At 41.6% G+C, this 144,179-nt stretch overlaps 5 protein-coding genes across 6 annotated transcripts; 3 read left to right on the top strand and 2 right to left on the bottom strand.

Moving 5' to 3' along the window:
- Positions 1-55,940: 55,940 nt before the first annotated feature.
- On the top strand, positions 55,941-88,706 carry spred1 (sprouty related EVH1 domain containing 1). Its single transcript, XM_080513144.1, has 6 exons — positions 55,941-56,734; positions 70,156-70,426; positions 75,582-75,750; positions 79,890-79,936; positions 86,079-86,234; positions 86,369-88,706. Exons 1-6 carry the CDS (start codon positions 56,703-56,705, stop codon positions 87,053-87,055), a joined length of 1,362 nt encoding a protein of 453 aa, XP_080369270.1. The 5' UTR covers positions 55,941-56,702; the 3' UTR covers positions 87,056-88,706.
- A 4,717-nt stretch (positions 88,707-93,423) lies between these two features.
- fam98b (family with sequence similarity 98 member B) lies at positions 93,424-98,250 on the top strand. Its single transcript, XM_080512811.1, has 8 exons — positions 93,424-93,571; positions 93,688-93,836; positions 94,895-95,023; positions 95,102-95,283; positions 95,986-96,066; positions 96,150-96,266; positions 96,356-96,523; positions 96,621-98,250. The coding sequence occupies exons 1-8, from the start codon at positions 93,534-93,536 to the stop codon at positions 96,972-96,974; spliced, it is 1,218 nt and encodes a 405-aa protein (XP_080368937.1). The 5' UTR covers positions 93,424-93,533; the 3' UTR covers positions 96,975-98,250.
- A 437-nt stretch (positions 98,251-98,687) lies between these two features.
- ptpn21 (protein tyrosine phosphatase non-receptor type 21) lies at positions 98,688-113,327 on the bottom strand. 2 transcript variants are annotated; one of them, XM_080512704.1, is made up of 20 exons: positions 113,125-113,327; positions 112,162-112,479; positions 110,484-110,653; positions 110,267-110,364; positions 108,799-108,866; positions 108,636-108,706; positions 108,115-108,202; positions 107,920-108,008; positions 107,558-107,645; positions 107,145-107,224; positions 106,877-106,984; positions 105,806-105,866; positions 105,488-105,569; positions 103,813-105,344; positions 102,424-102,564; positions 101,722-101,940; positions 100,698-100,826; positions 100,368-100,602; positions 100,124-100,284; positions 98,688-100,038 (listed from the first exon to the last, which is right to left on the bottom strand). In XM_080512704.1, exons 2-20 carry the CDS (start codon positions 112,339-112,341, stop codon positions 99,910-99,912), a joined length of 3,729 nt encoding a protein of 1,242 aa, XP_080368830.1. In that variant the 5' UTR covers positions 112,342-112,479; positions 113,125-113,327; the 3' UTR covers positions 98,688-99,909. The 2 variants fall into 2 exon arrangements, with proteins under 2 accessions (XP_080368830.1, XP_080368831.1); XM_080512705.1 differs by lacking the exon at positions 106,877-106,984.
- A 544-nt stretch (positions 113,328-113,871) lies between these two features.
- On the bottom strand, positions 113,872-119,622 carry spata7 (spermatogenesis associated 7). The gene is made up of 12 exons (XM_080512457.1): positions 119,514-119,622; positions 118,906-118,968; positions 118,085-118,174; positions 117,919-117,966; positions 117,343-117,446; positions 116,792-117,246; positions 116,619-116,664; positions 116,354-116,475; positions 116,221-116,271; positions 116,040-116,117; positions 115,790-115,847; positions 113,872-115,686 (listed from the first exon to the last, which is right to left on the bottom strand). The coding sequence occupies exons 1-12, from the start codon at positions 119,569-119,571 to the stop codon at positions 115,081-115,083; spliced, it is 1,779 nt and encodes a 592-aa protein (XP_080368583.1). The 5' UTR covers positions 119,572-119,622; the 3' UTR covers positions 113,872-115,080.
- Positions 119,623-123,242: 3,620 nt separating this feature from the next.
- On the top strand, positions 123,243-140,027 carry kcnk10b (potassium channel, subfamily K, member 10b; the record flags this gene model as incomplete). Its single annotated transcript, XM_080512733.1, has 7 exons — positions 123,243-123,297; positions 126,291-126,706; positions 134,790-134,907; positions 137,045-137,205; positions 137,925-138,117; positions 138,216-138,358; positions 139,377-140,027. The coding sequence occupies 7 exons, from the start codon at positions 123,243-123,245 to the stop codon at positions 140,025-140,027; spliced, it is 1,737 nt and encodes a 578-aa protein (XP_080368859.1).
- Positions 140,028-144,179: the final 4,152 nt, after the last annotated feature.

Raw genomic sequence — 144,179 nt, 5'->3', positions numbered from 1 at the left:
TTATGTGCCAGTGGTCAAACGGTGTCAACAAGCCATTTCTCTCACAATGTCCATTGTCCAGCCTTTTCTCCCTGAGATTTGTTTAAATCCTCCATCAAACAACCTTTTCTTATGTGCTTGAATGTTCACTTCTGAACTGAGCAAATATGAGTATAGGTGCCTGGTGGATTGTCAGTTCTTAATAGACACACTTCATCATATAACTTTAATAATGCACTCATCTACATAGTAAAAGAAAACCAGGTCCATTGTTACTTATTCCATCCTCCCATGATAAAACGAGAAAAACAGCTCGTGTGTTAAGTAAAGAGAGGACACTTTAATTGGAGCTCATTATGCACCACATACGCATACATTTAAAAAGCTGATTCCAAAACATTCAGACCCATTTAGGTCCCTCTGAATGATGTTAGTGAAGGAAGGTTCACCAATAAGACAGCCTTCTCCCAGGAGAGCGGTGCACATCTTCAAAAGGCATCCATGGTTTACTGCTTTCCATCATGTCTTCTTTGAATATTGTCAAAACCTCCATTATTACATGACAGGGTTTGCTATGCAGATGCAGGTCAGGTGTTTTTTAAGAAGCTCCACCCATATATTCTTTGTTTTTGTCAGTCATGTGCTGAAAAATGACTGCTCTGTAAACATACTGCATCAGGCAGTTGGATTCCTGATGTCTTCATGTATTCTCAGAGTCCCTCAGGCCATCACAGCAGGGGAGCGACAGCTTTCTATAGGAATGTTGTTCTAAATCTATAACATGATATGCAAAAAGAAAAAAAATATGTACTCCTCTCTAACTTCTGACCATGTATACTGAGATATCGCAAATATTACAATAGTATCACAGTAATATGTGCTATGTTCATTTGATGGTCGCAATAGCCTCTGCGATTATTACTGGCACATTTTATTTGACTTATTAAACTATATATTTACCTTGGGGTTGTATGTATTTTTTGAATGGGTACTTTTGGCTTGGGAGCTAATTTGTTAATTTACAGCCTCCATGCCGAGACAAAACAGTGATGTTTTCATTGATGTGATGTAAGTAGTTTTGCATAGTAACATCCCCTTGCCTTCTCAGAGAGACTGATCAGTTTCAGCCGTGGCCTTAAAAGAGATTGGGGATTACCTTGAATGTGAATATGTCGCCAAGATCAAAATGACAGAGGCAGACGACGGGGTGAAGGAGTGGCTTTAAAGGTTTTATGCAAAACGCGATGTCTCCTTCTGCCTTTCCATTAACTGGCTGCATTGAATTACTTAATATGGTATAGACATTAATTAAAGGATTACTGTAATATAAATCATGCTGGCTGTTTGCTGTTGTCCACATATCCTGGTTCAGAGCTCCAACTGAGAAGGTCTCAGACATGTAAGAAGTAGGAAAAAAATATAATTCTGATGACGGCTGGTTACTGTAACAAAGAAATGTACATCTATCAAGCAGTAATTAATCGCTGTAGCCTTTCCAGACAACGTGACGACAGAATTTGGTCACTGCAAACAACTTAATTTGATCAGCTTTATGTAAAACAGTCATTTGAGGGGGAGGAGAGCCCGTGAGGAGATTAATTGTAAATGTTTACAGTGGAATTTGGACTGTGTGTTTAACATGATAATCTAGCCAGGAGCCAAACAGAAGAGAAATAACAAATTAATAACAATAGGAGCCTTTGCTTATCACAGACTGCTGTCTGTTTAATGTTTGAGGGATCCAGACGTCTGCCAATCCTGAACACTTGCACATATGGTGTAATATGTTTATATGAGAGCAAATCACTGTCACTGGCTCCATCCAGGGAAATGTTTGCTCTTTTAAAAAGGAACATCTGCCAGAATTATGACTCCTCATTTCTTTGCGCTTTCTACCTTTATTCTCATGCTGTTGATGTTATTTCTGGGATAAGAGACACTGTTATTCCGATTCACATGTTTATTGCAGCTAATGACAACAGAGTATGTTATAATCAGCTTGTGCCTTAGCTCTGATTGTATAATTAGGTATTGTCTTGTTGAAAGTAGACACAGCTCACCAAACAGTACAGCAATAACCTGTTTTCTGGCCTTTCCACTCATGTTCTATCAATATGGATAGAAATACAGCAGGGTATTTTAATGTAAAGTCAGACACAAGCATTAATCATACAGTTTTATCATTTTTTTTGTTCTGTAGACATACAAAATCAAGTTGGAGTGTTTATGTAACTCAACAAGCCCTGCACCTTTAGTGCCGCAAAGCTATTCATCAATTGAAACAAGGAGAGAAAAGGTTTGGGGTTTTATTGTTTCTTTTTTGCACATTATATACATGTAGACGCACAAGCATGCACACGCACCACAGATGTATGCAAATGATTGTACCTTGACCCTTTTTCGAATATTCGAGTGCGTGTCTATGTGAGTGTTTTTGGGCCTGTGTCAGAGGCAGTAGATGGTGTCAGCCTTGAGCCAACCCCCACCTCAAAAGCTCGTCCTAATACCCCTTTTACCTCCCCATTTTCTCTAGCCCATTCAAAACCTGTCACTCACTGCTTTGAATTCCATTAAACCTAAAGAGTGCAGCACATTCACCTGAAAGAAAGGGAAAATATACACCAATAGTTTGTGGGGATTTGTGAAACACACAACTTTAAATGCACAGTTTGTTTCAATGAGAGTGAATTTTTCTCTTAAAAACCAGCTCCTTACTGTTCTTAAGTCAGCTATCTTCACTTTTCCTTCACCTGAACAGTTTTTCTTCATGTAAAATTCTAGCATAAGGTCACATATTAAATGGGAACAGAAATGAGGAGTCAGCAGAGCTGGCTGGGAGAGAAATGTGCGTCTGAGTCTGAATGTGCTGAATGAATGAATGCAGGTCATGATTTATCAGGCCCACAGTGCCGCTCTCTGCCCGTCCTGCTGAGTCCTGATGGCTACAGGCTTTATGTAAAACAAACCCAGCCTTTTCATTCTGCTGCTCCCATCGCACTACTTTGCTAAAAAGCCAGACTCTGCATTCCCAGAAGTAACCCGGCAGCCACAAAATGGCCATGGCTTTCTATTTTATTGAGGTACGAGCTGAAAGTCCGCTCCACATGAGAGACAGTTATTATACGGCAAAGAACAGTTTGGATTATGGAGAAGGCAAGCAGTCATGATTAAAAACAAAGGAGTGGTTCATTCGATGCACCGTATAACTGGAGGGGGTTGGTGGATTTAGCTGACTGCACTAATATTCAGCAGGTATTCGTCATTGATCACGATTCCGGCAACATATTAATACTTTCCCTACAGCTTAACATTTGTAAAGTTGAGTTTATGTGCGGTATAATTGGTGGCTACTGAAATCTTAATGCTTTGATCACCGTTTAGCCCCATTCATCAAAAGTTCTAATCTAAAGAGACGAACCATCCTCTGCGATGAGGACTATACATCGTCTTGAATATACATGGTGTGCCAATCAGCGTATTCTCTGAAAAGCCGTCTCCCTCAGACGACTCAAAGATATGTATACAGAGGCCAGCACCTTCCAACCTATCACCTAAACCTAAAGGGTGTCAGAGTTTGAACTGAAAATGACCCCTTTCATTCTAATTACTGAGAATCTCATTGACCCGACATGTCCTTTTTTTTGTCCAGCAAAGAAAGGGAGGGGTGTCCGCTCCACGACCGGCTCAGCCTACAGTTTGACAGACGTTCGGTGCTGGAGGTGTCAATGGTAACCCCTCAGCGGTAGCGTGTGTCCTTCCACTGGCCGGTCATGTTTAAGGGGTTGACAAGTGACCAGGACAAAAGTACTCTGTCAACAAGCTGTTTAATATCCATTATTATGGAGTGAACATTGTGCTCCGAGACAGGTAAACACATCTCCATTGATCCATTGATGGCAAGATAGAAATATTTTCTCTCACCACTCACCACTATAAAGTGGCCCCCTTTCACAAAGACAAGGAGCAAACAATACAGAAGAAAAAAAAAAAAGCAAAGAGGTATATAGGAGGGCTGACATTCTGCTCCATTGGTAAATAATAGCGTCGGCAAGCTGGCCTATCTATAACCCCTGAAACCGCTGTCTGCCAAGATAAAATGTTGGGCCTGCTTCTCCAGAGCCTTCGAAAAGATCAACACGGCTGATGGAGTTTTATTTGTCTTTAATGTCACACTCAGTCTGGCCTCTCTAAAAAACAGTCTCGAGTAAACACTAATGACAAGAATGCTCTTAGACACTTCAAATTGGACGTAAAGCACAGCGCTGAAAAGCCATCGCACCCCAGTGGATCGCTAATCTGTTGAACCTCTGAAGTGGATAAGACCGTGATGAAAAAAACCTCAGGAGCTCTTCACAATACAGATTGATGATGCGTGGGGCAACCTTGTGCCTGCTCACAGTCAAACAAGAAGCAAATTGTGTTGGTTTTTTCTTTTTTCTTTTTCCACCCTCTTACAATCTGTCTCATCTCATAACTGAATTTAAAATCTTGCATGCATGCCATTTCTCTGTTGAAAAATATCAAATTGCATGTTTTACCATTGTAATTGCGCATTTTTATGTACTGTTGACACCCTTTCGGGCTCTGCTATCTTTTAACCGCATGCTATTATGACTTCTCTCTTGTAAGCTGTGAATTAGATGCCTGCTTTTAAGTTTAAATGGAGGCGTATCCCTTTCCGCAGGCTCTTCATACGAGCCCTCTGTCAAAGAGAGAGGGGGACAGACACTTGGTATGCTGTTATTTTGTGAACTACTCCGCTTAGTGTGAAAGCAGAGGGCATCTCTACCCAGCAGGAAGTGGACAGCTCTTCCCCCTGTAATGATGCATAACTAGAACACTTCCATTCACTCTTGCGAGCCTCAATGAGGACGGCCTCTCAAACCTAACTATTATAGCCAAGCTAATGTCAGAGAGTCAGCTGCATTCAATATTATATTTTGGTCTTTTCTGCAGTTTGATTACTCTCCTTTACAAACACTCACTCCCCCATCAACCACGCCCACTATGTCATCCATTTCCCTGGATGCGGTTGTCTGTCTCTCACCAGACCCCCTCTCTGTCTGGCTTTCTGGTTTCATCTTTAATTTCAGCTTGGCTTGATGCTGATTTTCAGCCATGTTCAGGTGGTATAAACAAGCACAGTGGGTAATTCACACTATATTAAAAACTGTTGGTGCAACAAAGAACCTCAGACAGTGGAGGCCTGCATAAGCAAATTATCACTGCTAAATTAAAACCCTAAGCACAGGCTAGATGGTAATAATATTGTAGATCTCTAGAGCAATCACATCCTGGGTGCTTAAGTTTATTTATTTTTCGCTCGGAAGCCTATCAGACTGTTTTAGGGGCACTAACAGCCTCATGAAAATGTCTTTATTACAGTATACATAACACAGGTAATGCAAATTAGTATCTGTTGAACCATATGGATGAGCACAAATGTGCAGCAGTGTTATAGCGTTTGATTTCGTGGTGCGCCCACATTATTTGGCAGATGTATGACAATAAAACATGTTGCAAATTTCCATGATTATTACATGTTGAGATTTCTGTGTCACTTCCTCAGTAGTTAGCCAGGAAGGGGGAAAAAAAATCTCTGCTTGGTGGCCCAACATTAAAACCCAATAACTCGAGATTTCATTTTAGTATGTAATAAGGTTCATGTTTCAAAAACACTTCTTTGTCTTCTAAATTGTTGACTGCTATTCATGCAATGCAAAATATAATATCCAGTACTCCTTACAAATCCTACACTGATGCATATCACAAACTCTTGTTTGCGTCTCACCTTTCAAGTCACAGCTTGATGTGATTGCGTCAGGATTATTTCATGTTTAAACTTATCGTACCACAAATGTGCAAAAACTGGAACATTTGCATAAATGTTAAAACAACAAAATTATCTGGCATGTTCAATGGATTCATATGATAAGCAATATTCTCATTATTTTATTTCCTTTTTTTTCTCGACAGCACACTTTAAAAAGAAATTACTATTTTGTCTTTTTGTCTGAGAATATGTTGAAGTGCTTCGTCAATAGCAGTGTTCAGACTCTTTAGTTCTGGTCACAGTGGGCAAAGGTGGAATATTTTTAATGGGAATACAGTCACATTTTAAGAACATGCTACCACTGTACCCCTCTGTCAGCCTTGGCCCTGCTGAATTCAAGCCGATTATGGATAACAACCACATTACAGCACGATACATCAAAGACCGAGCTTACTGCTCAGTGGGGAGCCACTCTGGCACATTTCAAAAATCTACCCATTCAAGAGCTCTCACTGGAAGCATGCTATGCATTAAATGTGTCAAGACAGGAAAGTGTCTTCTGATCCATCCCATCCCAGGCCTCCGTGCTGCTGCTCCGTAAGTGTGCTGGTTTCATTAAAAAAAACAACGAGGCGCAAAACAAACAGGAGCGTAAACAAAGACTCACAATGGAAAATTGATAACAAAGAAGTTGTAATAAAAAATGCACTGCATTAACTATTAACTGCTTTGTGTGTGTTAATTGAAGGGATGATTGCGATTTCAGCCTTAAAAGAAATAAAATTGAATAGAAACAGATTTATCTTAAAAACTTGCAAAGATTCACAAAACAATAGAGTCACTTCACTCTTGGATTTTGACAGCAGCAACCAACTAATCATTACTTTAACAAAGCTACTGTGTATTCACTCCAATTTGGTGCTATTTTGGATACATAATTTCCCCCTATAACAGCCATGCATGCGCACATCCATCTGGACGTTTTCACATATATTCTCATTCATTTTAATTGAATCTGACTCTTCAAAAGTAATTGCAGGGTTGTTGTGTTAATAAGCAGCTGTTTTTCACATGCAGGTGTGAGGATGGCGGGCTACCGGAGTGTGTTTATGTATTTGCATAGCTTCACACCTGTTAATGAAAGTGCTTGTTTTTCCAATGAATTTCCATGCTCCTCTAATAAGACTCAGTGTCCTCCCACGGCTACCCTAATGACTGTTATCACACCACCTTCGCAGAGCCCAACGCAGGAGTTATAATAACCTGCATACTGTCGCACCGCTCTGCGTGTGTGTGTGTGTGCGCGTGTGTGCTGTTGCACAGGTGGTGCATGATCCATGTGAGCAGGTGATGGAAATGCAGCAGATCCATGTGCTGAATCAGAGGGAGGCTATGAAAGATGGAACGTACACCAGATTCAGATTGCAAAGTCTTAAAACAATTGCATATAAAGAGCCGACATAATGATCATCCTGCCCTCCTCCCATTCACGCAGAACTTAAACATGTAATGTACACATCTGTACTCTACTTTATAGCATACTCTTAACTTTGGGTTCTTGCCTTTACTTTAGACCTCGATTCTGCTCTATAAAAATCTGGCTCCCAGCCTGACACTGACACATTTTGCAGGCGCAAACAGGTGAGAGCCTGCCAAACCTTTGCCTACACCCATCAACTTCCCGGAAAGCTAAAAAACATGCCAAGGCTGCCTCCGATAACAAGCAGAAGATGTGGAGATCCTCCTCTGGGCAGTGACAGAAGTCTGTGAATAGCTAAAGAAATTTCATTTTTCCTTCAAAATGGCCCTCAGTCCCCAACTTGCACTGCCGGGAACTGTGTATATCCTTCCTGCAGGCAGCCTTCTCGATTACTGCGAGCTAAATTAACAGCATTTAAGTGTCTATTAAAACACCAATGCTTTGCTGCCTCTGGCTGACCCCGCCTTGCCCTTTTTCCATCCGCTGCTGCTCATTAAAATGGCATAATTGCAGGTAAGCATCCTGCGGTATCAACACGCTTAATTGCCAAAGTGAGGAGGTTCACGGTGCCACATTGGTCCAAATAAACCTGGGTACCAGTGGATAAATAACAGTTATCATTAGCAGTCCGAGCCCATTTCATTACTGAGGGCAGGGCCTCTGTTGATGCATCCTTATTAGCAAACGAGAAATCAAGTGATGATGGTATTTCTGACAAAAGTAATAAAATTGGGACTTTTTTTTTTTTTATTTAGACAATTACTTAATCAACCAACTATTCAAATCAGAATAAAAACTTTTTTTTAATAACCTAATATCTTAAATTCAAATGTAAAACATAAAAGCTTACAACACTCAACATTTGCTTTGTGCGGTTCACACATCACACTTGAATCCTTTTCACACGTTCACACTTTCCTCTTTGCATGAATCTGACACACAAACAAAACAAACAAAAAAAAACCAACTATCTGCAAGATAGTTACGTTTCAACTTTTCTCTCGACCCCACTCATTAAAAGGCTTCCGTCTCGCTCTTCGAGGACAAAATGCTGCAGAGTGCAGAGCTGTATTTACCGCCCGCCTGCTTGTGAAGGTTTAACTACGGCACTAATCGGCTCTTGGATTCCACTTTTGTCATCTGCCGTCCCCTAATATGCACTAACTGGATATATATTGTATGGGAATGTTCTTACTTTTTTAACCTTCCCCTGAACCGTCAAATTTCTGCTTGCTCTTGATCCGTCCATTTTATACATTTTAGGTCCTTTAAACCCCCTCAAAGCTTCTTAGTAACAGTCGGTCGATCAAAGCCACCACAGCCTTTCCATCCTCTCCTGAACTGAAGCACAAGTTTAAGATTGGCTGAAAGGGGGACTTGGGAGCTAAATAAAATGGCATTGTTTGCCGCTGACCTGACTCGGTAAACCAAAATGTGCTATTCTTAAGCTGAAGCACGTCGCGCTGGAACTCAGAAGTACCGATTTCCTTCATTATACTCTGTATACTTTGATTTGGAAAGTGTTGGACTTCATCCAAAATCCAGCAGCATACCAGAAGAGCTGAAACAAACTGCAGTGAACAGGCCAGAGGTGTTACTTTGCCACTTTTGATAGTGTCATAAATAGAGAATTAAAAGTTTTTTTTATCCCCTTTCAACTTCTGTACAATGTTATATGTTGAAAGTCTGGCCATTATACTGGAATGAATTTCTTATTCTTATATGTTGACAGCCTGTCTTAAGATTTTAAAGAAAAATAGATTTCTGTTTTTGTTTGTGTGCCTGTGCACAAGAACCAGTGTGCATGTGCATTGTGAGTATATGCGAGAGTGAGACAGACAGCCATTGCACGAGCAAGCCGTGAGCGAATGCGAGCGCTCTCTGTTTGTGTGTTCCTCTGAGTGTGTGAGTGTGTGTGTGTGTGTGTGTGTGTGTGTGTGTGTGTGTGTGTGTGTGTGTGTGTGTGTGTGTGTGTGTGTGTGTGTGTGTGTGTGTGTGTGTGTGTGTGTAGAGAGGTATTATTTGCCGGTGTGGGTCAGAGGAGGGGCAAGGTATCAAAGATCACAAAAAGTGTATGACAGCTGACAATTTCAGGCTTTTGATTAAGATTTGTTGATATGACCAGTCCCTGGGTCTCTCCCAAACTCACTCCAGGGATTCTGGGCTGCCCGGCTTCAGCACAGACAGTACAACCCGTCAGTTGACAGAATCAGGCGGCACAGGCGCCTTCTCCTCATCGCCTGCCTTACCTCCCCGCTGAAACCCCAGTAATTAGAGTCTGGGCAACATGCAGAAAAAACACCTACAGAGAGCACAGTGTCATGGACATTGCCAATTATGCAGCCATTTTGCTCATGGATGCAACCAGCTCTTGTAATGACACACACACACACACACACACACACACACACACACACACACACACACACACACACACACAGTCATGTTCACATGAGATCATTACAGACCTAAATCAGGTTTAATCTTGACATATGCTTATTATTTATCAGAGTGTCATGTCAGCAGTAATAGCAAGGAGCACATGATGTTGCTTATTATTGCTATTTTGACCACTATTTCCTATCAAGGCCCTCACCTGTGAGCCTTGTGTGCACCTGTGATTCTTCCTGCCATCCAAACACATTCACGAATACCAATCTTATATTGTAATTGCATACAAAAATAGCTGATTGTTGGAAAGGAAAGGAAAATACCAGACTACGTTAAGAAATAAAATTGTTTTGAATGAAAAAAGAAGAAGTGGATACGCATTTCAACTGATGACAGTAATGAGCTCTAATGACCATCTTCCTTTAGAGTTTTCCATTAAATCATCCTTGAATAATACAACATAAATGGGCCATTATGTTCAATATTAAGTATCGCAGGGTAAAAAGGAAGATGTCTGCTCGAGTTTAGCGGTAGCTGGAGAATGCTGTTGACTGTAGGCTAATGTCTTTAAAACACCTTTTCCCTCTAGAAAAGAGGAGGAAAAGTTAATTGCAGCATTTGCTCATCGGGGAGACAGAGGGCCACTCAAAACGTCCCCTCATTTGTGAATTAGAGACACGCATTTAGCCACAGGAAATGTAAAGTGGGATTGCTCTCCATGAAGAGGAGGTTAAGTGCACTAATGGAAAGCAGTTAAGTGTTTGTTATTGTTGCTCTGTTATTTCTTTTCTCTTCTGTATTTATAGTTTGTAATCGCAGATGTAAATTTTTGGAATGTTTTAATGGCGATTCTTCCAGACCAATAATAAACGGCGCTGCGGAGCGAACACTAAGTGCATTTCATTGTCTCCGTCAACCGCCTCGTCCTCGGCTTGGCGTAATTATGTACCATAAATTTAAACAGTGTTGAGATGACGCCGATATGGAGTTGTTTCTCAACTTTCATGCTGCTATGAAAGATGACTACCTGGTCATATAACTAACTCGTGTCAAAGCCATGTCTGTTAAAATGTGCATAATGCAAAAGTCATACGTGAGGTTTTTGGGACATTTCACTGTATTTTGCAACAGAAGGTTTCATTAAAATTGACTCTATGTTGATAGTGTAGTCATGTTCAGTAGTAATTATTTTGTTTGGTGAAAATATAGACATTTTCATCACACATACTCTCACCACAACAAACAAAAACTTCAGGGTTTAAATTTAAAGGATATTACGGCAATATTTTTCTGGTTCGGCTCATTCAAGATAAAACTGGTCTGAATGTGGCACCTGAACTAGAATGTGTTCGACACTCCCCTAAAGGGTAAAAACCTAAGATATTGGTGAGCTCAATAGCTCAATAGTTTTCTGTGCATTATGAACTGCTTTAAAACAAACTGAAATGGCGTTTCATTTGTACATGGCACCTTCATGTTGCTTGTACCACAGCACAGCGGCACCATCATAATGGTTCACTAATGATTCAGCTCCCCTCTGCATGTTTGGCCTTTGAGAAATCTGAGAAATAATTTTTTTGGTAATTATTTGTGTGACTCCCTCCAGTATAACTTGACATGTATTGTAAATGTAATTCTGCTGATGATGTGAACTGAAATTAGTAATTCAGTGCTTTATTGAACAAGGCTAATAGTATTTCCCTTAACGGAGATTTCTGAGAGGAGGGGAATTAATGGGTATATTCTGGCTGCTATTGTTGGCCATGGCAGAGCACATGGACACAGTAAAATGCCTGAAATTGTATTTGTCATGTTCAAACCAAGTCAGTGGCATGTAAAGGGGGGAAAAAAAGTAGGTGCAAGGGGAGGGAAAATCCTCAATGCTGCTCTGAGCCGACTTTGACACAGATCTCCAGAGTAACATGATGCCTCGTGCAGAATAAAGCAAGCCAGGCAAAAGCCAGCAGACTTGTGGAACAGCCCCTTCTAATGAGAAATTCCTGTAATTGATGTCACGCTATGGCAAGATTGGGATCATTTCTCAGTTTCTTCCTTTTGTTTGCTGCCATTTCAGAAATACGCCCTCTGAACTTTAACAGTCATTTATTCTTTCATTTTCTTCTCTAAACAAAAGCGGGGCCCTCTTTCCGCTCATCACCGTGCCAATATGGGAGAAACCCCATCTTGTCACGCAATGTAACAAAACCATTAAATGTGCAGCATTAAAGGGAGACGAGATGCAATTAGCCAAGAAATTACTCTGATCTTGGTGACATTTGGGAGAAATTGTAACACAATATACCCGGCCAACGCTTGATTGACAGCCTAATCCAAGTTTGATGGGCGCGGGTCCACGTTCAGCGAGCAGAGCGGGTCGTGGCGAGATAACGAGTACAGCTGCACAACCCTGATAGCTGTGTCCGCTACGATTCGTCACCGGGCAAATTCCTCTGGTTTAAACGATGATGAAAGTATCGACCATTAATGACAGGATCATCTCCCTGCCTGAAATAAACGCTGTAATCCCTTTTGCCAGGTCCATGAATTCCTAATATGAGTTATATAAACTGGAGCAATAAATCAGTGTTAGCTCAGTTGTGTTTGGAAAATTGTACCAAGGCTCTTTGCCCCCCCCCCTGTTTAAAATGCGAGACAGGCAACTGAGGACATCTTCGCTTAAGCTGTAACATCCAATGAGTTATTGCTGTGGATAGATTAACTTTCGCTCAGCAATAAGAATTGCAAATAGGTGAAGAATAGGGTGGAAATTCCCTTCACCTATTGTGAACTAAGAAGTGTGTTCGGCTGCAGTCAGCGGATGCTGATGAATATCACAACCTTTCATCGGATGGGTGTTCAATTGGTTGAACATGAGTGATGAGAACATCACACTGATTGTATTGTAATGACATTAATCAAAGTCAAAGGTAAGTGAGCTGCAGCCCGATAAAAAAAAAAGGGAAGAAGATAGAAAGGAAGACAGAGAAAAAAATCTGAGTTTGTTCAAGCAGGTGTTGGAGTTTGGGACTTCCTTTGAGGGGGTGTGGAGGTGCCAGAGGACACAATGGGGGATCAGCAAAACATAAAAGACACCAAATCTGTCAATCTGGGTGAAAGCGGGTGTGTCCTCGCTTCACTGTAAGTGAGGCAGCACAATGTATCACAAATGTATCATTATCACAATATCAACAAGTGCGTGATACATTCATTTCCATTCATTGTGAGATACCGAACTCCCCAGGTTCAAAATGGCCGTTTAATGATAAAATGTGCAATTAATTGCCAAAATTAATTAACTGAGGCCCAATTTATACCAAAATGTTTCCATTGAAAATGCAACCTTTTCACCTTTTCATTGGAGAAAAGCTTTGCCTTTACACAGCAGCGTTTTGAAAAGGATGTCTGTCCATAAACTCTGAAAACTATGTACTTTTCATGTTGGGCCACTAGTGAGTGCTGTTGGTTGTTTCTGTAATGAAACCACACACATATGTGCGCAGAGAATAATACGCTATAAACATTAACAATGGCGACGACATGGACAGACACAGTAGCATTATTGTCCTACACCTAAATGTTTGTTCTTATTGCAAATCCTCTTGATACCCAACAACATTATTAGATATTCACCTGGTATCTTGCAACTGTAACTTAGTAGGAAATCGTGAAGAGCTTCCATGCAAAAAAAAGATGAGGACTCACTTACTGAGAGTAGCATCATTTAATGCAAGCTAAAAACTGTAATGAGATTCTGTCGATAAGTTTGTATGCAAGTAAGTTAGTTAGCAAACAACATTTTAATTTAGCTTCATGTACTTTTGGTGCGATTAGATGTACCATTTCCCAATGCAGCTTATTTAAAACGGTTCCTGAAAACGCACAGCAGCATTGCACAGGGAGGCAAACACCAACGACTGACATTTTCACACCAGAACCAAAATGTCCACCCATTGGACGCTGACATAAAAGCAGAGAGGCAGTCACTAATTCACCTCCCCTCGGCAAGATGATTGTAGTCATTTTCCCCCCCATTCTTTAAAGAGAGGTGACACAATGCTAGCTAAACGTAATGAGTACGGTGAGTGGAAAGCAAAAGTGAATGGCTGATGAATATTTCATAAATGTTAGCAGCACTTACTGGACACAAGGCCTGATTGATGGCAGAGAGGCTGGAGAGGCTGGAGAGGCTGGAGAGGCTGGGATGGTGAAGGAGCTGCAGCCTCCTTTCACACCACTTGCTTACTTCAAGCACCCCTGTTAATCGTAGAATAAAGATGTATTTAGCTGAAGGGCTCTTCATTAACAACCAGCCTCTAAACTGAAGTAGCTGCACAGAATTTGTTTGACGGGAAGGAAACACAGCGCGTCATGAACCGACCGAAGAAGACAGACAAATAATGAATGTTAGAGGAATACTATGGTTTTTTTTTTTTATTGTTTAGACCAGTTTTTCCTGTCATCTCTTAAAGTTTAAAGCACACCACCGCTTAGCTATGTATATATTACATCTTATTTAACTTAGTTAAAATACATAGCAATATTAAGCAAATATGCAACAATGCATCCTAATTATCCTTATAGAGCATTCACTGGTATATTTAAATTAAATTAAATTAATTAAACCATTATTTAAATTACTGTTGATCCTGGCTTTGATTGAGTTCTGTAACATTTTAAAGTATGGACACACGCACACACACACACACACACAAATATATATGAAACTGATGACAACATTTCACAATGTATTAAAATTCTCACTGGAAGTCTTTAAAAAAAAAAAAAAGCTTGAAAAAATGTGTTAATTTCTATATGGTGATGCATTTTCCGACTGCCATTGACCTTTAATAGTTTAATTAAACAAAACAGAAAAAGCTTCCATTACGAGGAAACATTTGTCTCTTTCCACCTCCGCCGAATCTCTGCTACATTTCTGCTGCATTACCACCACTGCGTACCATTGGAAGATCATAAAACCAGAGCTGGACCGATAAATCAGCCGAGCCATTATAGTATCAGTATCAGCCTCTAAAATCCAGAGTTGGTTAGGCTCTACATTCCTTCATCTGCATGTACAAGAGTGTCCTTGTGTGTGCACATGGAAAAATACAGTAAAATAGGGACTTTCCTTTATGGCGCTACTTGCTGAAAGGAGTTCCACAAGATGCCTTCGCGCAGCAGTGTCAAACATATTAGGCCACAACCAGCCCATTGGGATGACCTTGCATAAAAATGATAAAGATTGACTTTACATTTTCAATCAAGGTGACATTAGCTGCACACATGTTTACAGGGGATCAGACTTTTTTGCAGCAGTGAAAGCAAAGTAGCGTTAACATTAGAGCCATGCTGTGAAAACAAAGCATGCATTCAGTGATTGCGAAATACGTCGGACAGTCGGTCATTACCGATCAAAATGCCCATGGTCCTGTTAATATCCTCTTAAAACCGGTCTCATCTCCGAATTTCCGGTTTTCAGGAACAGGCAGGTCTCAATGAGGCGCGGCGTAATGAGTCAGGAAATCCATTCCACACTTTGCAGCCAGCGAGGAGGCTACAGAAGGAGCGTCCCGGTTATCCACCTTTTCATGAAAATATGTTGGCTAGTTGGATGTATTTTACCGCAATGCATCGACGTGAATGTTTGCAAAGTCGATGAACAGCGAGGCGTTCTGCCGCCAGTTGCAGGTTTCACTCACACACACACACACACACACACACACACACACACACACACACACACACACACACACACACACACACACACACACACACACACACACACAACCACACACAGGTTTACCCTAAATACCAAGTTTCAAGTGATTGATGCTGCTGCCCATTTCATTGTGGGTATAATACACCTATTGATAAAGTGTTCAGGGGTTTCCAGTGATTGACAGAAGGAAGGTTAATTGACGTGTGAAATGCCTCTGATTGTGGCGGTATCACACTGTGCTTCTCTTTCTGTTGGCCAGGTAGCAATAGCATGATTTATCCAGACACAGCGTGCTACTGACAATTAACTCTCTGAGCACCAAAGTTGCAAAAATGAGACTATATGATAATAGCTGAACAAAACAGTCCATAGCTCAACATATAGCTCCAAACCTTTTCTTTTTTCTTTTCTTTTTGATAAAAAAACTAGATTGAAACATCATACAATGTACATATTTAAGATGAGTTTTACTCAGTTATTTAGTTTTATATGACCAATGCTTTGTATCATCAAAAAGCACACCAGTTCAGTGAATTTATTTCCAACATCAACTCAAATGAATTGGAAAATCTTCCCGATGACCTTTATTTCTTTGCCACTTTCAATGTTTTAGTAAATCTTGAATAACTGTCACCTAAAGGGTTTGATCAGTTAAACAATACATACAATCAAGTGGATTATCAGTTTTGTTCTGATAATCAAGTGGATTATCAGAGAGTGAGTTTTATTCTGTGTAGTGAAGTGAGTACACTGGCCCACTTACCTCACAGAATCTTTATGATGAGAATAAAATAATACAAATATTTATACTATAGTGATTGGTAGATTTGCATCCTAGAAAACCTGTTTATTTCCCTTTTAAATTGTAAGCATCATTCATTTGTGGGATGAGCAGTAGTTTGAGGGTGATACCCATGAATGCTCAACAATTTTGTTTTTTGCAGTTAACTCTTTATACCAATGTCCTACCAATAGTCCTGACCTTCACCCCATCATACACTCATGTGACATGACTGTGTGATCTGACTCTCTATGGTTCTTCCGTACTATACAGAGACTCCTGTTTGCAAAATGAATAAATTGGAGTCCTTAAATTATCCATTGTATCTTGTTTCTTCAAAACCCATTCGACCAAGAGTCACTAGCAAAGGAAAACAGTTGCTGCTTCCACCCACAAATGCATGTTCCTCACAAATATGTCATTAAATAGCAAAACAAACAGTCTTTCCACTGGTATAACGGTTTTTGCTGGAAGCAAAACTTCCCCAAACACATATTTCTTTCCGTTTAGGTATAGTTTATGCCCCTTGATATTTCATATTAAAATAGTTTTAGCTGCTTTTCAATGACTTTCCATATGTGATGTTTAAAATGACAGTAATGAGATATATATCCTTCAATTAATAATTTTTTAAAATAAATATTTCTTCTCAATTACGGTCACGGAAAACCCCTAATGCTAATAAAAGACTATATCTCATATTACATCATTGACTTTCCCCAGATCTGATCAGCCTGGTTTACATTATTGTCCTGAACTCTGGCATGAAGACTATTTTGTTTTAATCTAAAACCAAAGAAGGAGCACATATGGCTCGTCCTCACAGCCTCCATGTCTTCTGATGTGCTCTGATATATGACCCTGCCTGTGCCGATGTGCGGAGACACCCAAAACCACTCTGGATCCACTTGTCCGGCTCTCTTTAATTAAAGCGTGTGCATTTTTCTATTACCGACAAGTCCATTTGCAGACAACCATCCATCACACATCTGCCCCCTCTTGCAGGCATGTAATGAATTGAGCCCAAGTGATGTGTGGTGGTAATCCCTCAGAGAAGCTGAATGAAGTGTAAGCATTGCATTTATTTTTTTCCTTCTTCCTTTATTTCCCTATGAATGAATAGTGCCCCATAGGCATCGGGATCATATAGATGGCTGCGAACATTATGTTGACTAAGGTTTTAGCGCTATTACCATGTATTTCTAATAAAACTAAAGCCCTGAGAACGAATCTCCGTCTCATTTTTCATTAACATTACTGCCCTTTACCTGCAGTCCTCTGCTGATTCTTCAGCTTTGCTATGACCCCCCCCCTAACAACTTCAATCTTATTCCGAACATTATAGGAAGAGGGGATTTGAGCAGTTATAAGTGAGGTATTAGTGCAGAGAAGGTGGATGGATATTACTACTTGCCATAAAAACTGTCAAGGGGAAGTCATTAACAATATATGACAGTATATTATGATATTCCACTGTGTATCTATTGAGCACCTATTTGTTTATTTTGTGTTTCAGTGTTTCCATGGCTATCTGTAGCTCCAAGTCCATTAGTTTTGGGTGAGCGTGTCAAAAAACTGGGTCACAGATACAGTGACTAATAAAGCACTGCAGGGTGTACACAAGCACTCAAACAGGTGTACAAAATATGTCATATTTTCAACTGCAGATGAGATTTTTCCTCCAAAGGTATGACAAAACAGTTACAGAAATCAGTTACAAGCAAAAAAATGTATCAGATATTTATAATTACATAGTCAATGTAAAACACAATGATGTGTCATTACACAGTATTTACACGTAAATAATATACTAAAAGTATTGTAGTAAAAAACAGCATTCACAATTCACAAGTTCTCTCTTTAAAACTACATGAAATACATTTCTCATTAGATTTCTGTAAAAGATTGTGTTTCAGCATCATCATTATCTGTAAAAAGTATTTGAAATAAAAATTAGAAAGTTTGAAAAGTTGCATCAATTTTGGGTGTCGTTCTGTGACAGTGTTTCATCATTGATTCATAAACTTTTCGAGATAAAAGCATCCTTCAGAATAACAATGTAAGGAAAGGATGTGTTGTCAGTGTACTGATTTCAACGTTTAAAGGAGTTTTTTTTATCCATGTACAATCATTGCTCAACTATTTTTCATTGTCATTTCTCTATTTTACCATACTTTATCTATTTCCATCTTTTTCTAATGTGACCTGTCAAATGTTCAGCCATCTTTGAAAGTGCCCATTCAGAAAGATGAGATTGCTACTCATACCATGTTTAAATCAGCATTTGGTGCTTTTTGTTCTTGTGACAACTCAATATGTTTTAAGTCGCGTTGGAAAAATATGGAAGAACAACAACAGATAACATTTGTATTTGAGCTTTGACAGTTTTTTGGCTGTTGTTGGTGGGGGGGGGGGGTTCGGGGGGGGGGGGGGGGGTTGCAGAATTGACACGACATAAACGGTCAATATTGTTGCAATGAAGAAATGAAACTCTGTGTTTTGGATAACAGTGGAGATCCACAGCACAGAGAAAGAAGCATGAAAATTAAATTAGAAATCAATTCATTCAAATTGGCTGTGTGTGTGCGTGTGTGTGTGTGTGTGTGTGTGTGTGTCGTCCTCTTCCTCTACTACATGAGCACACCTGTGGCTCGAAGGAGTTAGGGGTCATGACTACATCCCTTAGTGGGCCAGCCGCAGACATGCCCAGCCCTGCTATGTCCCAAAGGCCCTCCTGTCAGCCGTGCGCCTCCACCACTGTCACTGAGTCTATGTGTGTGTGTACGTGCAAGTCTATGTGTGTGTGGGTGTGTGTCTGTGTGTGCGTCCTGCCGCAGAACAAGACCCAATTTGATTTGCTCCACTGGCCTGTGAAGCTCGGCTGTGAGGCAGCACCTCTCTTTATTCCCCTAATGGCTTCCCTTCCCTGCTGCTCCTTACCCTTCCCCAGACACCAGTCATGTGCACTCCTGTAAATATACATACGGATGGAGAGATGACGGAAGAGGGAAGTACTGTGATGCGCATATCCAAATACGCGCCGAGGGTAAAAGGAGTGAAAGCGCGCGGGGCAAAAGTAAAACAAAGGGCAGAATGAAAAGCTGCGTTCACTTCGGTAGATGCAGCCATTCCCTCAGAAGCTGACCTTGGGGGCAGTGGTCTCTTTAATCTGGGGACATTAGGAGCCTTAGAAGGGACAGGGAAGTGCTTGGGCGGCAGGAGCTGTCCATCAAAAAAGGGAGCGCACGCACACAAAAAAAGCAGTCCTTTTCCATGGCTGGGCTACGAGTCAGGTTTGTCATTTTGTTTGTATTTCACTGCGGATGTGTTCAGGGGCAATGGAGGTTAAGATTTCTGCTGCTGTTGCCAGCCACCCCTGTGCCATGGCAGCACATACATATGGTATTATACCAAAGCTACGCTCCGTCTCCCCTCCCCCAGAAGTGGTCGAAATGGTAGCTCTTGTGAGTTGAACCATATAAGTGAGTGTGATGGAGAGACATGTAAATTGCATTGCATAGGACATGCAATTGGCTCAGTCTATAGCTTGCTAACAGCATGGTTCTGCTCAAATAGGCTCTCAAAGCGTCCATGTGTGACTTTGAGTCTAAATGGGTCATGCCATACAGGTACAATTCAATCACATATGAAATGAGTTTGCTGCAAGTAAACTTTGAAAATGATTTTCTTTGTCAAGTCTAATGTGCTGAGTTCTGTGGGTGTTTGTGTGGTTGAGGGTCTTGGAAAATTGCACGGGCTGTGTGGGAGGGGGCGCTAATTTAAGAGGCTTAATAATGACCCCCTACTATTCTCTACAGGAACTGCCTTCATTCGCCCATCACATCACATGCATGGCATGACATGGAAACAGGAGATGCATGTCATTTTTGACACAGCTTGGCACTTATTGGCTGCAGGGGAAACTCGATTCTCTTGCTGCACTACCTGCCTGTTTCTCTGGGGAAGAAAGGAATGAGTCGAGAATCACTGATTTCTTTTTTTATCTCCCGCTTGTCTTCCAAGATCGAAATAAACAACAGTCTCACCATCTTTCCTTTATACCCTAAATATTCAAAGCAGTCAGAATGTACAATGCACCTTGTTTATTGCCGATATGAAACAATTCAATGGATTTTGAGACACGTGTCTATTTAAATGAGTTTCTTTGTTAGATTAAAGAACATTCCTGTTTTTGTAGAGAACGTCACTGCCTTTTGTATTGCCTTCTGCAAAAAAAAAAAAAAAAAAAAGCGCCTGCAAGACTGGAAGATCCAAAGTAAATGCTACACATTTCTCCCCAAAAAAAGACGACTGGGAGATTTATTTTTAATTGACAGGCCTCTGTCGACAGCAATCCAAGCTTTTCCTGGCAAAAAAAAAACTTTAAATAGAGAGAATGGGCTTGCTGGCACATTGGGTGTGTGGATGGACACCTCAGATGCTCCGTGCTCTTCAGACCCAACTGATCAATCATATGGTTGACTAATCAGCAGGAGAACAGGAAATGAAAGGTGAGCCAATAGGGCTCCACACAATGTTGCAGGTAAACATCTTGGGATTTCTACAGCTCGGAAATCCAATTGCGTGACCTTTTTTTTTTTTTTTTTCTTTCCCTGGCTAACAAGAAGGCATCGTCGCTATAAAAAGGGCTGCTTTGAGCTTCCAGGGGAAACGCAGAGTTCACCAGACAGGCACGTCAGACACCATGAATGAACTGCACATGGAGATATAACAGCACTGACAGGCAGTAAAATGGTGAGGTGCATGGCATAAACACAAGCTGCAGGCATGAATCAGGCAATTTGCACAACTCCAAACTTGCTCATTCCTAAAACACTAAAGCACAAACTCCGCGATCTCTTTGAAAATACCACCAGGAGAAGCAGATATCTGATCAGATCGCATGGACTATAGAAGCTTAGTCTTAAATCTAGTTGGCTCGTTTTTTTCCACCAGCCAACTCAAAGCCCGAGGGTGCACTGCAGGAAGTAAATGGGGCCCCCTTTGCATTGCCCCTTGATGCAACAGTCAGTATAATGCAAGTGGCATGGTGTGTCCGCTGTTAAACGATTCACATGAGAATCTCTCCCTCCTTTTCCCCTCCGTTTATCTCACTTCTATAGTCTTCCTGTCTTTGACCCATGTAGAATCTAGCTTCCCATTTGGGCTTCCATGCGTCCAGTCATTTACATTTCGGCACATTTAAACCCGCATAAATAGGATCTGAAAGCGTGTCATCACACTGACTGTCAGGAGAGGCAGGTCCCATAATTTCATTTAAATTTTCATGTTTTTTTTGGCGTTTCAGTTCAGTGGGAGGCTTTCTCAAAGGTGACTGTTTTGAATGATTGTAGGCTCAAAGTGTAAACGTGAATCATAGCTGTCTGATAACAGCTCTCAGTCTTGAGTAAAAAACCCAGTGGAATATTCTGCACAGGTTTTGGTTACGTTCCTGGGAAGAAAATGACTTCCTTCGTCATAAATTTACAGCTGCTGAATTGTAACCAATAGCTTTCATAGCCTGCCACCGAGAAGGGGCCCAATGCGACAATTCCAGGTGAATTTTTGATATTTCATTATGAAACGAGCCAATGGGCTCATTCATATCTTCAAATATCCACTCTTCCAGAATCAATGTAGCCCTCCCTCCGTCTCCCCAGGTGGAATGAAAGTCTTGTCTGATCTGCTTGAAACCACCACTGGCTCATGTGGTTATCATCTGACATCTTTCTTGTGCACATTTCACATTTGCTATCACTGACAAATTGCAACACTGCAAGTTAGAGGGGGAAAGAAATCTAAACATTTGTGTGAACCAAGGTCTTTAATTCCAGGCAAGAGGAAGAGATTACACCATTTTCTCCAGCCATGAAGTAAAGATTTAGCAATATAGACACAGATGAAAATATAACGACAGCCACAGTTATGTCTGAAATAATCTTCTAACTGTCAGAAATTTTACTTTGTGACTGCTATGAGCTAAAGCTGCTAACAACTGAAGAAAACAGAAACAGTTTGCATGTCTCCATCCATGGCTGTGGTCCATCGAGTTATGAAATTAGATTTTGTCTGTGCAATTCTTAACTCAGCAAAGTTATGAAATTGAGTTTTCCTGCAGTGATCAGTGAATGTGTCCCGAAACTGTAGAATAAATGTAATGGTGAAATGCACCACTTTGTGTAATGTGCGAGAGCTTTTCGTTAACAAATGGCTTTTATTAGAACGGCATGTTAAATGAAATGTGGTGAAGAGATAGATAAGAATGTCAAATGTATTGTTGACTAAATTATATATGGCCTAAAGTTGATCAACAAATTTTAATACATAATTTAAAAAATCGCTTTGTCTTCATTCAGATTGTTTTTGCCTTTTAAGGGTTGAAATTAGCTACTCCACCACTCCAGCTCATGTGTTCTATTTTAAAGGGTGCAGCAGGTACAGCAGTAGCAACGAGGCATTCATACTCTTCCAGGTACATTTCTGTACTTTGATTGGTTAGTGTGCACTTCCAGACCGAGCTTCACTCTGGAGCGAAGTCAGTGGGAGCATTAGGTTGAGGTTGTGTTTGACGACAAATCTTTAAAAATGAATACTTTGCAATTAAGTTCCTTATAAACTCCGGCACACTAATACACGCAGAAGTCACACGCTTCTCTTTGATGTTATTGTAAAAATTTGCCTCTTTAATCAAATGCGCCACAGTGCATTAAAGTCCTTTTTTTCCTCCTCATCTTACAGCAGTTCTTGTTAGAAGAAAATTCTGTGGATTACACAGGAAAACGAGCCCTGTACCTTTCTAACGCCATAATCCAAAAGGAAAGCATGGCTTTTTTTTTCTTCTTCCTTTTAATAATCAGGAAGCTCGATAGATAAGCAATAATAATACATTTCAGTTAATGAAACAGACCGCAATGTATGTGGAGCTTACCCATAAGCTTTGCGCCTCGGCATCCTCACCATTTGTTTGGAGCTGTTTGTTTTTTACTGCCTGCTATTGTTACTGTTTTTAATCCCAGAGAAATAAATTTATTTGAATGCTCCATGGATTAAAGAAAGTGTGATTTTCCACTTCAAACACATGCAACGGTGTTGTGTGATAAAACGACTGGGGCTGAGTCTTTCATTGTCCTTTTTTCTCATGTGCCAAATGCTGTTTATTTTACTTGTACCCTTTCTTTTTCAGTTTCCAAGAGTCTGGGAACCATAATAAAGATGCTCTTTTTATTATTATTATTGTTTACCTGCTCAAAAGATGGTTTGAATAATCCCAAAGCCCCCTGCTCAACTGACACCACTGCAGAAATAGTGGACAGGTACGTGTGTGTGTGTGTGTGTGTGTGAGAGTGTGTGTGTGTGTGTGTGTGTGTGTGTGTGTGTGTGTGTGTGTGTGTGTGTGTGTGTGTGTGTGTGTGTGTGTGTGTGTGTGTGTGTGTGTGTGGGTCTGGGTGTGTGTGTGTGTGTGTGTTAGGGGGTTGGTGAACTTCCAAATAACAATAATGCACAGTAATTGTGTCCTTTACAATAATTGCAGAGCAGGAAAACAAGGAGCGAGGTTTATTTGCATCACATCTGATCCTTTATCTCATCACGGTCAGTCCCCTCTTCAATTAGCACAGTTTCTTTTGTGGTTTCAGGAAGCCCGGCCAGACATGGTAAAGGCCAACTTTGCTCCATATGGGGAGGAACTACCTTTTACGGTACCTACTATATGTTTTGTCCTGTCTTGTATTGTTATTATGTTGTTCTTAACTTTTGTGAGGTAACCTTGAGTTCTCTGAAAGGCGCCTATTAATAAAATGTATTTATATTTTATTATTAATAGATGGTGCAGGACATTTCATTGCTTTTCAAATCTTAAAGTGCTTTACACTTTCAGTCATTCATGCAAGGTGCTTGACCTTCATTGGGTTCAGTTTCTCACAGGACACTGGAACATCAATAGACTGACAGAGAATCACACCACCAACCTTGTGATTAGAAGACAAACTTTTTTTTTTTTTTATTGTGCGGTCATGTGAGCACAATTAACTGGGAGATATGCTGATGAATAGCTGCAGTTTCAACTTTTTAAAACTTACTCATGAATGCTTCTATTTTTCATGCATCCTTTATGTTTCATGAAGCTTTTCAAGTCATTCTTTGATCTGCCCAGCGTCTCATGTGTTTTGTATGTGTGCCTGTTTTTAGTTTTTGCTGCATAAGCATTGTGCAATTTTCCTGAAAAGAAAGAAAATCTGTAACATTCTGACAGTCAAGCCTGTCCTTCCATTCCCACCAACGCGACTGCCACCCTCCAGGGCCGAGGGCATTTTAATTGGCCCACTTCCGAAGTGTAATTTTTTTTAATTGCTTGGAGACACTGTGCTCTCTTTAAAAGAATCAATGCAGATGTAATAATATCTGTAATTGTCTGCCACGCTCCAGGGACACCACAAAAGCCTTGGATCAATGGAAGAAAGCAGGGAAGCTGGTAGGGGTTAATTTTTCCCTTTCTGGAGGTAATGACAGGGAGGCAACGCTTGGCTCCTGGCATAGAGGCACAACTTGTGCTGTTCCTATTGTCTCTACAGTGCCTAATTGGGCCAAATGCAGTTAGTTCCCCTTGGCAGAGGCTGTCGAGGTGGTGATTAATGAAGCCTCCAGTCACGTAACCTGATAAAAGAAAAAGAAAGGGATAGGAGAGGGGGGGGAAAAATATCAACCTGCTTTGTGTTCTCCATCCTTTTTCCTTTCTTGTGCTTTTTCACTGCCATTGTCAATTCTCCAGAACTTCTTTCTCAAAGTAAACAGGTGAAGTAGTTTAAGTTTGCTGAGGTTTATTTTTTCTGCAGGCAATAAAAGGGGGCAGGCCAATTACGACATTGCGACAGTAATTAAGCAAAAAGAAAAGAGAGCAAGAGAGAGAGAGAGAGAGAAAGGTGGAGAAATAGGGGGCTTGCTCAGCTTGAGTCCCAAGTCTCATTTCATGAAAAACAATATGACGTACATTCTTGCCAAAAAAAGAACAAAAAAAGTGATGCAAGTGTCTGGCCGAGGAGACAGTGTTTGGATTTTGCAGCCGTCTGTCCTGTACCGTCTCCAGAGACGTGTGTCAGGAATCCAGGATCAAGAGGTCACAGGTATTAGCCTCCCAGGATCGTCATGGCCTTTGACTAATTACCTCATTAAGCTGCACTCCAATACTTCCCGCGGTCTCTGTGGCTCGGCCTTGTTGCTCAGTGTGAAGAGGATGGACTGGACACAGAATCCATCCACAGTGACCCGGGTGAACTGACCGCAGCTTGTTGCTGCCTGGTGGGTGGGTCGTGGGAGGGAAATCAATCCTCAGTAAATATATTAAGTGCAATTACATCCTGCTGGACTTTGCCTAACACATTTATGGAAGCATTAGGCAAAGTCTTCCTTTATCAGCACCCCCGGGCCATTAGGACAATGACATGTAATTTTCACATGTAGGAACTGTTGGGGAGGTATTGGAAAAAAGAACCCAGTTGAGGAGTTGCTGGTCTGAAGTTTAGATTGCATTGGGAACAAGGCATTTTTTCATTTTCTTTATTGGGTTGATGACACTTTATGGTTTGTTCTTATTCTAATAAGGGGCTGAATGCAACAAGACAACAAAGCTTATGAAACAATCTTGAATAAGCATAGGCCGAGAGTAAAATACAAGGCAATAAATTAGCTTTACTCATATGTCCAATTTATGTGCATTTAGAGGATGATGAACAAAGCATACTAAACGGTTATATCGTTTGAATAAATAATCAACATTCATGTATGAATTATGATTTTAACATCCTTGTTTTTCACGGTTTATTTCAGTACATTGTCATGTGACCATCAGCAGCATTATTTCAGTGATTTGATTAATGTTTATATTTGCTTATGTAAATTTTGCCTGGAATTGCATGGGCACATTCCTTAATTCCTCCACGAGTGGAAAAAAAATGCTCAATTACCATAAAACGTATGAATGATAATTGTGGAAGAATATAATGTCAATAGCCTTCTGATTAATCCCCCTGAATGCAGCCAAATGGCTGGCACAGTAACTCGGTAAGTGATAAGCAATTCCCGTTTGTTCCTAATTACTAAGAGGCCCATTTTGCTACTGTCATGATGAGATTTCTAAACCTCCTTAACCAGCCAAGCCCTATACATTTATAGAAGCATCCCTCCTTTTTTTTCGTTTCTTTCTATACCCTCTCTTGTTTTGGAAGGTATTCAAGTCTAATTACTCACAAGAGGGCATGCGTGCTTATGGTCGCACAAGAGGTGCTTGAAAACAAAGTTTATCCCAAACGGCAAAGACTAAAAGTGCATTCAGTTACTTGCAGCCTTAATGGAAAAGTGCATCCATGAGTTGGCTCATGAGCATGATATATGAACCTTCTCCAGATACCGCAGCCAAATGATCGCATTTGTTTGTCTACATTCATGCAACAACCTTGAGCCTAACTGCGATATATTCTTCAAAAAGCCTGCCTTTTTCTCCTTTTTTCTTTTTTCACCTTTCCCTTTCTTTTAGTAATGAACTGAGGAGAAGGCCTTGGTCATTGGGCTCAAATACAGCACACACATAAGTTTTAACTTCGGGCTTCCTCACTGTCACCCAACAGCACCCTCAAGACCACTATTCTCCCTCTTATCCCAGACCTGAATTCTTCATTTGGTCACACTGCTTGCTCCTGAATAGTCACCTCTGAGGAGATTAACCCTTTCATTAAAAATGCCTGACCAGGGTCAACCTTCTGCCGGGCTCTGCACTCCCAGTGCCTTTGCTTTGATCTATCAACTATGGTGAAATTATTAGCAAACTTTAAGCCATGCCATGTGATTTGTTTTTGTAAATTTGGAGAAATTATTCATAATCCTATTATGCGACCAAGGGGCAAACCTGCATAAAATATATAAAGCCTTTGTTATGAAGGGAATGGCAGAAAGAAGAAATGTTGAATGTGGTCACAATGGAGTTATGGGAAAGACAGAGGTTTGTGATTCTGTCCTGATTTGCTGAACCATAAATATAACCTCTCTAAAGACTTTCCTCAACTCTAAACCTTCCTTAAATATACCTTGTTTTTTTTTTCGTCGTAATAATTGTGACGTTACAAACCTGAGTCCCAGCAGCTTGCATTACCGGCAGGGTAATGTAATGCACATAACCAGGAGAAGAGGAGAAATCACAATTTTTACACCGCCCATCTCCCTTTCAGGGGCCAATACTTTGCAGAACAAAAGTCAATGTCTCAGCCCAAATCTTGTCTGACAATGCGTAGCAGCCCGTGCTATTTTGGGCTCTTTGTGGTGCCAATCTCCTATCTCTCCCGTGACATTTTTTCAAAGAAAGAGTAGATTTCCTAGAGACTCTGCCCTTTGCAACTTCCACAGTGTATTCTTGCACATAGAGTGCGGACCCTCCTCCTCACTCTTATGCTGTTGCTCTCTGCAGTGACCTGAGAAAGGGAAAATTAAGACAGCGTATCAGGCTAAGAGCCCTATCTTTCGCTGGTGGAGTGAAAAGACATTATACAGATGCTTAATTCTCAGTTACACATTCGGAATGAAAGGAGCAGAACCTGGGAAAATTTCGTCCACAAACTGTGCTGTAAACAAGAACTAAAAAGAAAAAAAAAACAAGAAAAACAAATCACTGCATAAGGGGGGGGGGATTGCTATACTGCTTCAGTGAGAATTTGAAAGAGCATTGCAACCTTGTAAAATGTGTCTATGTATATTTGTTATCCACAGAACTTGGTCTTTAATCATTTCATGTTTCTGCATATTAGTAATTTACTGCTCTTGCAAAAATTTGTCGTCATGCTTTTAATGTCCCCGATTTAGATGGACCGGCTAACTGGCAGGCCACCAACTTCACATTAATTTGCAGCAGTGTCTGAGTGTACAGGTCTTATCTGTGCCTGCTTTTATTCAGGGTGAAAAGCTGAGTCGTTCTAAATAACGCAGGTCTAATTGGCTATGTTTTGCAGTTAATTTCCATAAAGAGCCTAGGAGACTGTCACCTCAGCTTGGGAGCACAAGGTGCTGAAGCTGGAGCCATGTACCTCAGCCAGCCGTTAATCAGGAAACACACTTTCGGCTGTTTCGCAAAGGGCAGAGGTCAAGGAGGAGGGGCCGACACCATATCTGCTCCAGAGTGCTGTAATTGTTGGAGTGTAAATTGCTGCAGAAAAATGCCTTGTCTCTGAAATTCAGTGAAAATGCACAGTGAGGCACACTCCAAAGGGTATAATGAAGGACCAAGTGTCTCTTTGTGTAAGCAGAAAAGTAAGACATGAGAAACTTATTCGGCGTGCTTTCAGCATGAACTAAACATAAATCTGAAGCTGGATTTCAACACTGGCCTTGCTTTCAACATTAAAATGATAAATAGGAAATGATCATCCATAGCAAATCAAAAACTTTGTCAAAGTTTTCAATGTGTCATTATAGAATTTTAATGCAAACAGCGACAGTAAATCATTACTGTTTTGTACCAGGTTAGTAAATCCCCTAAAAACACTGCTTATAACTTGTGAAAGTGATGCCAGTACCTGAACAAGTGCCCATATACTGACAGCAGCCATGAGACGATCCACTTTCCTTTTGCTTTGCCATCAGTGTGGCACTATATGCTTGTTCAGGGGCGGACTCTTTCCTCTAATGTGGCGTGCTTGATCCCACAGCTGTGATTTTTCGGCTGCCACTTAGCATCCAGTGGCTCCGGGGCCATGAATAGAGGTGGTCTCAACAGAGCCGGGGCCCCCTCATTTAATGGCTGCCTGCCTGTGGTCAACAGTCCTTCACATCACAACAGGACCATGAAGGAGTCTGAGCTGAAGTTGAAGTCTGAGCAGTGGAGCCACTCTTTATATCGCATATTGTTCAAATTCCTTTAATTGTGTTTTTCAACTTCTTCTCCCAAAAGGTTCACATTAATAGGAGAGACTATAAATATGTGCTTGATACAATAAAGATTTAGCTCTAAATGCAAAAACTTCTGACGCAACTGGTATTTCTTAGAGTGAAAGAGAAAGATGCATATCACAAAAAAACATCAAAACAAAACCAAGAAGCACAGACGAGCTTCACATTTTCATAAGACCACTGGCAACCTGAAAGATATGAGGTATTTCCCTAATAATAGCATCCTAAAAAGGTACGGAAACTAACAAAACTGGCCTTATTTATTCAGTTTAAAGGAACCATAATGGGTCCATGGAACACACTAACCCCCAGTGGTACACTTAAGTGGCTCCCAAAGAGATGCAGAGGATAGTGCTGCCAAGAGTGGCTTTATAGGGACAATTTAACATAATGGTCAAATAAATACCGGTGTAAAAAAACACCTGTGAACAGTGGTGGCAGGTTGACGCCCATTACTATATTTTTTGTGTGACAGTTCGGCAGCGTACAACAGATTTCATTCCATTTCACTAAAGTAGACGTTCGCATTCTGGTTTTATATGCTGAATCAGAAATGTGGCGCAAGCACAGCTCACTGAACCTGGCAAGGTAAGGACGCAACAAGCGACGCAAACCATCTGAGAAAAATAATGAGAATCCCCACTTCCTCGTTATACTCTCTAATCCGTCTTATATCCATTGCTCTGCAAAGTCTCAATCTGAGACATGGACTTGACAACTTGGGAACATACTGCTGCTGCACTGCTCTCTGTTGGTTCAAACGTTTAAGTCACCTCCTTCAGCAAAGTCAGAGTACCAGAAAAACACCAAACCCCAGGTTTCTTGAAGTAGTAATAGTCGGAAAGTCATATAATTACAGTGACTGCTCTTTAAATTACAAACACAAACAATTCAAATAGTGTTTTTGTTTTTTAATTATGTCTCATTTTTGCCAACTTTTTCCCCAGAAAAGTGACAGAAAAAGAACACAAACAGACGGGGATAGTTTTCTAACTTTCACAGTTTAATATTAGTTAATGGCACAGTCTCTGTTTACTCTGGTTTTGGCCTCAGGGGGGGTATTTACCAGCTACAAATGCAATAGAATTGATCAGTTAAAACAACAACACAAAGGGAAATATTGTCTGTGCCATTCGATTTTTGATGTTGCACTAATGTAATGGGGTATTTTTTTTAAACCACTCTTATTTTATGAGTACTTCTAGAGACACATCCATATAGTACAAGGCAGAAAATGGCATCTAATAATAAATTGAGTGTCTTCTGCATTTTTTTAAAAAGCACTTTTTTCAATCATCAATCAATGAAATGTTATTGTTTGTTCAAGCACAAGAATGATCATAACAACAATAAGCTATTAAAAGTGATTTAAATGAAATGTGGCGCATACATTTACAGTTAATAGCTCTCTGACAGGGTCTAAATTTTCCAAAGCTTTTAGTAATTGATCACATGGCTGTGTGTCTCTGTTCGGCTGCTCATTTTCACAGCAGTGGCCACAGCAAGTCAGTCCAAACTTAGTCACTCGAGATTGAATTTTATTTAAAGTGTTTAAATTAAAATATGTTATATTTATTAGCAGGAGCTGCAAACATTTAATCTAACAGTGATGTGTTCATGATATTTTTATCTTGCGTTTTCACTGCTAAGAGATAAAAGAAAAACAAATTTTTGGCAACGTTATCCTATTTCATTACACTTTCAAATAGTTGATTAGTAAAGAAAATTAAGATTGATTGTCCAAATATAAATATTAGCAGATCTAGCTGGGAATTTCTGCACTTAATGGTAAAAAACAAGGAAAAAAATACTCTTTCATAACAGCTTCACCTTTAAAACCTTAAATCATCTCAAGGCAGACACCTTGTTTCTTTCCGGCAAACACCTTTATTCATCTAATTTCAGATCTCGTGCCGAACAATCGGATCATAACATTTTACATAATCACAACTTTAAGCAAGGGATCTTGTCAAAAGTCAGTTATCTGAAGATGTACACGAGTCCTGATGTTTTCTTCCGTTTCTCTCACTTCTTCGCCTTGTCATACTTGTCCCACTTTGCATAAGAGCGATGACCCCCGCTTCAACCCTGGCGCCGGGTGTGAGCTGGCCGTCCCAGTCGGACCTGTCCTGCTGAATGCCTCCCGGCAGGTTGTTTGTGAAACTCTTGTGTTCTGTTTGTTCCCTCTCCCCACCCTGTCCTTGCTGACAGTGTCCCCATTGTGAATCTGAAGGGTCCTGTTTTGTTTTGCCCGCCTCATTGGAGACCGTGTTGGTCCAGGGAGAGCTCGCACACACCTCTGCTCACTCTGTGAGAGCATCTGTTGACTTACCTGCCCATTATTTAACGTTATCTGTCCATGACTTAAGTTTTGTTGGAGGTCTGATATGCGGCTTCTTTGGCGCTTGATCCGATCAAGTAAGGATGGTGAAATCACAAAACTGCTCTGTGACATAGGTTCTAAGATATGATAGAGATATAAAAGCATTTATCAAGTACTTCCAAAACCCCCAAATATATACACATACCTAATTGAAATTGAACACCCATAAAAAAATTTGTGATTTGGGAGGGAAAAGCTATTCAATAAAAATGCATTACACTCAAATCCAGCCTGATGTCTGCATCCTACCATCTATCCAATCTCTCTCTCTCTCTCTCTCTCTCTCTCTCTCTCGCTCTCTCTGTCTCTCTCCAAATCTCCTGTTCCCCAGTTCCGACATCAGCGGGGAGCGTGGCTAATTTATGAGCGTGGGCAATGCCAACATACTCTCTGAGGAGGGCCTGTTTTAACACCTCCAAATGCTGTAATGCATCCCAGCTGACCTTAATTATAAAAGCATGTGCCTCCCCAAAGCCCCCCCACCCCCAATCCACTCAACCCCTCTCCCCCTTGTATACAATCCACAAGGCCAGGAGTGTGAGCCAATGTTCTTACCTGCAAGAGTACAACCCAGCAGCAGCTACCGTAGCAGTTCAATGTTAATAGTTGCATCCTGAGAGGAAATCAATAAAGCTATAAAGGGTGATATCACAGTGTCTGGGCCCCCGTGCACACATTCTTCCCACCACCCCCTCCCTCCCTACTCCCCTCTCTCCCTCGGTGAGACCCGTTTATGAGGGGTTCTGATGGTTGGTGGGAGCAGCTGAAAGGTCAGTAGTATGAGGTTTTGATCCGAGGATGAGACACCCTCCCTGGGAGTGTGGGGTAAATGGTGGAGTGGGACCCCTGACTCATCTGGAGAAAAGTGGATCTTTTAGAGGGCTTATAGCCGCCGTGTGTTGTCAAGGTAGCGAAGCATTAGTGCCTGTAAAGGTCCATCGATGCCGCCTGGTTACGATCGGAGAAGAATCCCAGGAGGTGAAACGAGGCCTTGCTAAACTGCTGATGAACCGAGGGGAGATATTAAAAGACCGACTCTCCCTCTTCTTCTGTCTGTATTGCAGATTTTTGCCCATAATATTGATATACGCACAGCACGGGGCCCTAGCATCATTGGGCTGATAAACTGTTCATACAATAGATAATCTTTTATGTACCTCCCGTGCACAGCACAAATATTATGACTATTAGTACATTAATTAACTCGCTGGCCTGGGGGTCCTCCGCCCAGCCAAGGTTAAGAGCTTCTTTAATTAAAGATCAATACGGTTTTGCAGTATATTCCTACACCACCAAAAAAGACACGGAGCTCTTAACAGTCTGCGTGTCAAAATGATATACGCGTTCACAAGATATGTATAGGCCGAGATGCAAAGTGCAAAATGAGACCATTTGCAAGTATAGAGCAGTTAGTTGGATGTATGTCACACTGCTGAAGTGACAGTGTGAAAGACTACAGACCGAGTTCTATTTATAGCACTCATAATATTACACTTTAATATTAAGCATACGTTCTCATTAATAGTCGGGCAGCAAAAAAAAAAAAATCAGGTGAGCAGCCACAGTTAAAAAAGAAGCACAAACTCTTTCCTGCCATCCAATACACCTGAGGACTGGGCCCTTGTTTGTAGAAGGAAAGACAGCAGGACCCAAAGAGTACACCTTCACGGTTAAGGCTCCAAAGTTCCCCTCAGATCACTATAATCCTCCTGGATTATGTTTGACAGGAAGGGGATCCTCCTGCTGGTCAACACCCCTGCCCGTTCCAGAGTACAGCCCACAATGAGTGGCTCCAGCCAAAAGTCGGCCCTGCACTAAAACCAAGCACCAACCTGCCCCTATCTGCCAGCGGCTTATAAATGAGGAGGCTTTTAACATGAGGAAACCTCAGAATGCATCCGTAGCATATCATTCAGGGCCAATTAACATAGTGTGACGAGATTCTTACAAGAAACATGAATTGTTTGGATAATTGGTAAATATTTAGGGGAAGTTAATCCAAACCCCACCTTTGAAGGATGACTCTAAAGCCTTTATCATTGACTGACACTGGTTCCTCTGCACCACACTTTCACACACTGTCAATTATCGGCAAGAAATGAAGGGCTGAAAGTAAAAGAAGACCAGTGTGATTCAATTATACGAGACTGAAATGCTCTGGGGAAGCCACTCGCACAACCTTGTATTCCTTCGCAGCCACTCGCTCTCAGATACGATGTTGTAGTCTAACAACTCCACTGGTGATGTGACGGATAAGTCATCCTCACTTATCAACGCTGCCCCGACCCTGACTCAAACCATCCGGGTCTCTCTTGGCCCGTTGACCAGTTTCTCTTGAAGCCCTTGCTTCCGCTCCCTCCCACACCTCTTCGCCATACAAGACTAAGACAGGTTAAACAGTTAAACACCAGCAAATCCACCACTGCCCTGTGGGAAATTTGCTTCTAATCCCTAACTTATAGGCACAGAATCAAAGCCAAAAAGCCAGAGCAACAAATCTGATCCTCCCCCTAACAATCTTGGGCCTCCTGGGAGACCAGGGAGAAGCTCCACAGACAAGCCCGAGATGGATAAATACCTAAATGATGAGACAGTCTAGGGACAGGGGAGTAGTGTCTGGCTATGGCCGTTCACCTCCAATTTGGCATCCACACAATGAAAGGCAATTGGGCGGCAGCCCCCACACAGCAGCCAGTCCTTATTATTATATGTTGAAGTGTGGCTTGGGCAATGATTAATGACAGTGTCAGGGCGAAAACAAAGCACAGCGCAAGTTATCTCCAATCCACCTGCTCCTGTGGCCCGATTGGAAGAGAATGGAAAAGAGTGTGAGCAGAGGCTTGATAATGGGAAAGAAAAGAAGGGGAGAATGGAACGGAAAAGAAGGCGAGGAGGAGGGGAGAGGTTAGGCTGTGGCTTCACTGAGGGGGGGGGGGGGGGGGCTTACTGACCACCTGCAAGGTTAGACCAACTTCCAGCAACACACAGTAATCTGGAGACTCTCCGCTGCACATTGCAAATTCCATCCTGCACCCGAGATCAAAATAATGCCCAACAATCCTACGAGGGTGTGTTCCTCGCGTCTTTACCCAAATGCCAACTCGCAGGTAGTTTCCATGTGAGGTGCGAACATGAAGCTTGTGACTTGCCCGGATGATTGATTTGACAGACAGAGTGGACTTTCATGGCGTCTGTGTTTGTAACGTCCAGGCCCACTGTCCCCTGCTGTATTGGTGTTGACATTTATGAGACATGTCGGTGGGGGCCTGCTAGACCTCACTAATGAGAGCGCTGAGGCTGACAGCAGGTAGCACAGCCTGACACTGCCATCCAGAGGACACACTCAAAATGGCAGCCACGGTAAAGCTCGTCAATTACCATGTTTACACTTGTTCCACCTCAGTGGTTCTTTGACAGTGTACTAAATTGTCTTAAAGACAATCAGATAAACTACATTTAAACAGAGCTTGAAATAGGGGAAAGGAAGAAAAAAAACATTATAAACAAACAATTAACTCTTGATCTCCTCTGTACAACTGGCCAGTGACACACCAGTGTGCACCCTGAGGAGTGTGTGTTTAAAAGTGTGATCGGCTTTAATTACAAAAATTAATTTATTTCTGTACGTGCGTGTGTGTTCCTGACTGCCATATTCAGCCCTTCAAATCAGGTCACTCTGGTACACCACCACTAAGAGTGGAATTGGACATTGACTGGAGACTAAAGCTGCCCTAGATAATGTCACGATATAGTACAGTATTTCATTTATGCATGCAACTCAGCCCTGAGTCACAGACGAAAACCCTTCCTCGCTCATTTATCCAAGTTAGAGAGGAAAACAGCGATTAGTATCCTGCTCACATACAGAGAGCCCGCACTATAACCAAAGGGATTAGGACACTGTCTGGTATCTGTCCCTTTCAACAAAGAATCGATGTAAGACACGGATATTTTTCCATGTTTTAAGCCCCATCAGATGTCAATGTCTGATCCTCTGCGACAGTGAAAAATGACAAAACAAAAGAAAGTGAAACTATCATTTTTCCGCCCTTTAAACAATAGCACAGCAACTATCAAATTAACTCAGAATCAAACAAGAATATGAGGGGGGAAAGGAGGAATCTCTGTACTCTCCCTCACTCTCCGCAGGAGAAAAAAAACATTAAATAAAGTCTCATTTTGACCTATGTGTAGACCCAGAGACTGTCTTTATTAAAACCAGGAAATGAAAGTGCACCACCCTTGGCTTCACTAATAAATGTCTCTGCACTTTCTGGAGAAACCGTCAATGCAATGTACACTCTGGCCGTGCTAAGCCTGATGCCCTCCGCTGAGCGATGCCACAAAAACAGTTTCAATCTGAAGTACTGCAGATAAAATGTGACTGAAACAGTTTATGTACAGATGAGAACTTCATCAACATTTTGATGAAGTTCTCATAATAAAACTACGACTTTGATAATCTGCTAGTTTGCCTGTAGGTGAGTAGGCATTTAAATAAGTAGGGCACCAAATAAAAATTGAAGTTGTGCATTTTAAAGTCCTTAAAGTTACTTGGAACAGCTTCATATTAGCAGTCAAATCCACGGATTGAAGAAAAATGTGTCTCCACTTAGAATTTAAAAACATTTCAGACTTTCTGACTATGTCCTCTGGGTAATCACGCTGAAGGACAGATAGATTTTACCTCTCTGTGTTGGAAATAATTCAGTATATGCAGAATTCATAGATCAGTAGAAGAGTTTATCCCATCATCCTCCATTGCATTGATTCTCAAACTGTGGCACATGGATCGCCAGAGGTAAGAGAGAGCCCTCTATTGGTACATGGAGGAAAGAAAATAAAACATGAAATTAATATTTCTAACAAATTGACTACCGGTATTTGTTCTAAATAACAGCTGCTATTCCTCATGTTCAGGCCTGCGGTGCAAACCAGGGATAAAGAGGTGTTGCACCGTGTTGGGATGAGTTCATGAGTTCATCAATATTTTAACAAACAATGCATAGCTAATAATCAGCATGACCATTGGTCAGAGTGGATGTACATGGAGAGTTTTTCTAAGTTGAAAAAATGTTGACCAACATAGCCACAGAGTCTTACAATCGGTCTCTGCATATACGCCTGGTTGTGCAGAAATATGTACGTGCGACACAAATTGTATACAAGACTGCTGACCTCTTTGCCTTTCAATCATTAGTATCTGCTCAGAGGCCGTGACCAGGTGTCAGGCACAGGTTTAAAGTACAAAAAGGCTAGTACATCTCTAGACATCAGGAGGACTCCGATTTGTCTGTAAACAACCTGTCAATCACTTCCATTAAAAATGTTTTGTCATTTCTTTTTGAACACTTGTTTTGAGACTCCTCCAACTGTATGCTTTATTTGACAGTTCCAATCATGTAACACCGCATCTATCAGCCGCAGACGTGGCAAGGGTGTCTTCCCTGTGTAGTTTTCCCATAGCGGTGTAATCTGCAGAGGAAACTGTAGTGTTTTTAATGAGAAGCCATGGTCTCCTCTTCTCCATAACAGCTCTTGTCTGTCTGTAGCACGGTGCAGCACAGCACAGCATGCACCACAGAAATGTGGCCTGTCTATGTGGGATTGCAGGGGCCCCTTTGAAGTAGTGAGCTGCGGCTGTTTCCTTTGTGTGTAACAACACTAAAAATCAAACCTAAAACCAAAACACCCATAAGAATACCTGAAAGGGGTACAATATAAAGAGCCATATGTATATGCTGCTTTACACATCTCTCCGCCGTTTCATCCCCTCCCCTCCGCCGTGATTATGCATGTCTTCTGTGAAGAGCTGCGGAGCGTCTGGAGAGCCCCTTGAATGGAAACTGCGAGGTACAGAGACGCACATTAAAATCCTCTAACGCTCTCAAACGAACAACCTAGGGACAAAACACGAATTCCATGCGGTTCCTCTCCTTGTAGTGGTGCAGCGCAGACAAGCTCACATTTAGCACAGGCTGCCATCTCAGACAGTCGGTCCAGTGGGATGTGTAGCTATGTGTTTATCAGAGGATGAACTTCCTTTTTTTTTTTTTCTAAAATGGCACGTCCCCCCCCCCCAAAAAAATCCCTTTTATCCCCTCCCTCTCTGCTTTGTTCCACTCTTGTCTCTCTCTCCCTCCGAATCCTGTTAGAATTGGAGTTAAAGGTGCAGCACCCGAGTTCAGAGAGCAAGAAGAGGAGTCGTCGCCTGAGTCACACATTGCTCTGCTCTGCTCTGCTCTGCTCTGCTCTGCTCTTTGGGAACTGAAGATTTTTGTCCTTGTGTAGATGCCGTGGCACACTTACAAAGCGCCGGATGCTTGACTATATTGTTTATATAATGGTGGCCTACATTACAATCATATCTGGATCAAATTCACTCTGTCTTTTACACATGGAACTCAATGGAAAAAGAAAGGAAACAACAGTATTAATGCAACTCATCCGTCTCTACACATACTTCATATATAATCTAAAATCTGGTGACCTGCTGAGAACAGCTCTGTTATATTAAGAGTCCACTCCCCAACATATGGAAAGTGCACTTTTGACTCCACAGGTCTGCAGATTTTGGGCTGCAGACACGGGCAGATGAATTGGATTTACCAATCAAGTCATCATTCACATTTTTATTTGTGCAGCGTCGCACAGTTCAGATGGAAAGTAATTCACATAAAAAGAGGGGTGAAGGATTTATAATGAAGCAGCTGGATACTTGAAGAGCTAAAAGCTTGTGCAGAAATATATGGACTTAAAATTTAGGTGAGATAGCTGGAGTGGAAACTGTTTAAAGCTTTGTAATAGATGCTACGTGGACTTTTCCTAACCCTAACCCTGCTGATTAACGGAAACATGTTAAATCCTCCACTCCTAGTACAACAGTAAGTATGACCAATTATATTTCACTACCTGCTGATTCCAGGTATTGACATTAGTGCACAATCTCTTCCTCAAATGTTCAATTTCTCCTCATTTTTCCTCAAATGTCCACACACTTAAAAAAAATAAATAAAAAAAAATATATATATATATATACATACACATTTCCATACTGGACCTGTGATTTCTCACCTGTTCAAACCACATATTGTGTAATTTGGTTGCTGTGCTTCCCGTCTGTCTTGATTTCCTCGGTGCAACTTGATATGGCTTCCATCAAACATAAGACCAGCTATCATTGTGTGGAGAGCAAAGAAGAGATGCTTCTGGTGGACACATGAGCATTGTGTCGAAAAATGCGGAACCCCTTTGTGGGAAAAAGCACCGATGCGCAGTATCAGACCCAACACCAGATAACGGCCTCGGTACAGCTAACTTCTATTACAACAAAAAACAAACTTTGCATCCAAACCTTGTCTCCCATCTCTTCTTTATCACATGGATGAAAAGGCTTTTATTTCATGGAATGCACATCAAGTCCTCACAAAATATAAGTTGGTTTAAAATAAGTGAAAATAAGTTGATTGACAATTCTGAACATGGTATTTTTTCATTATACCATAAAATGTTCTTTTTATACTCAGTCACATGTTACAGAGCTGGTGCACATGAACGGAATTGGTTGCAAAATGTCCCTCTACCTGTATTCCATGTACAACTTACTTTACTAGTTAATTGCCACCACTGTTGAAACTGAAATGTCTCGCTGTCATCAAGTTCCTTACGCAATACCAAAACGTTTTACTTTCAAGAGCTGATATCGTGAATGTGTAATTGAGCATTATAAATCATTTTAGAATCCATTCTAATTAGATTCCACAACTTTTTTGATGCAAGGTTTGTCCATTTATTGTGTAATTTGTCTAAATTCGGCCCGTTATTGATTGTAACTCATGATATTTGCTTGTGTTCTCTCCTATCTGAAACACGGAACACATAAATCCTCACAGCTCTACTTCAACTAATGTAATATTCCTGGCTCAAAATGACATGCACGGTTTATTTAAGTTATAGTATGATAAAATGCTGAGTTCCACCATCAAGAATCCCCAAAACAACTTTCAACCCAACATCATTGCAGCTTTAGCCAATTTCAATACCACCCTCTCCTGGACAACCTGCCTCACTACTACTAATGGCGCCACACTCAGAGACATTTTCAGACATTACATGGTTTTCTGGGACCACAAATTAAAAAAAATACATATATATATATTTATTTATTTTTTGTTAAGCTCAAGCGATAAACTGAATTTTTAAAAGCATTTAGCTATGTCACCCATGTGGCATAATTACTGCTTAATGGTATAACAAATATAAAATCTTATGCTTTGTTAGCATAGCTATGGGAGCTATCACAGTTTTCAATCTTATTTCATGATTTTGTATGAGTTTTGGTGTTTATCTGAAAAACAAAAAAATATGTGCGTGTTATGACAAAAAGGAACTATACCTAAATAGCACCCCAAACCAACTTTAAAAGCACGCAAACAGAACAAAAATAAGTTTTCTACTCAATGGCAGACCAAGAAGCATATGTCAACTTAGTCTTCATGCCCCAAGGGATAAACACAACTACATTTAGTTTGTAAGACTTCAAATCTCTCGTTAGGTAAACAAATACTTGCTCATTCAAAGAAGTTATCTTGAAAGAGAAGCCAAAACTAGTGCCACTCTGTGCTGCATATTAGATTTTTTTTCTTTTTTTTTTGGCAACTACATCGTCTCCCATAAATTAGCTGAAATATCAAAAGTTCTCCTGCAGACGTTGAAGGACAGTTTTGTTTTCTATTTGCCTGCATAATCTGAAATTTGTTTGTTGATCACAATTGAGCTCAAGCCGTCAATGTCAGACCAATAGTAAAGCTTCTACAGACCGTGTGATTTATTTAGTTTTACAAGTATATCAACTTCTACACTGTGCAAAGTCAATGTAATAAACTGGGCAGGTTTGGCTGCACTTGACGATAGCTACTATGATGTATGTCAATACGCTACGATGTTATCCTGTATATCATCTGCATCTCTGCCATCACTGCTGTACGCTAATACAAATGTCACAGGGAAGCTTTGTCCTCTTGTCAGGAGCCCTCATAACTTTATTTACGTGTTCTTTAGAGGGAATTTACATTAATAATGAGTGGCATTTCTATTGGTGGCAAACAGACGTGTCATATCAACTTTGTCATATTTATCCTGCCATACCATCTTGCACTTGCCACATTTTAAATACGTTTAATTTGTATATGTTTATAGTGATTTATGCACTTTTTCTATATTGTCATATGTTGTTTTTTTGTGAAATGCATTGCTGTTGTAGTTTTTTTTTTTAATATGCAATGAAAATCAAGTAATATTTCAATCATGGAATTTTATTTGTCAAGCTCTTTCAGTTGCTTGGTCCTTATTAAGGATAACTGTAACAAGCAGTGACGCAATGATTGCCAATATGGAATAGCTTGCCAATTACGTAACAAGTTATTACATTAAGGAGAATCATTTAAAATAAAACCCTTTCAAAACTGTAATAATTTCAGTGAGAATTGTCATAATACATAAATAGAGCTGCATTTCTTGCAAAGAGAAAGGCTTTTTTTTTTTCAGCAGGTTTTGCACAATTTGTTTACCAACAATTAGCATCATGGATGGGATATTTGTAACACTCATGGAGAACACATACTCTGCAACACTTGAAATGGCTGAAATGATTATGTTACAAGGAGTTATTGTATTATAGAGTGTATACTTGAATAAGTTGTGGTGTGAATCAGCAAACTCAAATTCATCCACACACACACACACACACACAGGCAGATAACTGACAACTCATATTCAAAGCAAGACATCTTTAAAGTCACCTCTTGACCTTAAATAGACATATTTTTTTTAGACTGTAAGAGGAAACCATGCATGCACGCGACTCAAACCTGGGATATTCTTGCTGTGAGGCAACAGTGCTAACCACTGTCCGCCTGCAGCCCAGTATGGATGTATGGGGCTTTTAATGAGAGGAGTTTAAGTGATAAGCTCATGCTTGATGAACTCTGTCTGTTTAAAAAGTGATTGGATTGTCAATTTTGGTGAAGCAACAAACGAGAAATGTCACTTTTATACACTCCACTAACATCTAAAAACAATCTCCCTATCTGTGGCATCTACAATCGGCCTTGTCGAGAATGTTAAAAAAAGAAAAAGAAAAAAACAAAGAAAACGGCGGGAAGCGGCGTGCAGCTCATCGACAACCTTCATAACCTCAAGCAAACACCAAAGGAAAACCCGCGGAGAAGACAGAACGACGCTGATGCGGAATGACTCAAGCATCAAAGCAGAATTGCGGATAACAAGCAAACTTGTCTGCGCCTCCTTTATAAATAGTTCGCCTGGTTGCATTTTCCTCCACATTCACGCTGGTCGGCTATTCCACGTCTGACGGCGGCTCCTCACCCTCCTCAACCACGGCAGAGCGCCAAGTTCACACAGGTTCACTCAACAAAGCACACTTGGAACGAGTGCACACCGGGGTAAAAGTTCGGGACGTTCTTTGGCGTGGCTTTCAAGCCAGATACTGACGCGACGGACAAACGCTTTGCCAAGAAGATGCCACGGAACTGACAAGGGCTGACGGTGGAATCACACTTCCTGTGCGTGCCTGTGTGGCTGCACATATAAATATCTGGGATGTGTTCCTCCTGCAAGGTGGTGTGTTAAATGACAGTGACACTCATCCCCTCATGGTAACAGGATGAACACGTCAGCGTGATCAAAGCGCGGGTGACACGCCTTGAGGAGACAGACGTGCGACGTATACGTGGTGGGGTGTGGGCTTAGTATCAGTGAAACAATTCAAAGTTTCTCTCGCCATCTTATAAACATGTGTCTGTCTCTGATAAACTCGTCTCTCTGTCTGCCTCTCACTCTTATCAGCACTTTTGTACACTTACAGCTCTCCACTGTGGGCCTACAGCCACCATTAAGTTATTGACTTTATATTAAATCCATTCTGCTGGCCCTAAAAGTAATGACAATGTGGCAATGAGTAGAAAAAATAAATAAATAAATAAAAATGACCTTCCCAATACTTTAAACTTTGCAATGAAAATGTTCTCTCATAACTTACTTCTTGAACAATAAGGAATCACTGTGTTTCAGCTTGTGCAGTCAGTTAAGAAATTGGACGTTCTCCAGTCATAAGACAAAGATATGAAATGCAATAAATACAAACACTTAAATATGTTCTTGTCTTTGTGCACCCAGATTTGTTCTTCCAAATAACAGTGCTGTCTCTCTCGCCCCTAATTTAACTGTGACAAGGCCTGGTTTTTATCTTCCCCTTCACATGTGCATCAACAGTTACTCTCAGCAGCATTTTAGATGGTTTGTGGAGTTTTTGCTTATTTTTCTTTTGATTTGTGTGCTTCTGATCTTGCCACATTATGACCACATATGAAATATTTTGCAGTCAATCAGTTAATAGCACTATTTTAAAGGTATTATGTTTTTAAAGTATTCGAAAGGAATGCACACAATCATTAGTTATCTGGCTCAGTCAGTCTTTTAAGCATTTATGTTAAATGTATACAAACATATATGTTTTAACATTTTGCAAATAAGTCACGAGTCAGTTAGAGGCCGAGGTCTTACTTTCTTGGATTATTTCTCCACCATGTTTCTCCGGATTTCTATAGAGATTTCTGTAGGGAAATCATTTTATTGTGGAAGCAGATTAAAATGACAGCATCACTGCTTGACGCTTCCTTCAGTTAGTTTACAAATACCATATAATGCAATGCTATCATTTCTGACTATCTAATGGATTAAAGAAAAGCTGTAAAGCTGGGGGGAAAAAATGCTGCCTTTTTAATTTTGTAATTCAAATCTCCCAAACATTAGCCCTGTTTGTTTTCTATAACACGAGACTTAAATCTAATGTAGTTTCGACAGGAGCCTGCAATGGCCGATTTGGTTGAAATTTGTAACATGCAGTGTGGAAAAGCTGGTGAAACTTGACTGCTTGCTTGAACTAGTGAGTTCCCAACTTATAGATAGATATAGGCTCAGCCTTGGGCCTGAACAGAAAGCTCAGGAGTTCTGCCAAGATTTGCGTACAATGAAGATGTCAAAATTAAACGTGAACATGTCAAAATGAAAAGATCCCAGCTGGGTATGTTGATTTGGTGGGGAAGGTTTTAAAATATGTATACTCACATATTTTATCACTGAAGTAACAGCACTTTTCTTTCTTCAAAGATTATGCATAAATATATCTAAAGATATTGCACAAACATGCAACCAAGAAAACATCAAGCATTACTACAATCCTGTCGTCCTTCCACACGTTATATTAAAGCAGGATTGTATTAATCTATTTACTAACATAAACTATGTGCTTCATGTACGTTCTGTCTCAATGGGTGCACCAGGTAATACTTGCAAAAGAAGGTAAGACATCTAACTTCAGTTAGCCTAATAAATAACCCGGATCAGGATTAATTTGGCACAAAAGAGCATCACAGTGAAGCATATTTTCTTACCATAAAGAGGCCAGGCGTCTTCCACGTGTATTTACAAACTGGAGTCGTACATTTCCTTCCTCGGGTTTCAGGTTTACTGTTAGAAACGTGAAGTATGCTGACCCTGGATCAGCTGTTTCTGACATGAGGTCAATACCGGCCAACATGAGGGTCCACGCTACAGCAATGTTTCCCAGGGAAAGGAGTCAGTTTTGGCTTCTTCTTCTTTTTTTTTAAACATATTTGTGAGTCTATTAGATTCACAGTGGACAAGTTCTGCACACGCAAGAGTAGATCAACAATAACAATGGCAGATCCAAGGGTTCTGCTCTTTTTAATGTAACTTTACTATCACTATCTGGATCATATTTCTTCCATATGTGACATATTGAGCTTAAACAGGGAGCTTGAATTAGATTAATTTCAAGGTTTGCATCACTTTGTTCTCTGCGTTCATGTATATGTTCTTATATTACAAAAACACAGCACCAACTGGTGGCCTGGCATGAAAACTGCAACGTTTTCAACCTTTCTGACATTTCTGTGTACACAAACATTATGAGGAAGAATTGTACTGAAGGAGCTGTGATAGACAATGGCACTTGGATGTTTATGTTTGTGGTGATTTTTTGCATTGAGTTCCAACACACTTTACTAACCCTCCATAAAGCATAATTCAGAATAACGGTGAAAGAATTAAAGCAACAAACATGAACTGGCTGCATCAGTTAACAAATTTAAAAGCGATCCAGTTACATCAATAATGGTTGAAAGAATATGAAGTGGAAAAAAGTGTTTTCAAGTGAAAATGATACATATAAATACAATGCATATGGGAAGGTGACAAACACCCCTCCACGACCTTCTAAAAAAAGGTTTGAAAAGTTTTAATAACTACATTCTGTATCAATACAGTTCAAAGATAATTTTCTTTTTTTAAAGAAAATTTTAAAAAGGATTTTTTTTTTAAAGAAAATTCACAGGAAGCAAAGGAGGAGACATTTTTAAGAAATCAATCCAGCACCTTTTTTTTTTTTTTTTAATACAGGAGTTCAATGATACCCTAACCCTAACCCAATGATACGTTCTGGTCAAAAGTAACTCGTAGTGCTACTGGAGGTCAAAATAATTTCATCCCGTGTAAAAATATATTTCGATCATGTGTCTGTAAGATGTGTTGGGCCATATACAACAGTGGAGGACACAAGGAAATGCTAAAACACAGAACTGAACAGCAGGTGGCAGCGGTAATCAAATATGCAAGGTGTGGAGAAGAGAGTCAGCTTCCTCACTGCTATAAACAATATAATGTGGATAAGTTCGTGAAAACATGCTGGGAACTGAAAGTTAGATGGTTCTTGGTATGTTTAGTAAAGACGCATGGAATATTGTGCACACTTTCGGGGTGTACTTTTATTTTTCCTTTTGTTTTTGCACTAAAAAAAAGAGAGAAATGTTTGAACGTGTCAGAATTTATAGGTTATGGCTATCACTTTACATGTTATCCAACTGGTATCAAGTCAGGTTGTAACTGCTCTCTGAGCCTAATTAAGAGTGACATACAGTATCTGTCCTAAAATTGATTCATTCATTTATTGCAAAAATGTATGTGCTAATAATATACATATTCTAACTTTTAATAACATTCACAAAGTCTTCAGTGACAAAAAAAAAAACCCCAACAACAACAGAGTAAAATTCAATAACTAAAATCAAAAGAGATTTTAAAATGATAGAGATAAATAAATGTAGAAAATAGGTCTGAAAATGTATTTTATATTTAAACATCTCTGTATTTGATTGCATGTGAAACAGCATCTGACCGGAAATGGGTCAGTGAGTAAATGAGCTTCAAAGAAATATTTATTTAGTCAGACACATTATTTGATCAATATTATCATTCACTAAAATAATATTATGGCTACTTTCTAAACAATGTGCTAAATATTTTACTTTTTCATGACAGAATATAACAAAGATAGTGTGTCTCACTTTCAGTGTGCCAGGAACTTCCTTCAACTTTGTTGGTGTAATTGTACAGAGTGAGAGTGTGGGGCTGCCGAGGTTGACAATGGTTTAAAAGAAATTGAGTCCCTCAAGAAAAAAGTTGGGAAACACCATCAACCTATAATACCACAACTACCACAAGAGGGTGCAAAAAACAAATAAAAAAAAGACATTTTTATAAGAATAGAGGTTTTATTAATTTATCTTTTTTGATCTAGTCTTGCGTTTCTGTTGTGGGACTTTTAAGTTATTCTTTATTTATGGTTGGTAATATATTTTCATTTTTGTCTATTTCAATTTGTTGTGAATTATTTTAAGTGTTTGTATTTACATCAGCACATATCCTTGGGGTTTTTCTAAAAGCCAAAAACAAAAAAAACAAAAAACAGTCGGTTTGGACCATAAAATGAACTCAAAGTGTTGAAGAATTTGTTGTCTTGGTTAAAAGTAAATCAATTATATAAAAAAAAAAAAAACACGTAATTGCAATAACTTATATAGCCGCTTGATGGTAGCAAAGGCTCGAAATAAATCACCGCGCGTGACGCGGTTGAAGTTTCACCTAGCAACAAGGTGGCTGCTTGTTCATTCACACACCTACATGGTTACACGTGATCCTTTCCCACTTTCACATGTACAAACAACCCATCACAGGCGCATGTGCATGTGGCTCGAGTGAATCCACAGAGAAGCACACAGGATGATTCATCGCAGACTTAATGTACATGCAAAGAAACTGTGGGTTTTAAATGCATAAATGACCAGAGATATTTGCTTGGTTTAAAAAAAATAATAACCATGAAAGACAAATAAAAGTGGCATCAGAAAAAAACTTGTGTGTGTGTGAGGGGGGGGGGGGGGGGATCTAAATACTTTGTTTTCAGGTGACAGTCAATGCAACAGTCATTGGGATTAGAATTATTCCAGCCACATCCGCCCCTATCGTCTCCCATTTTCCTTTCATTTACCCTCAACCATGTCCATTCTCTGGACACAGACCTGATTTATTTGTCCCAGCAGCGGCGGCCCAGAGATCCCAGTGCTGTGGAGGAAATCAAAAAAGCAATGCAAAAATCAATTAGCTCTGCAAGTCTCAAGACTGCCATGCAGGAAATTGGCTCTGAATGACAGCATCATATGACCTTCTTTATTTGTTCCTCTTTCTGGGGGGGGGGGGGGGGGGGGGACTTTTGAGGGCATATCAACAGTTTTTTCTTTTAATATTCGTATCAAGGGACGTTTGGCTTGAAACACATGATGTCGTATTGTCATTCCCCTGTGGCCAAATTTACAGCAAACAAAGCTATTGTGGTTTTTTTTTAATAATGTCAATTCCAGTCAGAATTTATTGTTTTTACACATTCTGGCTCCTCTGAAGGAAGCACTTCCTCGTGGATGTCAAATTGGTGAGACCACACCCGCTGTAGGAAACAGACTAATTAGTATTGATCAATTAGGAGACTTATTTCTTCCAGTCTGCATGTGTGCTGGCGGGTGACCGACATATAAACCATAAAGGCTAACTTCCCCCATAGTTGCAAAGGTTTTTTTAATTAACTCTTTGATCTGAGTGCTATGTAGGGAACTCTGGCTGGAGGCAGTACTGAGAGCCAAATCGAGAGTGGATGGGAATTCATGTGCAGTACAACACACCATAGAAAGGGGATAGAAATGCTGAGTTAGTCCTACTTTGACCTGAATAATAAAAAAGAAAGTTGAGACCTTTTATCGTTGCCATGCTTGTTCTGCATTGTGTACGGTTTGGGGAGTTTCCTCGATTCACTACATACATGTGGAGACAACATACGACTTGTGATTTTTACTACGTACAATAAATGTTGCCTTCATTATCTTCAATAATTTCATCCAGTTTTTATTATTTCAGTTTTCTTCTGGACTGAAAAGGAATATATTCATTGCACAGTGAAATCTGCATCTCTGCTTTGTATATGACAATACACACTTTAAATAATACAGCTCAAAAATATAATGGGACTGGTAGTTTCTCACTGAAATATGCGATGCAGTTGCCTCTCACATCTAAATGTCTGATCACTATAATACAACTACAAGACATTGACACAGTTACTACGATGCATGGCCTCAACCTCCTTTACAGCACATGAGGGGGTTAAATTGAAGGGGCAGCAGATCTGGCAACTTTTAAAAGGAGCAGTAAGCATGCTTTGTTGGTCGGAATTTGCAGCACCATGGAACGACTTAATAACAATGCGTGAAGCAATGAAAATTACACAGCGCCCGCTCGAAAGGAAAAATTAATTGCTCTCAGGTTGCACTCTCGAGAAGTTGTTCATTCAAGCACTCGCATGCACGCAGACACACGACGCACAGTCATGAGCGCACAGACACAGAGGTGCACGTGGAACCTTGGCTCTGAGCGAAAACCGTAACTGCGTGTGTGTGTGTGTGTGTGTGTGTGTGTGTGTGTGTGTGTGTGTGTGTGTGTGTGTGTGTGTGTGTGTGTGTGTGTGTGTGTGTGTGTGTGTGTGTGTGTGTGTGTGTGTGTGTGTGTGTGTGTGTGTGTGTGTGTGTGTGTGTGTGTGTGTGAACCTACAGCTCTCCTGTGCGGTGCAGTGAAGAGAAGAATTAGGGCCTGGGCCACATTCCATCCCTGCCTCCCTGGGCGAGAGACAGTATTCAGCATTCCTCTGCCTGCATATCAGGCCAGGTGCATTCCACAATGCACACATGTACACACACACACACACACACACACACACACACACACACACACACACACACACACACACACACACACACACACATTTTTACAAACATTACACAGTTTTACGGAGCACATCTGTGCACAATATAGCATGTGTGGGCAATAACATTAACATTTGCACATCACTTACTGGGAATAATAGAGTACCACTTTGAAAATACTTATTTTTTTTAAACGATTTAATGTTGTGTGACTCCGTCCACTTCTTTTTTTTTGTCAAATATTTTTATTGGTTTTTACATTGGGAGGTACAGACACATGTAAAAACATACCAGATGTACAACAATGGTCATCTCTCAATGTAATTAAACTCGCTGCAGTAAAACGTAATATAAAACCAAGGTGCGTTGGAGAGCAATTCTCCCTTCCCAAACAAAATAAATCATTCACTCACAGCATTCACACCACAATACGAGACAAGACAAGACAAGACAAGGACTCAAGGGTTGAAGATAATCACAATGAAAAATTATGTAAATTCCGTCCACTTCTAAGATACTTTAGATGAGAAGAGACTTCCTTTTTGTGCCTTGCTCAAGGAGCTACGGTAAGGAGTAGTGGGTATGTAGTTCATACATACATACATACATACATACATACATACATACATACATACATACATACATACATACATACATACATACATACATACATACATACGTACATACATACATACATACATACATACATACATACATACATACATACCGGTACATAGAATCTTGTGCCTTTGACTACAACTAACATCATCTGTTCTGTGTTGCTGGTTTGCACATTATGATTGGAAAACATCTCTGTTTCTTAAATTTTCTTTGATTCAATAATTTCAAATGCATGGATTTTTTCTCTCTCTCTGTTTGGAGGAGGCTGAGCTATTTAAAGGGCTGGGGTTGAATACACTGTGAATGTACAGCCAGCCTCTTTTTGAAGTTCATACGGAGCTGCGATGCACTGTGAGTCACTCATGACAGTGCAGACGGGGGTGGAGTGACAGAGAGAGAGAGAGAGAGAGAGAGAGAGAGAGAGAGAGAGAGAGAGAGAGAGAGAGAGAGAGAGAGAGAGAGAGACTCTCTGTGTGTGTGTGTGTGTGTGTGTGTGTGTGTGTGTGTGTGTGTGTGTGTGTGTGTGTGTGTGTGTGTGTGTGTGTGTGTGTCCACATCCGGGTCTTTCCTTTAATTTCTCACAGATTTGCTTTGGTTCTTTTCTCTCTACATTCGACAAGAATAAAATGCAATACTGCTCGTTTGTTTTTGAATGAACAGACCCAGAAGTGATGATGGAAACATGTCAAGAGTCACCTTCTTCTCAAGAGCGAGGTGGAAGAGTTAAGGAGTTAAAATATTTACTTTGAAACAAATTGGATGGAGAGATTAGGGAGAAGAAAGGGGAAAGTTATGTTGATGCTTGCTTTATGCAAAGTCAGTGTCATCCTTGGGCTTGGTCAAATGTAAAGGCACAACAGTTTCAGAACAAAAGCTCCATTCAGTGCTAACGGGCTGCTTCCTTTCCACAATATTCCTCCATGAGACAGAGAAGGAGTCTGTTGGTTGCATGCTATTTGACAGGCACAAGACTCCAATGCTTGACAAGCCCTGAATCAGACCATTACTCTTTGTCATTCCTCCCTCACCGTTACGCTTACTTCCCCTATTCTTGTATTCCCCGTCGCTATCCTTATCCTTTTTCTCCTTCCACGTCTCTCATCCCTCACCTCCCCTTTCTTTCCCCTTACATCCATCCCAGTTCATGTCTGCTGGTTGCAAGCCAATTCCCGCCCTTCTCCCACTCACCCCTACCCCCCCCCCCCCCCCCCCCCCCCCCGCTCAGCCCTCTTCTCATCCATTTCCATGTGGCGACTTTTCATCAGTGAAGTGCCTTCCTGGCCTGACTACCCCCACCGCACCCACTCTGGCTGCCACTCACTGAATGGATGCAGCATTAAGGAGGGAGAGAGAAAGAGAGGGAGAAGGAGAGGGCTGAAACCGTCTTTCATTCTTCCTGCGCGCACCACCCCCTTGGCCGTGGCAGAAGTGGTATGCTCCACAGCACGGACTGCAGAAGTTGAGAGAGTACATTGTTTGTAATCTGGCATTGCAGGGGTCACTTCCTGACTCGCGTGTCGGCTCCCTGAGCCCCCACGCCGATCCCTGCACTCCCCCACCCCTCCTACCCCCGACCAGTCCTCCTCACCGTGTGTCCATCAATTGGCCAAGTTGCCTAGGGCTTTTGGACAAACCCTGTTCTTCCTCTTTTGTGTAGGAATGCTCCGACATCTGAAAACAATCAAATAATCTGGGCACAATACGTCTCTTTATGGAAGGGTGCTGGTGGTTCCCAGATGAGCGGGAGGATTAGGTGGAGGAGGCCTTAGGGGAGAGAAGGGGAGCGATGGGGATGGGGGGGGGGGTGAGAGTACACAGCTGAAGATGGGTGGGACATTGGGGGGAAGTTATTGTTACAAGACTTTCATAGTAAAGTGTGTGTGTGTGTGTACGTGCGTGTGTGTGTGTGCGTGCGTGTGCACCCTTTGTTATTCTCGCCCTACTTGTGGGAGCTGAGGACTAAGGTCTAACTCTAAGGTTACAAACAGGTTAAGGCCAGGGTTAGAGTTAAGGTAAGGTGATTTGCTCTCATGGTTAAAGTATGAAAATCAAATGTCAGCTTCAGTGTTTCAGTCATAAGAAGTGAAATCCAAGGTTGACATTGCCGGGGTGTGGCTGAAGGGATATACACTACTTCTCGTATACGTATCCAGCAGACCATGATAAACAAATCATTTTGTGTTATGTTATATATAAGTAAAGCAGAGCTGTCATCTCTCACACATTGGAAGTCACATGATTAACTCACAACATACTGTTCTCCACACGCCCAGTAAAACGCTTTGAGCACCCATTTACACGACAACCAATACGAGTGTATCTGCAAAACTCTCTTCACTTTTTTGGGGGGGGGTCCATTTACACGACACTGGTGTGCGAATCCACTGAAGTTTTTAATCCGGCTCCCTAGGTGGAAAGATTCTTTCATGGGAGCATTCCCTCATGCGGAGACTGCCGGAAGCTATGGGGCACTCTTATTACACATGCTGCAGTGTAAACACACTCCTTTTTCTTTTTCTTTTTTTTTCACAAATTAGGTGTTGTCACGTGAAATGTTGTCGCGTAAACAGACCCCCAAAAGTGAAGAAAGTTTTGCTGATTCACTCGTATTCGTTATCGCGTAAACGGGGCCTAAATCTATCAACTAGCACCTTGAAGGCAAACTTGTGATTTAGAATAGTGCCGTAGTCGGGTTGCTTGAAGGATTATTGTATTATCTATATATTTTGTATTGGTCTATTTCACACTGTTGCAGGCAACATCATAACTTTGTATTCAGTGCATTTACCTTTTTGATGATTAAGAAAAATAAGATTGCTATCACACTCAAAGACTTTCTTCATGCTGAATAAACAATGATCATGAAACAATCGGACTTTTTAGTCTTCCTTTTTTCGCATTATAAATAAATTGTCACACACACGTATACACTTTCCTGCACACACCAGACTTCTTCTCCCGTCTCCCATGCCATTCCCTCTCATCCCCATGAGAATGGTAAATAGTCATCTGTAACTTCCCCTCTAACATATTCATTAATTCCCTCTATCCTGTGGGGCTGGAGGATGATTACAGGGAAGCCAACTGAAGCCGCCCAAATAAACACCCCTCAGGCACTAACAAAGGCCTGTCCACCTCACCCTAAACACAGCTTCCCCAGCGAGATCAGGTTTCAATCAAGCCCACGCACAACATACAAACAATAGGAAGTAACAGAGTCTGGAGCGCGAAAAAAGGCCAAGTGTGGCTGATTCTTGTTGTTGAGACATGACAGAGTGACCTAAATTTGCTTGAGTGTTAACTGTAATAGAACAGATTTTTAAAGCCCAGTCTATTGAGGAATGAGAGACTCAAAGCATACTTTTTAAGTTACACACGGCTCTTTTACCTGCTGTAAAGTGAAGGCATTAGCAGATCAAATACATTTATCCATGATATACTTACAAGTAAAATCATTTATATCGTTTTAACTCTACACATGTGTTTCTCTATGGGACTTTGCAGCCTGCATGACCTCTGATGTGATCCAACATCCTTCTGCACGGTCACAAGACCGTCTCTTTAAGCTTGACACACTTTACTTATCTAGTTATCTGCATCCATCTGTCTTGAAAGAGATCATTTTCATTCCTGATTTTTTTTTTTTTTTTTTTTTAAACGGTCAGAAAATCCCCCTCATGCAACTTAAATACAATCAGAAATGTGTAAACCACTCTCCCAGGCAAACTTCAGCAACATAATAATTGTTTGCTTTCTTTTTTTTTTCTTTTTCTTTTTTACAACTGTTCATACGCTACACTCATAAACAGAAAGAGACAGAACAAGTTCACAGTGACTCAAACATGCCTGAGGGCCCTCACACTTCCTTCCCCTCTAGCCACTACACCTTTTTTACTCACCAACCTACAATTAGCTTGCCTAAAAGTTGCAGGCTTCCGAGGCCAGGCCCACACTAATCATAGGTATGCATTGTTGTGTTCAGCTGCCAGGCCTTTAAAAATCAGCACCTCTTGTTTAAGCCACACCTCTTGGCCAGACTGTCGTTGTCTGATACATCTACAAGATAAACCGCAGAGGATCCTTTCTTGAAACTCTACAGGGCCTTTTTTTCCCCCCTAATTTGAAAGAAGAGGAAACAGCATTTTACCACCATGAAAGCTTCCCTCTGCCCACCAAAAACATGTACTTAGCTAAATGTAGTTGGACATAACTAACAGGAAACAAAAGGGCAGATGAGTATTGGAATAAACAATTTACCAAGAACTTTTCATCAGGCCTCTTAAGTAATTTGTTTTTGGTCTGCTATGGCCCCTGCAGACACCATGGTGTTGACTAAAAACACACTGAATCCCTAAAGTGCTTTGTCCTAAATATTTTTTTCAACATTCCAGCCAATTTCTTAGAATGTGTTTATAAAGGTAATAAATTGTCACTAAATATGTTGATTTTTGTTTCCACATCATGTCATGGTTACAAGTCATTTTATTTAAATAGGTCAGCAATATAGCTTCCTAGTGACCTATAAACCTGAACATAGTCTCACACATGTCTTAATGGATTGCAAATACATAAGTGAACTTTATTCGAATTTGTGTTTTGAATTGCATTTTTCTCAATTCAGAACTTCAGACAGTAATCAGTTCTCTCAATGAAAGTCAAGTAAAATAAATCACAAAGGAAATACTGGTACGGACTTCATGCCACTACATAATAAAATAAATCACAAATAAAGTTGCAAAGATGATTTGCAAGTCACTTTAGTCATTTTAAAAAACAAATTGGAACTCAAGTAAAACATCTGAATGAGGCCGGGTAAAATGCATCTTTTATTCTGCAGTTTCTCTGTTGGCAATACAGGACTGTTAGCTTGTTTACTGCCATAAAGAGAATCCTAATGACTCTGATAGCACTCAGTGTGTCAGGTCAGGGGATGACTGCTAGCTAAACATCCTGTTGCCTTGTTTAAGTGTATGCTCCATTGTGTTGTGTTCACTGTGTGAAAAAGACAGGAAATGCACCAGGGTCATCCATATTTGTGAGATGAGAAAGCAGGCTGACTTCTTCAACTCTGAATACCCTAAAGGATAAAGGCATGCGAGTGGGAAAATTCATGGCCATTGATTTTTTTTTTTTTTTTTACTCCTTCCTGGCTCATTTTAAAACCAGGGGTACTTATTTTAGTTTTATAATCCTGAGCACCACAAGTCAAAGACATGCAGATTGCTTCAGTAAGTAATTGGTCTTAACAACATTAGGATCTAAATTTGTTGTGAAAACTATCATAAACCATTCACATTTGCTCTCAGGTTGTTAAAACAATAACAGCACATGCCTCAGGCTGAAAATTTTATTCATATACGAAAGGCAATCTACAATATATGTCAAGGCTGCACGTGTGAGGGCGATGCATGCATGAGCTGTCTGTATGCAGTGACACACAGGGATGTTTTATATGACTGCAACATAAGGCTGTGGCACAAGCTGTATGAAAGCCAGAGAAATACAAAGAAACTTCTCACACAACATGCTGTCACTATGACAACCAGGCAGAATCATTTAGCCTGATCTCTTGCCTTTCCACACAGCACAGAAATCCAATAGCATTTAAGTCTTACGCAACCAGGCTACTGATTCACTCTGCAAAGCTTTTTAACACATTTGCAAATAAGATCGACAGAGGCAAAGGCTAGATTTTTTTTTCCCCTGGTAACTTTTGAGGGTGTATTTTGAAAGGGGTTGCAGATGGTAAGAGTTTGGGTTGATTCAAGGTGCTTTGTCTGAACCAATATGATGCTGGTATCTACTTATAATAATCAGCTCCAAACTGATTTCTCAACCCCCCCCCCCATACACACGCGCAAAACCTTGTATGTTTTTTTTTTTTTTTTTTTTATCAACAATATCAGACTATTGCATTATTGAATCAGCACCACTCTGGTGTCCCCAAATGGCCCCTGGGATAATTACTAATATTTCTAAAAATATCTTTTTTTTTTTTTTATAAATAGGTTTTCACTTTAAGCGAATGCGTGCATTTAAGTCTGTATAACTCGACTGAAACAAATTGCTGCGAGATAGAAATGATAGCCCTGCTTTTAGCCCACATAAACCATGGAAAAGGGGTCTGATGTAATTCCACGTGCTGCAGCAGTTTCTCGCCTGTGTACATCTCCAAGCACTAAACCCACAATTTCTGCATCAGGCACTTATTGAAGTGACTCGGGGGCGGTCGATCGCGATCAAACTGCTTAATGAAAGAAAGCAGCAGAAATTGTTAATGGCCGGAGTCTTGTGTGTCAGCCCAAGTCCTTCCTCCAGATTATTTTCTACTTTGCGTGCTATCACACACAGACGCTTCCCTCTTGTATCAATGCGTGATTGAAGGGAAACTTCTTTTTGGAAGTGCACGGGGGTGGGGGGGGGGGGGGGGGTAGGGGTGGGGGGTGGGACTACTTTAGGTCAACTTTGGAACAAAACGCCAGTAATTCACCATGCAAGCTCGGAAAGGGTTCAATCCAAGCGCAATATTAGTTACTTTTTAACCAGGCGTTGTAAATTCGGTGCACTGTGCACCCATTAAAGCGCAAGAGCGTTATGTTTTTACTACGTCGCGGAAGGATCTAATTTTCTCATGCGAGGGTCGACACATCCGCCCAGTTTTCCGACGTTTCATTCCCCCCGAGTTGAAAATGGAGTTCGATTAAAGCAGATGTCCACCAACTTCTCAAGGAAATCTCAAGCTTGCGTCTCGTATTTTCCCTCCCCTCCAAATGCTCCTGCGTGTCCAGTGTTAATACTGAAAACAGTCGACCCCCTTCCTTTTTTTTTTTGGCGTCAGATGCCTTTACTGCCAAATTACTCGGACACGTTGACGGAGCAACGCTGCACGGCGCTTTTTCAAGTGTTGTCCTGGACCTGAAGTTGGCGAATGGATGCTCGACAGCCATAAATAACCTGCCAAACGTTACAGTCTGCAACGCTTTCTACATTTCTTTTTAAGAAAGAAAAAAAAAAAAAAAAAAAAGGATCTACACACGTTCCCTGCGAACCGGCGGCGGTGGTCGTGGTGGTGGGGATTTGTCGTTTTTTGTTGTTTTTTTTTGTTTTTGTTGTTTTTTTTTCTTTGTCGAAGAGGATGATGCCGATGATGGCTCATTTGTTGTGGTCGGATTTTACTTCCAGGGAGGATAAAATGAATCAACGGTTGTCATTCCTCCTCGCGATTTAACGTCCGTCCCCCGGGCGGCAGAGCTAACGTTCGGCTAGCTCCACTCGGTTCTCGGCAGAGACGGTTTTTTTGGCCGGAGCATGCCCCTCTCCACCACGTTCACCTACAATCCCAAATAAGAGGGGCTGCTTTCTGTGTGCGAGGGGGAAAAATGGTGATATATGTGGCATTTTATCCCGCCGTCACTGCGTCGTCGATGCTATTGCTAGGATTTGGATCCCCGTGAGGAAGAAAATGAGTGAAGATTCAACAAATCCAAACAACGAGTGAGTGCTGTTTACGTTTTGTTCTAAATCTTGTATTTTCGACCCTTCTACATATTGTACATGGTCGGACAGTTGCATGCCTCTCGATGTTAACCCACACTGCCAGTGACATTTCGAACCACGCAACGATGATGTTTTATCATTATTTATCAACGGATGAGCCACACGGGGTGTTTTAATATATGTCGCTAAATTCGCGAGATTATAAAAGCTGTTACAGAAAGCCATTGTGAATAAATCATGATTCTTCCTCTTTGTAGCCTCCATGAATCAGCTCATATTATGTGAACATCTACAATCTTTTAGCAGTCTTTATACGTGTATTATATGTAATATACTCACTAACGATGGGGCTCTATAAAGCACTTAATGAAGGATCAGTTGGACTCGCACGTAGAAAACAATATTCCAGGTGAAATATAATATTTATTTGTTAAGAACATCACGATCTGATAGTAATATATTGACAAACCCGATCTCTGTGTAACTGCCGTCCGCCATGATTTTCACAACATAATCATCGATTTAAAAAAAACAAAAAAAATCGTGCATACGCGTTTGTGTCTCAGTCCAGCCTTTATTTACCGAGAGCCCGTCGTCCTTATTGCGACAATGTCGGCATTGAAAGGCTGAAGATGCCATTTTTTTTTCTCAATCACACTCATTTACATATCACAATCTCCATTCATAAAAACGCTTAAAAACGGCGTCACATTCACGCCCCGATCCACCGCGAGCCGTCGGGATGAAGTGTGATCCGCGCGTGTCATGTTTTTCACCCACGTCGCGCCCATTTCAGGTGGCGTTTCGGTATTGTTTTAATGGGCTGATCCCCTGTGTGCGCTTGTTGACAGTCAGTGAGAAATATCTGCTTCGGGAGGTGCTGCGGTCACATGATCCCCTCCATTCATAAAGTACCTGCCTGCCCATTCACAGCACTGTACTCCCGTTTCGCATTGCACCGACGATCACATTTTCTTTATTCAAAGCGCAACGCATTTGCAACACCCGAGCAACGATTGCTCGTCTCTTGATCCTTTATTTTCCTATGAGTGTGTTGTTTAACCGACGTCTCTTCGCCGTCTGAGAGGATTATCTTTGATAATGTATTTGTCACAGAGGAAGTCATATGCCCTGTTCAGCCATTTCCACTGTCATGGTATAATGTTCAAAACACACCCTTGTTTTTCACCCCATTCCCTCCATCTAGCCTTTTGTGAGCTTGTTTTATTTGATGCATGGAGGTTTTTGTCCTTGAACTACACTTTTATTTTTTTTTATGGAGCATATGTCATTAAGCCCCCCCCCCCTTTCATATTAAGTCATATCAAATAACAATGCAACCACCCCACACATGACAAATATTTCACTGCATTGGTTATTCGTCTGAGATTATTCTTGCCTCAATTTAGGTCAAATTATGAAATAACCCAGCATGTGCAAAGCAGGGAGGGTAAAAGCTCTGATTTGAGCTGCCACCCGATTACATTTTCTCATGGCGTTAACCTGCAGCGAACGAAATGAGTGAAATCAAAGCATTTCTCAATCTGAGGTGGCTCCCTGCAACAACCTCAGGGACTCCTCCAGGCCTCGCAGCCCTACTTTTGGACCAACCGCCACGGGCTACATATCAGCAGTGTGGTGGGAGCTACAGTATATGCTGGGTATGTTCCCACACTGCATGATGGCAGCAGCTAAGATGGCGAAGTGATCCAAACATTGTTGCTATGATTCCACCACCTTTCTGGCTGTTGTATGATTCATAGTAATGGGAGTGAACAGAATACTGAGCGTTGCCTGTGCTGTCTGTTTTGAAAGGAAAAGATGTCTTTGGATTGCAATTTCTCATTGCACACGGTTTTTTTTGTGACATGGCTTATTTATTTTTTTAAATCCATCTAGGGAAATGTTTTGGGGTTTTTTTCACTTTAGTGCTCCATTATAATACAAAGATATCTGCTTTTCATTGATTAAAAAAAAAGTATTCCATGAGTCTCTTTTCCCATGTTAAAGGAACTATTTGTATAAATGATGGTAATCTAAGCATGTTCTAACATAACAAAGAGACGTTACAGGCTTTGATCCTGTAATCTGCACGTAAGCCATTTAATTTGAAAACATTTCCCAAATTTGTGAAGACATAGCCCTGAAGTGGTTTAGTTTGAATGATATGTGGTTTAGCCGAGCTGGTGTACACACAGCACACCCTTCGCTGAGCGCATGTTACTTGGCCTTGGTGCAGCCATGTTCGCAGGGCTGAGATGACAAGAACGCAAGTGAAGCCTTGCAAGACTTTTGCCTTGCGTCTTGTTTGGGTTGTGCGGAGCGAGCGCGATGCCTGATGTAAAGAAAATGTGAATTTTGCAGTTGAGGGATACGATTATCTTGGGAGGTTTATGAAAGGATGTGTGAGACTCGGCATGCCAGGTTTATCTAAAAATATTAAGCTCAATCTTTTAGCAGCTTGGCCAGATCTACTCCACTCGTTTTTTTGTTTGTTTTTTAATCTATGCTGTGTATTGAGATTGATTGATCCATTTTGGTGTTGACTAAAATAAATTGTTGATTTGAAAACTCCAGTTTTTCGTGTTTAAACCTCTACCTCTCCACTGATAAGGCATTGCATCTTGTCCATTGCAGTTGAACTTTAAACACATTAATGTAGGTTTTAGCCTGGGTTGGCCCTCGGTTGTCATCAGATTTCCATGTATTCTATTAAACACGGATATGGTATGGCCCCATTGTTTTAAATTCCTGCAGTAGTGTGGCATTGTCTGTTGCCAGTCAGGTGATCCTCTGTGATTTCTCTCTCCATGTCCTCTTCCTATCTTTGTGATTGATTTGGCTGCTCAGCGTTTTATCTGCCAATGTGGGTGTCGTGATCTTATCACCTGCAGGCTGTTTTGCACTCCCATTCCTGCTGCGGAGCTTCTCCATACACATTCTTTCCAAACAACCCCCATCATGTCCTGAAACGACAAAGGGAGACAGCTACTTCAGCTGTTAGGGCCGATGCTTTATGGCCTGGGTAATTGCCTATATCCTGTGGCCCTTATGTTAAGCTAAATAATTTCCTGGACCCTTTTTATAGATGGTATTATTTAGGGTTACAGCCAGTTGTTGGATATGACCTCCACAAATATTTAGCTTTACCGGCTTGCCTGATCTAAGTCACAGATCCATTTTACCTTTTGACAAAGTCTGCTGAGCTGACCATATCCTTGGTTTTGCTTCTGTATTATTTTGGGGAAGTGTTTGTTAAGACTGCTGTGGTTTACAAAGGCAATTGAAATGTGTTATTTGACACGTTTATACATCGGCGTACTTGCAAAAACTTTTTTTTTCTTTCTTCCGGTAGCTGTTTACGTACATGCACTGAATGTTGATCTAAGAAATGCATTTCTAATAAATGTCACAGCTAACCTGTGTTTTACTTGTTCAATGATGGCTGAATGTTGTGTCGTCCTCGACGTAATCATGTGTTTCTTCAAAATCATTTGTCTTTTAATAGAAGCTGTTGTGCCATTTATGTCATTTATGTCATTAATGACAACGACCGTCTGTTCGGGCCGAGAGTTTGAACTGTCTGAAACTGAGACAAGCCAGCAAACTGAATAGGCCTTGTATAGTTGTGGACTGTTCCATTCCCATGGCCACATTTGGGCCTGGATTCTGTGTATTTTAAACCTGAGCCACTTCCCTCTTATGATTTTCATTTCCTCTTCAAGTATTTTAGGAGCACGCACAAAGTGGCGTAAATGTCAGAAGTGTATTTGAAGCATTATTTCAAACTAATAAGAGTGTGTGTATTCATGTAGGGTCTGCAGTTTGGTGAGCCGCAGTAAACTTGGAGATTCCTCCATGTGTGACTGTGTCACAGCATCGACATAGCGGGGCTTGTCTTTATTTCTTTGTTAAGGAGGGCCTCTGATGTTCACAGACCATATCTTAATGCCTCTAAGAAGTGCTTTTAGCACCAAGTGTCTGAATTGTGGATATTGTTTTCAGTTGTGCTGCATGCGGGAGCATGAAGGCTGCGCCTTGTTGTGAGCTCTTTGCTGCAGCTGGGCTAAGATGGTTCTTTCCTGTGAGGCCACAGACATAAAAGGGCACAGATGTAAATCCTAAACCTTGTGTCTTTGAGTTTCCAAACGCTTTGAAAACAGGAAGGGGTTTCTGTGTGAGTGTGTGTGCGTGCACACACACACACACACACCACAGTGTTTATTTCTCTGGAAACATTTGGCATGTGCATGTGTTTTTGAGAGAGATGGGCCAGACCCAGGATGATCGAATTTATGCAAGCATAATGTTGTGTTATCAAATATATTACTTAACGATTCTGATTCTGAGTCACAGTTTGAAATGGGTCGTAACAACATGTATTTTTAACAGCTCAGTAATCTTTTTGATCAGTTTCTCCTGTCTCGCAGCTATATTTAGGACTTGAAATAGAATTCTATTAGTTGGTAAAAGTGGCTCGCGATTTCTCAAACTCTTGAGAGATGGGCACAAAGACACTTGAGTTGATTTTCATGATGGCCTAATAGGTTGGTTTATGACACTTATGGAGATCATCATGTTATGGCAGTCTCCACGGCTGGCCATGTTGTGATGAATTACAACTTGTCAGCGCAGTTTCACTTAGCGTCAATGGCCCATCGTGTTGGTTTGGTGGTTTATCTTTCCCAAGTTGCTCCTGAGATATATTGATGGTTTCTCCCACAGCTCGATGGCTGCCATGTCCCCGCAGCTTCCTGCCCCCCCCCCCCCCCCCCCACCCCCCCCTTTAGCTTCAGAGAAGCAATGACGAATAAACGCTGGGTCCCCGGGGACCACTCACATCAAAGCAGACCAGAGACGCCGCAGCAGTCGAAATCTGTGGTTCCATTTTTCCCCCCTCTTTTTCTTTCATTTTTTTTTTTTTTTTTTCCTTATGGCAAGCAAAAGGTTTTAATTTTCCAAATGCTTGTGGTTCAAATTAAGATCATCTCAATATGTGGCTTTGATTGATGTATGAGAATAATTTTTTGGCATTTGATACGCATATGGGATTCTGGTGATTTACAGTGCCACAGCGCAGCGGTACCTAGAACATTGCTGTTGGGGTTTCAGGCCCAATCTGGTAATAGAGGGCTTGGTTTGGAAATCAGTGTTAGATATGCCGTCGAAGTGAGTAGTTCTGACATGTGCGTGCTGGGTAGACCTATCTCTGATTTAGACTACAATCTAATTTGACCCATAACTGCCGTATGTGACAGAAACCACCAAAAGTGGCTGCGATCAGCTAATTTGCTGTAATATTAGGTAGCATATCTATGAAAGGATGGTGGTGCATTTGATGTCAAGATTTGCTGTGTGGTGCAGCAGCAGAGTAGGCTTGTTCTGTTTTTTTTTTTTTTTTTCCTGAGTCAGTTGGTAGCTAAGCTGAATGTTCTTGTGAGGGAGATGACTCACCAGCAGCCCGAGGTGTTCAGAAGAGATAGGGCAAATTTCTCTTTCACTTCTCTATCTGAAGCCAGAGTATTAGTTCTTCGCTGCAGCTAATGTAAGCAGGCCTGAGATGCTGGTTTGGTGTTTCTTCAAGCTGTGGCGTCCTGTTATGATTTCACAGACACCCCCCCCCCCCCCCCCCCCCCCCCCTTTTTTTGAAAGTGTTTTGCTCCAACCTTATGTTGTAATTTGCTCTGCATCCATGTTGGTATTTGTTTTGGGTATGTCTGTGCCCTTGAGTTTGCCTCCGGTTATTTAGGAGATTTGAACCATGGCTAATTGGCCAGCTAGCTTGCGCCGTTCAGATTAGATGCACTGCTGGAATCAATGGCTGAGTCCCAGATTGCATGTTACTTATTTCTTCAATGAGGCATGGCCATGGTGAACCTCTTCATCCTCTTACAGCCGACTCACCTTTACCTGGATCTCTTTTGGTTGGCGGACACGCTTCATGTTTTATTAAATCCTTTGGGTCACTTCAGACAAACTCACCCACATACAAAATATCAAGACTTATTAGCCGTAAGTTGTGGTATCAGTCTGAATATTTGTGATAACAGCAGTGAAAGATAAACATATTTCAGTGTTGGAAAAAAAAAAGAAGAATAAATCGCACTTGGCTTTTCGTGCTACCTGCCACCCACTTTTGTAAGATTGCTTTCCTTTCAGAGGATAATCTATAGAATCGGATTGGGATAAGTAGCTTGTGTTTATTTTCCTCAATGATATTTTAACGATTTTTGTAACTCTCTCAAAAGTCCTACTAGCCAAAGGGGTCTAGTGGAGCTTGACCAAGCTTGACAGCCTTCCTCCGGTTTTAATACAAGGGAGAGATGGCTAGGAAAAGGGGGTGATGGAAAAAAAAAAGTGGTGGGGGCTTTTCTCCCCTTTTCTGATGCTAATGAAAGGAGGAATGGTTTTCCAGCTTTTAGCTTGCAGAGTGTGTCTCCCTTGCAGCATGCTCCGCTGCCTGGACATTGTAGGAGGACAAAACTCCAGGCCCGGGATCCAATAACGTGAAATTTCAGCAGAGAAGCGGCCATTGTGTAGAGAGAGGCAGCCGGGGAGGGGCTGGGTTGAAGGGGGAGACGGAGCTGAGGAAAGGGAGGGGTGACTTGGCGAGCACCCAGGGCTCAGGCCACATCCTTTCTCTCTCCTCCCTCTCTTCCTTCTCCTTTCCTCCTTCTTCCTCCCCTCCTGTCTTTCTCTCTGTGCCCCCCCCCCCCCCCCCCGCCCCCTGCTCTCTTCTACTCCACTCCCCTTTGGGGTGGGAAACCCAAGACTGAGACAGGAGCAAAGCATGATGGCATGCTGGAGCTCAGCGAGCCATGGGCCGGAGCTCAGCGAGCCATGGGCCGGAGCAGCAGACAAACGGCCACTTTGTCCGCTTAGGAAATGGTTGTCCCAGGATCCCCCCTTCTCCACCACACATTGGAGCAGCCGGCCCTCGAGGCCTACCGCTGCCTGGTCTGCACGTGCTGTCCCATCACGTCTCCTCTCCTCTCTCCTCTCCCAGTGGCGCTTTATTGTAAATGAGAACTGCAAGTGTATTGAAAAGTTACAATTAAGTTGTTTTTCTTGGGTGTTTGCAAAAATCATGGAATAATCTGATTTCCATCGTAAATGCTCTCCAACACTTTCCTCATCAGTGCACTTGGAAGTCATTGACTTCTTTCGACATTTTTCAGCCACATAACTTGTCTACGGGCAATATAATTTCACAGATGATTTATATAAGTTTTGAAATGAAGTTATTATTCCTCTCTAAATGACACTCGTTTAAATTCTGTAAAGGACCATGCACAATTTTAGTGGAGGAAAGGAAGTACTTCTTTCGATTATAGTGCTATCTCTTGACTGTCATCTTGGTCTCCATGACAGACCCCCACCCCATGTTACACTCCCACCCTCTCCCTCTGTTTTTCTCTCCTGCTTTGGTCGGAAATGAAGTCAGTCATCCAGCAGAATAACTTGGAATAATTTGGATTTGGAGGGGGGAGCCTCCTTTCTTTCTGCCGCCGCCTCCTCCCCTGCAGGCCCAGGCCAGCTGATCTGCTTCCGTTCCCAATTGTGTGTCCAGTCGACTGTGTGCTCCCAGCAAGGGGCGTGGAGGCCAGCCTTTGTCTCCACCATCCCACGATGAACTCTCTCTCTCTCTCTCTGTGTGTGTGTGTGTGTGTGTGTGTGTGTGTGTGTGTGTGTGTGTGTGTGTGTGTGTGTGTGTGTGTGTGTGTGTGTGTGTGTGTGTGTGTGTGTGTGTGTGTGTGTGTGTGTGTGTGTGTGTGTGTGTGTGTGTGTGTGTGTGTGTATTTTGCAACGGGTTGTGCAATATCTAGATTGTTGGTTATAATGAAAAATAATTATTTTATTGTTAAAGAGGACAGTGGAACCTTTTCATTCTTTAAAGATTTTCTCAAGTGCTCCTCTCACTTTATTTTTAACGTTGTTGTGGTTACTGTAGATGTACGTTTGTAAAATATTGAAATTATAGTAACTTCAATTTTTTTTATTTTTTTTTGACATTTTCCAAATTTGATGCAAAAAAGATTGTCTGTACGTCCACTTAACTTCCTCTCTGAGCCCGGCCCCCCTCCCTGTGAGTGTCACGGTTGCTGGCATGTGTGTGATGGTAGGTCTGAAGGGTCAGGCCCTGGTCATTGTGCCCTGGTCATGGCTGAGCGACACCACCGCCTGCCTTCTGTTCACCCCAGGGACCCCTGCCTGACTGACAGGCCCTTCTGCACCCATCACCCGCATCCTTTATTGGGGGCCATAGAGGGGTGTAACGGCAGCAGTATTTTCCTCTTTTACTGCCAGCTATACGACTCAAAAATGCATTTTTTTTGCCGCTCGTGTGTGACTTCTGTGGCACCGCTGTGAGAAGATGTAGCTGGAATGGGTGTTTTCCTGAAGGTTCCATAGCTGGTTTGGCTTGTGTCTCAGTCCTACAGTTACTGTTTGATAAGCTTGAGGCTTCATGTTGGTGAACATGAGAGATTTTGATAATTATGTTTTTACGGAAAGCATATCTCTTGTATCCACCCTGCTGTTTCACCGTGATCATCTTCATTTGTCTGTTTTTTGGATAAGTAGAATTAACAAATGGTGGTAGGATTACAATGTAAACGTTTGAAATGTGCTTTGTCATATACCAACAAAATCTAAGGTCTTCCATTGGTGTACATGCAGACAGGCAAGATGTCAAGTTTCAACAGACACTGATTGTGTCACTTTCTCCTAATTATGTTTTGCACTTTCTTGTGACCAAACAGAATCATATGGAGTCAAAGCTGTGTCAAAAAGTTTGAATGCAAAGGGATTCACAAATACATTTGTAGTCTATATATACAGTAAATGCTCACACAAAGTGTTGGACACACATCTGTGGGTTATTTAAATGTCTGGAGCATGATCTGATCCACATCCATTTTCTTCAACCAGGAATTCCCTGTAGCCAATCAGAAGTGCCTGTAATTTTCAGATAATTACATGAGTTTAATTCCAAGGAGGTGATTTAATGAAAATGTGGTGCACTATAACCACGTTGTGTATCTAAAGCCATCTTGTGAGATGAGAATTTTCAACTGCAATTTGACTTCATAAAGTCACATTGAAATAATAGATTTTTACATTTCAACACTGATTTAGTTGAGATATTTTCCTACTGTGCTGCTTGAGTAGAAATACAGTATACATCATGAAACTATACCTTTCAAATGTGTCATTTTCTGGTGGTTTTATCAAAGAAAATCGAAATCGGCTCTATCCAGGGAAGAGACATTCTATATTTTGTTTACATTTTGGCACTTATCAGCTGGTGTTATGTTTGCCCGCTCGCTTGTTAGATTCTGTAGGAAAAGCTCACTGAACCCAGAAATGGATTGTATGTCAACTCCAGGCACAGCTGTGTAAATGAGGAAAACCAGAGTCTAAAAGACTGCTGACAGACACAATATTTGCTAATCGGTGCCAACATGTAAAATATACTTAAAGGTAATTTCCTGAAATGAAAAACATCTTATATGTTTGGCTTGGGCAGTAAAGTGCGACAAACGGTGATTAATTGTGATGAGCTACAATTGTACTGACTCAGCTCGACTATTATGTGATTGGCTGAAAACGATTGGTTACAGATAATTCCACAATGGAACCAAAAAGACATTTATTGATAGGATACATCACAATGAGGTATGTTGTATAACTTGTGAAATGTTGGGCATGCAATGTAGTCAGCTATTGTATAAAAAACCTGATATAAGCATGCCAACATGCATGTATTCATCATGAGCAAGTTATAGTTGGAGATCTTGTGTACCATCAGACATTGAACGAGAAAGAATGCTAAGAATTAAAACCTCAACTATTTACTTTGATATATTTCAGTATTTATTGGCTAAATTGAGGTTCCTTTTTCCTAGTACTCTACACACATACAAATCCAGTGTGGAGGAGATTGTTACTTATTTGAGTACAAGTCCTAGAGGGTAGGATAAAAAGTCTTGTAAAGTGTGTTGATGAAAAGGCCAAAAATAACAAAATTGGAAGAAAAAAAAACCCCCGTTCTGTATGGTATTGACAAATGCTTCCAATTTGTAAGCAGTGAATATGAACACATCCTTTTCACACACAGCCTGTTATGTACTTTACTGTATTTCAAACTTTTACTTCTGGTCCCTATCTGTCCCATAAAGAAGCATAGGTCAGATATTGCACACTGCCAGGATATCACAGCTCCCACATGTAGACAAAGATAGGTCCAGATTTAATGCTTGCTGGCTCTTAGATTAATTACTAACCAATATCGTGAACGCCAAGGTTTGCCAAGGGTGTGGAAGGAAGGAGACTAAAGGTTAGCCTTATTGAGTTGGCTAAGAGGAGAGACAGCGCGAGGGGTGGGGGAGCTGGGGCAGCTGTTCTTTTGAATGAAGTGCTACAAGTTAAGTGTTTTTCACACAACATCCTGTTGGTAACGTTTCACCGACTCAGTAACGGCTTAAAATTTGGTCACTGGCTTGAGAACACATTCATCAGAAAGGTATCAAATTCGATGACGCCATCCTGGGTTAGAAAGCAATGCCTCACTCGAAGTCCAATAGCCGCACCCCCCCCCCCCCCCCCCCCCCCCCCCCTTTGCCCATTTCTGTCAGCTCTCGGATCTTTCCCCGTCTTTAATATGTTACCAGCAGCTTGTGCAAAATGCTGCCCTCAGCTCGCCCTGACCTTTGTAATTTCCGGTGGCCTTATGCTGCGTTATCTAATCAGGGAAACATCTGACTCCAAGTGAAGGTGAAGGGGCCTGTAAAGACGTGGAATGAGGGACAAGCAGATTAACAATTAAGGTGTGCGATTGACAATCAGTGTAATATTATGTATTCTGTGGTATTTTATTAAAAAAACCAACACAAATATAGTGATCTTGTCGTCAGAGTATAAACTTTGGCTCGGGTGGCTGTTGTTCAGTATGTATACCGGGTCATCTTTCAATCGCAAGGTTGCACTTTCCAACTTCCATCTCCCCATGTCTATTTGTCAAACTGTCCTTGAGCAAGACATTGCACCACAAATTGGTCTCAATGGATGGATTGAGTGCCTTGCGTGGCAGCCGTCACCATCGGTGTGTGAATGAGTGAATATGATTAACAATGTAAAGCGTTTTGGGGACGGCTGAAGCAGTGGAAATGCTCTATATAAGTAATATCCGTTTACCATTTTTGCATGTTGTGCCAGTTTAGCATTTGTTAACATCGTTTCGTAGTCTGATGCAGCTTTATGGTAATAAAACATCGACTAGATTGACATCACCTATGAGAAATGTAGTACTCTGCACTGATAACCAATGAATTTCTGTGATTCCCTGGTATTTAAAATGAAATATTTGTTTTCAAAGATGCGTATCATTTTAGATGAGAATCCAATAGAATAGATGAGAGCTTTGATGTAGCAACAAAAGAGAAAATATTCCTATAACGGCCGTCATCATGTCCCCTCCAAAAACATGCACTCTCTTATCATAGGTCTAAATCATGACTCGTCAGGAGATACTGCTTTTCTTGTGACACTGTTGTTCCCTGAAATATTTAATTTCATGAAACATCTCAATTTGGATATGTATGAGGCACATTAAATACTGGCTTTGAGTGTTGTGGACCTGGGTTGAAATCCTGGTGGCAGGAAAGGCATCTATATTCACCTTATAGATGAATACCTGAGCCCTGTCCTCAGTTGCGTCGAAAGAAGAATATTGGACATTGGCCATTGAAATGCATTAAAAGCCTTTCTTTTTTTTTTTTAATTCTAAAAAGTTTCTGGTTTTCTTTAACTTGTAGTAATCTCCTTTTTTCTTTTTTCTTTTTTTTTTTTACACCCTCCAAGCAAGCACAGCCGAGATCCCCACTGTGATCTCTGGCACCTCTCCAAGGGTTTCCCGGACCCCAGGCTGGCACCCCCTCAAATGTTGCTTTCGAGAATTTTTTTCCTCTCTCTTTTATTACCCCTTCTCCAACGATGATATGGAATTTCCGCCTTGCTTGTTACAGAAGTAACTCATCAGGTTTTCTTGCTTCATGTGAATTTTTGTCATAGTTTCTGAGTGAACAGGTTCGACCGTGGATGCGTTTGTCTACTTTGTGCTTTGCGTCTCTCTCACTCGGCATCTCCTTCACGCTGAGATTGTGAGGAGATTTTTGTCGCCCGGTGCAGCGCTAAACCTTCACCTAAATAAACCTGAATATCCAACAGGATGGTCTGTTTTGATGATTGACTTCAGGAGCAGCACCCAGCCGTGATGCTATGCTAGTTGTGAATGTGCTAATGTGAGCCGTATGCCAAAAGCTGTGATTGGAACGGTGGTAAAATACCTAGAAATATTTCGGGATACATTTCCGTGTAAGGATTTCAGGTCTTTCAGGTCTGTGTCAGCATTTGCCATGCTTTCTCAGGACTCTTGACACATTGTGTGATGGCTTTTGGCTATTCATTGTTGATGGGGCCACTGAAATGGAAAATATTTCACACACAACTTTGGCTGAGGAGACCTGCTTGCTTATTCTGTGGCTCCCAACAACATTTTGGCTGTTGCTCCTATATTGTCACCTTTCTTCAACATCAAGCCAGATTTTTAGTCCGAGGTGTAATAAGACAGAATGAGTTTGGGCTGTTTCTCTCCACACTCATTACAGCAGATCATGTGATCCCAGGGTTCGTTTTATGTAAAATGCCCTTCCTGACGCAACCTGGGGGTTAGGGGCCCTGCTCAAGGACCCAAAGGCGGCATTCAAACCGGCAAATGTCGAGTTATAAGTTCGCTTCTACTGCAGAAATCACCTACAGTTTCATAGCAAACTCATACCATCAGCCCTGTGTGGAAGTATCCATTTTTAAAATCTTCCTGTTACGTGTAAAATTCGTCACCGCCACCCAGATTTTAATTTCTATATTTTTAAATGTCTTGTAAATGTTAAAAATTGTTGGATAAATATGAGACGGTATCAAATCCATCTCTTATTTATACATCTGGCCTTTTTCTTTCACACTTCTCATTTATTTAGCATTTTATGTGGGTTTTATGTACAGCATGGCACCTTGTTAATGGTGTATTTTATGGGCTGATATTTCATATAGTCCAGATGTGTCAAATCCAGGTCCTGGAGGGCCAGTGTATTGCATGTTTTCAGTGTCTCTGTGCTTCAATTTACCTGAAGTGAATAACTTTGTCCTTCCCTTCATTGTCCGGATAATGAAACACGTATTACAATCAGGTATGTTGGTCCAGGGAGACTGACATGGGTTGTGGGCAAACAGAGGATTTAGCCAGTGTGATGTCACCAAAGAAAAGATAAAAAATTGTTGTTGTTCCAGATTATCTTGACTAATTTCCCCCTTTTGTCTTCCTTTCTCCCGCCATTTCTTCCTCCCATTCTCCTCCACAGTGACAGTTATGCGCGTGTGAGAGCAGTGGTCATGACTCGGGATGACTCCAGTGGTGGGTGGCTTCCTCTGGGGGGCGGAGGCCTTAGCTGTGTCACCGTCTATAAGGTCAGCCGGGCGGAGGACAGTGGCAGTACCCACAGCGGAGGCAGCGCTGGAAGCGGCAGCAACCTCAGTCCCTGTAGTTCCAGTCCTAGTCCCAGTCCCAGTCCTAGTCCCAGTCCCACCGCAGTGGAGTTCCACATCAAGGGGGAAAGGCTTAAGGACAAATTGGTAAGTGAGCCTCGAGCTTTTTGTGATGTGAAAACCGCCTCCTGCTACACTGCTGTTCCCCGTGATGTAAATTCAGGTGCAGAAATCATTGAGAGTATTCTTGTAAATGAGATCACTGAGTCCCAGACTCCCCCCCCCCCGCCACTGTCTCACTCACACACACTCACACACACACACTCACACAGGAAGCTGTTGTTTGGCGTTTCTCCATAGCGCAGGTATCTCAAAATAGGATCCAACTGCGTGATTCTGTGATGCATGATGACATCATCAGGCAGATTACTCAAGAGCAGAGAATGTGGGATGAGGGATGTGGGAAACGCACAAAAGAGCACGACGGGACTAAGAGGATGGAATAGGGGCTGGAAATTCACACTCACTCCAGTTTTCCATGAGTGCACATGTATTTTCCTTCCATTTTATGAGCACTTCCTCCTTCATGAAGAGTGAATCAAAGACAGCACTTGTCGGTGGTAAATTAAGGCAGGAGGTTATACATTTAGATTTTGGAGTATAAAAAAAATCCCCAAAAATAATCCCTTGTGTTTGTGTGCGACTCCGCAAATATTTCCAAACAAAACGACTAGTAGACGTTAAACCCTTGACTATATTGAGTTGCGTTTGATTAACAAGTTGAGCCAATATAAACCAGAAACCAATGCAAGTGATTTCTTTTTCTTAGTTTTCTCAGCAAAGTTTTACTGTACAAGATGTCAATCCATTACAGAACACACACACACGTATTCACATCTCGAAGCAGATTCTCTTATTATTGACTGGATGGATGGAGGTTAGTTGGTGTTTTTGGGCAGGAGGTGAAAATCAGTCAAAACATGTTTTTTGTTTTCTCATGTAATCCTTAAAAACATTGCTTTTTCCAGTAATTTGTCATTTCCAAACCAACTTTTTCAGAGTACAGATATGCATTCAGTATCACGCAAAACAAAGAGAAGCATTTTTCCTGAAGAAAGCTTGAAATGACGATCAGAATGAATGCCTGTTTGTTTTCGTAATTCATCAGTATTGTGATGAAATCCCCTTGTGGATGGCACGTCCACTGAAATCATATCCTTGATTGGATGTGATCTGGGTCCAAATCCTAAATAATACAAGCTACATATAATGATTAATAGCAGCATTGATATAATATGATGGTGTATTAATGGTATGAGTGGCGTTTTATATTAATTGAAGTGTATAAGCTTTATCGACATTAGTGTTCTTGTTTAGCTTATGTTTCTCACAAGGGTGAGACAGTATTCTTTACTATTCAAATATTGTAATTGTATGATTATTGTAAATTCTATTGTTTATAAATTTTACAAAATGCCTGAATTTGGGATCGTTTTGAAAACCTTACAATTTGGCCGATGCACATGGAAACGTTAAACTGGTGAACTCTGTTTAGTATCTTTCTTCTCCAGCAAAGTAACAATGAGGCTCCAAAAGATCAAGCCTCCGGCTGTAATCTGTAGGGCTTTTGGGTTAGTTGCTGCAAAGCTCATGACCTTCTAGTCATCCACTCATTCTCTGCTGTAGATGTAAAACAGATCCAGTCGATGAACTGGGATAATCCTGCATCTGTGCTAATGAGAGTGTAAATCTATTTGTGTGTCACATGCCAGAGAAAAGAAGAGGCCACCACGATGCACAGAATCTGGTGGTCCTCACAATTTGGCATTAACAGGGCATTTAAATCACTTAAAAAAAAAAAAAAAAATCCTCTGACTGGAATAGATTTTATGTGTGTTTAATGTTTATGGTGTGTTTGTGTTTTACGCGTTGCTATCCGAGCGTGTGTGTGGCACAGGAAAGGGTGTGACGGGAACGCTTTTTTGTTCAGAAAAAAGGGTATAGTGAAGGTTCAGAGAACTCGGCGACTGTTGTGGGATGCGGTAAAACACCCTTATCACTGTCAGAGTCCCGAGCCACCACAACAAACACCCAGCCATATGCGGGCCTGTCGGGATGCCACCCAGTGCCAAGGGTGTTGGTGTCAACCAGGGTGCTACCGACAGTCTTGAGGACACCAGAAGAAAAGGCAGAGTGACGAGTCCAACGGCAACAAACAAAACCACATAAGAATATGTTTGCCGTAGTGAAAAAAAACAAAAAAAACAAGCAATACTGATGTATGTTACCACTCTTTTTAAAACAGCGACTTCAATGTTTTGATTCCAGAGGTAAATGAAAGACTATAATTATGTTGTATGAATGATGTTAAAAAACCCCAAAAAAGGCCCACGAAAGAGCTTTTGGTTGGAGTTACTTCTGAAACACAGTAAATGAAAGTGCTCTACCTTGTTTGAGACATCCAACTACCTTATCCTCTATCCCACTTTATCCAACTTAATGATCCGATTCCAGGTGACTATGAGGGGAAGGCTTCCAGGTCATGCCGGGGCAAATGCAAAAAGAAAAGTAATCACACGCACTCACGTTTCCACCTCCACACAATTTTTGAGTAATTCACCTCAATACAATAACTATGATTTAAAAAAAAAAAAAAAATTTGCAATGAATAAGAACACTTGAAGACTGAGATTTAATAAAAACATCACTTGTTCTGTCAGCCGATAAAGCATTTTCAAGTAGTTAATTGGACAAGTTTTGTGAGTGAATCACAATAGCTGTAAAAGCGCAGTCCACAGAAGTAGAACAAACCATTCATGTACAGGGGACACCGTGCAAACTCTACACAGAAAGGCCTCCAAGCCAGGTTTCAAACCGGGGAAAACTTCTGGCTGCGAGGCAAGAATGCTAACCACTGCACCACTATGTGATCCCGTTTTTAATACTCATTTCGGGGGGAAAAAAAGGATTTTGAAACGCGTATTTGTTTTCGGTGTCTCCGCGTCTCCCATCTTTGGCTGAAACGTGAGGTCGACAGAGGAGAGATGACGACGCAGTCACTTGAAATCCAAAACATTTGGGATGGGTAAGATAGTGGAATTGGCGAATGTGTAGCATGTAGTCAAAGAGCAGGAAATGGAGGTGGAGCCAGATAGATGGGAGACGGAAGAAGAGAGGTGGAGGGGATCTGTCTATAAGCGCAGTGATGCGGCACAGAGTGTGCTGGTGATGACTCAGCTGGCTCTCCATATAGCTACCAATCACTCTCCTCCCCCCCCCCCCCCCTCACTCTCCCACTCTCTCTCTCTTTCCAGTTCACTCTCACTCTTGTTCTCTGACTCTTTTTAGCGTACAGATCTAATTGGCTGATGATTACTTACCATACTGGTGCACGGATGATGACAAATCTCTGGCTAACATTTCTTCCACAGCACCTCACTTCCTTAGCCTGCGACTCCCCGTGATGGACACAAGCAGCGACTGTGTCGTCGTCGGCGCTTGCTTAGAATAGCTTGGCCTTGTTGCACGAGCTTATTGGATATTGTTAGTTTTTGCTGTTAACCTTGTCATTGATTGTTTTGATTTATTCTCAAGCTCAGAAATGTGGGTTATCAGCTTAAAGTCTTGGATTGAAGAGGCAGGACAGCAATCAGTTTGCTCCTATTAATGCTTTCAATCCAAGTATTGGATTATTAATCCATACACACATTTATACTGTAGTTTTCAAGTCCACAAAACACAGTTTTATTCTGAGACTTATTTCATGCATGTGTATTACAACATATTAGAAAAGCTTCAAGATTGTGATTAAGTTTGTTGCGGTTTCTTGTGTACATGTAAACACAATCTTTTGTCTCCCCTGCTCTGTGCACGTCTCACCTCCACCCGTCTTTGTCCCTCTCCTCCTTCCACCCCCCCCCCCCCCCCCCCCCCCCGCCTCTGTTCCCTTTCTGTCTGTTTTTCTGTCCGTGTGGCTCCTCCTCCTCCTCTTTTTGTGGAATGTGGTGTTGAATATCATCCTTCTCATGCAACTGTGATACTTCCTCCTCTGTCGGCCACGCCGCACGCTCACCTTACCTGCTCCGGCTCCATTAAGTCTCGCCTCCACAATCACCCCCAGCGGCACAGTGGACCCCCCCCCCCCCCCCCCCTCCCCCTTTTTTTTTTGCCACCCTATCGTCTCACATCCGTCTCTCTTTCTCTCCTCTTCCCTCTCTGGGTCAACATGCGTACTCAACCGTTACCCCTCCTTTTTTGTTGTTGTTGTTTTGTTTGAAGGCATGTATGCAGTAGTGACGTTAAGATAGATAATGTGGGTTATGTTGCAGTGCACTTGCACTAAGTGTAGCAAGTATCTCATGCAGACAGACTGAAACGTAGACCTCCGTGCGCCCTCACTGACACACTCGTATCGAATATCGACGAAAACTTGTCCGGTTGCCACATATCAGAATCTTAAAGCGAGCATGTTGACTGTTGTCCATATCCGGTGGTGGAGAACGATCCCATCTGCTCCCAGCTATTGGGTATTGCTTTGTGACTATGATCCCCCCCCCCCCCCCCCCCCCCCCCACCCAACAAGGCATTTGCATCAACAAGATACACAGTGTAGCACTTGGATCATTGAGCTTTTCATCGCACCGGCACTCACACGCAGACTACCGTGCACACGCTCACACATTCACACTCCATTAAGCCAACTCTCGTGCACGTGAGGAAAAACCTCAAAGACCGTAATGGCCGTCTCTCATTTCATTTAATCTGCCTAGAGGAAGGCCAGGAGGCGGCCCACTAGCCCTGATTAATAATAGGCTTTGGAAACACCGGCACTCTCTACCATACACTTGGGCTTCCTGGCTACAAAACACCCCCCCCCACCCCCCCAACCTTCCTGCCACCGCTGCTCTTCAACTTTAAAATCATCTGTAACGAAAACCCCATCATTGAGAATGTGTTTTACAAATTATCCCCAAAACTTTGAGAAATTATTGGTTTTAGGGTGCTCATTTTATTCCCCCTTCTATTTTAAAAACTCTAGAATTACTATATATACAGTATCGTTCCACTTGCAAAACTCTTCTTTCGAGCTCTCTCGCCCTCTTTTTCCCCCGACTTATGTTGTGTTGGGATGATTGAGTGCGACACATTAACCGGCTTAAGGAGTCGGATGGAGGATTTACACGTGTGTTCCCCAGTAAATTTTATCCACACTCCAATAAACCTCACAACGGCACGTCTGCGTGCAGTTTAACATCACAGAATTGTAATTATTCAACTCTTGAACTGTCGCTTGTGTCGTCAGGTGGTCCTGGAATGCATTCTTCAGAAAGACCTCATATACAACAAGGTCAACCCCATCTTCCACCACTGGAGGATCAATGACAAGAAGTTTGGCCTGACCTTCCAGAGTCCCGCTGACGCCCGCGCCTTTGACCGGGGCATTCGCCGGGCCATTGAGGACATCAACCAAGGTGGGGATTTTTATTTTTTGTGTGTGTGTGTGTGTGTGTGTGTGTGCGTCTTATCAAACCAATCTGAGCAGCCCACAGCATTCTTTGACTACCCTCAGCCCGTCCTTCTCTCTCATCCTTTCAACTCAAAATGCTTTATATTCAGCGTGCTCTTAGCTTTTCAATACACGTCAAGCCATGTGGGTGTACGTGTATGAAAGTGACATGCATTCTAGTAGGCGGGCACCCACACACCGTTTTTCTGCTAGTTTATCTCTGGCTTGTAATGGTTGACCTGGCGCCTGTTCGAGGAGAGATGAGTAGCGTTGATTAGCATTGATGACTCCCCTTCATCACCACTTTTACCTGCTCGCTCACCCAAGCGTGACCTCTCTTGTGTTATCTTATCAGTTCCAGCTACCCGGATAAGCTTGGCACTTCCTGTAGAGACTGGCAGTGTGACGCTGCACACAGCCGGTGGCTGATACGGGACAGGATAGGATATTTAGGAACGAGAGGGGCAAGAGGAGACACTCACTGAAAAGCCGGCAACCTGAGATTGGGGCTAAACTTTATTCGGAGGAAACATGACCAGGCTCAGCTTTTGTGTCTTCCTCTCTTGGCAACTAAGTTTGGGATTGGCTAGACGAGTCTAAAAAAAAAAAGAGGCCGTGTTTGTTCTGGCTGTGTACAGTGTCACAGTTATTCTGTTAGTTAAACTGCACATTACTTTGTGTAGAGTTGAGTCTCTTAGTTGAGTTGGCAGCTTTGGGTCTCAATAAGCATTATTTTCCTGTACAGTGCCAGAGGTTGCAAAGTCATCCAATTAGTATGAGAAATGCCAACTCAGCAATCTGCTATCCAGCCCCATATTACACAAGAGGCTTGCTGGCTGGCTGGCTGGCTGGCTGGGTGGCTCGGGAGCTATAATCTCCTTTACTCTCTAGACCTAGGAACCCTGGGGAGCATAGAGGAGGCGCAGCAGAACATATCGTAAAGGCTTATCACCGCTGGGCATCGGTTCCCTCTTGCCCGCAAGCGTTTATCTGAGATTTGTACTTCCTGGGCACAAGTCCACACAGTGTGTGTGTAAAAGTTAATCATAGACAATACTACAAGTAACATAATGCCCAGAAAATATAATGGATTGCTATTAACAGAACATTATGGTGTATTAAAAGTGGAAAATAAAAATGCAACAATCATTTAATGATAAATGTTTTAGGTCCAAAAAAATACTACTGGATTCCCTTCATGCTTCACATACTGGATGAGGGACTAAACTGCGCAAATAACAGCACAGATTGTTAAATACGCTGGTTTGGGACCCCTGTCACGTTGAAACTATTCCTATAATCTTGTACTTATTACTTGAAAAACCAAAACATATATATAGCATGGCACGGAGAGCCACTGTTCTGTGCAAAACTTAAATCTTCACCACTACGAGCGTCATTCCAGTGTAACAGAAAGATACAAAAAAAGAGAAAGGCATTAAGGCTGCACATGTGTTTTCGTGCAACATCCAAGTCAGAAGAAACTCATTGATTAACACATTGGATTATGGGAAGTGGGGAGGGTACATCCCAGAACACAGACATCAAATATTTCACAGATATATTTGGTATTCCAACGTCGCCAATAAACCTAATAAGGATGTTTTTAAGGTTGTTGGACGAAGCCAGAAAGCTTCGGGAAACCTGCACAGGGAGAACATACAAATTCTCCAGCAGTACCCTGGCCCAGACGACGGCCTGGGTGATCTTGATTTATGTTGCGTCTGTCCTTATTAAAAACGGTCTACTCTTTTGTTTGAGGATATTTTCCACTCTCAAGTCAAGCCATTCTGTCGGGGTCTATACCAAATTATGTAATTCACTATATGTGACATTCCTGGGGACAAAACTGTCAAAAATGATGTGGACTTGCCACAGAAAGGCAGTAAAACGCCTCCTGATGTCGTCCTTTGAAGATGTCACCTTGAACTGGGGAGTCGTGTTGCTCATGTGCATCACTATGTCTCATATTTGATCTTTTAATCAATAATATATTGCTGATTATGGTTGATATTTGCTGCATTATCACACTAAATGCACTGTTTTGGAAAAAAAGGTTAACAATCTCTATTATCTTATCTTAGCATTTTGCCTTGACATCGCATAGATTTTGTGCAGTTTGGGCCTTCCCCTAAATGCTGACTCTTTATTTTGAATGTCAGCTGTAGCCAGTGATGGTAGAGTCCCTACTGCCTGTACGTTCCTTCTCTTACTCCCGCTGTCCTCACCTCCCTCTTTTTCTCTTTCTCTCATTCTCTCTCTCTCTCTCTCTCTCCTGGCATTTTCTGTATTCTGCCAGTGTTGTGTAATGCCTCTCCTCAGCGCAGGCAGGCGAGTCCTTCTGTATTCCTGTTGCATCGTTCTGCTGCCGCTGCCGCCACTGCTGCTGGACTGCTGTGTGAATGTGTGTGGGGAGAGAAGAGGCAGAGCGAGAGAATATGTTTTTTGCCCGTGTGTATGTGAGCGCACGTGTGTGTATCAGTCTTGCAGTCCTCTGTTGCCATGGCAACGCCGGGCACATGGCTCAGGCAGCTTCGTGGCCCAGCTCTGCCAGAGTCGTGCTGCAGGAGGCCTCTTTTTCTCAGTAGTGGCGAAATACACACACACACACACACACACACACACACGCACACGCACACGCACACGCACACGCACCTCTTTAGTAAATGTGATTCAGAGACAGACTGACTGACTTATGGACACACAGTGTCTAACACAAGCCCAGTAAATTCTTCTGTCGTCTCAGTGACGAAGATGACATTACCATGTATCTCAGCATTCTCTCGTTAAACACAGACAGGAAGCCTGCTTCCTCAGCGCTTCAAATGAGACCTTGGCGATCCTAATTCAGTGAACCAAGTTATACAAACTCTCTCATGATACACCAGGTACAAACACATTGCATCTCGACATAGTTTAATTCCTGTTTTTGTTTTTGTTTTAGCTTTTTTTTGTCACTGTTTGTTTTAAATCCAAAGACTATATGTTTGAAACAGAAATAGAAGTAATGCCCATGTGAAAAAGCCAATTTAGTATCACAAATCATAATATCAGTGACCTACACTCAACATGTAGCATATCAGCATGACTCCAACACTTTACTTTGTTCATCTTTTTTTTTTTTTTTTTCATAATACAACTGATGACAGTCCTACTTTGATTTTCAGGGGGGGAAAAGTAGGACAAGTAAGAGTCGTGTCGCTAAACTACTGCAGTCTAGCTTATTGGCGACTTTGTTGAGCTGTTCAGTCATCTGTATTTTGGAGAAAATTGAAACTCACTACCTAAAAATATCTGCCAGGTTGTGGCTTGAATCTCTTAAAAAAAAAAAAAAAAAAGCAGCCTGTTAACACTTGCAGCTAAATTTAGAGCAAACACTGTTTAAAAAGTACTATTCAAAATGCTGCTCTGACTCACGATAACCACCGACTGAAGTCAATTCTTTAAATTTGAAAATGACTCGGATTCAGAATACCAAATGTGTCCAAATCTTGAAATATAAACTCTTAACAAAAAGAAGTATGAATATTGCAAAAGTACAGCAATGAAGTTTAAAACCCTTTTTTAATATTTAACATTTTAGCCGAGGTTGATTTGACATGACTTCTGTGTGCCCACGAATACAAGGCAGCTTTCCTTTCCCCCATTAGGTGATGGGCTGACAAAAGGCTTATTGATAATAAAAATTGAAGAGAAAATATTTTATAGAAATATATTCAGATAAAATAGATAGTCTGTATTTGAGTATACACACACAGAGGAAGACATCTAATTGATATGTCTTAAAAGGGGGGCTGGAAGAAGTCCAAATTATCTAATCCTGCCCTTCTCTATTTCAAAAATGCTAACAATGGTTGCAAATGCAAATATCCTGTTGGTCGCCTACAATAAGTAGATGAATGAATCTGTATTGGCTTTCAACATCGAGTGGCAAATTCCTATAAACAAGTCTTTGCATGCTTTTGTTGATCACCTTTATTATTGCAATAATAATGGGGTTATGCTTTTTTACGGTTTTGTAAATTACAAAGTACATGTTCATTTCTTGGACAGAGTGCATAGCATAAATATGCCAATCCCCTAATCTTCCTGCGTTTCTTTCAGGTTGTCGGCCGTTTGGGGAGGGGGACTCTCCAGAGGACGGGCTACCGGTGAGTGAGCTCCAAAACCAAAAGTGTCTGAGCAGATTTTGTATGAGGTGAAAGTGTGTTTTGTGTCTGCAGCAGTGTGTTTGTCTGTAAGGCTTAGAGAAGGGCCTGTTTTGTTTAAACGGAAGGCAGGTCGTGGCTCGAACCCGGGCCACATGTTTGAGGCCTGATGTGTCCCAGCCAGGTGATGACACCTGCCTTTGTTTTTCCACAGTCGTTGTCATCTAGATTTACAGGTGTTAAATCCGTGCCAATCAGACCCTGTGGTGAAGCTGGGCACTGGCCAGCAAATGTGATGGAGCAAAGCATAGTTCTCTCCCCGAATCCAACTGGTTGGCTGTCAGTCTTGTTAGGATTGACGATGATATAATATTGCCCCAGGAGCTGGCTGTTAACAGGCAATTTCAAACACTTTGTGATTTTGATGTTCAATGTCCTGAAGCAACATACTTTGTGGGAGTTTTCAAAACACCACCAGTTGTCTAAGATACCTTCCCGTTTGTTTCCAAGGTGTTTAGCATGGCGATATTTGGTCGACTTGCCACAGATCTTCTGCGCATTCAGGCTGTCTTCGTTGCTTCTGTCTCACCAAGTAACCTCAGACTGTCTCGGTAATGCTGATATCAGCTGTGTGTGGGGTGCACGCCATCTGTTGCAGGATTCCTTGTACTTCTTGTCCCTGAAGATAGGTCTTTACTACTCATTTGGCTACATGCTATAAAATAAATGCGGGACCTTATGATGTCTCCCTAAAGGTATTACAGTAATATTTTTCACTATATTGTACATTACCGATGATCAACTATAACTTTCTGATATCTTAAGTGCACTGAATAACACTGATTATCTGTTGGTCATGAAGTCTTTGGTGGATGGGAAGCAATTGGCAGAAATTGAACACGCCTTCAAAGTTGAAGTGTTAAGAGCCGGAAGGAAAAAAAAAAATGTGTGAGGAGCTGAATCATTATGGTTAGACAACTTGTTCAGAGTATCTTCAAAACTGTAACATTCAGAGGGTAGTGAGGTCCATGGCTTCTTGATGCACGTTCGGTGCGAATGCTGACCAGTGTGGTGTGAGCCAACAGGCCAGTTACAGAAATCTCTGCAGAAGTTAATGAGGATTCGAATAGGAAAGGGTTAGAATACACAGAACAGTTGAAGGTATAACATTTTCTCTTGCATGACGTTGATGACCTGGTCACCACGCATTTCTACTCGGTGAATACAAAGCTGGCCAGACTGTGATTCTTTGGATCACCTTCCTCAGCATCGTTGCATGACACAAATTGATGGAAACTGTTCTCCCTTCAGCAGGATGATGCTTCCTGCCACTAAGCGAACATATTTTAGGAGCGGTGTGAGTAGAACAACCAAGTTTGAGACTTTGATTTTGCAACAGGAACAGATTTTGACATCGATGAGATGCTTTTGGAAAAAAAATAGTCCTGATGCACGGCGGCCCTCCCTTTCAACTCGCAGATTTAAAAGTATCTGCTGGCAACATTTTTGTGTCACATTATGGCTTGAGAGCTCCAGTAAAGTCAAGACTCGAGAGGTCAGGGCTGTTTTGGTGACAAAGGTGGACCTACTCAACGTCAGGCAGGTGGTCAGTCAATGATCAAGATGACCAGTGTGGAAGACCATCGCTCTTCTCAAGGCCGTTGTCACTACCTTTGAGTTGCACGGTGCCTCACACCCTGTGTGATGTGAACCAGAAGAGCGACGGAGGAGGTCGAGCTGCGTTCCTGTGGTGAAGTTCCTCTTTAAAGAATCGGCCCGAACATACAGGAAATCCAATGGCACCACTGTTGCTAGGCAGTGGGAGAGGTGGGGGTGTATGTAGCCAGAGAGGGGTTAGAAGGGGGTGTTCATAAGGTTCAGTGAGCCACCGAGGGTGTCACCATGGTGATTTGGCATCCGAATGTTGCGGTTGGAGACCTGGGCTCCAGAGAAAGAGAAGTGAACCAGAGGCGAGAGCTGCAACTGGAGAACCTAGCAAATACCAACACCCATAAAAATGTGTGACATCAAGTGTGTTGCTTAATGCCTCACCATCAAGTCCAACCACTGTTTGTACAGACCAGGATTGGATTAAAAACCATACTCAAATTGCGTTCAGGCGCTTGTTATTGTCGGGCCTTCTTTACAAGCAGCAGATCTGTGTAGAATAGCTGTGACATTGCGAATAAAACAAATGCCAGTGTCTCATCTGTATGGGAGGTCACCATCAAGCTTTGTTTAGTTCTTTGATTAGACTCAGACGTCTCTGGACATCAAAACTTACTGGAATTCATGACAGCCTTGCATTCTTGTGTGCGTTTGCGCGTGTGCGTGCATTAAAGACGGTCCTCTCCACCCACATCCTGCCCACTGAGGCCGAGCACCCACATGTATGCCCTTCACAAGCTCGCCACATTCTTCTTCTCACTCAGAAAACACACACACACACACACACACACACAAAGCACATGCAACATGTTTTACCCATAAAGAAAAGTGGTTGCACAACACCCTCCTCAGCTGTGATGACCCCCTGCCAGGAATTATGTCCTTCCACCACCAGTCCTTCCGCTTGAAGAAAATAAAACGACACCCCACCACCCCCACCCTTCAGAAATAACATCCGCATCTAATTTAGCACTGGCAGGAAGTTTTCTCTTATCAGTTTTGTACACACAGGTTTTGTGGGTCAGTTGACTTTTACAGCCTCGCTCACAGAGCAGGAATCCTCTGACCGGTTTGAATCACTTCGTCCATGCTCTGAGGTGCTTTATAGAGAGCGACCAAACCAAACCGGAGTAATCGTTTCGAGAAATGAACCCATTTTATGCTAAATAGTCTACTTGCTGTGACTTACAGACACAAAGTGGAAATGATCCGCTCAGCTCACCGTTTGCAATAAGACAGGACGCCTCATTTCCCGAAATGTCAAGACGATCCTTTGATGGACGCACGTCATTGGTTAAAAGTTGCCAGGATGCAGAGAGGAGTAGTGCTCGAGCTTTGTAAAACACATTTTTATGGACACATACTGTTTAGCGTCAGAGCTAAAACAAGCTGTTTTTCTAATAAGCATTGGCATGATGTTTTCCTCTTTAAAGTGTTGTATACACAAGTTTAGTTTTCTGTCCTATAAACCAATCAGAGTGCCATTTTCCATTTCTTAGCACTTTTGAATATTACTTTCAAGTAATATTGTAAAGCTGTAGAAAAGACCACTAAGTAACAAACCGCTCTTTAACCGCTCACCTTGTGTGGAGTATAGAGAAGTACTCTGTGATATCATTCATTATTTATATTGGTCAGCAATGGCGTCGTCGGGCATACCTGTCACACCTCGGAGATGTACGCCGAGATCCAGCTGTTGTCTGATGTTTCAGGTATTTAATCAACTTTGGAGACACGTTTCCTGAAAACAAACTACAAAGACGGCTCCAGCTGCTGGCAGTATATTTGTGTAACGAGGAGAGTGTATGTGAATGCTGTGAGTCACGCATCTGTGGCCCATAATTCTCCCCACCTTCAAAACTAACATGAAAACTTCACTGCAGACCTGGTTTCAGTTATTGAGTGAAGAAATCGCTTCCCCTTTCCTTCTCATATTAATGTGGCACCAATTTGCCCGATGACACACAACTTGAACAGCACTGTCACCGGCAGCCTGATTGGTGCAACTGCTTTATTAGCTGTCTCAATGGCTTGTGTGCTGGACGTTACAGTGACAACTGCATTTACTTAATGCTCGTAGTTTTTGAAACTTGACATTCAAATGGGTACCCTTTTTTTTTTTTTTTTTTACTTTCTCCAGTCGTTTCTTCAAGGCTGCGCGAGTCAAAGTGTGTCAAATGAGGTTTTAGCACAAGGCCCGACCCCAGTCTTCCCCGTCTTGAACCCCTGTGCCTTTTAGGGCGGAAGTGCATGGATCCCTGATGTTGGTGTGGAGCCAGGTTGCCCCTGGCTCCCTCCACAGCCCCCCCCCCCCCCCCCCCCCCCCCTCTTTCTCCCTCTCTCTCTCACCAAGCCACATCTCTAGGGTCAGATCAGCTCCAGATTGGCCCCCACGCATGCCTTTGAATGGTGGGGCTTAGGCAAGCGCTTTAAAAGGAAGCCCAAGTCTGTTTCCCATTTCGCCCCCCCCCACCTCCCCACCTCCCCACCTCTCCACCCCACGCTCCTTTCTCTCTTTCTCTCACATACACACACAGCTGTCATCTGGCTTTTTAAGTTCCGAGCTGCATTTCTCCAGCTGGAGCTGGTTTATGACATTCCCTCGGCAGACTCTTTGGCCTCTCGCTCTCTCTCCGGTTCTCCCCTTCTTTCTCTTTCTCTTTCTCTCTTTCTCTCTCTCTCTCTCTCTCTCTCTCACACACACACACACACAACACATTCTCATTTTTTCCTGCTCTGTTCTTTCTCTGCTCCTCACATTCCCCCTGCAGTCGCTGTGGATGTGTGTTACACCACTTGGTATGTTTAGAGGCAAATAATTCACACACACACACACACACACACACACACACACACACACACACACACACACACACACACACACACACACACACACACACACACACACACACACACACACACACACACACACACACACACACACACCATGTGTTAGCAGTCTGGGAGTGGGGGGGGGGGCAGGCAGGCAAGTGGAGGAGAGCGAGGGGGGTAAAGGGGGGGAAGAAGTCAAAGGAAGCATCTCTTAGCAACCACAGGACAGTAATTACTGTAGCAGCAGCTGGGAGCAAACCAGATTTCCGCTGTGCGTTAAAGCACTGGCGTGGGCTACTTTACACACGGCACTGACTAACCAGAGCCAGCAGCCTCCTCCACACACAGAGAAGAGAGACAGAGAGAAGGAGAAAGGGTGGGAGAAGGAGAAGAGAGGAGGACTAACCCTGCCTTGATGAGGTCGGGATGTGTGTGGGAAAAGAGGGACAGCTCGCCAGTGTGTACAAGGCTTGAATATGCTTGGATGGAACTTGTGTGAAGATGCCTCGGCATGTGTTCATATACACATTTCTGATTCTTTTTTTTTCCCTCCTTCTTCTTCTCCTTCTTCTGATGGATATAAAACAAGAGATTTTTTGGGGGGGGGGAACATTTTTAGACACCAATTAAGTTTTTTGTTACAGGCGAGTCTTTAAATAGTAGATCGGATTAAACCAACAGTCGTTTTGTGTATTTTAATTTCTCTTGCTTGTACAGTCCTCTGTGTGACATGCAAACACACTGGAAGTGGTGAAGTGTTGCAGTGAAATAATGCAGCTCAAAATATTGCGAGGCTCTTAATGTAATAACTGACTATCCTCCTCCGTCTCCCATCACCTCTGCGTGCATGAATCATAAAACCGCCATTGCTTTTTGATTTCCTCGCCATGAAGACTGGAGCTCTTACACCGCTTCTAATTAGATTTTCATTTGACTTCCACAAATTCTTAGACAAACTATTTTCAACGAAATCTGCCACCGGATGTTATTTCTCGACGTCTCACTCTTGTCAATGGCAAGAACTTACAAGTATAGAAGTATTTGACCTCTTTCTTGCAATCACTTTGCACAGTTTCCATATTTATTTATTTCTTTTATGGCTGTTTGAAGAGCTTCTCCTTCTCGGCCTGCATTTGTAGATTTTTGCTTCAGTAAAAAAATGTTTGTGGCAACACATGCAAAGCTGATGGGAACTCTGAGTTCTTAACAGAAGGGCCTTGAGTCATCACCACACAGCACAGTCATTTGGCCAAATCGTGGGTGCAGGGTGCCCCCTGGTGGTTAAACTGAAACACACACGCAGCCAACACACCCCAAGTCAAAGCTGTTTGCAGTGGAGAATGCAGAATTGATTGTAATGCAGAATTCAAGAATGACAAATGCTTAACTTTGCAGCTCTTGTGTGTTCTTGTTGTTTAGCTCTTTTTTTTTTTTAATTGTATAAACTACACTATGACTATTGCTAAAGTCCAGACTACTGACTCTAAAATGTAATTGATGACTACCAGCAGTTTCCACATTTGACATGTTTGCTTTTACAATGTTGCTCTTTTCCTGTGACCTTTTATCTAAGCTTTTTTTTTTTTTTCTTTAGTTACTATGAGATCTATCAACTGCATACTTATGTGTCGTCGTGTGTTTCCAGGTGTGTGACGAGCCTCCTTCTATCTGCACTCCAATGAAAGAGCCCTTCTCTCCTCTGAACAATGTTGTGTCCACCGAGCCGTTCAGGGGCTACTACGTCCGTGCCCAGCCCTTCGACGAGTTCCCGTCGAGTAACCGCCGCTACCTGCCTCCACAGGTTTGTGCCTCCTCTTTTCCACCACACGCACGAGGTTTCATGTTTGGCGTCCGGAGCGTGTGTCGCTCTGTGGCGCAGCGAGGTTTCTGTGCTGAAGAATCCCGCTAATTCTCAATCTCTCCTCCCCCCAATAGTCGACTCGCCGCGTCAGTTTTCGCATGGACGAAGAGGAGATCGTTCGCATCAACCCACGCAAAGACGTACTCATCCGCGGCTACGAGGACTACCGCCACCCGGTCATGTGGAAACAGGAAGCCGATCGCGAGGACCTGGACTTCCCCACCGCCTTTCACAAACTGGACAGTAAGAAGTGCGAGTACCTGTTTCCCGACGGCCCCGGCGGGGATTCCCACTCCGGCCCCGGTATGGGCCTCGGCACAGGTATGGGGCTCGGCCTCGGCAAGGACACGGCCATCAAGACTCAGCCTTCGCCCCTGCTCAAGTCCCAGAAGGGGCGGCGGCGGCGAGAGGACGGCGAGCGATCGCGCTGCATCTACTGCCGGGAGATGTTCAACCACGAGGACAACTGGCGGGGGCAGTGCCAGGACGCCCCCGACCCCATCAAGCAGTGCATCTACAAAGTCAGCTGCATGCTATGTGCCGAGAGCATGCTGTACCACTGCATGTCTGACTCGGAGGGGGACTTCTCAGACCCGTGCTCGTGCGACACGTCCGACGAGCAGTTCTGCCTGCGCTGGCTGGCCCTGGTGGCGCTCTCCTTCATCGCGCCGTGCATGTGCTGCTACCTGCCGCTGCGCGCCTGCCAGCACTGTGGCGAGGCGTGCCGCTGCTGTGGGGGCAAGCACAAGGCCGCGGGGTGACCCGACACCGGACCCTGGGACACCCTCAAAGCTAGCTAACAAAGGAAGTGGATGAAAGCGGAAAATTAAAAGCCGGCATCCTTTTTTCATTCCCCTCTCAGACGGGGTGATATGTTCTTGATCCCCAGCTCTGAGGGCTTTTGGAGATTTCAGTTTGTGTTTGTCGCCGACAAGCAGCAGTGGAGGACAAACCATAATGCTTTGTGGGGGCTCCGAGCACCAAGCTAAAGTTCAGGAGCTTAATCTGAGGTGAAGACATGGAGGAGACGTCATGATTAACAGACTTGGAGATGTTACTACACACACACACACACAGACACACTCACAAACAAACACACGTACACACCTTCTCTCACATCCTCATTCATACATGGGTGAAGCCAGGCCACAACTACCGGAACTCTAGTACAAGTAATGTGCATCTTTATGAAGGAATTTTGTCTTTTGTACAGAGAGCGACAACTTGATGACAAAAAGAAAACACAAGGTATTCTGCGTTGAGAAAAAAAAACCAACCTACTTGCTATTTGAGTATGCTAAAAGGGATATATTCTTGTTTATTTTTTTTTGTTTGTTTTTTTTTTGTGAATCTGCAGTTGGGTAACAGTGGCCTTTCCTTCAATGGCTTAAGCATCTGCTGACATTGTAATTTACTAGACAGAGAAAAGTGCACTGGAATTGTTTTGTTTTTTTTCCCCCCCGGGTTAAAGGTAATCTTCAAATTCTTTTGGTATATTAACCACCATATTTAGTGTAATTTTAACAGGTGAGAGACGTTGCTGTTGGTGGATGTACGGCCAATTTGACCTGTTTTTGTTTGCATCAAATGTTTCCAAGAAAGCGAAAAAGGCGGTGGGTGTGTTTTCGAAGGTACGGCTCTCGGCACAGCTTCTGACATTCATGGAAAAATGAACTCGTCTGTTTGAGGTGAATCAGACCATTTGATTGCATTCCATAACAAAGGTATTGATTCCATGATCACAAGGGAAAGTGAATGGCGACCAATTCGCCATGGCGAGTTCCCCAAAACAGATCCCCACCTCAAGAAATGTGCATATTCAAACCTCTCCAACTATTTAAATTGAAAACCACACATAAGTTGTTGTTTTGTTTTTTTTTCATTTCCTTTGGTGAATCTTTTTTTTTTTTTTTTGTCCAGTTATTTACTGCTGTCGTGAAATTGGTGGTTTTGTTTCTTCATTGTTCTTTTCCTGCTCATTTGTATAATTAGTTTTGAATCAAAGGTTGAAATGTTGCTCAACCAGCAAGTTTTGTTTCAGTTAGGTAAAGGGGTTCCACTGCTATTTGGTCACACGATGAGGCACTTAAAATTAGGTTGTTCTTTCATTGGGAAAACCCTGAGAATTTTGTACACAAATTTTAACTAATTTAACATCTGGTGTTACGATGAGGAGGGGAAAGCCCCGGTTTAAAGCACTGCTCTCCAAGCTTTGGTTGCAGCACCCTCTCCAAATTCCCTCGTCTGTCCCCCTGAATCAGTCGTTTCTTCTGTTTTTTTTGTTTTTGTTTGGTTTTTTTCCCCCTTCCCTGCACATGCTGTTATCACGTTTTCCCTCTGTCCGGTCCATGTCTTCATTTAAACAGGCCCTGGGTGGATGAATGGAAGCATTGTTTTGGGAATTCTGAGTATTTTAGCTTTTTAAAAACATACAGGCGCGTGTTTGTGTTTGTGTGTGTGTGTGTGTGTGTGTGTGTGTGTGTGTGTGTGTGTGTGTGTGTGTGTGTGTGTGTGTGTGTGTGTGTGTGTGTGTGTGTGTGTGTGTGTGTGTGTGTGTGTGTGTGTGTGTGTGTGTGTGTGTGTGTGTGTGTGTGGTGTCACGTCGGGTAACATCGCCACTGACCACACGATAAAAGGGTTTGGACTGCTAACAGTGCCAACCAGCATCATGTTTATCAGCTTCAAAATGAGAAAAGTCCAATGATAAGTACTTTCTTTTTTTTTTTTTTGTAAGCTTTGCCGAGCAGGATGGAGATCAATGACGCTCTTTGGAACTTTTAGGTTTCTGTGTTTAATGTGAAGGTTAACATAGTTCTGGGTTCTGTGTGGGACTCTTTCCTGTTGATTACACCCAACGTTTTAAATCGGACTGGCCTGTGAAGAAATTGGACCGGCGTATTGAGGCTAAGCCTGTTCCATTAACTCTGTGAAGTTTTTACCTTCACAGTTAAGTGGACGCATATCTGACGGCGATCGGTCATCGTCTCAGACCGGGTGAGATCTCAGTGTCTCTGGATAAACGATGTCAAATTGTTCCCAGTGTGATTGAGTGGATAGTCCCACACATCACCTGTAGAAACGGCAACTTTTTCATTTGCAGTCTGCGCTAAGCTAAGTTTAGCTTCACATTTAGCAAACTGACGGCGTGTCATTGCCTCGAAATCTCGAAAAAAGGCCGATTCCTCCGGGTGTCGCTTTCGGAGCGCCATTTCCCACCCAGAAAAGCAGAAAGTTTGAAATTGAACCTCTGACCGACTGAAACTCCTCTGAACAACACATAAGATCCACAAAGTCCGGCTGCAATAACAGAAACACTCCCAAACAGAAGGCATCGACTCGTTTCCAATTAGTGCTAACTGTAACGCACCTCCATTTTTAATAGCAGATTTGGTACAACATCCAAATGCTGTCGCTAACAGATATGCATCTTTTGTCACTTCCTGTTTAAAAGAAAAAAGAAAAAAAGACAAAAAAAAACCAGTGTACAGGAAAAGCAGTTATTTTCCTAATCCACCCTGACCGATCCTCCCTTTACTTTCTATGCAAACTTTCTAACACGTGGGAAACACATTGACCTCTCTGCAGGCTGAGTCAGTGACGAGACAGGACACTTTAACGACCCCCCCCCCCCCCAACTCCAAACACCTGTAAATACCTAACACTATATTTAAGTACTGATAATAATCCCAGTTTGTTTTTGTTTTGTCTTTGAGATTTTAAAGATAGAGTTGTATTTATCGTTGCTGTCAGCATATACTGTAGCTTCAAATGACAGCATTTTGTACATAAGTCACCTTTTAGTATTATTTCACATTGAAAAGTAGAGGGCGTTTGATGGAAATGACTATTGAGCTTCTAATAGAGTTTCTCTCTAGTTTTGTACGGTAGAAGGGAGGATAGTGCTAACACGGTACAGTAGTGGCAGTCCACTTGTTTCTAAAGTTTGATATATAAATATATATATAAATATATACATACATATAAAGCTGCTAGATACAATCACTAATTTTATTGTGTTGAAAGAGAAAATCAGCTATGAACGACTGTTAAATCCTAATTCTCCAACAGCATATATACGATGACGGTCAGTTTTTAAATGTTTGATTGCTCTGCGTGATGAAGTGTGCGCGCGTGTGTGTGTGTGTGCGTGTGTGTGTGTGTGTGTGTGTGCGTGTGCGCGGGGTTGGGGTGTAACCAAATGTTTTGGTTGGTTGTCATAATCTCCCTTTGTAATCGGATTGCCCTGCATTATTGCGAGCTGAACCAAGGTTTGACGAGCCTGATTAAAACTTGCTGGCTGAGAAGCAAAAATGTAGGACGTGCATTTATACAAAGTGTAGAGAATGCTGAAATAACACTTCTCATTCTGCATTAACCAGCACAGTGCAACTTCCTGTCATGTACTGTATTATATATGCAACATGTGTCTGTCTGCTTTAATATATATATTTTTTTGACCTGCATTATATAAGACTTCAGTTTTAACCACTTTGCTGCTAGTCTTTTATCCTCTTTCGGTCTTTGGAAAATTGTGCATATCTTTGGGAATGCATACAAGTGTACATTCTTGACATTGTGTAGATTTAAAAAGAAAAAGAAAAAAGAAGAAAAAAAAAAGCTATATAAACCAGTTTCTCTTCAGTGTATTGTTTTAAAAGAAAAAGAAAGGTTACTTTTCACAGCAGTTGAGTGGTTATGTTTCAATTCTCCGATGCTTTGGTGCACTGATGATACTATATGTACGCTTTTTTTCATCTTACAGCGCTTGATGTAACATTTATGTGATTAGTTCTAAATAGTGGAAGACATTTGTGTTTTGAAACTTGCAGTATAAATGGTACTACTCTTAACTATTCTGTAAAACACTGCCTGTTTTCTTTCTTTCACTCTCTTTGTGCATATTTCTTTTCCTGTCCATCTTCTTTTTTTCTCTTTTAAGTTTCTTAGTGCCATCGGCTTTCACATCCTGACAACCTCAAAAAAGTGCCTCACGTCCATCCTAGTTTCCATCTTACGACTTAACATCTCTTGTTCTGGTTTTATTGGTTTCTACACATCTAGGTATTTCTTACCATTGTTCGAGAATACCAAGTATCTGATGTAAAATTTCTAGTACCGATAACTCATGTCATAGTTGTATTTTCTTTATACAGATGTAGCTTGTTACTTTTCATAAATATATAATGTAAATATGCATACATATGTTTGTAACTGTTTTTATGTTACATCATACACTTGTAATTTGACATATCAAATAACATTATCATAATAAAATGGTGAGTTTTAAATCTTTTGTGTACAATTCATTGTGTTTCATGGAACATTAAAAAAAACCAGCTTGTTGGTTCAACTGTCATTGGTCTTGTAAAATGTGCATGGTCAAATCATCAGTTCCGAATATTTAGGATAAATTTCAAGTCTGGATAAAGGTGGAAAATGGAAAAATGAACACGCAAACTCGGAAAAGCCAGCCGTTATTTAAATCCACAACGACCTCGGTGTGATCTCAGCGTGCCAATCATCAACCTTTTCAATATATTTTTGACCAATCCGGTAAGTAATACAAATATTAAATAAGCAGGCCACACTTTGTAGCCTCAGAGAGGAAACATCCTGTGTTTGTGTCCAGATACTTCGTCTCTGTATGCTGTGAGTGGGTTTTCAGTGGTTTCCTCGACACTCCCAAAACTTGTATCTCTGTATCATTCTTACACATGTAGCTTAATTTAGAGACATGGAATGTATTTCCTCTCTCTATATATAAGTGACCATGATTTTAATGTCTCTTACTAATAGCCAATTCAATTGTATCGATTGGTCATTTAACTTTTACAGGGAAAAACCAACAATTGTATATGAGCAAATATAATAAGTGACAGAAAAAAAAACCTTTTGACAAGAAGAATCCTGCAGAATCAGACTCAGGTGGAGACTTTCGACTGTTACAGTTGGAGTTTGGAGGTTAGAAAGAGAGAAAAGGGTGTACTTTTAGAAAGCCTCCAGTAAGCCATTTTGACAGTGATTATATTTTTTAATGACTCTCACAATGATCAAAGTTGCTTATCCTTTGTCTGTGTTGCTGTTTACATCATTTATCCACAAATTAGGCACTTTGCAAAAGCTTTACTTTAATAGTTTTGAAAAATCTTTAGAAATATGCAAATATGGTGTGCAATGAAAGGGAAACTCAATATTCAGGGATATGTTCTACAATTACAACATTATACGGTATATAAGTGAATTGTTACTGATTAAGCATTGGAATGTGTTTAAAAATAGTACTTGCAAGTGAGTATAGTTTTTAATATAGCATATCATGTTTTAAATACTTTTATAATACATGGAGGAGTGCATATCAAGCGTTTCCTTAAATGTACCAATGTTAGTGTTTTGGGCATAGCTACATATGCCTTGACAAAAAAGAAAAAACCCAACAACAACACAAAAACCCCATTTCATGTCATTTTTACTTCAGACATTATGTAATATTTTATTAAGCATTCAAAAATGTTCATTAGTTTATTTGAATTTCTCCTTTTTTATTACTAATGTGATCATTTTTACTTAAACCGTTATATTAATTGTGTATGTTCACACGAATAATTAGCATGTGACCTCTAATATAGCCTTCTTATATATCAAAATAAAATATAGTGGTGATTTTTTTTCAGCAGCTTTATTACCTTCTCCAACGAAAGCTGGGCAATCAACCAAGTTGGCAAAGAAGGTTATGTGTTCCTATGCCTGTATTTATTGGCTTGTATCTCTTTTACCAACTTTTCGCAAAAACTATTTTCAGGGATGATTTGTCATCATCCAAGGCCCAATCGATTAGATTTTGGGATTTTTTAATAAATCCCCCCAAAAACTGCAAAAAAAAATCCCCACACATAGCGCATGAGAGGTACCTCGTGGAGGAGATCAGTGTTGCCACGGAGACGCTCCAGCTTGACCAACCGAGTGAGCATCGATATTCGCTCACGGCTATCACGCGAGCTCTTTCCGCAAACGAAGATCTGCGCTCCACCGAGCGCCCGAGATTTTACAAGCGTGGAACCAAAGTCACAGCGGTTGCAGTTCCCACCCGGTTCACTTACGCGACCGGAACAACGAAACGGCATGCCAGCGCTGAGATAAATGAATGAATGCTCAATCTAAAAATGTTGTCAAAGTCAAGCTCTTGACTTGATTGTGCTATTAAGCTGCTAAAGATACTTTGAAAAGCTCACGGATTCAGTTATGGAGAGTGACATTTTAGACAGCTTGGAGCACCTCGGGTGAGCTAATCGCCGTTAGCATGTTGAGCGAGCAGTTGTGTTTACCGCCGTGTGTTTACATGCTGTGTTTTATATTGTTCTCCTTTGTTTCCCTTCTTTCGGGCGGTGATCCGCAGGTATGACGGCCCTCTGCTGGAGGAGAAGGCGCTGCTCGGAGCCGCAGAGGTCGGCTTGTCCTCTCCGGAGTACGTGGAACTGTGCAGGTGGCTGTCGTCCAGGTTACAATCGCTGTGCAGCCTGGAGGAGAGCATCACCTCTGATCCAGGTGAAGCTGCCACACCTTAATGTGGACCCCAAACTAACAAGCCACACCTTATTGTGGATGGTTAGATGACCACTCTGATTGTGTCTATTATCAGCCATTACTATCACTTCGCTACAGTTTAACAAAATAACATAAAGACATCATAATAGTTCTGTAAAAATGTACTCCCAGTGGTTGGTCATCCATTTTAGTATTGATTATATAGAGGGTTATTTTGTTGCTTTGACCTAATAATTCCTCACATGTATGTTTATTTTTTTTTGCCAAAGTCCATAGATATGCAATAACTTTAATCACCAGAGCCACGATGCCCCCTGCCAAAACAGATAGATAGATAGATAGATAGATAGATAGAGCTTTATTGTCACACACCATATGTGCATACAGCAATGAAATTGTATTGCAAAAGGCTGAATTTAGGCAAAAAAAAACCCCAATAAAAGTGACTGCACAATACTGTAAATATTCCATCCATCCACCCTGAACAGGTTGTCAGTCCATCATAACAGACAACTGCACACACTAACATTCACACCAAGAGGCCATTCAGGGCCACTAATTAACTTTACATGGATGTTTTTGGACCCCATCAGGAAACCTGAGTCCTCGGCGGTAACCCACACAAATAATGGGGAGAACATACAAACAAATGGCGAGAGCGAAGCTTGCATTTCAGCAATGGATGAACTATAGATTAGAACAGTTGACATTGTGTTACAGAAAAAGAAACACTGTTATTAAAGCTTAAAAATACAAAGAATTGCATATGGATACGCACTTGTTTAAGTCCTCCAGAGACTGGTGAAATAAATGACTAAAATGCACAAACTACAAACGGCCTTTAAGAAGGTGCATCTTAAGAGCTTAATTAGAGATGATTGAACATTACTCGCTTGCATTGAAGAAGGCTGGATGGGCGATATGGTACGAAGCGATGAGAGTTAGTGTAGCATTGGAGCTTTCCTTTGTTTAGGAGTCATTTTTGTCACCTCATTTTGCAAACGCCATAAAAGGTCATCGGTAAAGTTGAGTTATTCTTTCTCTCTCCCTCCTTGCAGACGACGCAGACAGTCTTCAGGTGGAGATGAGCGGCTTGATGAAGGAGCTGCACTGCCCCTATGAAGAGGCGGTGTCAGGGATTCTTAAAGGCGGCACGCGAAACACGAGGGATCATCTCAAGTTCCTCTGTGAGCGATCAGCCGCCGCAACACTGTCGCCGTCCCGCAAACTCTCTGTGACTCGGGAACTTGTTTTCTTCCCTGCAGTGTTTCTCAGCTCCGAGCTTCAGGCCGCTCAGATGGCGAAGAGCAAACAAGCCTCGACTCGGCAACAAGACAAGAGCGCGGCGCATCAGGAGCTCGAATGGATCTGCGAGACTCTGAAGCTGTCGAAGCTCGGAGGAGGAGGAGGAGATGCTGAGGGAGTTTTATCCCAGGTCCAAAACCAGGTGAAACTCTTCACAACTTTAAGATAAACTGTTTTATTAGGAGTCAAATCGACAGACTGGTTTTTACTTTGGAGGAGGGTTTGTGGATTTTCCGCTGCTCTTATTAAACTGAAGCTCAACTAACTGATATCACAGCATTATTATTAGCGTGAGACTTGTCTCCCAGCATGTATTCTCCCTTTAAATTTTTTTAATAGTAAATAAGTTTTAAATGCTGGGTGTAAGCTACATTTATATAAAATATTGTTTCGAAGTGAGGATTTCATATTAAATGTAAGCAGGTAAATAAAGCCACCTGCAGTGTCAAAGCACGCTGAGGGAAACGTAATCTTGTTCACATAATGCAAATAAATGACCACGACTATCATTTAATTTATTGGATGAAACATTTTCCACTGGTAGGAAAGCTGCCTCACCTTTCTATGTTCCTCTTCACCATAAAGGTGCTTCTCAAAACACTGAATACTTCAGGGATTCAACGGGCTGTACACAAACTAAAGGCCAAAATAAAAACCTTAAGGACAAAAAACGATGCATAAATAATCCAAAATATAATAAAAGCTGCATAAAATAAGCAGCTCAATCAAATATCTTCATGGTGTTAAAAGCCTGTTAACAGTTTTATTATTCTAATTTAAAAAAAAAAAATTTCAAACACCTCTTTCCCAAGGAGGCAAATTAATCAAATCTGCCTTTGCTTAGATGGAAAAACAACTTGCGCTCCTTCCTGGCGGCTCTGTTGGAAACCCCGTGCTGAAAACGCCTCTCAGTGGCGACCAGTGGGTATGTAGCCCCGCCTCTTCCTGTGTGTGCTCGGCACGATGGTTTCTCACGCCGTTAACACAAGCTTAACTCCCCCCCCGCAGGAGAAACTGCACGGCATCAACGCGGCCCTGTCGTCGGAGTACGAGTGTCGCCGCCGGATGTTGATCAAGAGGCTGGACGTCACGGTTCAGTCGTTCGGCTGGTCCGACAGAGCCAAGGCAAGTCGTCCTCCCCCTACGGGCCAGACTGAAGTGCGGCGCAGTCGCGTCGCACTTCAGCCTGGTCATGTTCGGTGCTTGTTGTTTAGGTGAAGGTGGACAGTATGGCCAAAGTCTACCAGCCGAGGAGACACTCCCTGAGGCCGCAGCCCTCGGTGGGCGTGGCCGAACTGCTGGCCGCCAGAGAGGACCTCTGCAACGTGGTGAAGACGAGCAGCGGCTCCAGCAGAGAGAAGACTGTGTGCGCCGTCAACAAGGTAGAACAAGAGACTAGTGAATACGTCCCTCCCTTAAGAATTGTACTGTTTGTTTGTTGTGTTTTTTCCACCTCCGTTCTTCTAACCACCTGCACAGATCCTGATGGGGAGAGTGCCGGACCGAGGAGGACGGCCCTCGGAGATACAAGCTCCGCCTCCTGAGATGCCGCCATGGCAGAAACGACAGGATGGTGGAGGAGGCTGGGGCGGACGTGGAGGAGGTAGAGGAGGAGGCTGGGGAGGAGGACGAGGAGGAGGAGGAGGTGGAGGCTGGGGAGGAGGACGAGGAGGAGGAGGTGGAGGCTGGGGAGGAGGAGGACGAGGAGGAGGCAGCGGTGGAGGAGGAGGAGGAGGAGGAGGAGGAGGAGGAGGAGGATGGCACCAAGGAGGACACAGCAGACATGGAGATTATGGAGGACACGGAGGAAAGAGGGGACGTTACCAGTATTAGCTCCGACTGTTGTGTTTTTGTTTTTTGTTTTTTTAACTTATGTGTTTTTATCCAAAAGTTGTTTTTTTCCCCCCCACAAGACCTTAATTCATTATTTTTCATGTGAAAGTAGTAAACTATTTTTTTATCCGACTTGCAGTGAACACTCTTCCTCAAGCTTCTACTTTAATCAGTGTTTTACTTTACTTTGTAATAGAATTTTTAAAGGTGCAGCAGTATTTATACCATAGACATAAAACACTAGATGCCTCACGGTGCCTGTGACATGCCGCCATCTTGGCGCGGTCTCCCGCTGTTGCTAAACATAAAGATCCCAGGATAGAAAATCCACAAAAAACATCCGTAGCTCTCTTTCGAGTCCACGTCGCAACACAAGTAATACCTCATTTTAAAGCTAAGGACAAGCTCTATCCCCTCCCAATCATTTTTCCGTGAGGTTTGCTATTAGCAGGCCACTCGGCATCTAGGTTTTATATCTATGGTTTATACAACGAGTCTCTCATAGGAATGAATTGAAGAGCGATCATGTCGTACGGACTCTGGGCGCTGGAGAAGAAAGAACTGAACTTATCCGTCATGTTTGTATTAAAGCAGCTGGAAATCATTCAAACTAAATAAAAACCACAATACGAATTACCAGATTGCATGCTTAAATGTGCTTTTGACCAATAACTTAACAACCTGGGGTGTAAAAAAAAGAAAGTTTGATAAAGTATTAAAAGGAGTCCAGGAAATAGGTTTTTAACAAGTTTGATATGTTTTGAAATCGATGCATCTATTTTTTATGCCTCTTTATGTAGTTTAGTTTCGGAATGCTGCACGGACGGGACTCAAACCGTGGATTTCACTTCTGTGTGGATCAATTTGGGCATGAAGTTTGGTCTGAAACACAGAAGATCAGCCGCTAAATCACACTAATGCTGCACAACTTCTGTGTTTGTGATGCGTCTTTATTTCATGAGGAATTATAACAAAGCAAACCTCTGGACATAGCAGTTTGGTGTCTCATTTTAAGTTTTTATCATGTTGATTTTATCACAGTATCACATTAAATAGGAAACCTTCCTGAATTGTACCATGAAGCCAAGATCATTTTTTTTAAGGAAAATGTTCTATATGTTCCTTTTTCTGGACAAATAAATGAAAAATGACCATGAGAACAATCCTTTCTTCTTTGCACCCTCTGACAGTTTGCCTCTATAAACAGCTGTAGACCCTTTTTATGATGTTTGTTTTTAACCCTCACCCACCAGCCACTTTATTCGACGCATCTAGTTGGTGTTCAATATTAAAAATTCCTCGAGAGATTTCGGTCCATCTTGACATGATTGACAAGGATCATCTTTTTCAGAGCATTCACTGTAAAAACAAAGAGAATTGTGAGTGCACATCCCAGTCGATCAACAGTTTGTGAAATGCATGAAGTTCCTGCCTTATAATTGGTTGATTAACTACCGAACAGGTGTACCTAATAAAGTGGCTGCTGTGAGTGAATATCAATAGGTTTCCCTAATTTCCATGAAAAGATTACTCTTTAAATCTGCATTTTACATTTCAGATGGAAAAATAAATCCCCTCCAGTATTGTGAACTCACTTAATTTGTCTTCTGTATGTTGTTCATGTAATGAAACAGTAAAAGCAGACTTTTTTTTCCTATCACAAGGTGGCAGCAAACACAAGAAATGAACATGAATCGAGTTTTTTCTTCCAAATATTTATTCTTGGCTTGAAAATATTCTCTCTACATGTTTTTTTTTTTTTCCAATGGCATACCGTGTGTCATTCAGTAGATACAGTTTATACATTTTGTACAATAACCGATATTCATTGAAGCAGAATTTTACATTGTGTACATTATGCACAACATTGCTATACATGGACAAAGAAATACTCCTCAGAATCCAAACTAAGACTCATTTGTAATCAAACCAAAACAAATTGGACACTGAAAAATAATAGTCAGCATCGGTAACATGTTTATTTTTCTTCAAATATCTGATTTGATACATTAAAAAAACCAAAACATCCGGTTAAGTAATATTTGGATCACTCTGGCTACATCACACGTTGGCACCTTCAGTTGGAAATACTCTTAATGTGGGGGAAATAAAAAGTTTCACTCTTGCAGTGCCTGTAAACATTTGTCTTGTTGGTTTCTACACATTGTGTTCAGTAAGAGGCCATTTGGTAAAGTAGGACACTTCATGTTTTGCCATCAGCTGCAGTGTCGAGACACACACACACACACACACACACACAAACAGGCACTTTGTCTCAATAAAACAAGTTTCAATGGATATTCAAATACAGCAATCTCAATTTAGAAATTAAGATAAAAAAAAAAAAACAAACCTTAAAAAGTATAAAATAATTTTTCCAGTTGTACTTTAAACCTGCAGACTTCATTTCATTTTCATCAATCGTGATTCGTCAAACCCATCAATCCAGTGTTTGAGTGCTCGTGGCGCCGCCATTCCCTCAGCAGGCGTGTGCATGGTTTCCTTAAATATGAAGCGCGGGATAAATTATTGCTCACGTCGTCGTTTCACAAGCTTTATGTTCACTTCACAACTACAGAAAAAGTCCTTCATCATGAGAACCAATAATAACTGCAACAGCACTCCAAAAGTCTTCTTAAAGAAAATAAATCCACTGTTGTTTTTTTTTCTTTTTTTGGATAATCTATAATATAGGATTTAATGTAGCTTCATGTTGGTTCATCCATACAGCCAGATACTGTGAAAGTGCTCTGCTTTAAGCCATAAAAAATATCTAATCTCAATAATACTGTTCAAAGGCAGGTCTTCATGAATCCTTTGTGTTCTTTTTAACCACACTGACGCAGCTGCATTGTTACAGTGCAAATTGGCATAAAGGCAAAGAATCCCGTGCGATCAGATCAGATCAGATCAGATCAGATCAGATCAGATCAGATCAGATGAGCCTGGAGTTGCGGAGGTACTCGACGAGGACCTTGTAGACAAACGTGTACTGAGACAAAGTCTGAACCATCAACATCCTCTGAGCGCGCAGCAACTTCAGGAACTTCGGGACGTCCAGCATCTAGAAGGAGGGGGGAACGGCCCGTGCGATTAGTTTGGTGGATTCACTGGTTGAAAAGAATAGCTTGAGAGTTGGATGACGGTACCTCGTTGTGCTCCAGACAGGCGATCATGATCTCCGACAGGATGACGACACCGGTTCGGCCCACTCCGGCGCTGCAGTGCACCAGCACGGGGAGGTTGGTGTTCTTTGGGTCGCTGATGCTGTTGGTGTGTCTCCTCACAGACTGGATCTCCTCCAGGTACGCTGCAAGAAGAGAGGAGGAGTAGAAACCGAGTGGCGCGGCGGTGTGGTTTGTCTTCTGTTGTTTTTAAAAGGACAATACTCACTGAGGAAGCCTTTGAAGTCGTCCGGACAGCCGTGGTCGGGCCAGTCGGTGTACTGCAGGTGCCACACGGTCCTCTCCTGCCCCGTCAGCAGGTGCTTGATCCTCAGCCCCGTGGTGGCGTAGCAGCCGGACTCGGTGCGGAACCGCGTGGTGATCTTGAAGCGGCCGTACGTCACCGTGTTGTGACGCGAGCCGAGCCGCGGCCAGTACCGGTAGCTCTTCTCCCGGCCGCTCTCCTGCGGAAGGACAACGCAACGTGGAGGAGGTCAGCGTAGGTCGACGTGAAAAATAAAAAATACTGAATGTTTAAAATAATTAAAGAAATACACACCTCCTCAGCTGTAACCATGGCGATGATGGAGACTCCCTGTTCCCACACCATCTGCCAGAAATCCTGGCACGTGTTGGAGAGCGGCCCCTGCGTGGCGATGTAGCTCCACTCCTGCCCGCTGACCGTCACCTGCACACAAGAGGCCAAATCAGTCACCACGTCTATAAGACCATCTGCTGCCAGATCAGAGCCTGGATCAAGTTTAGATGTGGAAATAAACTGGCTGACATTATCTTATTAGTCTGTAGTTATAAACACCACCACGCTTTTATTTGACGAGATTATTGTTTTACATATGCACTGCTCCTCCGGTGCTTGATAGACAGGAATATAGTTCTAAAATCTGCTTAACTCAAATCTGAGCAGCTTCACTTCTGGATAGTTTGTAAAATATCTGATTGTCAGACAATTAGTTCAAGTCCTGCATGATGAGAAATGCAAGACGCAGAATTCAGAAGGAAATATAAAGAAAAATCAGTTGGGGAAACTACATTCTCCCCATAGGTTTTGTAAACAACGGTTTTAGTTTGTTTATTCTTTTAGAAATTACGTCATAAAAAAAAAATCAAAAAGTAAAAAGATGCATTTTTGAACCCTTAAACAACTCACTTTGATAAGTAAGTGAGACAAGAAAGAAAACAGTTTATTTGAATAAAATACAGTGTTTGTTCTCCTTATGGTGAATGTAAACACATATTAGGGTTTGATTTCACAAGGTTGTGGTTATAATACAGATCATACATCACATCAGCTAAACCTTTGTTTTATTCAACTTTGCCATGGACCAGCTCATCGCACCGCTTTAGTGCCATTATAAAGATAGGATTTATAAAAAATGCCTTTTTGCTCCACTCTCCAAAAGGTATCCACATCTGCAGCTTTGGTTTCACTTTGTAGCAGATCAGAATAAAATCAGTGGCGTGAATTTTTCAGCAAGAAAACAACTTTTCCATCTCAAAATCCATCAAAAGTGAAGTAAGAGGTGGGGGGGGGGAAGGTGCGGGTGTCTTAAAGAGCGACTCACTCGAACGTGCGAGGCGTTGATGTAGCCCGTGTTGTTCTCCTTGGTGGGGACCAGCTCCACGCGGGTGTTGTCGTACGGCAGGACGTCCTGGAAGCGGTTCTTGTCTCCGCTCTCCGGCAGCAGGGCGACGCTCCACTCGCCGCCGGGGTGACGCTTGGGGATGCTCTCGTACTCCTTCATCAGCTCGCCCATCTCCATGTGCTCCTCCAACACTTTACACTGAAAGCACAGGAAACGCGTCGCTGACCTTTCCTGACCGCCGCGCTGCGTGGTTCAGCCCACGTGGCTCATATATTTAGGAGAAGCAGGGACACGGAATAGTAAGGGGAAGAAAAATAAACACAACCATTTGTGGTTTTCCTCTGTGTTTCAATTAAAGAGACAGGTTTACTGTAAACTGTGAGGCCCGCCTACTTTTTGATGCATAACAAATGCTTAACTCTTGCGTGACCTGCATGTTCGGTATTCTACAATATGTGCACACATGACCTCTAACGATCAGATAAACGAGATAAGTTGCAGGGGAAAAGAAAAAGCGGGGTAGTTTTGTTCAACAGCAGCAACAAGTAGACTTTTTCAGAAAAGGCCTTAAACTCACAGACATGGGTTTGAATCATCTAAGCAGCACATCAGATCAAACGAGCAACGCCACAGTATTTAACTCGGCACAAAGTTGAGCGTGTTGCTTCCCGGGTGTCCTACCCTCTCGTCGTTGGAGGCTCGCTCCGGCTCGTCCTTGATCTGGCTGTGCGCCGGCTGCCGGGACACCGACAGCCCGTTGAGATGGGCCACCTTCAGCGGGCCCATCTTCTTCACCTCGGACCTGGCTCCTTTCTTCATGCCCTGGTGTGACCACAGAGTGACAACACGGTTGAATGGAGGAGCAGCGTGAGAGCGGAGGTAGGCGAGAGGGGAGGGACAACGCAGCCTGGCTCCGTGTTTTCGCGGAAGAATGTCAACTGTCCGGTTTTCCCAGGTCGAGCGGCGACATTCCTCCGACGTCTGCCAGAGGCGGCCGGGTTTGCGTCATCCAAAGCCGGCTGCTGAAACTACATGTACGCTCATGTGACCTCGATGTGAGGCACTGACGTCGCGTCATCTGCGTTCGCTTTCGCTCATAAGGCTAAAATCAAACAAACCAGTTTTCCCTCGGATGGCTTGCTTGAGTCTCCGAGGGTGATTTGGATTTCTGAAGCGGGCGTGTGACACTTCTATGAACTGTAATTTAAAAATGGTCATGCTTGTGTTTTTAAAGAATCAAATGAAAATGTCAATAAGAGAAAGAGAAACCACATTTCATATCCAGCATGAGCAGTTTTCGGGTTAAAGCCTCAGAGGACAGGAACACAAACAAGCTCAAACTCAAACGGCAATTTAAAATTACTGCATGGTGAAAACAACATTGAAGACAATACTTTTACCAATTACATCACTGATTGAAAACAAAAACATATTCATTTATTTCTATATTAGTTAGCAGCATGGCCACTAAAATAAATTACTTTTTCTTAAATTCTCAGCTGAATCCATCAATCTCATGGAACAGCAGCTCCTCTCACTCTTCCTTGGTCTATTTCCAAGTTTGCACTTTTAACCACTGCCTGAACTTTAAGTGAGTGTATACACAGTCAATATAAATGACTGTTGACAGTCAGCCTATTGCATAAACAGCAGAATTGCAGTTTAGTGTATGGAATTAAACAGACGGACTCATAGAGGCAGAAGATTAGAAACTCCCACCTCCAAACAGAACGAAAGCATTTTAAAAACTAAATGTAAGAGCAAAATTGATTGATAGCTCAATTAAACAAGCAATTAAATCTAATATTGCCACCAAAACTACTAAACCTGTGAATACTACCCAGTTACTTGATGAGGACAAAAGGTAATTAGCTTTTAAATGATGAACAAAGGTTTACAGTAAGTTTAAGAAGAAACGCTTGTAGAAATCTTCAGAGGAGACGCATGTTCAAGTTTCAGTCCTGGTGGTGATCTAAAGAGACGAGCAGCTCCACTTCTAATTTTCTCTACATGTGCTATCTGATGTAAAACCAGTTTTGTGCCAACACAGAGTTTGGGGACGGGACTCACCGGAGGCGGCAGACCTTCCACCGTTTTCTTCCCCGGCGGCACATCAGACACCGGCCTCTTCTTGAAGTCTTTCTTTGTCTTCTGCTTGGCCTGGCCGCTCAAGTCGCCCTCTGAAACCGAGGGCATGATCCTGGGCTGGCGTAGCTCCGACAGCAGGTATAGGGGCTCGCTGTCCTGGATGAGGGTGTGAATCTTGTAGGCCAGGGGACCGGTGATGGAGGGTTCGAGGGCGGAGCCTATTGGATAAGCAGGCGGCGGCTCGATGGGAGTCTGCTGCTGGCTCGCGAGTGAGGTGAGAGACGTCAGACTGCGGTGCTGCTGCGGCAGCGGCCGCTCGGAGATGGCGGCTGCGATGGCGTCCTGAGAGAGTGGAGTGTGGCGGCCGCTGTCGTCCTCCAACTCCTCCTCCTCGCCACTGCTGTGCACCAGCATGGTGGCATCCGAGAGGGATTTTTTGTGTCCATACTGCACGTCCTCCTGGATCTCTCCCCTGTCCTCCGTCTTTGTACGCTCCAAAAACACATTGAGCTGAGAGCCTTGCGAGTGAATCCCACGTATCGCGGGAGGGGGCGTGGCCATCTCGGCGGCAGACGAAGACACGGTCCTGTCTTTGACCCTCATCCCCTCGAAACTGTGCGCCAGCCCTGCGATTTCAATGGAGTTACGCTTCTGGGCCAGATACGGGTGTCTGTGCGGGGGCCCGCTGAAAAGAGGCTCTGAAACCTCTTGTAAGGAGTGTGCAACAGGCAGGCTGTCCTCCTGGAAAGTCTGGACTGAGTGATGCACGCGCCTCGTGATGATCAGGTCTGGATTGCTACTGCTGACGTACAAGTGACGCGACAGGTCGGGCGTGCTGTTGGCAGGCCGCGGGTGAGCGTATGGGTAAGGCGGCGGTGGTCTGTAGACCTGCGTTCTCATGATGTTGGGGGCTGGGTACTCCTGCGCCTGCTGTAACTGGACGTTTGTGAGCTCCGGGACACTGACGGCCCCCACCACAGACCTCCTCTCTGCAGGATAGGGGTACGGAGAAGGGCTGTGGAAGCTGGAGCCCAGGTGGAAGGGGTAGTGGTGGTACTGGGCAGCGCCGCCGTGCTCTCCCCTGATCTCTGGCTGGCTGTAAACAAGTGGATCGGGTCTGCTGTAAGCGTACGAGTTTCCAATGTTGAGGTTCCTCATGGAGTGGCTCTGCCGGTGCTCTTGGGACAAAAGAAGCCCTCCCCCTGCTCCTCGGTTCTTATGACGCATCACCGTCTCATAATCCGGAGTGGCGCGATAGGACGGCGGTATGAGAGCACTGTGGCGGTGAGACGGGACGTAGTCCGGCCTGGCGATGTCGCTGGTGATTGAGGGGTTGGAGGACATGGGCGAGGGCTGAAGGTAGTGCTGCGGGTTGGTCAGGGAGCTGGTGCTGTGGGCGCTGTACACGCTGCCGTTTCGTAGACGCCCTCCACTGCCATATTCCAACGGAGGGCAGTCCAGGCTGGTCTGAGAGTGGTAGTAAAAACCGTTCTGACTGTTCACATAGAGATTATCTAGAAGAAAAGAGGGAACACACCAGACAAAGCATGAGTTTTATTTAGCTGAAAACAAAGAATGTGGTGTTATGTAATAACACCCATTCTGATGCACTCATTTTCAAGTTTGCAGCTGCAGGCAGTTTCCATACAGCACTAACCCTGTGATGATGTGTAAGGCTCTGTGAAATGCCCATTGTAGTGCATTTGCGGAGGGGGCATCATGTAGGCTTGTGGCTTTGGCTGTAAATCAACAACAAAGGGATTTAGTCATATGATCCAAAACTGTCTGAGTGCAAATAGTCTCTCATAACCGTGTCAATAAACTGCCGTTAGATAACCATTTTAACTCATATCACGTGCTACAACACCATATCGACATTCGGCGGGGAATTATGGAGACACATTTATTAAAAAAAATTTAAAAAAAAGAAGCATCCAGACTTTGAAGAAGTGCAGTTAAAAAGAGTAGACATTACCAGAGAGATTCGAGTGGAGGATCTCCGTCTGACGGGGTTGACAACTGTGGGCTGGGATTGACTGGAAGATAAACAGATAATCAAACCTCAACATAAAACTCTTAGAAAGATGTTTGATGTTTGGCTCTTTTGCAATAATACTCTTTTGTAGTGCATATTGTAATATATAGGTGAATATTTACACAATTAGAATATCATGGAGAATTGGGCCACGTTGGTTATTGAAACGCTCGCCTCAGAGGGAGAAGGTTCCCAGGTCAAGTCTAGTTGGGGTTGAAGGTCTTTTTCTGGTGCGTTTTGGGTCTTTAGGAGAGTTTTATCCCTGCCAGGACAACCATTTCCTCTCACAGTCCAACAATACAAGTTTGAGGCAGATTGCCTGTACCATTAAATTGCCTGTAGCATCTGTGTTAGTCAGTGTCTCTCGCTGGACTTGTCTTCGCCTACAGTCACTTTCTCCAGCATCCCACAACCTCATGTTTGATAACGCAGCATGGACGATGGATGGAGTAGAAGTTAATTGAACCGGTGAAGTTATTTCTACACCTGAAACATGCAAAGTAAAATTGTGATCAGCTTACTGGCCAAATCTAATGACATATTCTAATGTTCTGAGATACTGTATTTTGTTATTTGCATAACCCATAAGAAATCAATGAAACTAAAAAAGCACGGAAACTGTTCCTCCAGTTTTATATAATGAAATTATTATTTATAACTATATTATAACTTTATAAATTATTTATTATGGGGAAAATCGACATTTTCATCCATCTTTTTGAGATGCAGCTGTATAAAAGGTTGTGATGCAAGTCGATGTGAGACACAAGCAAAACCTTCACGTTGAAACTCAACAAATAGTGTGACATGCCCATGTGATGTACTGATTTACAGATAAAGCATCTCAAAGCTATTAAATGTGGTTCTCTGTGAAAGCACTGTTTGACCTAAGAGTTGATACGTGTCACATCTACTAGTGCTGCAGGCTGCACCATCAGAAAGCCACCGATAATCATGGTGCCTGCTCAGCAGTCATACGGTAAGTAGGCGGTGGCTGACTGTGTTGCTCACCCCTTATTAGAAGGCAGAGAGGCACGAGAGAGCATTGGGAAACGAGGAAAGGAAAGAGTGAGAAGGGACTTCTGGGAGCCCTCAGAAGGCAGGGGGTCACACTCCTCTCTGAAGGGAGAGGAGGACACGCATGAGGATACGCCACAGGAGAGACACATGCAGGCGACAACAAGGAACAAAGAGACAGGAACTAGGCGAGACTACAACTAGACACGGTTTAAAAAAAACCAAACAAACAAACAAAAAAAACAAACCCCCACACACTTACAAGCTACTCTTGTTGATCTTATAAAACTTGAGTCTGGCCAGACACATCCGGCACACGTATTTGGAGGTTTCCATGTCTTCCTACACACGAGAAGAAAGAGAAAGAGCATGAGGTGGCGAGACAGTTGGTAGCGAGATGGCGTTTGCTCATTTATGTACGAGTTAAAAGTATTCCTGCGTGTGCCTTAAATACTTGTGCATTGTTCCTGTTAACGGTATGTGGACGTCCAAACCAGTGACACAAGTTACAGCTCCACTCACTCGCACACAAGTGCATTGTGAAGACTTGATGATGAAGATAACCCCGACGCTGGAGGTCACCTCTAACTTTGCTGGATCCAATAACGGAACAGCAATGTTGCTGAGGGCGGACGGTGAAGCGAGGCAGTGCGACGACAGTGAGCGGTGACTTACGGTTTGGAACTGAACACTCTCCTCTCTGTTGGTTACCTCCAGGGCAAAGAAGGACCTGTTGTGACTCATGTTGTTAATTTCATGCCACCTACACAGCCAGTTAGTGCACAGTGGCGGGAAGACGGGAGAAAGAGAGAGAGAGAGAGAGAAAATAAACTAAACAATGTGACATGGAGGAGATCCAACTACATGGCAGTTTCACATATTATACTATTCCTACAATGGAGACTTTGCCACAAAATGTAATTTTCTCCAACAGATTCCATTTAATTACTGTCAAGTTGTTTTTTTTTTTCAGTGCCTCACGTTCAAAGATGCATCATATGCCGCTGTAACAGTTGGACATTTCTTTCTGGACTTACCTAAATAAAAGAAGCGGCCGCGTGTTTTTGTGCTTAACAAAAATACCATCAAGGCAGGATCCAAGGGTAACGTCGGCGCCTGTGCTTTCCTATTGGGACATTCAGAAAGGCGATGTTCGCTTTAATCCAAAGTCTACTGGACTGATGCAATGTTTGCTGGAGTTTAGGAAAACTCGTTGAACCTTGTTGACCAACCTTGGCTTGATAGCTTTCCTGGCCGTAGCCTTCCATCTTCTCCACCTCCTGCATGTACAGCATCTCCGCCTCTGGGGCCGACAATCCTCTGGAAATAATTTTTTTTTAAAAAGAGAAAAAAAAAACTTCACGAGAACGTATAAAAACGTACGCTTGGTTAGTGAGATAGGGAATTCTCTGACATCATGTGAAGTGATGAGAGACATCTCAGTTTTCAAAATAACAACCAGGTTAAACACACCAAGGCCGCATCTGCTTGGTCGGTATCAAATCAGCTCTATTTTCCCTGACCCATGTTTGTGAAAGGCCGTCACACAATTCAGACAGGAATGCTCCGATACAGCATTTTTTTCCCCCAATTTTGTTGCTTGCTCATCCTAATACAATAACAGCTCTCGACAGTATTTATACATCCGTACTGCTCTATCCAGTTCAGGGTCGCAGGTGAGCTGGAACCGATCACAGCCGTCTCCGTTTGAAATCAGGGTGCCGAACAGGCGACGCTTTGAAATTCTGCTCACCTGAAAGACTGATAAAGGAGCGCCACTTTCTGAGTGGCCTCCTCCAGCACTCGCTCGTCCTGTATCCAGTCCTGCAAAGACAGAAAGACGATTTACAATCCCAAACCAACTCAAAAGTATATCAAATATGTCTTTACGTGACGACATCTGTATTTACACTTACAATAGGAAATAGTGCAAACTTCTGTAGGAACTCCTGAGAATCATATCGATTGAAGTCTCCAAAGTCCGCTGTAGAGAAAGAGAAAATACATTGGAGAATCACTGACATGCGTTGAAGTGCATTGTTACTTCTTGACTAAACGATTGTACTTCCATGTTATCAGGATTTTGAAAAGTCAACTGATTCAAACTGCTGCAGGAAGAAGATGAGATCTAGCAGGCGGGATCTTATTTCCATATATAAATTTATCATTTAGAAAATTTAGAAAACAAGTCAAAATTAACGTGTAAAGTTTTAACAAACAGGGTCCATCATATCATGTATAGTAGCAATACGTCCGTCTGTCAGTCTGCCCCAGGCCAGCTGTGGCTTCGTACGCATTTTCTCGTTAACTCTAACTGTAGGTTTAGACTGCTGGAAAACCTTTATTGCACCGAGCTCGTCTCTTTTTCTCACCCTTTAGACATTCTTACTGTATGTTGCCGTTGCATGTCTGTAAAATTACGTTTTCTCCCTGTACTCTCAGTTCACGCCTTGCATGATCTCTGCCTGTGGAACTGGAAGTTTGTGACGTGCTTCTGAACCACATCGACTCCGCAGTTGGTGGATGAGCTTGTCGTCTCATATCAACTCGTTTGTTGACGTCCATCCGTTTCTGTCCCCTTCTTTCATCTGGTTCTGCAGAGGCTTTCTCCTCCACTGCTGCTTATGTGGGCTTGTGCGACAACGTGGCCACGTTGTAATTGGCAGGATATAAATAAAGCAGAATTGAATTCACGACACCGTTTTCTAAATGCATCTTGTTACACGTCCATTCCTGCATTTAGCACAAGCCAACAAAAAGCCAGGAATTGCAGAACGGTGGAATGGTGTGGTCCGCTGTAGCGTACGATGACTTGATGGGCTAATTTTAGGGGGACGAGGCCATTTGTTATGGATCTAACATCTGACAACATAGAGGTCCGAATGTGTTACAGCTTCAGGCTGCCGTCTGGGAACATTGACAACTATGCCGAGTATCCCAAGCATCAGCAACGTCCAAAGGCTACAACTGCCCTTCACTGCAAGCTCGTCCCGCCTGTGACCCAATACCGCTGAGCAACTTTATTTACGGCACAACTTCCTGGTTTTTATAACTAATGAAAGGGCAGCTAAACACTAAGACAACATAAAAGACATTTTGCAAGGCTTTTCTTTGGGGGGGGGGGGACATAATGAATGTTGCTCAGGCATTTGAACATGGCGGCAGCAGTCAGTGATCTCAGTGGTAACATCCAAACTCAATAAGATGCAGTGCCTGATATAACCTTGCCAGCAGTGTTTGAGATTCTTCCGGCTGGGCAAACGTTGGAGGGCATGTCAGAGCTCGTGCCTATCGTGTTCACATTTATCCACAAACGCATTTCTTAGACATGTGCGTATGTACAGCTCTGTGGAGGAGTGAAGGAGGGGAACTCGTGCTTCTTACCCTGCACAGCCAGGCTCGCTAAACGTATAGCCTGCTCGACTGAGCAAGAGATCTTTCCCTCCAAAACGTCCTTCTTCAGCTGTAAGTAATACTGATATCTGTGGAGACAGGGCCGGTTAGTTAGAAGCGCAAAAGGCAGCGAACAAACAAAACAACAAACTAAATTACAAACCAATATTTGAAACTATCGTTCAAGACATTTTCTGTGACCAATCACCTCGTTATCTCCTGTTGCAGTTGGGCAACACTGGGTATGTAAAACACGACTCCAAAGTAAACAGTGGGCTCCAGCCCATACTTGTCCAGCTGCTTCTTCAGAGGCTTTTCCAAGTCTATCCATCTCTGCTGGTTCTGCTTGTTGAAGTACCAGAGACTGAAGAAGGTTATCTGAGAAGCAGAGAGAGAGAGAGAGAGAGAGAGAGAGAGAGAGAGAGAGAGAAAGAGAGGCTGCGTTACAATTCAACCATGCAGCAAATTCGAGGGAAACTTGCAGACCACGTTTCGTTCACTTTATTTAAATCTTGACTTGCAAACCAAAATATACACTCGCTGGCCATTTCAGTAGGCACGCTTTCTCAATGACAGCAAATCAACCAATCATAAGGCAGAAAATCTACATATTTAGGTTCACACGTGAAGATGAGCCGCTGAAGTTCAAACAAAGAGAATGGAGAAGAAAGGTGATTTCAGTGGCTTTAAACACAAATGATGGAGCCAGACATTCTGGTGAAAGAATGTCTGCGCCCCCCCACCCCCCCTTCTTCCTGTATTCATGCAGATAATGTTCAAAACACACAAGGACCTAAACAGCTAAGCACTTCTTTAGGTCGCAGTCTTGTGACTCTGAAGGGAGAATGAACAGCTGCAGGAGGTTTCTTCACTACAACAACTTAAAGGAAAGCGCTACTGCGATTTCGTCAGGCCCAAACCATCTTGTGTGGATTTCACATAAAAGACATTACACATTCATCATTTTCTAGTGTTATCGAACTCTAGAGAGCTGTAGCTGTGGTGAACTGATTACACATATGTTGTTTTAACACCGAAAGGACCAGGATTATGTATTTCATTCAAATTTCAACAAAACTGGGCTGAAACTAGACAATTGCTCACTAAATCTCTGTGGTCGTACTAATACATCTCATTTCTAAATGAAATGCGGTAGAATCCAAACGACCTTTCTATTAAAGACCGACATCTGATAGAAACATATAATTACACAGTTTACCCCACTGACTTCAAACACAAAGAATGTGGTAAAAACCAGACAAGGGTGGAGACCTGTCGCCACCATCGCAAGCCAATTTAAGTGACAAATGAAGCCTTGTTTCATAGAGCAACAGAAATACGAACTTTCCTATCACGCAAGCTCCTATTCCAGAGTTTATGTTTATACAGGAGCCTCTACGACTAATTTAAGGTATGATTGGGTGTGACTGCACCAAAACCTAGATCCGCTTCATGACTAAGAGATGGTGTCATCGTGTAACCCAACAATGACCACATGCAGAAAGGGACTTGAGCATAATTCAGCAGTGACTCAGAGCGACTTTTCTTGACCTTATTATCCAGGCTATGTTTCAGATGACACTTGTGCCAGACTGGAAAGTGTGAGCTACGTATATAAACTGATCTGTGCAATGATTGCGTGACTAAAATTACATGCAAAAGTACTTAAGGTCACACAATTGATAAATCTTTTTGTATCGCCATAAGATGTTCAAAGCTTACATAATGAGTAACTGGTTATCTTGGTTTCTGTGGGCCGGCTATAACCAGGTGCATATGACCTAAAAAAAAAAAAACTTTCTTGCTGACATGGCAGGTCTTAAAAACAGTCTATAAAGGGGAACAATCGGCACTTGTATTGCACGGAAACAGACTTGCATACATACCTCTCTTAACTCCAGTCTCTGTGCAACTGCCTCCAAACATTCCTGTCCAGTGCTCTCCACTGAAAGAGTGAATTCAACAAACTCTCCATTGAGAAGCTGAATTCGAGTGACCAGACAGCTCTTGCTTGAAACTGTATACCGCCGAGTCCTTTTGAGTTTTAAGCCAAATGGCAAGGGCATGTTTCACACTGCTTGGAGAGGGTGGGTGGAGGAGGAGGAGGAGGAGGGGGGGTTCTTCACCGAGTCCACCGTCCTGCAATCCACTCAGGAATTATTAAAACGTGACCAGTCTTGAAGTTCATCATCACCACCACGGACCTGAAAAGTGAGACAAACATCTCGTAAACATGTCCATGGTGGTAACAAAAAGGTTCAGAAAAAAAGGAGACACAGCACAGGTTTAATTCCACTTTGAAGCAAATAAAGTGTCACTGTATTTACACTGATCTGACTTGAGGAAACTCATGTCACGCTAGACAAACAAGACTCTTGTAATCCTCTGCAGCGTTTTGGAAGAGATAACAAAACATTCGCAATTTCAATTTTTTTTTTTTACCAAAATGCATGAAGATTTAAAAACACACATTTAGATGACATAAAGTTGTTTTCGGATATATAAGTATAGCAGATTTAAAAAAAATTACTTGCAAATGTTCCAAGTTTGTAGTGGTTTCCAGAGAATAGTCTCTCACCAAGCAGCAACGACTTGATTCAACAAGTCAGAGAAATCCTCCGCCATACATTCCATAATTCTACAAGTTGCACTGGCAAAGTTAACAATTTTCACCAGGTGTTGGGCTGAATTCTAGAAAAACTCCCATCATGATCATCCATAACAACAGTTGCATTAGTACTAACACCAATGCGCTAACTTGCGCTCCAGGAAATAGACGACTCCCCCCGGGAAGCTGACGTCGCCAGTCAATATTTTGCAAGGGGGAAAAAAAAAGCCATTAACGTTACCGTTAGTCACTCGGTGTACTTTCAGTAATCCAAATGTAAGTCGGTCTCCAGTGATTCCGCCATGAAGGATGGCTGGGGAGTGACATCCGATGAAGTTAGAGGCAGATCATTAGTGTGTTGGTTAGTTTGTTTCGCGAACCGGACTAACGCAGCTCTCCATGCCTCCACACAGCGTGTTTCGCTTCCTGGGATTGGAAGAGCAACAAGTGTCCTGCGTCTTCATCCGCCAGCTGTGTTACTCCAGCATTTGCGCTTCTACAGAGAAATCAACGAGCCACATGTGCGCTATTTCACAAAATTAAACTTCAAACTCTTGTGGACGTGTTTTGTTGCACGGGTGCGCTGTAAAAGTCGCTTATAGTACCCGGCGGAGGGATACCTTGATGTTTTCGGAGCCATGACATCAGACAGCTGGAATGCGGAGCGGTGAAAATGCTGGAAACGGCACAGCTGTCAGGAGCACACCTCTACACCTCTGTTTACCTTCTACGTGCACTCTCTGCTCACTCCATAACTACTGCCACACTCTCTGAATGCTTTCTATCTATCTATATACACAAACACTCAATCCCATAAAAATTAAAATGGCCCAAAACAAAGACACTTATGACAATAATTCATAATAAAGGAGTAAGTGTTGGCCAGCCCCCTCCCAGCACATTGCAAAGCCCTCACAGATTTACTGAAGAATTATTGCCAGTCGTATTATATCACAATAATCACAAGAGGCACTTTTGGGGAGTTAAATTGTTCTTTTATTTTTTGGAGATTTGGCTGTCTTCGAATTCTATCAGTGTAAATGTGTCTGTGGTCTCACCAGCCCCTTGCACGTCCTTCTTGATCTCCAATTGGAGAAACACACATTGCAACAGTAAACCAGAATATCATATGGATGATCGAGGGATGAAGCAGATGAGCTTTCTAAAACCATCTTAAAGAACAACAAAAACAGTCTGTGCTTCGCCCTCTTGACCTGAATGGAGGTGATGCTTGTCGTCCAATCAGGTTAACTGCAATGTGGACACCAGTGGATCAGAAGCACTCAACAATCTCTATCTTCATGTACGCAAGCAGACATGTTTATATTTTTTGATTGCTTAGCAATTCAAAAATTTCAGCCAGTTTTATTATTGAAACATTACAAAGTAACATGTATTTTCTTTGTATTGACTTTAACGCATACCGTCTGATTGGGATAATGTAAAAGACCCTTTGAACGAGTCCGTTTGTCCTGAAATTCAGAAAACAATGTTTTTTTTCCAGGAATACAATTGATTCTGACTATTAAGCTTTTTGTATTAGTGGAAATTAGATGGAAGCTTTCAGAGGAACACAGTAGAAAAATTATTGCAAGTGTAAGAAAGACACTCTGGTGATAGTTCACTCTGGTTCTTTTTGGTGGAAAAGCCTTATGAGAGGCTACAAGTAAGAGGCATACACAGTTAAAACAAAAATCTCAAACTGCAGCTACATAAAGAAAACAAACGTTACACCCTCCGCAGCTCTCTCAGCCTATAGCCAATAGCATAAATTATTGTTAGCAAGACCTACATGCATCTCATCTTTGAAAATATTCAAATCTTTGCAGTTGCTATTGGGTAATATCTTTCTACAATTAACAACAATACGTTAGAGGTCAGCAGTGGCTCAGCTACTACATATCAAATATGTCTCATTTTCCAGTGTTTCAAATGGAAAAGTTCAAGTCTCCGATTTACATTTTCAATGCACTCTTGCAAAAATATCTTTAAAAAGGCAATCCAAGCAAATAACACCTCTTCGGGGGAGTTATAGAACATGGAAAACACATCCAGTGTCAAATATAAATGGTTATTTACTTTTCTTTACAAAACTAAACTCTCAGTTATATGTAAAGAATACAAATCTCACTGGAAAAACACTCAGTTGGTAACAAAATCATCAAACTAAACCCCAAATCCCTGAGAACAAGCAAAGTTAGAATTCATCATCGCTGACTGAAGCGGCAGTATTTGTACTTTCTGTGACTGTCGCCGCCTGTTCGCCATGTGAGCTGCTGGACAAGTGCAACAGCTCGGACAGATTTCTTCCCAGATCCTCCACTTCTTCAGACTGACCATGACACTGGATGTCAGTTTGGTCTTTATCACTGGTGATGTCGCTGCACTCCTGGTTTCCATCGCTGGTTTTGTTTGTTGTTGCCGTGGCGTCAGTCTGACGAAAGTCTTCTTCACTGGCCCCTGCATTATTGTGGACATGCTCACTGAGCAGAGGAGGGCCACTTTCCTCTTCCTCATCCTCCTTCCCCTCATCTTCTTTAGTTTCATTTGGAGTGACTCTTTCAGGGGAGCAGGCGGGTGTGGAAACCATCAGGGGTTCATCATAATGAGGTAAATCGTAGCATTTGATCAGTGACGCATAAGGAAACAGGCCATTGTCTTTTCTGGTCTTTACTTGTGAACCCTTCATCTCCACGAGTGAATCAAGGTGATCCTTTTTTTCAAGCTCCACACTCGAGCTGGATGCGTTGGCTGGCTCTTTTAAATCTTTACGCAGCACTTCCAGAAGGTGGCGCATTTTACCCTGAAAACAAACAACCCATCATGTGCATGAGAGGGATTTCAAAAGCGCTCAATGGGACTTCTTTTTTCCAAACTTGTTACAATGCAAGAAAGTGACAACTGACCTCGTCGAGCTTATGGAGATTCATGTCAATATGACGCTTCATCACGCGGTCTATCACCCTTGCACAGGAAAAAGACGATCAGTTATTTTGACATACAGACGATTTATAGTCACTATATCAATTTGTTATGGGACACAGTCAAGAGTAATACCAACATAATCTAAAAATCTTTATACCATAGTTAGAATTTATACACAAAGAACAAAAAAAATGTAAGGGGGATTGAAAGAAGTCAATTTAAAAAAGAAACCTTTCAGAAATGTGCCCTTTAGATAGGATATCCTCTGTTACCGCAGAAATGAATTCCAGGTACAATAATTCTTCTTCCCTATTGGTGAAATGAGTGATAATCATTTAACAGAAAAAAACATTCTCTGTGTATTCCTAAGATTTATAGAGACAAATACACATTTCATTAGTAAGTAACTTACTCTGCAGAGACACTCCTCATCTTGGAAAATTTTCCTCCTTCTGGTGAGAATCTAGAAGATGAAACGTAAACACTCGGATATTGTTCCACCCCCCAAAAAATATTATCATGATATTTTAATTTCATGATCTCACCTGGGCGAAAAGTCCAAAAAGGTTCGGTTTCTGCTCTTGGTGGCTTGACTTTGTTGTCTGGATGATGATAAATATGTGTCATTGAAGTCGTCTTCAGACCACTCGTGCTCTGTAACAAATTCCTGAAAACAACAAAGACCAGAAAATGGCAATTCTATTGGTATCACGTAACTAAATACAGACTTTCTATTGTGTGAAATACGGCTTCCATTGTCAAAGGAATAATAAACATTAAAGTAGTTCTGATTACTTTTATGACATTTACCTGAGATGGCTCATCAAAGTCCTGCGTGCGTCCCTTGCTTTTTGTGCTGTGAAAGATTGTAAAATGTTGGACATTTTAAGAGCACAGAAAATATATTTCACAACTGAATCAGTTGTTTTAAAGATGTATGTCTGATGCTTCAAATGAACAGTGATTGAAACCCAGATGGATACCTTCCAGGGTATGTGTCCTCTGTGGTCAGCTTTGTATTGCTGCAGTCTTGAGTAGATTTCCTTTGTGGTGCTCTGTAGTAGCGATATTTCGACAGGTATGAGCTCTTATCTGATTTGAGGGTCTTCGGAGTGAACGGTTTGTGCTGGGTAAAGTGCTGCGAATGCTTCTGGAGTAAGTCGCCGCTGTACGTCTTCTGTGCAGGGTCCTGGAAAGTCCTGAACGAACTCTGATCCTCCAAAGCCCCGAGGGAACATGCAGACTGCCTTCTTTGCAAAGTTGCCTCTGGGCTCCAGTACTTTATTTCCGATGCAGGGCGGGTGGGATGAGAATTGATTTTACAGGATGGATAAACGGTCTCCTTGACATTAAAGCTGGTGGTGAACCTTGGGCTGGAGGCCATAGAACTCCTAGAAGAGTAGTAGGGGCTGTCGTCGTACTGTACCGATGATCGACTCTAAAAAGCAAACATGTGAGGAATGAGACAAGGTATTTAAAGCTTCCCGTTTTCTTCTGTATCACATGGACCAGTAGCCCTGTCTTGGATTCTAACCTGAGCCGATGAGCAGGATGTTCTGCTGTCTTTGTGGGAGAGAGAGTGGGCAGAGTGAGGACGACTTCCTTTCCTTAGTCGCTCCTGCCTGATTTGGTCTTTGTCTGCAAATAGGAAAATATAAACGAATACATGTACTAATTCAAAGCATTTGTTCGTGGAACTTTTTTGTAAATTAATGTTGGAATGAGGCTTCCAGTAGACTCAAGGAAATAAAAGAGTTAGTGCACGCTAATCAGGGTTGTGTAGGAGTCCAAAGAGGAATTAGGATTGCACAGTCATAAGACCATTACCATTAGAGATAAAAGATGAGGGTGACTGGCATCTTGTAATGGGACGAGTGTTGATGCTGTTTTATGATACCTGATCCACTGCTTGTGTATGGTGTCAAGTTCAGTAACACAAAGTTCATCACCGAGTCTGACTGATGAACACAAAGGCCTTAACTTTAGTAGTTTAAAAAAACCAAAAACAAGCATATCAGGTTTATTATACCGAAAACATCTGAATGTCAGACACCTTCATAATTTGAAAGCAAAAGTATTCTGCTACATCAATATTTCATGCGATACTCACACTTCACACTACAGAGCAAACTTTTGGGTACTGAGGCATCAATGGCAGCTGTGGAACAAATAAAAACAACTTTAAAAAAAAAATAAAACTATGCAGCAAATATTTAAACTTTTTAAAAAATTGGAATGATGCAATGATCATAGACATTGTGATATATGTGGCTGACCTTTTGCTGAGTAAACCTTTTTGTAATGAGACACCATGTGGTCTTTGATGATGGACTGCGTCAACTTGCTAGAAGAGCGTGGACAGAAAGCTAAAAACAAAACAGAAACATACAGCAGACTGAAAAACAATAAGCTCCTAAACTTTTAAAATTATAAATATTCTCGAGGAGTCTGGTGGTGAATAATGAATGGTGGTGAGCAATGAACAATAAAGTGAACTTGGTTAAGACCACTGAAACCCTTTACAACAAGAGCCAAAGCCATCTTGATTTTTTGAGGCGGCTGAGGTCTTTCAGCTGAGGTCTTTCAGCATCTGACGCACTATGCTGAAGGAGTTCTATGAGTCTGTAGTGGCGAGCGCCAAACCCTATGTCGGTGCACGTGGGACAGCGAAATGAAGGTGGCTGACAACAACAGGCTCAACAAACTCATCAGAAAGGCTGTTGACGTGGTGGAGGGTGGAGACGGACTCCGTACAGGTTGTCTCAGAGAAGAGGATACGGTCCCATCTGAGCTTTATCCTGAACAGTCTCTCTCATCCCCTCCTTCATGTCCTGGTCAACAGCAGGAGCACCCTGAGCAACAGACTCATAACACCAAAGTACACTACAGAAGGACATCCTTTCTATGCTTATAGTAGTCAGCATAAAGCTTGTATATATTACTAATGAATATTATTTAATTCCTAGCCTGATTTATAGCATTCTTTTCTATTTATTCTGCATGGAGCAATACTGTAAGATTATTTCACTCTGAGACTCATAAAGTAGTTCTACTTTATTCTATGTAAGCATGTATGTATGTACGTATATATACTTACGACTACTTTTCAAAGTCTGCCCTCTCACACCCGAGCTGCTGCCCAGTCCAGATGACACACTCCCTTCATTTACAACATACACATATGGAATATATGAGTTCCAACAGGAAGTTAAAACAATACTTTTATGCAGCAATGACACACATGTCACATGCTGTTGTGGTGTACAGTAAATACAAACAAGTTGATTAGATGCAAAAAATAAATACATGTAGATTAGCTTCAAAATTTGGACTGCAAACAATGTGTTCAAACAATTTACTAACCGAACAATGAAAACGTAAAAACGAAAAAACAAAACAAAACACAAAACAAAACCCGGAAATATTTAAAAAAACGGACTCATGTGTCAACCTTTAAATACAACAGCATCGCAATACACGCTAACGTTCTGGGCAATGTATTGGAGTTTTATTCTTGAGATCTCATTGCAAGAAAAACGAGTGTAAAACATCCATTGCTCGTGCAGACTCGAAACCACATTTATGAGCGTGTCCACAGTCAGCTCGAGTTCATCTTTAGGGAGCAACTGAAGCACAAACGGAAAGAAAAATACTCCTTTTGCTCGTTAGCCGCACAGCTAGCGATTGCTAACAGTATTTACATACCTGTTCTGGACTCCATGATGACGTGACAGTTAGCGTATCCCATTTTCACAACGAACATCAGACGACAGTAGTGGGACACATTCAGAAACTGCACTGCACCCGGTTGCAAACATGTTAACTCTGTGTAATGATCATACAAGTCGGAAGTATTAGCCTAGCTTAAGCATAGAAGCAAAGCTTCTCCGTCGCCATGCTGGTTGCTATGCTTGCTTACGTCATCACGCTGATGCGTAAGGGAGATGCACATTTCCAGCAGAGGATAATTGATGTAATATCCATGGGAAAAAAAGGTTAAAATACAAATGATTTATGACAGTAGAAGAGGTCGATATTCATAGAATCTATTAGTCATGCAGACAATTAACAGATAAACCCAAGTGAAATAGACACAAATTAGAGACATTCGTGTGAATGTGTGATGGAGCTCTGGGATTTCTGGGTGTGGACTTTTATTTTTAGATCTACAGTTTCCACATTAGACATGCAGGGTGAGGTAAGTGGAGCCAGTGTAAAAGCCATAAAACCCAGGAAAAGCTAACGCATTCAAATTCGTCATAGCACAGTTTGTTCGAGCCTCTTGAAGCAAGATGACCCAGAAATGTGGCTGTAATTCTATTGACATTTATACCTAATAGGAGAAGACATGTTTCATTAAATATCCAGCTCAATTTGCAAACACCTATGTTAAAAGTGAGCAGAAACACTATCAAAAGTCCTGTCACCACCAGATTAAGTTTTTATTAATATTATTTTATATGACAGGATATTCATAGGATATAGGATATTTACAATTACATCATTTTGTTTAATGGACTTATTTTCAAATGTGTGGAATAAAAATGATGCATTACTCATTCAACTAGCATACATTGCCAGAAAGTACACCTGCTTTTTTTCATATGTAAATCATGAACATTCAATGGAATTGCAGGCAATTAGCTGTCACCTAAGATAATTTGACTCACTGTGAAAGAAAAAAGCACTCTCCTCCAGCTATTCAGCTATTCCATTCATCCATGACAACTATCTGTAATTAGAGACAATACAAAGACCAAACCTTGGAACTGCATGCATAAAAGAATTAGCCACTTCCACCTGTGCTTTTTAAAAATATATCCAATGTGAAACTAATTTTGAGAAATATACTATGCACCTGAAAATTCTGTTTAATACGATGAATCCCAGACAGTTGCTGGTCTAAACCTTGCTTAAAATATAATGTGGTTGCCAATGTGCCGATCAAAAGGCAAAACATGACATTATTAATTCAAGTTCTTTTCCATTCATGCTCCCAAGGGAGCCTAAATCTCTACCACATGTGCCAAGGCCATGAATAATCATGATTGTAATGGTAGCTAAATATTCATTCTTTACTGCTACTATAGAATTCTGCTATCATGAAAACCACAACCCCTTTCTGGTCTCAATTACAATAAAAAAAGTGGCTAATTTTGGAAAACATTGAGGGGTGGCAAATATAAACTATGATTCAGCTGGGTATGTTGAACATAAAAGCTTTTAGTCAACACAGTATTGTTACATTTGCCATGTTCCTTGTATTGTCTGATTGACCCTTTAACCCGTTACATCAGTTACCATTGAAAAGCAGTGAATTACTTGTGCTAAAGACAATATTGCTCTTAAAATAATGTTTACTGCCTATTTTATGGTAAATGTTAGAATATCAACGCATTACATGTGTGTTCAAATTAACATTACATAACTGAAAAGATACTAAAGATGTAGTTTTTAATGTATAATCCATCCATCCATATTCAATACCGCTTTGTCCAATGTTGTATTATGTGCAGAAGCTGGAAGGCAGGATAGAGCCTGAACAGGTCACCAGTCTTTAAACAGGAGAAGCACAGCTAGACATATAGTCTCACTCACACTCACATTCATAGCTACAAGTGCTCAAGTCACCCATGTCGCATGTGTTTTCAGTAATAGCTGGTGAAAACCTTTGCATGCACTGGGAGAACATGCAAACTTCACAGAAAATGTTGTAGTGCACACCTGTGAGATTCTTGTTTTGAGGTCAGAGTCCTAACCACTACATCACTGGACACATAAGACCCTTAGCATATAATATAAATTCAACATTCAATTAGAAGTATTCACAGTATATGATTATTTTATGCAACTGGAAATATGATTCACACTAACTCATTAAGGCACTCATTTGAAAACAATTAATGTTTTATATTTTGCAATTTTGTCATCAAGATAAACCCAAACCAAACTCTATTATCCTTTAAAATATATAGCCTACTGAAGAAAAAAAAATCCTCTCCCTGTTATAGCAAAGTCACAAGTGGAACAATACAGAATTACAGCAATGTCAAATATTCTGCAGATCAAGTAAAAATAAAGCAGAAAAACTTAAAAATCTTTGCACTTATGGGTTTAAGTCGATGCAAGAATAAATTTTCAATTAAATTAGATAAATAAAAGTGTCACAATGGGAATGGAGGTGGTTAACAGCAGCTGCAGCCACCCAGTGCATCTCCATGGTAACAGACAGATCTCCCTTGATCTCCTTCAGGAGCTTCTCTCATCCGCTTTGTATGGGACATTTTTTCGCAGTTTTGGGGGATTTATTTGGAAACGGTTTGCTGTTATCATCCCAAAATCCACTCGATTGGTTCATGGAGGATGACAAATCATTCCTGAATACGTCATGCAATTCGGGTTAATAGTTTTTGCGAAAAGTTGGTCAAATAAATAAATAAATACATATTATTATAATAATAATAATTATTATTATCATCATCATCATCATCATCCATTCATTTTTGTATAAATAAACGTGGTCTAATCAAGATTCCAACTTCTGATCTTTATATAATTTCACTTTATTCTCAGACCCCCCCCCCCCCCCCCCCCCTTTTTTTTTTCTGGTAATAGTTGACTGGCTAGTTTATGATGTGATGGTCTGGCATGATGACTTAGCCTTCTCCACAGTGTGGACCAACTGACCGGATGGAGGTGGAGACGTGTCTTTAACCATCGGAGTCCATAAATAATGCACTGTTTCCCACAAATGTGAATGATGTAATGGTCTAAGTCTGCCAATGATTTGGTGTGCATCTTTGACTTGCCATTCTGCGCCATGTGCTCATTCGCCGGCTGCCAACCGATGAGGGGATAATCCTATTACGAGAAAATATAATACAAGAGTAAGTATTCAGAGACGAATTGGACGATTTAGTGAAGACGTAGTTCATAATGAGATGGTTGGATATTTACAGTAAATACAGGTGATTTAGCCAGCGTTACTGGAATGTAAAGGGAGGAGAGCGCCGTTCCCCGTTGTTCTTGCTGCCGGTGTAACGCGTGCGTAAAGTTGGATCTTTGGCCACTCTCCGTTTGCGTTAATGGACCGGACCACTTGCGCGTGTGTGGCTGAGTGTGAGATGGGATGTGGTTTGGACCTCTGAGTGGTGCGACGGCTCTGTGAAAGGTGTCACAAGTATCTCAGTCCTTCAGACGAGCACCACGCGCGAGGTGGAGGGAGAAAAAAAAGGAGGGGGGAACTAGAAGGGCAGACAATGCGGCTTTACGATGCGTTTCTGTACAATTAACACCCACCTCCACAAAACGAATGACACGCAGAAGATGAGGATCGTGAAGATTTTTACGTGATTTCTCAATTCACGTCCCCCCCCCCCCCACAAATCTCAAAGATTACATTGATTAGCGTTTTGATTCAGAACAAATTCAAAGATGAAATTTCCAATAGAAACACCGAGAAAACAAGTTAACTGGGACCCGGAGCAAGGTCAGTGATTTCTGCTTTTTTATTGTTTGATATAACTTAGAATACGTTCTGCTCTTAATCGTAGTAATTGCTTCTGGGGAAACCTGAAGCGCAATCAATCGCAACAAAACATTTTACTCGCGATTCACTGAATCCAGCTAAATTATTTCTTAATTTCATAACATTATCTCAATTCATGTTGCAGGTTTATTCATGTATTGTAAAAGGACCATTGAAATAAGACAAAGAGGTTGGGGTATTTCTGTTCTCCATCCTTTCCTCTTGTGTGCAGCTGCGCTCGCTCAAGCGCGCACAAATCACCGGTGCACGCGGGTGCAAAGTGATCAAAATAAAAGCATCCGTTGACATTCTGAGAAAAAAGAAAAGTAAAAAGTGCCTTCAGAGATCTTTTCCTACAAAATGGCTAAGCGCTCAGCTACGTACTAACCTATATCTGAAGTGTTGACGTTTTTTTTTTTTGTTTTTTTTTTCAAAATCTACCGAAACTGACTTTATTGTTGTGACCAAATTATTGAAAATATCATCATCTTAGCACTAAGTTATCACATTTAATCAAAGTTTAAAATGATCATATTTCCATATGCAAAAACAATTTTTTTCGTGCCATGTCAACAAGCCATTTTAAATATTGGCCAATAACGATGACATGTTGATTTTGCACGTCTGATGACTAAGGCTCTCTCTCTCTCTCTCTCTCTCTCTCTCTCTCTCTCTCTCTCTCCCTCTCTCTCTCTCTCGCTCTCTCAGGGAGAAACACTCTTGGTCTTTAAGTGCACATTAAAACAAAATGGTCCGATTTATATCTAAAATACATGAAGTGTTCCAAGTTCTGTGACACTTTTATTGTGGAATTTTTTTTTAGTTCACATTCTGACTGACTTGACGCTTCATTTGTAGGCTCAGCTGGTGAATCAAAAAACCTGCAACCTGTCCAGTGTTGTGGGGAAGAACTGGGCTAAGACACAACCCAAGTCAATCTTTAAACATGTTTCTTATTACTCGGTATAGTTTAGGTTTGTTCACCAGCGTGTGGAAAATGTGTTTGTCCAGCTAATACACAGAAAACTGAACAGAAGCAAGTACCTTCCCATCACTTCACGTAACTGTGGGACATTTATATTGCAGTCATCAAACCCCATCACCTTGCTTCAGTCATATTTCTTTGAGAAACACCTCGATGGTGGACCACAACCATTTCCTTTGCTACAGTCAGACATAATGGAAGCAGAGAGGAAGAGAGGGCTGAGTGGGAGCATTAGATACTATCAGATAAGAAGCATTGCTTTTCACTCAGGCCTTATTTAATTTGCAAAAATCAATGTGAAGCTGTTTCAGTGGTTTGAAAGGGATTTTGTATTAATGGCACACAGCCTGCAGGAATCTGAAAATGGAAACTAAACAGTGTTCAGTGCCGCTTTGTTTTGGTTGTTTTCGACTTATCGGAGCTGCTACTATTCTGCTACATACTTCATTTCACTTATTAACCACAAGAAATGAAAAACCAAAACAACAATGCTATGATCCCTTTTTAACAATTTATTAGCCAGACGACGCTCTCACGTGCTCATGAAAGTCAAAACAACAAATCCAATACAAAAACGAAGAATAACATCCACCGTCCTGACAGGCGTAATTGAAAGTGGCTGCTTTGCACCTTGCTGTGCTTGTATCACTTTGCTGTTATTGATTCAGTCATGATATAGGGATTAACTAACAAGATTCATAGCTCCTGGATCAGAGCATGAGACACTTCCTGGACGTCCTTGACTCATCAGGGTGGAGTGTGTGCGCATGCAAGTGAGTGTGTCTCTCTCTCTGTGTGTGTGTGTGTGTGTGTGTGTGTGTGTGTGTGTGTGTGTGTGTGTGTGTGTGTGTGTGTGTGTGTGTGTGTGTGTGTGTATGAGTGAGTGTGGGGGCATTTACATTTTGTGGAGCCCGTACTGTAAATGATTCTACCTTATTTAAACCAAAGAGCGCCACCCTCCATCCAGCCCGTTTTTCATTTTCTCACCTGAGAGGGGTTACATCATTACAGTCAACAGACCTCAGGGGACTCCGTGCTATCCCACGTGAGGGGAGTGGCGGTGTAAAGGGTGACGGCCAGGGCTCTGAAAAGCCGATGCAGTATTTTATAGACATTAAAAGAGTCTAAATTTGGCTGCCTCCTTGGCACAGTTCACCTGAGGGCTGGCATGCTGTAACATCCATCTTATCTATTATGAAACCTGTATAGAAGACGACTACTGACAGTAGTACACACTGTATGTATTCATCACCTTTGTCATAAACATATGTTTTTGTTTTGGTGAGTCCCACATCCTTGTAACCTTTTTAACCAGAACTAATGTATTTAATGCGAAGGGGTACATTTAATCACGTCTTTTGAAGGATTTCTAGTTATAGTATTTTATTCTGTTGAGATGAAAAAAATACAATGTTTTTTTTAAAAGTTTCATGCAGAATGTTGCATGTTTTGGCTGGAATTAACTTCTATTAGTTCATGCAGAAGCAGGATCCCTGTGCTGCTACAAAAAAATGAAACGCCACAACAAATCTCATCTCATTTTACAGAGTAGATTGCATTTTCTTAATTTGTTGCCACACCTCACAGAGCCACACAAATGACAGAGATATGAATCGGTAAATATGATAACATATGAAAATGCAGTCATTATTTTCACAGTCCAAAGACCTAAGTAAGTTAAACTGAAGTCTTTAAATTGACTGGGCGTGTGACACTATGTGGATGTTTATCTTGTTGCTTGGCCCTGTGATGGACTGGCAATCTGTCCACGGTGTCTACTGTAAGCTTTAATTTCACTCTAATGGGTGAAAAAATGGATGGATGGACGGACGGATGAACAACTTTTCCAACTTGCTATCATAATTTATCATTCTATAGAAACAATTTACAGAAAAAAAGAATGATAAAAAGGTAAACAACCTAAACCAGGTGTATATCATTCATGTCTTTTCTTCTTTCTCTCTTCTAGTGGCGGTTCAGACCAACTTGGTCCCTCCCAAAAAGGTCCAGCCTGGCATGGTGAAGTCCACTCTCGTCCAGGCAAGCGTGGCCACCATGCAGAACCCCATGGGCTGCGACCCGAAGACCAACGGCCACTGTCCGCTGCCTCGCCTGTCCATCTCCTCCCGCTCTGCCAGCATGGTGGCCAGCATGGACACGAGCTGTGACGCCTCGACCGCGGCGCTGCACTCGGTGATGAAGTGGAAGACGGTGCTGGCTGTGTTCATCGTGGTGGTTCTCTACCTGGTTTGTGGGGGACTGGTATTCAGGGCCCTGGAGCAGCCGTATGAAAGTGACAAGAAGACCAGCATCACCCAGGAGAAGGTGTCCTTCCTGAAAAGACATCCGTGTGTCTCGTCTGAAGAGCTGGATGCAATCATCAAGGTGAGCGCTTTAAAGTGAAAGTATGGTGCGTTTGTCAGACTTTCACAGCCTTGGAGCAACATTTTGCATTTGATGCGTCTGGTTATCACTAACACATTATTATCGCTAACACATGAGCTTGTTAAAGAATAAGTGGATGAGAAAATGAGGTTGAAAAAGGAAAGTGATGAATAACATTATGCTGTGTCATTTTAATCAATCGATACGGGGGAAAAAAAGTCAGGAGTGACCTTTTTAGCAGCAGTTTTATAGATGATCACTACTATCAGGGGTAATTACGAGTTCAAGAGGTAATTAATTCTGCTTTCATTTGCAAGTGACATGATCTTGACAGGCTTAAATGCGATGCCTCACAGAGGCAGATTGTCCTTTAACAAAAGAGTTCTTTAAATACTGATTTAAAATACGCTTTATTTTATGTCTGAATTTATCTAAAAACACTTTTTATAACAATATTCTTTTGTGATAGTGTGATAGAAACTGTCACTGTAATATCTCCGTGGCTGTGAAAGGGGACTCTCATGTTGATTAACCTTTAGAAGAGTATCACTATCAGTCATCTGTGGCTGCCCTGCGCGTCCTCTGTGCTGCTTTATGTTATGTTTCACCTGTGTTTAGTAGCCTGGCGCTCCGATCACTTTCATGTCAGCCATGTGGAAAAAAAGTGCTGATATGTACCAGTCAGCCATGATATTATGACTACCTGCCGGTTGCTTCCTATTTTGCTCTCCATAAACAACTATGAAGACTGTCATCCTCTGTTTAACATTAACTTCAAATCCTTACAGTTGCCCATATCTCTGTTTTTAACACATCAAATTTGAAGATGTTTGTTGCATTTGCGTTTGTGAAACTAATGAAATGTCATTAGAGTGGACCTGTGTTAGTGCTTAAGTTAAAGAAGCCTTTTTGCACAGAAGTGCTTCAATAAATTACTAACAATCTGTAATTTGTCTCTTCACGAGAATAGCACACTTGTTGTGTAAAGAGGCTTCGTCTCTGATATTATCATTATGTCCTCTATACATGTTTGCATGTACATTCATACATATCCTGAATGTTACTCCTTCAGTTGGTAGCTACTATAGATGCCCTTGATACATATTTATGTGTGCTCCAGTGTGTGGGTTGCATTCATCCACACACTGACTCAAAGATAGAAGAATTTAAAAAGCCTGTATGAACTGACTCCAAAAATATGTATTTTCTTAAAATGACATCCATAGCCTTTTACATAACAGAACAATACAATGGGATTATACAATGTCTCAACATTACCAGAACAGCAAATAAATAGTCTTTAAAATAATACACTCATAATAAAATCAGTCACAATAAAATGTAAGCTGTTATTGAAATTGTCGACCTGAGAGTTGCTATTACTGTAACATATTAAGAATATGTGTGATATATGTATTTATTGGTGGGGATCAATAAAAAAAAAAAATCACAACCATAAAAGATGTATTAGTACAGTATGAACTTCCAGAGTGCAGCTTCAACAACACCCACACATTTTAAATAAGGAAACTAGCTCATGCCCATAACAGCACTGTTGCACTTACAGTCAGAAATATTCACTGCCAAACTTTGTATGTGTTACCTTGCCATGTGATCTGCAATGTTGTTTATATTTTAACAAAATACAGAACCCAAGATTAAAAAAAAAAAAAAAAAAAACATTTCGAAATGCACCTGAACCCATGAAAGATAAAAATCTGTTCTAGTTTTTACTTTGTGAAACAGGAATAGATAATATTCTAACATGCATATTTACCTCAGAACAGTTGAATGTTAAAAATATGACATTGAGCATCAGCTGTGTGATATATTGTTTGATTTAAGCTTCCTATTTGCAGTTTTCTGCATTTTAGCGACGTAGCTTGTAAAGGTTTTAATCTCAACCCCTACTGATGTGCTTTGGACCGTCAGAATGACACTAAAGGACCATCACATTTCAACTGAACTGTACATTTTACAATTTCTTTTTATGGAGTCAGCTGCTTTACAGCAAATAGTGTGGGGACACTTTGCTGTGCTCTCTGGCATCCCACCTGGAATTATGGGGCAAGATTTAAGGTCACAACATCAACCTGACATGTAGAGCTGAAAGCAGGATTGGAGAATGATTTGAGATCTGTAGAGCCGGCTCAGTGGGGAGTTTGATTTGTGAGGAGATGCAATGGTAGACAAACTGCAAGCAAGATCAATCAGACACTTCTCTGGTGGAGATTTTTCTTTTAACCATCAGATAAAAAGATTAGAGTGACCCAAAACTGGAAACACAAACACCTTGTGCAATTAGCAAAAATCAGACGAGCACTGTAAATAGTTATGACCTTCTGATACAGTTTACTAGAGTATAAAAATAACCTTGTTAAAATAACTCGCATTTCATGTTTTTCTGTGTCTCTCCCTCTCAGAGTCATAAACCCATAACCAATGTTAAGGCCACAGCGGGCCACTCTCATTGTCTTATATTTAATGGAATCCAAAACAGTTGCCATTTGTGTGTGTTATTTCCAGTGGAGTGCTTTCATTTGACGTTGGCATCGTCAACATTGCTCCAGTGAATACTCTCTATCCTATCTATTTCCCCCGAATCTCCACTCATATCTATGATGTCTTTTAATCTCTCTCTGAAACACATCCATTTCCCCTTCTTGCTGAACTCAACCTTGAAGCCACACAAGTCCTGTCATGAGTTTATAAAAATCAATGGCTGTTTTTCTTGAGGAGAAGTGGGAAATTAAAACCTTTACCATGGTGTGCCGGGGGTCCAGAGGGAATCAATTATTCATAGCACAGGCCAGCAGTCACACACCTCCTGCCGCTCCAAGCAGAAACACCAGCAGTGGCAGATGGCTCACAGAGACCGATGTCCCCGTTATCACGTACAGATTAAATACATATGATAGCGTGCTATGAAATCTTAAACGTGAAAAGTCAAAGAGCTGAAAGTTGACAGTCTCACATGGTGCATTGCAGTAGCAGATTTGTAGTTTATGTGACACTTTTCACAGCAAAGGACCAACTTTTTATTCCATATGGACTGATTTTTTTTTTTTTTTAGTTTCATCTATCCCTCCCTCATATACACCACATTTTTGGACTATGGCGGGGTGACTACCTGGAAAAAACTTACAGTAGGTATGTCATTCACGGAGAGACCACGCAAACTTTGCATAGAAAGGCTCAAAGCCTGGACTCAAACCACGGCTCTGAGTGGCAAATGTTAACCAGGCATTACATAACTTGTTATTTTCAGATTTTAAATGGGAAATAAAGCCTGTATTGTTGTTTCCAGTCGTCGTGATGAGCTGTGGGTGTGGCGTCATAATCACCATCCATATTTCACAGTGGCATGTTCTGGTCCTTTCAAGAAAACGAATTGTCCCCCAAAAAGATAATGTTGATCTGTCATCCCACCAGTTATTTCAGCAATAAGTAAACAGACATAACAAATATCACGCCATGTGTAAAGCCCACATTGACAAACAACACAATTTATCTTGTCATCACAAAAAAAAAGGGCCTTTGGGACATGCTGCTTCACAAGTACTTCATCATAAAGTCTGTCTGGGCCTTTAACAGGTTCCATTATGGGTCTGTTCATGCTGCGTCAAGCCGCCACTCAGTAGAAGATCTTCTGCGGGGACACAGCAGTGGTGACTCACTGTTGTCAAACTGTTTGGTGGAGGAGTTGACGGAAAAATGGCAACCTTGGGAGGCGCGCATGTGTGTGTGTGTGTGTGTGTGTGTGTGTGTGTGTGTGTGTGTGTGTGTGTGTGTGTGTGTGTGTGTGTGTGAGACCATGTATTTAAGAGGGAGCTCTTGTTCAGGCTTGCTGCTCAGCGTGTGTTGACTCAAATGTATGTCCATGCACGTCTGCTGACCTCGATGCGTCTGCTACCGTGTCCGTGTCGTCCGCCCACCCACTGCGAGCCCAATGAGATGGCAGACCTAATTGGCTTTCCTGGGGTCTTTATGATGACTCATACTGTGGCATGATGTGAAGCCATGCTGTTACCGACACCCGTGCAGCCACGTTTGTTGAGGACGCACTCATGTACCATTAAACCTTTATATTACCTGAGCTACCTGATGTAAGAACATGCAAACGGCAGTGATGGAACAAAAATGTTATTCTTTATTCAAATAATGAACCACTGCATGATGCCTTCTCTTGGATGTATTTTCTATTATTTGATGAAAACAGACTTAAAAACCGCGTCAAGTTAGAAAAATCTGAGTAGCCATCAAAAGTATTGTGCTTTTTATTGTCAAGAGATTCCGCCAGTGGTGAAGTGGTTAGCTCTCTTCAGTTCTTGCATTGTGTGGAGACTTTGCATTTTGAGTGGGTTTTCTGTGAGTACTCCAGTTTCCTCCCATTCCAAATAACATAAGTTTGAGGCTTATTGGCGGGCTTCAATTGCTTACAGGGGTGAATATGAGTGTGTTTTGTTGATTTGTGTTTGTCTCTGTGATGGACTGGTGACCTTCCCAGAGTGTACCATACTTTCCCCAAAATCACCTTTGATTGGCTACTGAACCACTCAAATGGATAAACCAGAATATAAGATGAATGCGATCTATCTCATCAAGGGACAAGTTATTTTTTTAAAGATACTGAACACACAATTTACACAACAATTATTTATTAACTCCATCCATCTTTTATACCTGCTTTATACAATCAAGGATTAAAAACAAGCTGGGGTAGATCCCAACTGTCAACAGATGAAAGCCATTTTTGAGCATCCAATAAGCTAACAAGAATTTCTTTGGACTTTGTGGAGAAGCCAGAACATTTTGACAAAACCTGCACATTCTCAGGAGGAACTTTCAAACACTGCACACAAAAGCCTTGTACCTGTAATTAAACCAGGATTTCCCTACTCCTACTTCATTTGATTACAGTTAGAATTTTTTGTTCATTCTGTAAAGATAATTTCTTTGAATATAACTGAATACTTCAATCTGAATGCTTGTTTTGTAGTGAAATGTCAAACATGCCAGATGTGTTTCTGGACAAGTAAGCATAGATAATGTATAAATACAAACAAAAGCAAGATAAATACATATTTTTTTTATAAAAAGACCTTCGTCTTCATGCTTTTCAAGCCACTACAGAGCGACATCAGGCTGCTGCATTTGGGGGAATTCCCGACATGCTGCATTGTTATTGTAGTAGACCGTGTCTAATGTAAATGGAGCTAGTACATTGTCACCGATATTAAACGATGTCTACACTGTTGCTATGCCTCTGTTTGCAGTGATGCACCACAGTCTTCCTATATGGCAAGCCTGAGGGCTTCAAGGTGGTTCAGATAAATCTAGGATCTATTACTGATGTGCAAAGTGCTGCATAGAGAGGTGCTTGGCACTGTACCACAGTGAGGTTGGGTGAAGGAGAGAGTGATGCGCCCTGCTGGCTGGATCAGTGCCGTCGCCTGCTGTGGGGTAGAAAGACACACTGAGAGGATAAAAAAAAATCTGCAGTGAGTTTGTCGTCTCTCTAATGATCCTGCAGTGGAGGAAGTGAAAACACATTAGCTAAGAGCCCTCATGACTTGGCATCGATGCAGGTCTCCAGGAATGGCTGCGGGACGATTCTTAAGGATAAATCGAAATCAAAATAGAAGAGAACTCAATGTGTGAGGAAGAAAAAAAGAAAAAAAAAGAAACGCCATTTGTCTCACTAACAGACATCGCAAAGTCACCAGACTCGTGTCTCAAATCTGCACGTGTGAAAGCAGGATTTTTTCACATCTCTAATGCAGCATGAACTTGGCTGTGAAAGAGGCAAGAGACAAAAATAGATCCCCTCATAAAGAATTCAGATACATTGTGCAGCTAAATATAGCCCTCCACTGACTCCAGAATTAGGTTATTTGCAGTTTATTATATAATTACCACTTTGATATTACCCCCAATAAATTAGCTGTGTCCAATAAAACCTATGAAATAGCATTATTGCAATCAGCTAATTTTAGATATAAAATTTGGTTCCATTAGGGGAGGGTGGGGAAGGCTGGATGGAGCTGAGGTAATCACATGTAAGCTTGTGAGTAGGCATGTGCAGCGATGTGTTTAGAAGTGGTCCTTGCACTCTCTGTCTGCTTTGAAATGTGTGTCACGAGAGTTAATCCATATTTTATCATATGAGCCTTCCTGGGTAACTAGGAGGGTTACTCTGATGGGGGAATCTCCATTAAAGCCAAAACCTTACATCCTTAAAGATGTTTGGTAGAAGGGGCAGTATTTCTCATCTATGGGATTCATTCAGTGACTCACATGCCAGTTAAACCAATGTTGTTGTTTTGGGGACCGAGAGGCAACATATAACAAAATTGCAATGTTGATAAGAAAATAAATGATAATCCAGTGAAAGGGTCATTAACAAGGGAATTAGAGACAACACACACAAGTGCATTAACAGTTCCATATTGACCGCAGGAGTGCGTTGATGAGAATAATGATGCAGTAAATGTTTTCTCAGCGTCAGACAGGCTGGGACTAAAGAAGGGCTGAGGGACCAAAGAAAAGGGCTGACACTGAAGAAAAAGAGAGCCGCATGTTTATTAATTCCGTGTGAACTGTAAACAAATGCAGATCGGGCTGAGTGTAGACACTGAGGAATATCTACACAAGGTGCTCTGTGTGTTTGAGCACACGCGCATTTTTATATCTGCAGGACGAGTGTAACAGTCACTATGGTTTGGTTTCATGCATTTTTTATATTCATATCTAAATATTAATACTGAAATTCCAAGTAAACACGAAGAGACCATCTGGTGGATATGGTGTCTTCAAAACTTAACCGTCCAACAAGATAAGATAAGGCATTGTCAGATATCTTATAAAGGTCACAAGACAATGCATACCTGGCTTTTATTTCTAGTTTAAATTGACCTAAAATAACCCAGATACAAATATCTGTGTAAGATTGCAGGTAAGCTTCTCATTCATAACTGAAAAAAAAAAAAAAACACTCCCTGGTTAAACTATTTATTAGAAGGTGTCTAGTTCCTCAGTGACCTAGTGAATAGCTTTCCTGCTTCACAACAAGAGGCTCCTTTTGAGTTTGAGAAATCAAAATATATGGAATACATTAAATTATATTCTATGTTGGTTCCTTTTTTTAATTTGGGAAAGTAAAATCTGTTGGAATGAGTAAGACTCATCAAAATCACACATTTATCTCTAACAATAATCTTCCATAAGAGAAGCGTATCTCACACCATTGTGCTGTGATATCCTCCACCATTCAGTACAATTATGTGATATATATGAAATGATTTTCTCATGCAATCAGTGGAAAATCAGAATCGGATATATTAGATATATTGTATGTTTAGAATTTGTCTCAGTGACAAATGTAGCTCTTAAAGACGCGCACTGTGAGGTGCATCGACTGGGTGGAGGAGAAAGGGCAACAACAGGAAGAAATGCAGAAATGATCAAATATCATTACTTTCATAAAAGGGTTGAACTTTGCATATTGGGCCAAGCCGAAAAGATGAAACTCTATAGATGCACGACAAACTGCATTTTGTCACACAGTTAAATTTTTACTCACATACGATAAGAGTAGGACAATTCAATGAATTGTTATTCACATGTAGCTCCTTTGCCTGTTATTCTTATAATTCTTTGCACTCTTCTCATCCATTTTCAAGCCAGATTCAGTTCTTTTGATTATTTCCCCTCTTCAACTTTTTTTTTGTCCTCAGGTGGTTTCCTCCACCGTTGATGCTGTGTATAGTCTCACTCCATTTATCCTCAGTTACCTCATGAGTGTTACACAATCAGTGGCAGGGGGCACACATGAATACATAAATGCACGCAATGCACTGATATACGCAGAAGCGTAGGTAAAGGGTTTGTTTAGATCTTAGATCAGAGCAAACATTTTGGCATCAGCCTAACTGGTATACAATCAAAACCTTGAATTTCTTTATTCATGAGCCAGGTGCTATTAAGCTGTTTTTCTATTTAAGGGTGTCTCTCCATGTGTTTTTACTGCTAAATCAGGTTATTTCTTTTTGTCCCTATAACTCATAAATATTTCTGTTTCCAGCATGCTATAGACGCTGCCAGTGCAGGAGTGAGGCCTATTGGGGACACGACCTACAATTCCAGTTATTGGGACCTGGGCAGTTCCTTCTTCTTCGCGGGAACGGTCATTACAACCATAGGTAAATGTTAGAAGCAAGCGCTTTCCATGGGGCGGTGTTGAGATCAAGGGTGGGGTACGAGGTTTTACCCTCTTTGAGGTTATCACAAAACCATAATATGACACTTTTATAGAGTCCGACCTGAAGCGTCTTGATGATAATGATGACGTTTGGGCCATTGTTTAACTTTACTGCCATGTTTTGACAAATCAATCATGAGAAAAGGGGTCTGCAGCTTTTCCCTGAGGCAGTCTCAAAGGTGTCCAGGAGGAAAAATAATGGGAAACATAATTTTAAGTAATTCTCTCTTTATTCCTCTTGATGCCAGTAACAATGTTTCTATTTAAGTATATTGGGAGTGATGAAGTATCATTTTTCATCCTGATCATTTTGTTAAAAAAGGTTAACTATAGTCTGATTCTATAAAATAGAAAACAAAATGACGTGATCATCCAGGTGAAGAAAGAGGAAGATGTAGAACTATATAAGGATGAAAGCAGAATGAATAGCTAGAGAGCAGAAAGTACAGATTGATCTCTGCTGGAAATACGAGGGTGGAAATATAATTGGACAAATGCAGTGACGTCAGTGTTGCAGCTCAGCCGATTCTGACCGCGTGGGAAGGAAGAATAATGAGAACAATTTAGCAGCAGATTTTGTGCTTTTTTTTTCTTCTTTTTTTTTTCTTGCTGGATTTGAATAGGCAGATTTTTTTCAGATCATGAAGATGAACCCTTCGTCTTCTGTTTGATCCTTTAACAAAGCCAACATCACTGAACTTAAAAAGTCTTCCTTTACATAGAAAGATGTACCATTTCCAGAGAGATCAGAAGATTGTGTTGCCTGGATGTGAAAGACACAGATTAGAACATTTCCATCTTACTCTCTTGCATAATTGAGCAGGAGGAGTCAGGTAATTAGAATTTAGTCTCATGGTGGTTAGTGGAAATTACTTAAAATTGCTCAATTTACAAGTCCTCAGTCATGTTGTCAAAAGTGTTTGATGCTGAATGAATTAAGTGAAAATCCTGACATAAATCATCATGTGAACAGTGCAGTTATATGATATCAATCTGACTTTGTTTATAAAGCACTTTTTGTAGAAAACAGAATGCGATGTATAAAAAGTGAGACTTTTTTGTTGCTTTTTAGTACTCGTGTGGGTTTTTACAAAATGGTTTTGTGCTCATGCAGCGGTGCTAAATGATGCAAAGCTCACACACTGTGGGGATTAACAACCGTTCTCATAAAAACGTTTGGAAAGAAGACGTGCCATTTTTCTTCAGCCTATCTCAAAATGCCACATTCCCCCTTGTAAAGCATTTGTTGCTTTTGCAGCAGGGTTGTGTAATTAATTAATACATTTTTTTTCTGATCGCAGTTCTTTCAAAAATGACAGCAAAGAGACATTTGTTGCACAGAAGCTTTGATCATATGAGACCCATCGATTCACTTTCATTTACCAGAGACATGAATGCAACATCAGTGCTGTGGATTAAAGGTTTCTTTTACCTTTACGTAAGAGCCTCGACAAACGCAATGTTCTCGGCCTCTCATTAGTGCAGAGCACTGACGTTTTTAAGTGGGTTTATTAACTTTGGATTGAGGAATTAATGAGAAATACCACAATATTACAACGCAGGATTCATTCATTCAACTATTTTGGATGAAAATTTAGACTATGTGATATTCATGATGCAACTTTTTAATGATGTGAGAAAACGGCAAGAACATCATGAGCAAGTGAGAGAGAAATGAAAGTGAACATGCCAGTGAAAGGACGGATGATAAAATATTCTGCTCGCCGCTTCTCATCTTTACAAATGTTTTGGAGTCTCATGGACCAATTTATGCTCCTATGTTGTCATTATAAATGTAATTTTCTTTACTGGGAACCCAATTACTGTCTGCATGGGCTTGTTTACCTCAGACCCTTGCCCTGGGAACTCAGGGGTATTGCATAAGGGTTTCAATTGATTATGTTGCATAAGGAAGCCCTGATTGCCCTCTGCTTCTCGTCTTACCACCTCCTCATGGCACTGCGCTGTGTCTTTATTTTTGTCACTGATCTCGTGTTCTCTCATTCATTCCCCTTCCCTCCCCCCCCCACCCCCCTTCTTCTTCTCTGCTCCTTATCCTGCGCCACATGTCTCAATAGGTTATGGAAACATCGCTCCAAGCACAGAAGGCGGGAAAATCTTCTGCATCCTTTATGCCATATTTGGCATCCCTCTTTTTGGCTTCCTGTTGGCGGGGATCGGAGACCAGTTGGGGACTATATTTGTGAAAAGCATCTTGAGGGTTGAGAAGATATTCAGGGTGAGCTTCACATATTACACTGCATTGTAAAAAATGTGAGACTCATCAGGATTTTGTTGGTCTTTCAGATATTTTTTGACAGTATTTTCATAGTGTCATATGTGATGAGCGAAGGGAAGGGAGTAGTTTTGGTGAACAGATGGACGAGGGGGATGAGGGGAAGAGCTAAAAATGGAAAGATACCAGATTAAAAAAAAAAAAAAAGAATCTGGGGGGAAGAAATGTTAATTTCATTGAAACACAAAGTTTCACAACTGTTTCAGTAGAATATATGTGAAATAGATGGGATGATGAAAATAAAATGTAGGATCATAGTCAATGGTGGCAGATACTGAGTTAAGCTGTTATCGATATAAATTAAACCTTAAGGAAAGTACCAGATGTAAGCATTTTATTCACAATGTAATGCTTGTAAGGCAAACAGTGTTTGGTAAATATTAATTTAAAGGTATTCGCACAGGTTTTAGTCTGATAACAGCTCTATATCATGTTTCTTAGTTCAGTTTACTGATGATGAACCATTAATCACTTTGCAGAAATGTGACCGTTTATAGTAAAACATTTAGATTCCTTCTATCCCACCAAACAAATAATACCCTGGGTGTATTTACTAATATCTACTTGATAGGAATTAATGAGGGCGGATTGTCACTGTTTATTCCCACTGCCACAGTTTGATGATCTTCAGTAGTCTCATGTTCTCCTGTTTATCTCCTCAGCAAAAACACAAACAGATCAGCCAAACAAAGATCAGGGTGACCTCCGTCATCCTGTTCATCCTGGCCGGCTGCATCGTCTTCGTCACCATCCCTGCTGTCATCTTCAAGCACATCGAAGGCTGGACAACTCTAGAGGCCATCTACTTTGTTGTGATCACTCTCACCACAGTGGGAATAGGAGACTATGTGGCAGGTAGAACTACGCTCCAGAAGTCAGTGTAATCAGTGTTTTTCGAAGAAAAGTCTTTACATGTTTCTGACTATACTGCTCATCTTCCTTCCCTCCCCAAGGTGGGAATCGTACCATCGACTACATGAAGTGGTACAAACCTCTGGTGTGGTTCTGGATCCTTGTGGGTTTAGCGTACTTTGCGGCCGTCCTCAGCATGATTGGAGACTGGCTTCGAGTGCTATCGAAAAAGACCAAAGAGGAGGTGGGGTTCATTTGATTGTATCGGCCAGGATTATATTAGAAGACAACTAAATAAAATGTCACTCACCCATTGCCTCCGCCTTCCCATCTGCCTGCTCATTTTGTTTTTAATTAAGTGATTTCTGGACATTCTGGACCATGTTAGAAAGGTCTGTCAGGGAGTACTATTGCCTTAAATGTTTAATATATAACAGCATGTCATCAAGTTACAAGTCTATTAATCCTCTTCGAAGAATAGCTGTTTTTTTATGTCAGAAAATTCTTTCTTTAATAATGAATTCCTATCTTTTACATGTGAAGTCTTACAAGTTTCAAAGGAGTTCATAACATTAGAAATTTAAGTAACCAAGTCTGTTTCTATTAGTTTACTGATGGAATATTCAATAAGTCATTTATTGTGATATTTTCCAATATCATTATTTTTAATGGGAGAAAAGCAAATTTCCTGATGTGTTTACATACTTTTAAGATTTATTACACATACTTTTAAATATTTCAATATTTTTGTGTTTAATCTTTTATGTAATTAAACTTTTTTTTTTTTTTAGATACTAAAAAAAAAGTATTTTTTAGATACTTTTTTTTCTTATAAGTAAAATTACCTATGCATATTTATGGGATAAGATGTTTTTTTTTTTTCAAATTAATTAATTTGGCCAAAATTGAAGTTAAAAAGTTAAAAGTTATGAATGGGTTACATGGCAGTGTGGCGCTCTCACTTCACAGTGAGATTATCACTGGTCTGAGTCCAGGCTCGGAGGCCTTTCAATGGAGCTTTTTCACGCTCTCTCTGTGTGTGCACGCTTGTGGTAATACAGTTCTCTCTCACTGTTCATGAATATGCATCTGAGGCCGGTCTGTGACTATAAATAACTGACAAAATATGTATATGATGTAATATGGACACTGAACTGCAGGCTCTTGATCACATTACTAAGTACATATCAGTGAGGAGCGAGACGGAAACTTCACACATTGTTTTCTTGTCTTATGTTTTATTTATTGCACTTTTATCGTAGGTGGGGGAGTTTAAGGCTCACGCAGTGGAGTGGAAAGCGAATGTACGGGCGGAGTTTCGTGAAACTCGGCGACGCCTGAGCGTGGAGATCCATGACAAGCTCCAGAGGGCTGCCACCATCCGCAGCATGGAGCGCCGTCAGCTGGGCCTGGAGCAGCGAGCTCACTCCCTCGACATGCTGTCACCCGAGAAACGGGCCATGTTCGCCAGTCTGGATGCCGGCCGTTTCAAAACTTCCTCCCAGGAGAGCATCGACACCAAGCTCAACAACCTGAGGCTGAAGGGGGCCTGCGAGCCGTATGACCACCGGGGGAGTGAACAAACACCAGAGACTGCCTCCTCTTCGGAGGAGAACCTCTTTAACCTCCGCTTTGGATCCCTCACCAAACTGGCCAGACGCAACAGAAATAGGGAGCTGAGGAGGAATATTACGGAGGACGTTCGACGGGCAAGTGTCGGCATGAACAATGGCAGCAAGATGCTGGGGGAGGAGAGGACGGAGGAAGAGGAGGACGGGGAGCCCGATGAGGAAAGCGGGGAAAGAAAAGAGGGAAACACTAGTCTCACAAACCTGTCGCAGTACGCGATGGAGCGCAGCAAGTTGAATGGTTTCATGCCAGAACAACAGGCCAAAGACAGAGAGAGCGATTAAGGAATCGAACTGAAGAAAAGCCACAGACAGACAAGGACTGCAGAGGCACACGGAGAACAGGTCTCAGACACGCGTGCACGTCCTTAGAGATGTCAATAAATGTGCCTTTCTGCTTCCTATGCTTGGATTGGAACTGTTCCCAGGACACATGCGCCATGCGATAGCCATGGGAAGAAAATATTTTGCCAAAAATGAATAAAAACCTGAAGCTGAAGAAGAGACTGTAGTCAAAATACCTCATTACAGATGTTGCTCTGAAATGGGACTCGTTAGGATCTCAGCCCTCCAGGCTCTCCTGAGACACTTGGGCGACGGCCATCTGTTCATGCTGAAATCTTATTTTTTAACAATGTGCACAGGACAGCCAGAGAGCTTCACTCATGTCACCCTTGTTCAGAAACATCATCGATTTTCCATTTGCCATCTCATACTGCGGGAGCTATTTTCATCCCAGCAGCCTGCTCCAAAAGGACCTCGACATTTAATGAATGGAGAGTGGGAGGATGTGTCCTCTGTTGGATCAATATAAACAACGCGAGTATTTACCTAGGCGACATGTACAACTATTCCCTACAATGTATGTGGCATTGATTATGTAAACAGACTAATCACAATGCATGGTTTTCGAGACACGACCATAACCGATATCTGGCATTAACCCACTTGACAGCTCGGAGTCACTGCTGTAATTATGTTTCTTACTGAGTAGAATGAATTGTTGGGCTTTCATTCATATTTTTCTGGCTCATCTGCAGGTCACAACATGTGTTTCTGTACTGTTTTTTAAATTGTATATTAACGGAGGGAGACACACAAAGCGGCACACAAAGATTGTCAGTCATGTTGAACACAACTTTCACATTTTTTCAAGTTTTGTACATTATATTTACATTACCACCAATGTTTTGAGTGTGTTTCAATGAATGTGATGATATTATTTTGGATTCACCGAACATGTTTGCTGTTATGTTTACTACTTTTTTAACATCAGCCAAGCTGTCCTGTAAAATATAACTTGAATAACTTCATTTTTGCTTTTGCTTGGTTTTTCTAAGACTAACATTCCGGCTATGGACATCTTCACTCTTAATATTTCCTTGTAGCTGCTAGATGTTTTACTCACACAAATATTTCATACCTGACCACTATTTACATTTACAAACTGGTACTAATAACTACAACTCAAAGATGATACTTTTAGTTGTACAGGATTTTTTTTTTTTATGTATCACTGGCATGCTTTCAATGCATTTTCCAAGGTGAATAACACACAGCTGTTCCACACACCTGCTTATCTGAAGGCATTAACCTTTCCATGACCATGACCTGTGACATGTTAAGCAACTGTTTGTTGTGTACAGTTTATTTTCTGAAGAGATCACAATACATGTAGTGAGTGCCTTTTCCAGGTAATAAATATGATTCAAGAACTCAAACTGGTAACGACTAGTAGCATTGAATTATTAATTAATAAATTTTAATTCATTATTAGATTTATTTTCGGGATAGCATTTGCAATGTGAGTTAGCATGTTCTCTCTGTGTGGGTTTTGTTTGCACAATAACTCCCTCCAACAATCCAACAAAACATTTAAGTTTGTTGTATTATGTTAAACCTCGAGTCAAAACACAAGCTAGAAATGTGCGGTGAGAGAATATGTGATGATCGCAGAATGGAAAATACTTTTTTTTATAATTGCGATCCTTATATTAACTCTAAGAGGGAATTGTTAATAATAATTATGTAAATATAGCAATTTACAGAAATAGAATAATATATAAATAAGATACAAAATTAGGTATTGTCACAATATACACATTACAGGTTGACAATGAATAAATACATGTGCAAATTAAGAAAAAAAAAGCCAACTGAAAGATTATTTACAAGAGTAGTTCTAAAGTTTGACGGCCGCAGGAAAGATCTAATTGTTGTAACGCGTTACTTTTACTTGAGTACATTTTGGATAAATTGTACATGTTAGAGTAGTTTAAAAGCACCACACGTTTCATTTCTACTTACTGTACATATAATTCTGAACAAAAAAAAAAAGATTTTTGTTTTCCACCGTTACTTTGTTCTTAAAGCTCCCTCTTACCTCTTACCTTTTCTATCAGTATTAAAATAATCACACTATTTTGCAGAGAGACTTCTGCCCGAGGCTCTGCATGCTGACACAAACTTTCCACAACAGCAGGAAGGAAAACCATCTGATATCAACAACAACACCGATTTTCTTTTGGGACCCAGTATGACAAACCTTCTGCGGCAGCCTCTCACATTCAGCTTATTATGCTTTCCACTGATTGGCATTCAGTGTCACGAATCGACATATTTTTATTTCCAAAAAAGAGGACACCTGGCTCAGCTTTGTAAACCACAGTCAATGTTTCCACAATCGTGCCTTATAATTCAAATGTACTCAAAGTATGCCTCCTTCTCTGCATGGATTGAAAATATCTCTTTATAACCACCTGCTCTCTGAGACCACCTGTCCGGATCCCACCTCAGCCTCCCGCGATGTCGCTAACCTTTCGAATGAATCTGTTCAGTCTTTAGGCGTCGACCACCCTCAGCCAGCTGCTCTGATAACAAGTGAAAACCGATCAATACTTAAAAAAGCCTAATGTGTTCAGAGAAAGCAAGTTATTTCAGTTGATTCCTAAGAAAGGATTGTAAGACCTGCCGAGAGTGTCCTTCAGCCTTCGATACTCAAGTATCTACAAACTTAATAAAAATAAATTTTAGGGCTTAAACCCTTTTTGTAACATGCTTTGACCATTCAGGTCCGATAACTAGAAATGCACCAAATTCCTTTGGTATTAAACCCTAAACCGATAATAAACCTATTCAAATGTTCTGAACAACACAGGGAAAAATAAATAAATAAAAAAGAATAAGTGATGCCATGGAAACAAGATGAAATACAAAGCAGATACTAATTTTTTGGCAGAATAATGGAGGAAAAGAGATACAAGTGGCAATATGTGTATGCAAACAGCCTACGCTTCAGATATTCAGGTCAACTCGATGGTATTCTTCTTTTTCAATGCCTATCACTTCTCTCGAAATATCTGGCGCCACATCAGTGTTTCCGAAGATTGTATCTGTCTAGTTTTTGAGCCAAACACAAAGCACAGGTAGCCTCCGAGGAACGGTGGTTCTTGGAAGACCACTGGAGAGAAATGGGGATCATGCACTTTTTGTTGAGTCACTTGCAATAAAGCAGAGGGGGACAATTTTTAAATTACTTTTCTTTTTTTTTTTAAACTGCTGAATTGATTTCCTTTTCAGTCTTATGACCTATCGTTGGCAGCCACACAGAGCAGCACCCAGGAGGAGCTGGCGGGGACTGAGGGTGATGCTCAGGGACCCACGATACATTGTTTTGGGGACCATGGGAGGAAACCAGAGTTCCCAGAGGAAATCCACACACATGCACACACAGGGAGAACATGCAAGCTCCACACAGAAAGGCCTCAGCTGGATTTGAACCACTGCTCCACTGTACTTCGACTCATCATATCAAAGCCTATTAAGTGATTACAAGTTATAAATCTCAAGTAAATCAAACAAACAAAACACATTTTCAAACGCTACATAAAGCAGAACCATCCAAACTCATTCCCTTCACGGGCCTTTCAAAATTTACACGGAGCCATTGTTAAATATAAACTATATCACCGAGTGCTTGCCTCGTAGCAGCTTTTAGGTAATTAAAAGAGAGACATGGGCATTACGTAACTGTTTCATGGCGTGTTTCTGAGTGCAGGAGCCCAAGGTCTTCATCCGTGCATGTCTACCTCGGAGTCACGTGCGTCCAAGTGTGTATGGCACCCAATAAAAAGGTGAAGCTGACAGCATCAGAAAAGAAATTATCCAGGGAGGCAGGCAGGACAGTAAAGGGAGGGGTATACAGTGCATGTAATGGGCTGTGTGTGTGTGTGTGTGTGTGTGTGTGTGTGTGTGTGTGTGTGTGTGTGTGTGTGTGTGTGTGCGTGTGCGTGTGCGTGTGCGTGTGCGTGTGCGTGTGCGTGTGCATGTCTTTCCCTCAAGGTGAAAGCGGCCATAACCTGCTCTGCCTCCCTTTTTGCCTTTCTGGTTTTATATCTTTACCTTCCCACATATGTGTGCTTTGTGTATGTCTGTGTT

The sequence above is a fragment of the Blennius ocellaris genome (assembly GCF_963422515.1).
Source record: "Blennius ocellaris genome assembly, chromosome: 17".
NCBI lineage: Eukaryota > Metazoa > Chordata > Actinopteri > Blenniiformes > Blenniidae > Blennius > Blennius ocellaris.
This window is presented reverse-complemented; position numbering and strand designations above follow the sequence as displayed.

Coding starts and splice junctions, on each gene's coding strand:
- fam98b (XM_080512811.1), top strand. CDS start 93,534: ATGGAGAGTGACATTTTAGACAGCTTGGAGCACCTCGG. Junction 93,572..93,687: donor GACAGCTTGGAGCACCTCGG/GTGAGCTAATCG, acceptor GGTGATCCGCAG/GTATGACGGCCCTCTGCTGG. Junction 96,524..96,620: donor CTGTGTGCGCCGTCAACAAG/GTAGAACAAGAG, acceptor CCACCTGCACAG/ATCCTGATGGGGAGAGTGCC.
- spata7 (XM_080512457.1), bottom strand. CDS start 119,571: ATGTTCGTTGTGAAAATGGGATACGCTAACTGTCACGTCATCATGGAG. Junction 116,272..116,353: donor TTTTTGGACTTTTCGCCCAG/GTGAGATCATGA, acceptor TTCATCTTCTAG/ATTCTCACCAGAAGGAGGAA. Junction 116,118..116,220: donor ATGAGGAGTGTCTCTGCAGA/GTAAGTTACTTA, acceptor TTTCACCAATAG/GGAAGAAGAATTATTGTACC.
- spred1 (XM_080513144.1), top strand. CDS start 56,703: ATGAGTGAAGATTCAACAAATCCAAACAACGA. Junction 56,735..70,155: donor TCAACAAATCCAAACAACGA/GTGAGTGCTGTT, acceptor TCTCCTCCACAG/TGACAGTTATGCGCGTGTGA. Junction 70,427..75,581: donor AAAGGCTTAAGGACAAATTG/GTAAGTGAGCCT, acceptor TTGTGTCGTCAG/GTGGTCCTGGAATGCATTCT.
- ptpn21 (XM_080512704.1), bottom strand. CDS start 112,341: ATGCCCTTGCCATTTGGCTTAAAACTCAAAAGGACTCGGCGGTATACA. Junction 100,603..100,697: donor CCATGGTTACAGCTGAGGAG/GTGTGTATTTCT, acceptor GTCCTTCCGCAG/GAGAGCGGCCGGGAGAAGAG. Junction 100,039..100,123: donor CCTGTCTGGAGCACAACGAG/GTACCGTCATCC, acceptor CCCTCCTTCTAG/ATGCTGGACGTCCCGAAGTT.